Below are 140356 nucleotides of genomic sequence, written 5' to 3'. Positions count from 1 at the left end.
GTCTGGTACGTGCGAACAATTCATTATAGAGTGGATTATTGTACATTTCGCACCTTCTGTTAACTATTTTAAAAATCTCCCACCGGCCACCGCTCATCCGATTGTTTTTAATTATTTGGAACGTCAGTAGATCAGAGGCACAGATTGCACAGAGAAAAGCTCAAACTATGAAACCGTATTCTGACTGTAATTTTGTGAAGCAGTGTCTTATCGATGTCGCAGAAGAAATGTGCCCTAAAATAAAGAGTGAGTTCGAGAAAATAAGTCTGTCACGGTGGACGATAGCGAGGCGTAGGCTATAGATGATTTTGATTGTGATATTAGTGACACTCTCAGAGATAAGGTGAAGAACTTTGTTTCATGGAGTTTTGTGATAAGTCCAGCTTATGCGGAATCGCAACTGATGGTGCTTGATCCATGTCCGGAACTAGCATCGGATTCATAGGTCTCTTGAAGTCTGCCTTGAGGAAGAAAAAAATCAATGATGACATAGCAATTTTTTATTGTAAGTTATCATTCACTAGAAAAACTTGTGCGCAAAATCCTTGAAGTTCAAACACGTCTTGAGTCCGGTTATTACGGCAGTAATTTCATTCGAGCACGAGGGCTCAACCATCGTCAGTTTCAAAAGTATCTGGATGATCTCAACACGACACATAAAGATCTACTGTACTTTTCCGAGGTGCGTTGGTTAAGCAAAGGCTGCATGTTGCGACGATTTTACGAACTGCGGAAAGAAGTCATGAATTTTTTGATTTTTACCGCAAACATCTCAACCAAGATGACTTTCCACATTTGAAAAAATTCATGACTTCAAAAATGGCTCTTTTTGGCTCAACGTAGTCTATTTGTGCGAACAATTTTTTTCTAAAATGGACGTCATAAAATATCCCTATCGATCGGTTCTGACAGGCGAACACCTGGAAAATGGACTTCGAATTGCGAGCACTTCTATTAAAGTAAATCTGAAAAAAGTTAACCAGCTGCAAATTTCTCACTGAACTCAGTAGTAGGTGTGAGTGTGACAATAAATTTGAATAAGTTAGCAGTTTTCTTCAGAAATTTATGCGTCTTATCTTATTATTTCTGCAAGGAATAACCTCTAATAATGCCATAAGAATAACATAACAAACAAACTACTCTTTTGTGCCTGCAACTACTATAAAGCATAATATGTTAAAATGTTAAATAAATGTGCGGCCCGCGGTTTCACCCAGATATTTATATATGGCCCTCCTGTAATAAAGGTTGCACACCCCTGGGTTACATGATCAACCAGTCGATAGTCATTAAATGTCTCCTAAACAAGCACTCGTTTGTGGTATTAATCTCATTTATCGTATCACTTTGGCTTTAGCACTGCGCGAGTTCAGCACTTTGTAATAATGCTACAATTCCATCACTATTGATCTAGCACAGGGGTCACCAACCTTTTTTGCATGCGGGCCACTTTGGCACTAAGGAGAGCTGTGGCGGGCCGCACTAATAAAATGTTAGGTAGGTTGACTCTTATGCTAGAAAAGAACGCATTTCGTACCCAGTATCCAGCGTTACATGTTGTTCATATTTAGGTTAGAATGCCGTAGCAACAAAATTAATCGAACAACGCTAATACTGCCAGGCCAAGCTCCTTTTACAACACTTTTGACTTTTTTAACCATGCCTAATAAATAGAGGCCACTTGTTTTGTGCACTTATAGCGAGGCGAGCGGTTTCATCAGAATATTCATCGCAAAGCAAGAGTGGTGTTGTTACTTCGCTTCGCAAAAGATATCTTGCAATTAACAGTTTCAGTAAACAAGGAAATGTTTGACACATCGCAATACAGGCAACAATAGTGACCTGCAAACATATCAGCGAAAAATAGGCTCCAATAACGGGGAAAAAGAAACCAGGTACCATATTCTTTTGTGTTGTCGCTGTATGTCAGGGCATCCGTTGGTTAACCACTGCCTGGTGTCGTCATCGATGGAAACTAGGCCTTCCATACCATGAGGAGGTCTGTATAGCCGGCAATCCTTGATAATGTGTGCTGCCGTCTGCATTTCACCACACTCACAAGCAGCACTCTCTGCCGACGAAAGCAAGTACCTCCACGTGGCCGCCCTCGCAAGTACCGACTTTGGGAAACTAAACTTGCTACAACTGTCGCTGTAAAGTTATGCGGAAGAACAATCATCAGAATGGCACCCCCAGACCAAGCACAGCGCCCTTGTCAGGGCGAACAGCACCAGCTGTTGTAGGTCAAGGAGTGACCATTCTGCAACTAAATGTTGAAGGCACCACCAACGCTAAACTAGACATCATCACACCAGGTACCATGAAACAAACGCTTGTGGAAATCACCGAAAAATCGTAATTTATGAACAGTCTTCCCTCTAAAAAAGCAATGAGTTGGTTTTTCATCCTTTTTGTGAGAATCTATAAAACCGTCTTTCTTTTATTATAAACAACTGTCACTTGCGGTGCTCATCAGCGTGGCAAGAATTTGTTGATTAACAACATTTTTCAGTACTTGCTTCGGCAGTACATATACTATAATTGGAATGATACAGATTAGCATGGCTCCTGCGCAAGGATGACACGCAAAATCGTGAAGCTTTCCATATTTTTCATTAAAAAAAAACACGTTTTGCAGTAGGCCTACTAAGCTAAATATTTTCATAATACAATCAGAAAAACTCTCTAAATTTATATGTAATATATTGCCAATTTATTATAAATTGAGTTGGCACACCGACCTATTTTGCCAACAAAAACTTGCATAAAGAAAACACTGCTCGTGAAACACAATAACGGTGAAACTCGCACTAGTGTTTACATGACATTTGCAAACTTAAAATAAGCAACCCTATGCTCACAGACAATTTCAAAATTCGAAAACAGACGTTTTAATCAACCACTGGGACAGTGTGGCTGGACATCGCATTGGAATAACTTTAAGCAACCCCCACCTAGAGCTATTATCTGATTGGTCGGTCGGTGGAATCGTATACAATGCGAAAATATGCTTCCAGGAAAGTATTTTTTGCCTTCGTGCTCTTTAACTCCCTCAAGAAAAGTATTTTTGGTTATACTTTTGAGCTGATACCTTCCGCGGGCCGCAGCGATACAGCGTGGCGGGCCGCCATTTGGTGACCCCTGATCTAGCAGATTATTACTCTTTGAAGAACATCGCCATCCCTAGCAGAGATCGCTATTAAAGCTAATGTTATGTAAACTTGGACATTCTATTAATCGTTTACGTTGGAAGGCATTTTTCTTCGATCATAAGCTCGAAAATTCACAACTGATATACGACCAGCATTCCGGTTTTTTTACAATAAACTTTAAAAATTTTACATTATTTCTCTTTTTTTTTGTAAACTTAAAATTGTTCTAAAGGCGTTGCGTGTGGCGACCATACCAAAGCTTGAACGAATTATCCTATTTCGGTCTTAGACCGAGGCCGCTTAGACACTTTACAGCTTTCACGTTTTGTAGCTTCTACCCTTTTCTGTACTTCTGCCTTGTTGCTTATGTATTGTCTTTGCTGTGATGGTAAGAAATAAAAAGAAACTAAACTTTGCCACTGACTTCACATCATGAACAAGAAACATGGGTGCCCAAACAAATGAACTTGTTTTTACTTTGTAGGCTATCACATTTAAGGACAACCTTCTTTACGCCTCCATTTACGTTGAGTTACAGTGAACCAACATAAATGATTAGTATCTGACAAAAATTACTATGTAACCTAAAACTTGTCCACAACTGGTTTACTAGTCAGCGAAAAAAGAGAAGGCCTTGAACATGGCCACATGTTTATCATCAGTCATCAACGTCAGCACTAAGCGTGCTTCAGTGTACCGTTAATCAACAGTTCACCTAGTTTTAATACAAGAAATATAGCCAGATGGTATCTCTTCAAAGGTTTTGGTCTAAATTTTTGAAGTATCTAAATCCGGAAATGCACTCCTTGTAAAATGACTGTGAAGGTTATTAGTACAAGGAGCCAACAACAACAAAACTAGCCTTCCGCGGTATAAAACGTGGAGCGAACGGTTTACTAGTCAGCGAAAAAAGAGAAGGCCTTGAACAATGAACATGGCCACATGTTTATCATCAGTCATCAACGTCAGCACTAAGCGTGCTTCAGTGTACCGTTAATCAACAGTTCATCTAGTTTTAATACAAGAAATATAAATAATGGGATATCGTTTAAGGTGCATTTGTAAGATTCATAACTTTCCACGCAGTAAATCAGTCGACTTTCACATCGATTCAAGGTCTGTAGCAGTGCCGGTCTTTGGGATGTGCAAACCGTGTGATCGCACAGGGCCCACAATCTACTCAGAAAATGCAGTAATTTTTGTCATTTCCAATGGAAAAATTCAACAAAGCAATTAGCAACAAGAAAACATAGAGACTCAGCATCAAAATAGGTTGAAATTCGATTTTTTTTGACAGCGGACAGCACCATTTTACAGTAATATTCATACTCAAATTTTTGTTGAACATGCTCTCAGAATGCCCCAAATTCAAAGTAATTGTTCAAAAATTTCTGGGGCTGGTGCCCCAAGACCCCCTCCGCTGGGTGTCGCCTTCGGCGAACACGCCATCAGGCATAGCCCGCTGACCGTCAAACCACCCCCTCCCCTTTTAAAATACCAAGCTACGCTATTGAATTGGATCATTGTCATTGGGGCCCGCAAAGCATATTCCGCACAGGGCCCGAAATACCCTAAGACCGGCACTGTCTGTAGACGTTGTCGTCTAGAGATTTTTGCGGACCTGCATAGCAATGGTAGGCCTAAACATTATAAAAGAAATCTTAGATGCTAATTCTCTTTTTTGAACATAGGTTGATCTACCAACGCACTGACCAAATGTTTTGATGTGTTTCTCCGCAGTCGAGTGTAGCAAGAATTGACAGCGATAGACACGTGTTTTTCCTATGAACCTGGGCTCATGAGTATCGCACCACTAGTTCATGCCAGATGCCACATAGTTCTCAACCGTTGCTTTTGTCAGTCAATTGAATCGTTACTTTTGTGGACAAATGCTTTGATGTCAACATTTGCCAATTATATGTCGGCTAATGATTCAGTGATATGTTTCAAATCAATTTTGCTAACGTGAGCCACAAAACGGGACACGGCGAGAGAAGAATGCCAGTTCAACGTTTCTGTATTATATACATCTTGAAATAGTCTAATAAAGTCAAAGATAATCTTAAATGAAATCGTCTAATAATTTTGTTGATAACTTCTGACTGTTTTTACAAGCCTGGTTACTTCAAGCTTTATCAGCAAGCTCTTTAAATTGATCACTGATTGATTACCCTGTCTGGTTTGCTTGTTTTATCGTTTTTGTGTGTTTGGGCTACTATGGACAATTTTGTCTGCAATAAAATAGTTTGAAAGAGATCGAAACCGCTTCGCTTCTCGAGAACAACGCGCACGATTGCTAAGTGTTTCATACTGAAAAAAAAACATCAACAAAACTTGGATATAAAAAAGGCTATAATCCTACATCAAGGTAAATTGGCTTCAAAATTACCCGAGTAGCTAAGTAGCCTAAGTAGTTCAGACTAACTTTACTAAGACTAGCCTTGGCATTTGTATCGCAAGAAATATTATACGTCAAACGAGAAGATGACTTCAGTTTTTATCACACAGGTGAAAATATATCTGCCTGGCAAGCCAATTACATGTCGTTTTTAATTCAGTTAGTAACATTTAGTTCTATCTTGTTTTAACATCTGAAGACGTTGGGTCAATGTAAAAAAACGGCCTTGCTGACTGGGCATCATTCTAGCATGTAAGCGGCAGTGTAAACAACAGCACTAATGGAAAGTGGCAGAAACGTGGGAAATATATATTGAAGCATTTTATTACCATCTTTAAAAAGAAAGTAAACCTTGAAAACGAAACAAAATTTCGTCGTAAAAATGTTCAAAATATGTTCTTTCCTGCAGTCAGTTCTATATTCAGGCTTAGTTTCAAACCACCTTTCATTCAATTTGTATTTTCGAATAACACTTGTTTGGAATATCTTACAGAGAAAGTTTATAATAACTTATCAAAGTCAAGTTTTGCATTTGTACCAGTTGTGTAGATTCACGCAACATCAACAAACTTTCGAAAACAGATTAAATTTTACAAAGAAATATTGACCCAAGGTTGGCCTTAAATAGGCCTACTTTGACCTAACCTGTAGTACTACATCGCGTATACATTGAACTGCATAGCAACGAAACAATTACTCCACACTGCTGTGCAGTGCAAAAGTAAACAAGATTTCCAGCAGATTATATTTAGTAGCAGCAATTAATACGTATACTATGACGTCAAAGCCTCTCCTTCCACCACATATAAACTCCGTTTGACTCAAAGAAAATACAGAAGCAAGACTCAATTTGCATGTTCCTATCTCATCTAACAAAAGCGGTAGACGATGAAACGCGGCATAAATGGAAACAAACTTTGCGAGCTAAAGAAAACTAACCTAACATATGGCTGCATCAATGAAACTTTGTTCCGGTTCAGTGATTCCTGCTCTCTCGTTTACAGTTTTCCAGAATTTCTCGTCATTGTCGGTAATATGGCATGTTTTTAATGATTCAGTATGTTTATACAATCGTTATCTAATCTGTTTTAACAAACATATTTGCTTGTTTATCTTAGTCATTATAGCTCTCTAGCAACCTGCACGATTTTGCCAAATTCTTGCTATAAAAACGTTTCTGCCAGGTTTTTCCACTAAAAGCACTCTTGCACGTGCAAGTTCGTTAAGTGTCGGCATTTAATGACGATCAAATTCCATTGGCAGCAGTGATTTTACTAAATGTACGCAATATGCTCGTTCAAGCTACAGAACGATCAACGAAATTTGAGGGCCAGCAAAATCATGTTTTTCAACCGGCGGCAATATACGTGTTCCAACGCTGCAAAGAAATAGGATACCCAGTCAACAAATGAGTCCTTCTATTTGACATTGCAGACGTTGAATCAATGTAGAAAGGGAATTATTTGCCCACTGAGATTCATGCTAATTATAAAAAATATCCAATTAAATAAAGCGCTGTAATGCATAAGAGTAGCTTGCTGTGCTAAACAATGACTGCATGGCTGAGAACGTAGTTTATCTTAGCGGATGAAGCCTGTTGAATGATTAGATTTTGCGCTGAATTTAACTTAAGCTAACTGGCATTATGGTAGCAATCAATGTAGATACAATATGTAAACTATAATATATTATAATATCGTGTCCTTGCCTCACAGAGATAAGTCATGCATTTCATCAAATTCAAAGGTTTCGAAAACCGTATATGGCAAGTTGAATGGCACCTTTCGTGATTTTTCACTAAGATTCCAGTTGACTACAAGACCTGCCTCACAAAATTCTACTGCTGTTCAATAACAATTGAATAACTAGATACTCAGTCTGTTGATGCTCTATCACTGGTTGATCTACTCATTGTTGCAGAACCGTCTCCAAATGAGGTGACGTTGACGTGATCCATTCTCTCTTTTCTGAGCTTAATAGTGAAAAAACAGAGAAAGGGTAAGAAGAGAAAATCTGAACATGCGAGTGAGATGTTCGACGTAATTCTACTGTACAACGTTGAATTTACATGAGGATATGTAGATAATATAAATCGAGCTTTTGTAACCATTTAACATCGCTCCATCTCAGACAGCATAATCGACCATTTTTACATTTATTCAATATCTGAAAACGTTGAATCAATGTAAAAATGACGGATTATGTGGTCTGGGAACTGCCCTTTCTCAAACATTAAGGTTGCCAGATCGAAAAGTTTAATTTGGCCATAAAAATACGTGGCCATTGCTTTTAGTTGAGAGGTAAAGCTTATTTTATTATTTTACTTTCCATTATCTGATCGACGGGGATTTGGCTCTCCCATCGGCCTGAGAATGCTGCGCGGAGAAACAAACTGCTGACCATGTCGTTTTTGAATGTCCCATTTACAAGGCGACAAATGAAATACACGGCATAGCAGAACTACTGTATACGAAGCTACACTCACCTGGTTTTCCATCACCTGGTATCTGAGCAATCCTGTCTCACAAGAAAAAAGAAGCTTGGTCTTAACAACATTTAGGTTTAAACAAAAATTAAAAAAATGCAATTTGAGTGTCTTGTCACCACGACCACACTCAGATTCATACAAACGGAGGTGCAGTATCTCGCTGAGGCTGTCACGTTAAACTAATTTTTAGCTGCTAAAATCCGTATTCACTAAACTGTTACAATATACCAGCAACACCAGAAACATGCCAGCATATTAATTTAAGAAATTGATAGGCCTACGCTGGTTGAAGTCCAACTTTCTATGCACTCATCCGCAATACAAGCTGGATGATATGCAACAATATGCAAATCACAACAGTTGCACAAGACTGTGAATACATTATTTTTCTTCAGTGTAGTCAGTCCAACGGAAAAGCTCAGTCGTTTGATTCTCAAAGCAGCTACTGCACGATTAAAGCTTCTTAAAACTCAGCAGTAATAAAAACTGTAATTTGAACCTTGAGTAGATTAAAAGCTTGTGAACTGTAATCTAAACCACATTTGTGAGCTTTTCTGTCTGCGATTAAAGCTATCTACCTAACCTCGAGTGTGTTTACCGTCTTGCTACATTTAACTGATATCAAATTAACGTCGTTTAAGAGTCAAACAACTTATCGGTGGACATGTGAGCTGCCATTGGAAACGTAGCCAAGCCATGGCATATCATTCTTCTTACTCGGCTGTTAGAATTACTTTGTAGCTCAGAAGACAGATGAAAGAGGGAAGAGGGACAGTTTGACCCAACACATAGAATTTGAACGAACAAGCCAATGCAAAGCATGGGGGATCCAGCAAGTAGCCTTAGAGGGGAGATTTTAACAAACACAATAATGTATAGGTCTACATTGAACCGACATTGCAAATACACCGTGAATAAAGTTACTTTGCTTTGTTATAGAGGGAGCGATTGCCCCACTCGCCCCTGGATTAGCTATTAATGCAAAAGATATACCAGCACACAAGTCTTGCCCACGTGCATCCTGGAGGTTGATGTGGTTTCGATTTTGAAAGCTAAGCTAAATTTATTTTACATCTCTTTGAACTGATGGCTAAATAACCGCCACGGTAGCTCAGTTGGTTAGCGTGTGACTTCTGGAACGAAGAAGCTTCACGATCAAGCGGCGCTGGTTCGACTCTCGGGTTGTGCACTTGAGCAACACATTCTAAGAATGCGTAAAAAGCTTCTAGAAATATGCGAAACTACCAGGAATAACCTGTCAAAGCTTTGTCAGTTCGGGGATAGAGATTCAAAACCAACCAACCAACCAGCTGAGAGAATTTAAGTTGCCAAAGTGTGATCACTGAATCTCAAATCAGTGCAAAACTCCTAATATTTAGTTAAAAAAAGCAAATATTGCCCTATTACCAGTGTTGCCAGACGCTGTGCAAACTTCCAGCACAAGTACCAAAATCTAATCCATTATTTGTACGGTAACAATAGCACAAAAATAGCTCAAAATATACACAAAGACTACTGTACATTTTATTAGTACTGCTCAAACTATCAACTATACTCGCAATTTTGGCTACCAACAGATCGGCCTCCAGTCAAATTTGATAGTGCGCTTTGACATGGCCTGTGTATAAAGGCGTTGATAAAGGCTGCCATGAGATATACCTAGAACTTGAATGATGCAAGCAAAAAAGTTTTAAAACATCCAAAAAAACTTCGAACAACAATGAACGAATCAAAAGAATTCTTGGCTTGATCACAGAAAAAAAAAGAAAAAAAAAGCCAACAACTTCCAATATTTTAAATTAAATAAATAAATATTAAATATCAAACAGCAAAACAGAAGTGGTGGGAATGAACAATGTGAAACTATCGAACCATCAAAAGATACCCACAAGTCACGAAATATGCATCAAAAAGAGAAATTAGGCTTACTGGTAATAGAAAGTCAATAACAAAACAATCGTATCTTGGATAAAAATAGAAAAATGATTTTTGACAGAGATCTAGCGAAGCAAAGATGGGAAGAATATATTAGCGACTTGCATGGAGATGGGAGAGGAAATAGTCCTACTTTTGGCAATGAAGAAGGTGCACCACTATTGGAGTCTGCATTTGACGAAGCCGTAGATAAAATGAAAAACCATAAAGCTCTTGTTAAAGATGAATTAACAACGGAAATGATGAGAGCTCTGGACTGTAAAGGACTGAAACTTATTTATGACTTGTGTAAGAGCATTTATATGACTGGTCACATACCACTAGAAATGAATGAATCTACTCTTGTTAAACTGCCGACGAAGCCAAAAGCCACACAGTGTACAGAGGAAAAAAAGTGTTCTCAGGAAAGTTGTTCTCAGAAGAAATAGAAAAGTCATCGAAAGTGAAATTAATGAAACTCCAAGTGGTCTTATGCCTGGAAACTGGAAAGGGAACACTGGAAAGAATTTTTAATATGAGCACTGTATGTGAACGCTACAACCAAGTAAAGATGGATGTCTATAGATGTTTCATGGACTATGAAAAGGCCTTTTCAAGGCCAAATCATAAAATGCAGTGTTTGGCTGCTGATATACAGTAGGTCTAAATGGAAAAGATCTGCGACTTATTGCTAGGCCATATTGGATGTAACAAGCTTATATCTAGACTGAAGATGGCTTATCTGGTGCAGTTAGGTATAAAACGTAGAGTTCATCAGGGATGTATATCATTTCCATGTCTCTTCAAACTGTATACTAAAATGATATTTAGGCAGGTTGATGATATGGAAGGTATCAGCATCGGAAGTAAAAACGTATCCAAACTGCGGTATGAAGATAACACCGTCTTGTTTGTTGAATCAGCAGAAGCTCTCCAAAAAATTCTAGAAAAAGTAAACAATGTTGGAAAAGAATATAAAATGAAGATTAACGCAAAAAAGACGAAAATTATGATTATAACAATAAAAGAAAATGCATCAAGTTTAAATATTACTATTGACGGAATGCATGTCGAACGAGTCAAAACCTTTACCTACCTGGGACACACAATAATTGAAAAGGACAGCAGATGCGATACAGAAATATCGAGACGAATAGACATAGCAAGAAACAAGTTTGTCAAAATGAAAACACATTAACAACATGCAAAATTAACATCAACGAAATGCTATATCTGGACTACGTTACTGTACAATGCAGAAACATGGACATTGTCATCACAAATGATAGAACGACTAGAACCATTTGAAATGTGGGTTTATAGAAGGATAAATCACAAACAAAGATGTACTATTTCAAATGCAAACCAACATGAAAATTCTACAAACAATTAAAACAAGAAAATTAAAGTATTTTGGCCATATGATTTGCAATAATTCTATTCAAAGACAACTACTCGAAGGAAAAATGAATGGGAAACCAAATAGAGACAAACCACAAAGAATTTCTAATGACATTAAAGACTGGTCAGATCTTGATTACAAAACTGCAAAAGAAAAATTTCACGCCAGAGAAACTTGGCTCTTCATTGCTTCTAACCTTCCACGAGAGGAAGGAATGTAATGAATGATGATGAAACAAAAGAGGGTACCATCTTATTCAAGAGCCGCAACGCGCAAACCTTCTTACCCTTTCAGGTAAGATCGAGCTGATGACATAACACAAGCTGATGTCTCGCAACCTTTATTTCTGTTTCTTGGTGTTACTATCACTACGATGTATTAAAAAGATCAATACAATATTAATCCAAAATAAAAACTCTATAAAAGACTTCCTGGGCTGACTGGTTGAGATTCTATCGTAGGTTGTTGAATGTTCCTTGCTTTTGCTACGATGTATTTTCAGCAGTCTGAAGTCTTAGACGCTTAGAAACTTTACGATAATTGCCTCTACCCAGTGATCGATTTCGAGTAATGGGTAGTACCAAATTTAAGTCATAAGTAGAGTAGACAACCGGAAACAGACATTGCAGTCGGCTGCAGCGTGGGTCGGTGTACGTCTGAAGGCATACAGCCGTACACCGATGTAGGCTATAGCCCCAGGTCCGCTTTCCCGCAATGCAGGATAAAGATAATAAAACAAACAAAACAAAAATCTGTCAGTTTGCAAGGAAGCCAGATTTGACCTACCCTAATCTTTTTTGCATGTCATGTGCTTCGGCTTTCAAGAAAAGGTGTACGGAGTCAGGTTTTCTCGACTTCTGTTCCACTCTGACATCTGTGACTCCAAACTCCAATCCGACTCTAAACTCAAACCATTAATCACAATCCAGATTATTTACATCATAACGTAGCCTATAAGCTACTTTTCCTATCACCATCATGAAAACAAAAGCAGCTTTTTAAATTAAAAAATTACTGCTTGGAAAATAAAATCATAGAAATACACAAAAATTACAATTATAGCCCAGACTATTAACAAAAATAACAAGTAGGCCTACCAGTAGGCTACAGCTTATATGTTTACACGCTAAAAGTATTAACTGGCAAAAAAATCAGATTCCGACTGGTTGGTTGGTTTTGAATCTTCATCCTCGGACTGACGAAGCTTTGATAAAGTTATTCCTGGTAGTTTCGCATACATGTAGAGGCTTTTGATGCAGGGCGGTTACCGAGATTGGCAGAGGAAAGTTTCCCATTGTCGTTGAAGTGTTGTTGCTGGGAAATTATTCCACCTATGCCGCTGAATGGAGAGCAGTCGTGAAATGCGTTGCTCAAGCGCACACCCCAATAGCCAAACCAGCGCCACGTGATCTTGAGAAACCAGAGACTCTGGCTCCTAAATACTCCAAAACTCCGGCTCCTCTGCATTTCTGGTTTGAAGTGAGCTAATGTGTTGAGTGTTGACTCAGAGATGTCTTGACTGAACAAATTGTGTCACTCAGCTTGACACACGCTTACACGTTTAGAGACATTTGTCAAACAAATAAAGAAACAGTAACTACGGACTACTGTAGCATCACTTCAAATATATTGGTTGCCTTTCTCCTTTACAAAGCTTTTTTTGCGAAATACGGTCGATCTAAAGTGATCGATGAATTACAAAGGTCGAATAATGAAAATGCTGAACAGCTTTGGTCAGCGCATTTTGTTTTCTGTCTATGGTGGACAATGCTGTAAAGAAAAGAAGATGTTGTTACAGTAGACTCGTCGGAAGTAATCAACAATGTCAAAAACTTTCGCTTCTGGAAAAATAAATATCAACATAAGAAATTAACCAGATCTGTTGCCGAGTGTTTTTCGCTTTCGGCTGTGGTGCCGGTGCCGGTAGATCTTAGATCGATTCCAGGTCTGGTCATACTGAAGACTTTAAAAACGGTACCGATTGTGTTCTTTCATGCATAACGCAGTAAGAATATGCCGAGTAATGATGTGGTGATATCGTAAATGCGATTTAAAATTAAGCATGAGCCCCAGTAGCGTAGCCAGGAACTTTGAAAGGGGAGGAGGTTTGACGACCCAGCGGCGGGAGGTCTGGGGGGCCTCTCCCAGAAAATTTTGAAAAATTACTTTGAATTTGGTGCTTTCTGAGAGCATTTTCAACAAAAATGTGGGTATGAATATTCCTGTAAAATGGTGCTGTCCGGTGGCATGCATAGCAAAAGCATAAGATCATGTTTTCTTTGGCATTTTTTGGAAATAAAGCTAAGTCTCTATGTTTTCTTGTTGTTAATTCCTGGCTGAGATGTTTGAATTTTTGGTATTGGAAAAACTCGCTCTTTTAATGCAGTTTTGTTTAAAATTAGGCAATTTTTTTTAGACTGAAAGCATCATTCTCAAGCATAAAGAGACTGAAAGCATCATTCTCAATATCGTGACGTCACACGCGTGCCAAAGGGGGGGTTGTAACCCCCAACCCCCCCCTCTTGGCTACGCCACTGATGAGCCCTGTCGCTAAAAGAGCTTAACAGTTGTAGAGCGACAAAAATTAACCATAACATTATTATTACTATTAACATTAAATATTCAAAATCAGTTTATTAACCAGATGTTTGATGCAAATGTAGCCTAAGTAACTCCGCAAATCGTAACAAGCAACGCGTATGTTAATCAAATGGAATCTATCTCAAGCATAAAACTCCAAAACTTAAACGGGAGTTTGGTGACAACGTAGCCTTAGTTGATAAATTTAAAAATCCGTAGGACGTGGTTTGGCTTTGAATCTTTATACTCGGACTGATAGGTCATTCCTGGTAGTTTCGCATGCTTATAGAGGTTTTTGATGCAAGACCGGTTACCAAGTTTGGCAGAGAAAAGTTTTCCAATTGTTGAAGTGTCGCTATCGGAGAAATATTCCATTCACTAAGTGCCGCTGAATGGAGAGCAGTCCTTAACGTGCATTGCCCAAGCGCACACCCCGAGAGTCGAACTAGCGCCGCTTCATCTTGAGTCGGGCGCGTAACCAGTGATCTAACGGGTCTACTGTAACCTAGTGCACTGTACAATATAGCACAAGAGAATTATACCGTATACACTACAGAAACTCATATGTTGGTTGGGCAAAAAAAAATATATACCTACATATTTTGTAATTTTTCTAACGCTGTAGGCTAAAGCTGTTATTCTATTCTCAGTAAACCTGGTAGCCGACATACAGTAGTATAACTGGGAAATTTAACACTTTGTGTAAAATTGTCAGTGTTTTGGGCGACATAGCAAACAAATTTTATTATTTGTAAAATAATAGCCAAAAACGCATTGTCGAAAGTAACTTGCATAAAGTGGCGTAGAACAATACGATCATGAAGTGAACATACAGTATGTCCTTCATGAAGACTAACAGGTAGTTTATTATCATATATAGCCTACTAGCCTATCACTACTTGTCGTGCCTCTCAGATTTATCCTGAAGATAGGTCTTCAAATTTGATTAAAAACAGATGTAGGCTATGACCTCTTCAATGTCTACATTGCTTCTTATTCTTCTTCTGGCTTTCTTTCCACTTCAAGTGGGGTCGTCGGTGCAGATTGCAGTCCTCCACATCACTCTGTCAGCAACATCTTCCTCCTTCACTCTCACTACTTTTATATCTTTTGTCACACAATCTCCCCATCTTTTTTGGCCTTCTTTTGCCAACTTCCAATTAATTATCATATTCTTTTTCCGACATAATTGTCCTCTCTCCTTACAATGTGACCCAACCATTTAATCTGTAAACAACAATTTTGTTGCAACAGCCCATTACAAACACAAAGAAACTACATCGGCATTGAATTTTGCAGTAAAGTTTTAATATCGTCTCCTTTTCAAACTGGCCAGTGATACATCCAATCGTGGATGGTAAGGTGAGGCAGTGAATGAATTCGCCTTCACCTCGAAAGTGTCAAACAACTCAGAGGCATGTCTTTGTTCTATTACGTGATTAACTTGCGGCCACATTGTCACGTCGACCGAAATAGCGAGATTAACAAAAAATTCTACGATTGATATTGCAGGCCATAAGGCTACATGTGTACTTTACCAACGAGGGAAGTTTAGGTCTACAGTTGTGTCTAACTACAAACGTTAGAACAATGTAGGCTTGCCTGCAATGGACTTTGAGCGACTTCAGTCACTGTATTTGCAAAAGTTGGTGCATTTCCATTCTTGCAAAAGAAACAAAAGGTTGTTCAGTGTGTAACAATATTGAATCTAACGTTATGAATATATTTGAAAGTTTAACACGAATTCATGTTGTTGGAATACTAGAATTCGTTGTAAAATATTCAGTTTTTCACGTATTTTTCATTCAACTTCTCTTCGAAATAACCAACTTGGTTACAAAATACAGTAATAAAATTCGGTCTCTGTTCGCAGGTTCAATGTTGATGCAGCTTTGTTGAGAATAAACAAACATTGAGTTTCAGTTTATTTGCTGACTGTTCGATAGCTTAGTTAGTTGTTGCTGATTTCTGCAAAACAGATGATGCAAGGTGCAAAGTGCATGAAACGCGATACAGGGAAATACAATCTGCCCTTTGGAACGTGACGTCTAACAACTTATTCAGTAATTTCAGGGGAGTGTAGTGGAAACGAATGGAATAAGAATCGTATTGGCTATTTCCGCCTGAGTCATTTTGATAAAGTTTGACAACACTCCACTGACAATATCACGGTCAAGACAACTTAGAAACAGCAGCAGATTTACAAAATGATTGAGGATACCAAACTTTTGACAAAGAATAAATTTTAAGGAAAAATGGACAATGTAAAAGTTAGGGAAAAAAACGTATAAGGGATGTGAGAATTTCCTCCTGGAAAATTTTCCCTTGTATTGGTCGCGGGCTATCTAGTGGCCCAATCAGCCTACTGCACTTTGTTTAATATTCAGTATGTTTTTGACTACATACTCACGTTTATTATGCGTCGTTTTCATGTACAAGTGTGAATATACCAAAGTTGTACTTGTATGATACAATTCCATTAGGGTACAACTTTAATATTGTTCATTCTCCTTTTCTAAGCTACTGTTGTCAATACACATTTAACGACACAGGTTCAAACGATGTGTGTTTATGGAATAGGCTACTGGAAACAGATTCCATTTAAATAAAATTGACTACAAACCAAGCCTTAAAGCAGCCGGCGGCCATGGCCGCTAAGTAGTGCTTGAATGACCGCCGGTGCTGCCTCCTCAGTCGGCCAATTTGGCCGCCGGTTTCTTCAGCTAATTATTTAATTTTGCCATAGAAAGATCGTGGATTAACTGTCGAAAATATCTAGTTTCAAAAAGTGTTTGAAAACTAGGTCAGCACGTCATAATCACCACTGTTGTATTGTGCGGAAACATTTGCTATTGTATGGAAAATATCCAGGTGCGATCACCGGCTATAAGTCTTGTTTGTAATTCCCGACGTTTATTTTAACAAAGTGTTAATCCGAAGTGCTAATTTACATTGGCTGGCAACGTTGTCTTTTTATGTTGATTCAATGTTGTCGGACATTGAATCGTTGTTAAAAAGGAGAACTACCTAGACAACAAAATTCGTCATTTTTACCCTGATTTAACCACTGCAAACGTAGAATCAATGTAAAAATGACGGATTTTGTTGTCTGGGAAGGTTAGTTGACATCCGAAGGGAAAACAGGTGTCTTCAGAGTTGAGAAATGTTCCCGCTGTGGGTTAGTGACTTCACAGTTCACACCTTAAATCAGGGGTTCCCAACCTGTGGTACGCGTACCACTAGTGGTACGCGAAGTCATTTTAGGTGGTACGCGGGTAGCTTCTGTTTTTTCACAAAAACTTGGATTCGCAACTTCATATTTTGTTTATCTGGTTTTGTTTACAAAAAATAAATTCCCGAAGCCTATCAATAACAGTTACAAGGAATGTTAACCAATAAACTTCCGGCTCAGTGACAGTATGGCCTCTTCATATTCAACGCTAGCTTCCCATGCTGTTTCACAGCTACTGATTTTCCCTTCCACGCGGGAATGCGAGCTGGGATTTTCAGTCATGATGAACATCAAGTCAAAAAATCGAAACCGACTATAGGTGCGCCCGGCAATGACTTTCGATGCGCTGTTAGCAAATTTACACCGCGCATCGACCAATTGGTAGACAGTAAAAAAAAATGTCATTAAATTTAGTTGTAGTGCTTTTATAGTGTTATATTAGTACGCCAATATTCTTCTTCTGAATAAAATATGATTTGATCAAATTAGTTGTTATGCAAGAAGTGGTACGCTTGGCAGTAGGCCTACAGAGCGTCCAAGTGGTACGTGATCGTAAAAAGGTTGGGAACCCCTGCCTTAAATGGTGACATCATAACAGTATAAATGGTCAGGTTTTATGAAAGGAGGTATGCAGTTGAAACAATTTAGGGTCGTTAGATGGTCCCGCAATACCAGATTACAATCCCGATAAAGCAGTTATTGCGTGGTACAACGATTCTAAAGCAGGACGCCGAGACTTTAATAACACTAAGTGATCATTTTGGCATTGTTGCAATTTTAATGCTATTTACTTGTGCTATCGTTATTTTGTATTTTGGCCTCCAAGCACGCAGATTTGGCCGCCGAGAAGGAGCTCTCGGTAGGCCACGATGGCTGCCGGACAAAAACACGAGTTTTAAGGCCTGCAAACGATTGCGCAGCTAAAAATCGATACGATATATAGTAGCCTAGTCTAATATACTGTAGTTGAACTCTTTTTAAATATCCTATTTTGTAGCCTACTATAACGCATGGCGCCTGTTATGTGTTGTCTGGAAATGGAAAAGCATAATACGCCTGATATAATGTGACTTTAGCCAGGCCTACTTGCTAATCGTTTTGTGTTGTGCCTGGTACCAGTTTATGGAAGGCACGTCACTAGTCCAAGATTACTTAGCTCAGTTTAGTTATTGATCGCCGTAGCGAATACAACCTAGACAGCAAGATCTGAGTTTTACAATCATTCAATCCATTCAATGTAAAATTGACGGATTTTGTTCTGTGGGAATAGCCTACATGTCAACATGGAGAAGATCTAGAAAAGTGTCGAAGCGAGAACGGCTTAAAAACGAAATAGGGCAATAAGTAAAAAAATGGACATGTTAACCACAACTTTTCCTTAATTAAAAAAACTAGATCTTTTTCGTTGTCTTGATCACCTTTGAGGGGGCACGTGATCAAGTGCCTATCTCTCAAATCCATTACAAGGCAACAAAATATAGGTATATTTCGATAAGCATATCTTTTTTTTTTGTTTCACTGCTGGAGTTTTATTCACACATAGATTCAATCAGTCTTTGCAATCACAATCAACACATGTTGCAGTAAATAAAGATATATTTTCTGAAGCTATGCAATTGTGCGATAAATCGTAAAAAAAATACATCTTCAAATCATAGCGGTAGCGATGATGAACCTGGTCTAAACGCGAGCTGCTGTACGGTTTTCAGAATACTGATATTTTCAAGCAATTGGTTGCAACCTTACAGTTTCTATCTTTTTGACTGAATCAGTTTGCGAAAAGGTTTAAAAAATTTTAGTCAAAAAACAAGAAGGCTACGGAAACATAGTGCACTGTACGGTTGGAAAAATGATCAACGTTTCCAATAGAAGACTGCAACTTTTAAAGTTCTCAAAAACGGAGGCAAATTTCATGATGTTGATGCTACAGTTGTTCGTGACGCACAGTAGACGTGAAATCACAGTTCATGAAAAAAAGTTAACACTATTCTCTAATGGACGAATCATAATTACAAACCTACAATAAAATAGACGGAAAGAAAACTAAACACTTTTTTACATAAAAAGAACAAAAGTTTTCCGTAAAAATTAATTGATCTAAAAATAAAAACCGCAAGTTAGAATTGTATTCTACAAAACCAACAACATTGAGTGCATGATGAAACACAATTGCAATAAAAGATCTCTATAATATACGTAAAAAATATAAAAGTCATCGGAAGACTATTTTTTTGGTCGCTTTCAAAACTTCATTTGTATTTCAGGGTTGTTTGAAACAATTGTTGGCAAAAAAAAAGATAAAAGAAAACTTTGAAAAGAAAAAGAATAAAGATAAGTGTGTTCGTCTTAAAGCAAAATAAAATTCGGTTTCGTTTCGAAACCTTTGGTTTGGACACTCGTGAGCCTGAATATAATTGATTTATCCTTCCAGAATACCCAAGAGTCACCAGTGTTGGATTAAAATGTGTTTTCTGCGTTGAGAAATTTTCGTTCAAGTTGAGCACGAAACGTGGTTGCTTCAATTTTGAAAATAAACAAAAAAAAATTTTTCATAAAAAAAACTTAATTCAAAACAAAACGAAAACACAAAATTTTGCGCTGAAACGAATGTTTTTCGAAAGACAATGTTTTTGTTTCAAACAGCCCTAGTGCATATGTGGACCTAACCATAGTCTCTAGATATCTACCGCTGAAATCTTAACACAAGCAAACTGTTACCAAAGTCCATCGTGCTCATGCCGCCTAGTCCAAGATCAGACGCTGGACTGAAACCGAGCCTTCTTGGTATGAAAAAGAAACCAGGCAGCAAATCAACCGTTTTTTTACATTTATTTAACGTCTGCAGACGTTGAATCTATGTAAAAATGGTTGATTTGCAGGCTGGAAAACTACTGCTGGCTGGATTTGTGAGAAACACAAACTTCCCAGACAGCAAACCAATCGCCTTTTACATTGATTCAACGTCTGCAGACGTTAAATCAATGCAAAAAAAACAGTTGATTTGCGGTCAGGGTTACTGTGCTACAAGGCTCCGTAGAGCCAAATAATCCCAAAATTATTTCTTGAAAGCTTCGAGCGCAACACCACGGCTCGCTTAACTTCCACAAGGCAGGATAAACTTTTCCTAAGGGGCAGAGTCGAGTTTCAGTCGTCTTAAGTATCGGCGTATAATGTTAGTTCATGATTATACATAAAAAAAGGTTGAACAAACGTCTAAAAACGGTTGAATTTTTACATAACTTTGCAAAGTACACCAAGAAAAGCGGTCGTTTCTACTGGCAAAGCTACACCATAACGGCAGATGCAATAATGAAAACAAACAATCTTAATGGCTTCCGACTGCTTCGGCGCACCGAGCAGTCTGTTGTATTATTGTGCACAGCAAACATCGTCTCAAAGGCACGGCTACTTATCATGAATTGAATATGAAATTAGTTGACATATACGTTAAGAAATTAACGGCGCATCTTTGTATCACTGGAGCTTTCCTGCGCTGATCACAATTCGAGCTTAGATGTTGGGCTCTGGAACAAAAATGCAAAATAAAAACATACAAAGCTCCAACAGTAGCAGAAAAGAAATAAAAATGACAAAACGAATAGAAAATGATTCTATAGGCAAATCCCCTACCAGTGGAAAGTTGAATTAATTAAGGATAGCGGATGAATATTACGACTTTGAGCTGGAAGCAGAATATTTTCAACCTGTCAACATCGGTGACCGGATAAGTGCCATTCATTCAAAGCCTACAAGCATGCACATCTGCCAGCATTACATTTCAGAATAGAACAACCTTCTCTCTCACTCTATTTTGCTTCAAAGAATCAGTTGTCTACAGCGACTCCTCCATTTCATTATGTTGTTGGCGTTTTCTACCTTGAAGTTTGTTTTTTTTTTGTCAGATTTGTTCATGGTGTCTTTTCATATTTTCTTTGGGCTACAACATTCTAAAAATTTATTACAATAATTCAGGTTATACATAAAATAGTCATAAACTCTTACGTTCTGGGGCGACGTAATTGGGAGTTTGCACTGGAGGTCGAGGACGTTCTGCCCCAGAAGAACGGGGGCGCACACTGGCGGACGGATTGCGTGACAACCCACGAGCGGAACTGGGACGAGGGGAATTACCAGATTTGGGGGGACTGTAGGTTTGTTCGCCAGCAGAGAGCGGTTTCCTGGCCTGTTGAGAAAAGGAATGTGATTGTTTCTGTTCTATGCAAAGCTATGTGAAAACACACAAGTAAAAAGGTGGAAATCCGGCTTTTCCGCCTTACGGACTACGAGTACGTTTCGTGCGATCGGTATGGTGTGTCATTGCGCGGTGGTCTTCGTGCGGTGGCCTTCGTGCGGTGTGTCATTGCGCGGTGGCCTTCGTGCGGTGTGTCATTGCGGGAACCAAATTGTGTTATAGCAGTGCAGCAGATATCCTTTACCAGGCAGCAAGCCACTTTATAGATTCGTGATGAAAACATAAGTTTCAGCGATAGCTTATGCAAATGATCTATTTTCTTCTACAACCAGCTTAAAATAACCTGCAAGTGAAGGCCCACGGACAAATGACTGTCGTGTCATGACGGTGGAGAGCGAAACACTTTCATTAACAAATTAGAGCAAAGAAGTTATGCAGTTTCAAGATAATAAAATTATCGATTGAACGCTTTATGTAATTTACATTTGGCATCACCTTTTATTAAAAGAACACAGTATATTCGTTGTCTAAACAAATGCTTTTTCCTTCTATTATGCCTGCTCTTGTTACCACTGTACTTACGGGCAGGGCAGCTGCTATTGTGGGGAGTCTTCCTTTGTAGATGTGTCCATCGTGACCCTGAAGCTCCACTTCTTCTTTAGCAACCTCCAAGACCGCCTCTTCTTCTTGCCAAAGCTCACTGAAAGACAACAGCTTATTCAAAATAAATTAACCGTTCAAATAAACTCTCAGGCGTACTTTGTTGCTTGATGCACAAGAAATAAAAAACGGTTTGCTTTTTCTCACAAAACACTGCTGAAGAAAACATTCCGTTCAGATGGGATGTTGGTCATAATACATTTGATGACAAACGTTAAAAAAATAAAAACTTTTGCTGGCTGGGTACATTCTAGTCAAATGTGGCGCTGAGCGAAATTTATATTTCCAGTAGTCTCGTTGCCTTGACTGTCATTGCACTTCAAACATTAGATCTACTTCGTCGTACCTGAGATGGGTAAGTCTTGTGTAACGACGGTGGGGGTAGGTCAGAGTGTAATTGCCGCCGCAAGCCCGTCCCGACGGTATCATGGAGTCCACCAGGTCGCCTTCCTCTCTGCAATTGGTCAATTCAAGTCACGTGACATGGATTCGGAAGGTTAAAAAATTAAAAGCAGACAGCTGTTAGAAAAACGTAGACTACAAAGTGCAATTAATCTAGGGGAATAATTTCTAATTAAACACACAGCTGCGTTCGATAAGCCGCGGCAATGCACTGCAAAAACCGTCATTATTACACTGCAGACGTTTGTAGAAGTGAAATCAATGCAAAAGTGACAGATATTGCCGTCTGGTATGAATGCATTGATCAAAAGTTTTGAGAATTTTTTACTGTCAGATGAAAAAGTATCGGCTTTGCGATCAAGCGAACGATGACAAATCAGAAAGCTTTGGTGCAAACAAATCGATAGATTTCAATCAAACAATTAAGAAGTGCGTGATGTCAACGAAAGAACAAATTGAACTTTTAATTGCAAGCTTGGTTAATTGCATTTCAATTCCTTCAGGCACGTGTGAGAGTAAACAAACGTATGATATTGTCGAAATGATGCAAAAAACGTCGTTGCTTGGTCAAAAGTTTCAAGCTAGGTAAACCAGTCCTGCTTAGATTAATTCTACGTTTGAATCAATGCAAACAGGACAGATTTTGCCAGATCTGGGTTGCTGCTCCCCACCAGCAAAGCGGTGTCTTTTACATTGATTAGCATTTACAGACGTTGAATCAATGTAAAAAAACCTCTTTGTTAGCTGGGTTGTGCAAGAAATGAAAGCGACAAATGGAATAAATGTGATGCACAATGCCATAACCAATAAATAACGCATTTGGTACTGATTCCAATAATCCGTATCCGGTACAGAATCAGTGCAGAGTGACATCTTACTGCCCAGATGGCAAATCAATCGTTTTTTGCATTGATTCAACGTGTGCAGACGTTGAATTAATGTAAACGATGTAGACGTTGAATCAATGCAAAAACGGTTGATTTTCTGTATAAGACGATTCCAACCCTCTGGATGAACTTTTTAAACATTCTAAAGCAATTTTGGCAGACAGTCTCTCGGTCTTCATGTAGTTCAATTTCAAAGGATATTCTAGTCAAGTGTTCATAAACTGAAAGTGATTGGCTTGTGTCAACACAAGGGCAGTGAAGAAATTAATAACCTTTCCTGTTGGTGAAAATCTGCATATTGCATGCAAAAACAACTCATTGATTTGTGATAACACAGGATTCAACACAATATGGAAATAAAAAGCCATGCATGGTTGAGCGGTGCTGCTTCAAAATTTGTCTTCAAGCTGCGTGCAGTTTTTTCTTGGTGAGGTTTTACATTGATTTAACATCGTTAGATGCTTAATCAGTGAAAAACAACAATTTTTCCAGGCCTTGCATGAATATACCTCATCTCACGCAACAACTTTTCAAAGGGAATAGGCGGCAGCCTTTTACGGGATTCCGATCTATGACATCAAAAAAAATCAATTGCAAAAAAAAACATTACAGTATAAAGATGGTACTGCTCGTTTGCATTCATCAAATGCTGGCATTTGCACAACAATCTAACCTCTTAGTGTAATTTATTAAGTATATAAAGATGTGATCAAAATTGAAACGGCGACTTTCACAAAACTGATAAGAACAAACACAGTTAAGTAGAAGCGATCTTCCTGGCGTCAGCACTACCTGACTACTCATTATATAACAGCGAGCATTGTGTTTCGCTAGCCATGCCGGTGTAGCCTCCACACTTGCCATCAAGATTTTTCCCACAAACATGTGTTTCTCGGAAGTCGAGATGCAACTGTGTGTACTGCTCCTTCTCAACTGTGCATATCCTTAGTGACAGTTGGTTTAGTTGTTTTCTTTCCACAAAGGTAAGGATTCAACTGACTGACAAAAGCAGCGGTTGAGAACTATGTTGCATGAATTAGTGGTGCGATACTGATGAGCCCAGCCTCAAGCGATACTGATGAGCCCAGAAAAAAAAAAAAAGAGCCCAGCCTCAAGGGCGAAACACGTGTCTACCCCTGTCAATTCTTGCTACACTCGACTGCCGAAACACAGGAAGAACAAACACTTCAGAGTCAACTTTTACTTTAACGACTCCGACTACAGACACGCCAAACCCCCTGACCCCACAACCTTGCTTACTATTACTACTTCTTAAAACTCAGTCAAGTAGTTCCTTAATGAAATTGCATTAGTAACGAAAAAAGCTTTGCTTTTGATAGCTAAAAAATGCAAAACAAGCACAAATACTGTTTGCAACATGGAAACATTTGCGAGACAATAACTCTGATCCATTTTACTGTGAAAACTCGAGACCTTTCTGCAATACGAAAGCTAAGATTGCTACAAATCAAAATCTGAGTTACCAACAATATCGAAAAAGAAAGCAGTTTTTGCAGCTTCAACGCAAAAAAAAAAAGAAGCAAGAAAGATAAAATTTGCTGTTAAATTTGAAAACAATTGTAAAATCGCACTCCGAGCTGTCGTCAAATTCAACACAAATTACTGCAATTAAAAACCAGGCTTGATGCGTTGGACAGGGAAGTTTCGTTTACCAGATTATCCACAAGACTGCGGTGATGTCAGCGAGTTGATAGTGTTAACGGATCTTAGTTTGTCAGCGCGGTGTTTTGGAAAATTATTCGCCAATGGCCGTTCCATTGTGTGTGCTTGGTGTATTATTTTATACAACTTAAAACTACTTTCACCTACTTATACTGCCACCTAGCGGAAAAAAACTTTCAACAGCTTGATTGTTCAATCTTCTCGATAGGGTACAATCCAAAAGAGTGGTCCACCAAAAAACCAACCGAGTAAAACTTCTCAACAAAACTTTTTTATTGGTTGAAATCTCACATTCCGACGTTGTATAGTCAACCAATGGCAGTCTTGTTACTCAGATTATCATGACAACTGCTACGTCTGACGCGAGCACGCTTCTTTACATTTGACTTCGACACTAATAACTCATCCTCTCTGATGACGTCGTAAATAACTCTAGTCTTGTGAAGGAAGAAACGACAAAACCAAGCTACAATTAAGGCACACCAAGAACAGCGCTACCTTCAGTGGCAACTAAATGATATAATAATGCTAGCCACTGCAACAAAAAGCTGGAATTTCATAATCAAGATCTCATTGAGTTCTGAGTGCCCAAACAGGAAAATCCGTTATTTTTACATTAATTCAACGTCTGCAGACGTTGAATTTGTGTAAAGAAAACGAATCTTGCTGTTTGCGTCAGTTGTTCAAAGTTTTTGATGGAACTCTTTAGATTGAGCTTCCAAACAACCTTTCCCAGTCAGGGAAGAAGGATTCTTACATTCAATCAACTGATAACATGCTTTGATCAGGTATTTTGTTTTGAGGTAAATATGTTGTCTTCTTTTTACAGCTGCTGTAAAGTAATCACAAATGTTCCTTTTTTGGAAATCTTTAAAAGTAAAGTTTATATTAACGTAAGTGCAAAAAATTGACAACAATAAGTAAAAAACATAGTTTACAAATAAACCTGTTTTACGTTGATATATGTTTGATATACGTTGATATATGTTATATGTTTGGGGGAACAAGTTTTGTTTGTTAAGGCTGCAACTGACCAAAATCTGACGACAAGCTTCTAGACTTTACTACAACTAGATTCTTAAACCTGACCTACCCCGCTTTAGGCTGGGGATTCTCTTCTCTTACAGGAGGGTAAGTCCCCTGTGGGGGAAAGTGGGTTCTGAAGGCTAAGTCCTCCACCTTTCTAAGTCTGGCTACCTCTCGCTCTTCCAAAGCTTCCTTGAAATGTATCACGTTCTTTCCTGGCAACAGTCTAAAAATAATGAAAACGATAAATTAAAGTGTGATCAACGTGAAATCACAAACTTGTGAAACTGCAGTCGTCTGTCAACTTGCTAATGTAAGTAACTGTTCCATTTTCATGGTTTTCATTGCTTCTTAAAAAGTTGAATTTCCAAAACATCTGAGTGCTACTTACACAGAAGTCTATAACTTATGGACACTGAGGTCAACATACTAAGACCAAGATCTTGCTTACTGTATAACTTCTCGTGGTAAAATTCATCCTTTATCATGCCCCCCCTCTCCTCTCCTTTACACTAGTGATGAGACACACTGGAAGAGCTAGCTAGGGTGATAACCATTGATTATGTCGACGTGTTAGGTTCATTCGTTCAGTCCACCTCCGTTAGCTCAGTTGGTAAAGCACCGAGTTTATGCACAAAATAGACCTCAAGATCAAGTACCGCTGGTTCGGTTCTCAGAGTAGCGCGTTTTAAGAACTGCGCTCTATTCAGCGGCATGGAATAATTCACAGACATCAACACTTCAACAAGCAGAAATTACATTCTGTCAATCTTTGTGGCCGGACCTGGGTCAGTGCTTCAATTCCTCTATTACAAGTATGCGACACTTCCAGAGGTAAGCTCCCAATGAAGCTTTTTCAGACTAAGGATAAAGATTCCTCAGCCAGCCGATCAAAATTTATTGAGATTTGGGTCAGGAATCCAGATTAATGTGAAAGAGTATTGTTATCACTGGGCAGATCTTGAACGAAAGCACATCTTTTAAACAATAGGAAACTTAGATGTTTATGGAATTAACAATAATACAGTTAGCTGTTCAGTGTACAGTACACTGCATAGAATAATCAAAATTGAAAGGTTACTTTTCAGGAACATTTTGCAATAGATTAACTGGGCTGCAAAGAAAAAAATCCAACAACTGGCTATCAGCCAGAACCCTTGTTCCACCGGCACCAGTGCGCCTTTCAAATATCAAATATGTCTGTCTCACCCTTTTGCCTGTTGTCTTATCTGGTCCAATTCAAACGAGGTGTAAGGTCGAACGGACTTGCTGAAGGGAAGAGCTGCATTGGCAGGTATAGAGGCCACAGGTCTGAAAAGAATGTCGAATTTTATGCCTTTCTGAATGTCTGTTTTCATTTATTATTTTTTTTAGATGAACTATTATTGTTTATCATTATTATTTATATCAAGTTTTTCAGTTGCTTATTTCCATTCTTTCAACGCGATATGACATAAATAATTCGCCAACGTTGTGCAAAAGATGCTGTTTGTTTTTGAAACAACGAGCATTAACAGTGACGTGATCTGCTCTCTTATCATGCAGATACACGGAAAAGATACTTTGGAAGTTGACGAAACAGCAGGCAACAGCTGATATCTAGGTTGACGTTTTATGATCCAGACAACAAATCCGTCATTTTTACATTGATTCAACGTCTGCAGACGTTGAATCAATGTAAAAATGACGGATTTTGCTGTCTGGGGAGTAATACTAAGTCTCATGTTCAATGCGAATAAGCTACAACATGTTGAAAAAAATAAACACAGACTCTGCTTTACTGAGGTGTGAAAATACTGCTCTTTATGATACTTTTCAGAAGTAGATGATCATAATCACACTTTTCAAAGTGAAAAAACGAAATCAACACATCGATATAAAAATACAACTTTCTATCTTTTTTACAAAAATATGTGATAACCAAACTTCTTAAAGTGGAATGCAAAATCGCAGCCAGAATGAAGAAGAAGTTTCATTTAAACTTACCCTGTAGGTGCCATATCTACAGGCCTGTCGCAGGATATGCAGTGGTAGCTCTGGATCAACTGCTTGCGGAAGCCAGCCGCATCATCATCAGTGTAGTTGTCCTTGGGTTGGCGTTGCTCCAGTGCTTTCTTCATTGCTTTTAGTCTGCCGGGGAGAAGACGATATCAAGCGGTTTAAATTTAATTTCAAGGATGCGCGACGACGAACCTAGAGAGCAAATCAACCGTTTTTTACATTGATTCAACATCTACAGAATCACTGTAAAAAACGGTTGATTCAACATCTACAGAATCACTGTAATAAACGGTTGATTCAACATCTACAGAATCACTGTAAAAAACGGTTGATTCAACATCTACAGAATCACTGTAAAAAACGGCTTCAACGTGGTTTTACAAAGTCGATTCAACGACTCTATGAAGTCACAATTTACAGCAATAACAAGCGATATAGTCCAAGCTAAAAACAGACTTTTTTTCATTGATTCAACGTATGTAAACCAAAGACAGTCTCAACTTTGCAAAGTTGCACTTAAAGTTATGCATTGCAAGTTGCAACCCTATAAGTGTTGATGCAGCATAAAAAAGTATTGACATTGCATATTGACTGTACCGAGAGAAAACCATATAATGTGCATTATCCTGACTGACTATCTAGTCTTATTTGTTTTATGTTCTTTCTGTGAACACCGCTGTATCTGTCCGTGAGGTATAAAAAGTTCTTGAAAATTTGTAAAAGGTGTGACTGATAAAAAGGTCTAAGAGCACTGCTACATCGTGGCTCACCGATTTTCGAGGTGATTTTTCAGGGCTTCCAATTCCATTCTATCCAATTTTCCATCGACGTCAGCAGTCAGTTGTTGGTTCGCTTTCTGCCAGTCGCTTTCCTGAAATTACTAATATGATGGTCATAGTGATAATGATTAACAGCGGTATAGTTGTTTACTGACGATATTAACATAATAATCAATGTTTTATATAGCACTGTATCCATCGCAGATATGCATAGTTTTCAGTGCTTTGTTAAGACAGTTACGGGTGCAGCCACTTAGTGTAGCCACTTACGGGTGCAGCCGAGTAAATGATTTCCTCGAATAAACTTCTTTAGTATGTAGTGCCAAGTAGAAATGAGTTTCAGTGATATTTTCAAAAAATCTCTGATATGACGCGACAGGAAATCAAACTCACTTCTACCTACAGACCCGGATTGAGGGGGGGAAAGGGTGCAGTTGCCCAAGGGCCCCCCGACGTGGAAAAATGTGATTTTGTGTTATTTTTATTATTTTTTCTCAGCCTTTGAAGTTTCGGCAAAATGTCTCCTTTTTCTTTCAAGGTTCATTTTTAGTCACAAGCTTTCGACTGAGCTTGGTGTAGACTGTAGAGGCATCAGCAACGGTGTGGGTGACTTTCAAGTTACCGTACCTTGAAAAGTTTTTTCCGCCCTCGGCGCGAAAAACTTCTTACACGGGGCCCCCATCAGTTAAACTCGCCCCTGTCTACCTACCTACTCACGCGGGGCGAGCACTGCATTCATTAACGCAAACTAAATAGTCGAGGCTAATAACCCTCAAGTCTACAAACGTTGAATCAATGCAAAAATGACGGGTTTTGCTGTATAGGCACCTCTGAACTTGCTGCATCAATATTTTGGCCAAAACTATTCTAATAAATCAATTTGTTCTCTGCTGACAAGGAACTTGTCCCTGACAAAAAGTGACTTGCGTGACATGAAAAATCACGTGACTCGTATCAGCCATTTGCTAGGCAACGCGCGCCACAAGTTGGTCATAGAGTCACGTTCATGTACAAATCTGAAAGGAAACTCTAAAGGTGAGTCAATATTGTCTTTGCCAAAAAACCGCAAGCTGAAAAAACAAACATGACACGCATTTAAAAACCAAACAAGTTTTAATGTTGGTCCAACACCCGGTGACGAGGAGGCTCAGTCACCGTTGGGAAGCAGTCCGCAAATCCGACCTTTTTACATTGGTTCAACGTCTGCAGACGTTCAATCAATGCAAAAAAGGACGGATTGGCTTGCTTGATTTGGACTTGATCAACGATGTCGATAAAACTAAAAAAGTCAAATGAGGTTGAGCTGCTGTTCACAATAAGAAATTGTTAGCAATTCTTTGGCATTTTTCAAACCTGTTTTCCACTTTCAAACATTTTCCAAGCCGGTTGCTTTGATTTATTCAAGAACACTTCTTCGCAATTTCAGCGTCTTCGACAATCCTTAGCATCATTGCGACCTTTATACTTGATCCGCCAGTTGACAAATATATGCTTGAATTGAAAACGATTCGAAAAATGCAATTGTTGTCATGGAAACATTTTTGACAAATCTCTTCTCGGAAACCAAGGAGTAGAGATCCTAAGTAAGCCTGAGTTTCTTGTAATAGCTCGTGTAATTACATGGGTTTTATCGTTAACAGGCGGTCCTGTTGACGTGTTTATTGTTCGACTCAGTGTGACTGATCGAACTAATGACATTCCCAGACAGAAAATTAATTGTTTTTTACATTGATTCAACGTTCGCAGACGGTTGATTTTTGTTTGCAATCTTTTTTCAAAAGGTTTTTTCTTGTTTTTTGTATTGTGTTCTTAAAGTTTACCAGAAAATTGAAGTGTTTATAGCGGTGGGATGACACAGCGGATAAGGCGTTGGCTTTCCAAGTATGCAAACCTGGTTCGACTCCCGGCTTCAGCTGGTTGTTGAAAAACACCGCTCACCAATAAATTGGGTGGGCGTAGTTGCTGAAGTAAAGGCGGCCGAGAGAAAGGAACTGGCCACCCTACTCTCCTTAGTGCCGAAGGCTTAGTATAATGAGAACCTTATCTTCTCATTTCCCAAAGCTCAGTATCTGAGTATGGGACCTTTACCTTTAGAAGTGTTTGTTCTTGCCAGTTTTTGGTAAAGTCACCGTTTCAATTTCGATCGTAACTTACGTAAAATTAAATTTAAAAAAACAAAAAAACCTTAAAAAAATCTGGCAATACACAAAAATCTAGCAACAATAAAAATTTGGCAACACTGGAGCCGGAGTCAGCCAGTTATAAATCTAGGAGTTGGAGTTGTATAATTTTCGCTTAATTCCACAGCCCGGTGGAAAACATACAATGCAAAATTATGTTTCACACATTTACAAACATAAATCCAACGCTATAAACGTACTTCACTATAAGTAAAACAAATATTACCAAGCCCAAAAGTTTTCTCAAAAGATCGTCTAAGTTCTTTGTGATTTCATTCGTGGTCGAGTCGAAGTCTGACACGTTAACTTTGGTGGCTAGTTGTCGTGTGTCAGCTTTCTGGAAAGAAAATTAAAGTGATACCGCACTTTCCAAGCAAAAAAAATCAGTTCCTTTTATGTTGATTCATCGTCTGAAGACGCAACTAAATTCCCCCAACTTGTAAAACATGTAGTTCCACCACTAAAGTCGATAGCGTAAACCTGTGGACCGTGCTATGAAAACGAAGACCACTTTGTTGGTAAGATTTCAGCCAACTAATGCAGCCAAACGAATATCGAAGACTGATGACAAAGCAACACCCAGACAGCAAATGAGTCGTTTTCACATTGATTTAACGTCCACAAACGTTAATAAACGACTGATTTACTGTCTGGGTAACTGCTGGGGATGAGAGTACTGCCCATATTTGACACAATATTCATATTGACAGCCGTTGTGTTCACGCTTACGTCCGGTGGCTAAACATTTAAGGTCAGTGGACAAGAAGACAAGTAAGCCAATTTCCATGATGATACAACTTCAACTGCACGTTGTATAACGACCGATTCAAAAGAAACAAACATTAAAATCCCTTATTTATAGTGACAATAAAATAAACAACGTACAACATCGATTTCTTTCTTCACGTTTTCTTTGTCTGCTTTTCCATCATCCAACTTTTCCACAAGCGTATACAAGGCCTGGTGGTGGAAAAAAGTATATTGGGTGATATTTTTGAGCCACTTTCAAAAATTTAAATGGCGAGAATGCACTAAGCAGCCTACAGACGACCTTTGGCAAGAGAATATTTTGTCTTTAGTAACAATACTGTGCTATTAAAAAACTTAAGTCTTGAGTCTAAACACCTCATTGCATGTTAAGTAAATGTTCATTTTAATTTTTACTTTAATATAAAGTGACTTGTTTCGTTAAAGATAATGACTGTTTGGTGAAAATCATTAGTGGATTGCCACTGACAACATTGATCCTAACCAAAAAAATAAAGAGCCCACAATGAAGATACTAAACTCATGTTCAACAAATGTATCGAAAACTATACTGTCTTCATCTTCAGTGCTATGAAAGTAATATTGCTGAACATGAGTTTAGTTTCTACATTTTGGACTTTTTTTTTATTAGGTTAACCAAGTGCTCTAACCATTTTGTTCCTAAAAAATATTCCTGTTTACAAAAAATAGCGGATTTTCATTTAAGAAAACTTACGTCAATGTGTTTCTGTTTGGCGTCATGCTCTTCCATGGCGGAATCGATCATCCTGTGCAACTTCTCAAACTCCGCCTGGAGGTTAAGAAGAGCATTTTGGATGTTGGTGATCTGATCCGCATCCTTTAGATATAACAAGAAAGTTTGAAAAAATAACTTTTTAGCAAACCTGAATGGCTGAAGTAAACTTACCCACAATGCATCTACCTCACGGTGCCGCTAAAGTGAGGGAGCGTTTTCTCGTTTCCCGAATGGACATCGGTTCGACGCTGACCCAGAGAAAATAACTGTCTTTTAGCAATTAACAATATACATAAAGGTGAGCGCAAAAAATGAACAAACTTCCAACCCACTTATTCTACATCGCAATCCATAAGTCGAAAGCTTGGATTCGGCAAGCAAAACAATCCTTAGATGAGTTAATTTTCACTGAAGTAGAAATTAAAGCGAACACATTGCAAGCGAACAAAAGTTTCTTATTCGGACATCTGTAGTTTTCAGATACTAGATGTCGAAATGGCAAAAAGCAAAGCATGTTAGCCTGTAACTTGCTCCGTCATTCCACCAACCTGATAAGTTTTAAAATTTACAATGTTGTTCCCCTTAGCAAAGTTATTATTGTTTTGTTTTTACAAATCAAGACATCGAATAACAACAAGTCTATAGTTGCCCCAAACAGCAAACCAACCGTTTTTTTGCATTGGAATCAATGTAAAACACGGTTGGTTTGCTGTTTGGGAAAATGTTAAGTGTGAAACTATTTTGCTGGTTGCTGCAGCACGACACCTACAAAACTCCATTCACACCTATCAACGTACAAATCTAATGAAACCTGTACGGACCCGAGAACCTAACGCAGGCGAAGTGTCTGCAGTGGTTGCCTGACTGACATCAGTATTTAATCAAAACAACTTCCTAGCATGACTATTAATGAAAAAAGAAAATATTAGAAATGCACCTATCGACAAATAGTTAAGACTTTTGGACAAGAATAACAAAAGCTTGCAAAATTATGAGATAACACTATGTTTTAAAGTTCAAACAAAACTCATCCGAACCTTGATATGCCTCTTATAATGGAAGGAATGAACGAGAGATTCCCGCCCTCCTGGCATTACGGTCGTGGAGAATGTCAACTTCTCATCCTCGTGCTCTATCTGTTCACCTTTTGCTACTACATTGGTTTGAGAACCCTGTGAGATGATATCCTTTTCTTCTTCATCCTGTTCTTCTAATGCTTCTATTTTACCCATCATGTTTTTTTGGGTATCTGACAATAACTTCAAACGAGTCCTGACATCTCGCAACATCTTAAATGTCTCTTCAGCCGCTTTCTTAGAGACTCTAGTCTCTTTTAAAAGCTCACTATCAACATCTTGGAAATGTCTGAAAACCAAATGAAATCGTAAAACTTCTTAATGTGTATTGCGCCCTTGGGTTAATTTACAAGCGTTTATTTGGCCCTCAGAGCAATTTGAGTTTGAGGCCCTTGATTTAAATCTTTAACTACCGGGCATAAGCCAGGATACATACTTCCAGCAGTTAATTTCAGGGAATTGTGTTTAAATCCAATGCTTAATTTCTTGCATTGATGACTTCATGAATTTTTTTGTTTGTCGTACCCAGGCTTACACCCGGTGCTTGAAGATTTAGATTAAGTGGACAGGAAGGCAAGGAAGCCAATCTTCATGTCCACCTTCAGGCATGCCTTTAAATGTCCTACCAAAGACACAGCCGCATGCTCTTGAGCGGTGTCGAACTGGCGCCCCTTTGTTTGCCGTTCCAGGGCTTTTTTTTTGCCGTTCCAGGGCTCTCACCACTCGGCTATGCAGGCGAAAAAAATTCATTGAGCAAGATCTTATCTCGAAATCACAGACAACCCGAGTTGAAGATATCCAGATTGCATTTTACAGTAGGCTTATGCCCGCGTTTTGTGAACAAAAATCCGCCCCCCTCTTCAAAAATATTGAACAAAAGCTCTGTCACCTTTTCAAACAAAAAAGATTAAAAAACGCGGTTTAAAAAGACAAAAAAATAAAACAAGGAAAAAGATAAAGTTTTAAAATAGAAAACTGGTGAGATTGTGCACTATCGACAGCAAATTAGCGCTGGTTTTAGACACGAGCCCAAGTAGACGAATTTGTAAGAAAGCGAAATCTTAGTGTATAACTCAAAAAGAAAAGACGTCGTGATGTCTGATGTGAGCAACTGAAAAATCAGCTGAATATAGGCTACTTTTCTTTGCCCAGTGTGCACAAGCAATTATCTTGTGATGAAATAAAACATCAAAAATATATTTTATTAACATTTCGGCTTCACAGCTTTTTACAGTTAAATTCATGATTGTACAAAAGCACTAACTTTAATCGCTAGTAAAAAGGGCGTGTTGTGAAAGGAAAAAAATCTAGGAAAGCAACTAGCACGAAAGTATGAAAGAGGAATGGAAGACCCTTCAGCATATGAAACGAATAAAACTCCGGCTGCACCCCAAAGCATGACATACCAGTGCTGATTATTTTTCACCAGGGTTGTTCCAGTAAACGCAGGTCCTCAAAAGTAATTTGACATTATGTAGCCTAATTTCTCCAAATATTTACTGTACTTCATCTGAGGATCATACTTAACACTAACTCTATATGACTTCTATGCTCCTAACATTAAGCGATGAAAATATCTCTAAAACATTGAATGAGGCTGTTCACCAGGCATTTAGTTAAATAACATTAAAAAACAATGAAAACTATTAATACTACAAAAAGTGCTCAATGCTAAGCAAAAAGACAAAGCAGAGCGAATTAAATCAAATATAGTTATTACTATCTGAAGCCTTTACCAATTGTTTCACCTAACGGATCAACAGAAGGTCTTATTCAAATAGAAGTATTTTACTCTATTTTACTTTTTAAGTATTCTATTTGAATAAGACCTTCTGATGATCCGTTAGGTGAAACGATTTGTAAAGGCTTCAGATAGTAATAACTATATTTGATTTAGTTAAATAACGATGCATTCTACTGGTGCAAATTAGGCTAAACTATCAGAAGATGCAATTGATAGAGTTGCGCTTTTAGCAACATAAAACTAAACTATCAGAAGATGTATAAAGTGAATCAAAATCTCAGGTTTAGTGTGCCAAGTATGTGTGATGATTGCAATTTAATTTATGTTGGCCAAACAAAACGAGATCTTAAATCTCGCATTAATGAACACAAAAGAGCTTTCAAATATCAACGCCCGGAACAATCTGCTCCTTGCATGCATGCCATAACTTCAGATCATAAAATAACTTGGAGCAATTCTAAAATTTGAAAGTGATTATAAAAGGCGATTGTTTTTTGAAAGTTGGTTTATCAATCAAAAGCCTAATGTAATGAATCGCGATGATGGCACCTTTTTCCTGCTATCTGCCAAAAACTATTGCAAGTACTTGTTTGGCATTTTGGTTTCACGCTGATTGTAAACTGTGCAGTAGTGTGTAGACTATTCGATTCATCATTCCTCATTTCACTCTCTGCTGTTATTTCAGTTTCTTGTTGATTGTTAACATTCAAACCCCTTTTTCAAGTTTCAAAGTTTTGCATGCGATAGTTTTTTTGTCTAGATTCTAGAAAAAAATAAAAAATCTAGAAGTTGAATTTTTATTTCGTAGCCTACGGTTAGTTGATTTCAGCAACAAGGTCCTGTATTTTGCCAAGCTAGGTAGTCACTACCTGGTCTAGCCCCCTGTAGAGTCAGTAGTGTCTGATTGACGAAAAGTCGGAATAAAAGCAGATTGTCACTTTATATATCTTGTGATAGTTCAGCTTAATTTGCACCAGTAGAACGCATCATGTTATTTATCTCTAAAACAGTTAACTGTCTGGTATGTGTGTGATGATGAACTGAAGTGTGGTACAATCTCATCAACTATAGCACAACTATTGTACTGACGAATACAATAACCTGATAGATAAATCTTTCAAAAAGTATACTCAACATAGCAAACCAATCTTCTGTATCTTTGACTTACGCAACACTGTCAGCTAACTTCTGGCTCAATCTATTGATAACGATCGAAAGCCTTTTGACATCGGATGTGAGTGCATGGTTTCCAACATCAACACCATCAGTACCATCGGAACCATCAGCACCAACAATAGACCCATGTTCACGTCTGTCGTTATCTTGAGATTGGAATCCCAAGGAAAGCATTGAATCTATGGTACCCTGCTGCATCTCTGCTGACTTTTTAAGCTGAGAACAGACATAAGTAACAAGAGGAAGGAGTAGAGTAAAAATTAATATCATTTCAATATAAATATATAACATCGACAATGATATGCAGTTAGCAAGTTAGAAGTTTTTAGAAACCGTTTTTTTTTGCAGAAGGTCCATTTGTAAACCATTTGTGGAAAACTAACTTCATTCATAAAAATAAATGTCGAAAGTTGTAGGGCAACAATACCATCAAAATTAAGCCACAATTGATGATATTTAAAAATATTCCCTTCTGTCCTGATGTAAAATTCCAAATAATTGAAGTCAACTGAAACTTAAACTAACGTAGTTATGAATCACACTTTGCTCATTGCAACCTAAGCACGATGTCACCTCTGGGCGCTTCATTCAAACTTGAACTAATGTTTATATTATGAGAGGGTTAAATTTCTAATTGTTTTGTTGTTGCTACTTTGTTGATTGGACGAGAACAACCTGATATGCTGCAACAAATACCCCCAATAATGTGTCAAACCATTGCATTTCCATTTCTCAAACTTGACATTATCATGGTGGCCATAAACTATGTAGCAACTGCAATATTGAGCCTTCAATTACCCAGACAGCAAAATTCATTATTTTTAAAAACTGTAAAAATGATGGATTTTGCTGTTTGGGTAGTTGAATTCATTTCTATGACTTTCATCAGGAATATAAGCATATTTTCAGAATGATTTGTTGTTGATTATTCGTTTATTTTAGTTGTTCATCAGTTGAACGAAGTCACAGATACAGATGTTTACGTTTGTATTGCAAAAAAGATTCTGGACGTATGTGTTTGCCGCAGCTAGAAACATTGTTCTTATTTACATCAATGCAACGTCTACAGAAGTTGAATCCATCTATAAAGAAACAGTTTTGCTAGCTGGTGCCTCCTTTTTCGATCGGATAATTCAAAAACTATACCATGAGAAGCAACGTTAATACAACATCGACCGCCGTTAAAATAACTGACTCCGGTTCCACCACATATGCACATAACGAAGTCAGCATTACAGTGTTAGATCAAACGTTTTCAACTTTCTTGGAGCTTATACATACAAGTCGTCACCATTGTTGTAGTATATTGTGACGAATTATGTCTTCAGAGATCCGTGATCAGTGACTACACACAAGCCGAAGACGTTCTATTTATTTTAGCGCTATCGTGGTGTTTTCATAACGCTATGGACGAAAAGAAGTTCATTGACGTGGGGACTGCATTTGTTCAGCCACCAATTTTTCAACACAAGCATGTACTGTAGTCAGTAAGTGGTTGAACAAAGGCGTGAAAACGTGCCTGAACGTTGTACAAACATTAAGAAATATTAAGCCTTCTGCTGTCACTAAACGAAAGATTTTTGAAAACCATCTGAATAATTTCCACGATGGTTCAAAAACCAACTGCATCTACAACTATTTTGAGGAGTGGTTCAAACCCAAACATCGGATTGGTCGGTATGTATCAACGCAGCTGGTTTGCAAACCAAAGCTACTTGGCAAGCAAAGTTTTCTTTAAAATGGGCGGATGGTACCCACACGTAGGAACATGAGCAAACCTGGTAGCTAGAAAGTATCAAACTTCCAACCGAAATACCTCAAAGTAAAATAAAAAATGAAACACTGTGAATAGTTTGATCAGAAATGCATGGTCTATTGGTCTTACAGCTATTAGAAGTCTATCACCACAAATACTGTATAGTGGTAGCCTAACAGGAAGTAAGTTAGCAAATAAATGTTTGTTTTTGTTCAGCAAAGAACAATAAACTTTGTTAGTCAGATGTATCCACACTATTATACAATGGATACTCCTAATACTACAAAAAGTGCTCAATGCCAAGCAAAAAAGCCAAACAGAGCGTATTAAATCAATAGTTATTACTCTCTAAAATCTCTACACTAAAGCCTGTTTCACCTTAAAAGGAGGATCATCAGAAGGTCCTTGTTCAAATAAAATTTTATTATTCTATTTGAATAGGACCTTGTGATGATCTCTCTTTTAAGGTAAAACAGGCTGTAGATGTTTTAGAAAGTAATAACTATAATATATTCGATGTCCATACTATTATTATAGATGAAACAATTAACAGAATAAAAATATTTCCAAAACTGTGAACAAATCGAAGTATTTCAAACTGAGCCCAAGTTGATTGATTGATCGGTCCAATAAAGAAACAAAAAAGATAAAATTACCTTGTTTTTCTCCTTCTCCAATAGAGCAAGAGCTTCCTTGAGCGCGTTCAGTTGATCAAGCAGGTCATCAGGTACATTCGTTCTGTTCACTGCGTGTAACACATGTTTGTGTTATGTTGCTACAGGAGTCTTTATAGGTAGTTTTAAATATTTTTTTACATTAATCAGACGTTCGAGAACGTTAAAATTGCATAAAAACAAAAGCAAAACCAACCGTTTGAGTTCATATTTTTGAAAGGACAACTGAACACACCACAATTACAACGCGGTCTAATGTGTGGCGGGGTCAGTTGGTACTATGCAGGTGTGCAAAAGTGCCGTATACGTGTCTTTGGACCGGCCAGCCACGCCACAAATCAGTTCTCTTTTTTTTTACATTGATTCAAGGTCTTTAAACGTAGAATCATTGTAAAAAGCGACCGATTTGCTTGATGGGGATAGAAAGTGTTGATTTTTTAAAAGCGCAGATGTTTACTGGTGACGTGGATGCGACTCTTGCATTTCTTATGAATAACGTCTCTGGTGAAAAGCTAAATGACGGAGGCTCAATTAGGAATTAGTCATGCAAACGTTGTAAGCATTGACATCGTCTGGCGCATATCTAAGAAGTCAGTATTTGGACAATAAAGTTCAGATTTAACTTTTAAAAAAAACACACACCCAAGCCCAACCATTCAATCTTCCTCTATGAGAAATATTTAAATTGATGAATAAATGATTTAAGGTGTTTTGACGTTAAAATCAAAAGTATCAGCAACAAATACAATTCTAAGGTTGGAAACACTGCATAACACACTAACCTGCTTTCAGCAAGCTGTCCAAGTCAATTTCGTCTTGCTTTGTTGGCAGTATTTCCTAAAGTTGTAACATGATATACTTTAGTTGCGATCACTAAACCACAATAGAGTATAATCTTTATTTCTTATATAATCTTTATTTCTTATTTCTTTATTTCTTTTATTTGTAAAGGCTTCAGATAGTAATAACTATATTTGATTTAATCTTTATTTCCAATGAAACTTAACTTTAATGTAAATAATTTAATACAGATCTAACAAAACATCAAGTCAACAACTGATAATGTAAAACAAAAGCTAAAAAAAAATAAAAAATAAAATAAACAACTTAAAAGCAAAGATGTCAGATGCTTCGTTGCAATAAAAGCCCCGTTAGCTCAGTAGTTACGCGCCTGGCTCAAGATCACGCGGCGCTGGTTCGACTCTCGGGGTGTGCGTTTGAGCAATGCATTTTAGGACTGCTCTCCGTTCAGCGGCACTTAGTAGATGGAATAATTCCCAGGCAACAACATTTCAACAATCGGAAAACTTCACTCTGTCAATCTCGGTAACCGGCCCTGCGTCAAGAGCCTCTGCAAGTATGCGAAACTACCAGGAATAACCTATCAAGGCTTTGTCAGTCCGAGGATAAAGATTCAAAACCAAACCAATAAGCAACTGTAACAAAACAAGACGAGGATAGTCTACCAATAGGGTCATGGATTTAATTGACGCTTTTCCAATTCATGAAGTGATCGTGCAATTCTTTTGTCGCCACGTAGAATCAGTAAATCGCGAGTGATTGACAATGCTTCAAAGTTTTATTCGGGAGAAAATTTTTTAACTCCACATTCTTAGGAACAATTAAATCATAATGCCACAACAGTTCACAAAGGGTTACTTTGAAAAATTAAAAAGTTATATAAATGGTTTAATGAAGATTTTCAGCATAACCTGATCAAAAAATCCAAAACGCAGATATATACTAAATGTTCAGCAAATTTCGAAAACTACACTGTTTTACATCTTTAGTGGTATTGTATATTTACTTACCGTACTTACAGCATACCACGACAACAGTGAGATTGCATTGAAACATCCACCAAGCAACGCAATACAAATGTTGATGAACAATAAGATGACCTACCTCTATTTCAATCACTCGCTCGTCCAGTGCGTCGTGTTTTTGACTGAGAGCTCCAATCTTTTCCAGCATGTCCGTCGCCTTTGAGTAAAAGATTAAACCATGTTGAAGTAGGTCATCGGATCACTAGGCATGCGACAACTCAGCAAGTGCTTCAACTCAGCAAGTACATTTCATCTACTGCCAAGTCACAAAATAATATTTACGTTCAGCCACTCGTTCAAATGTCACTTGCTCAGTTGTCACTTGCTCAGTTGTCGCTTGCTCAGTTGTCGCTTGCTCAGTTGTCGCTTGCTCAGTTTACAACTGCTGGCTTGTAGGAGACTCGTTGAAACACCATTCGCTTATGTAATAAATCATGCAATTCACTATTTTATCCAAGCAGCAGTTATGCTGTTGTTTTATCTTGCAGAGCCACCAAACCAGATCAGAGCACTAGCTTCAACTGTAATACGTTAACTTGCTTATTGAACCACTGGGCATCTTAGAATTGGTTAATTTACTTAAGAAAAATAACGACTTTATTCACACACCTGTGGAAATCTGAGCTTGGCCGAACTAAGTTTAGAGCTAGGAGGTCGCGAAGACTTAGGAGTGGTATGAACAGAGCCGTTTGCTTCGTCAGGCTCCACGTTAACTTCTTGAGGTGGTAACCCAGGAGGAGACATCTGAGCATAGTGAGATCCAATCATGCTTTCTTAAGCAACAATTATGTTATTTGATGTAAAAAGCATAAATAACGAGATACATCAAATATAAGTATCACTTTCTGAAACCTCTATAGCCTGTTTCACCCTAAAAGAGGGAGCATCAGAAGGTTCTTAGATAAGTTTTGATGATGAAACTTATACGTCAAAGTACTAAAATGATAGGCATGCCTTTTAATGTAAACTAATTTCTCCTCACAAACATTGATATAATTCGGGGTGGAAATTTCTGTATTATATTATGATAGCCACTGTTTTAACCGACTGAAAAAAAAGTGGGGGGGGGGGGGGCAAGGCAAGCAGCACGATGACAACCATTGAAAGTATATGCAAAACTAAAGTAACACATTAATGTACCGAAGAGATCTGATTCTGCAACTCTTGCATTTTGTTCATATGCTGACTGAGAGCTTCCTCTAGCACCGGCCATGTTATGTAAGACTCGAACTCGCTGGGATCTGGATAATCGTGTAGTTTCGACGCCAGTTTGTCCTGGAAGACATAATAAGTGAGTATTCTAAACAAATGAAATCACGCATACCTATTTTTAATGGCTGTTACTGTTGGGACAGGATATATGAGCCATCCGCTCCAGTATTCAGCCTGGTTAACTTTGATGCATCAAAAAGGATGAATGATGTTAACGAGGCCAGTCACCGGTCAAAGTGTGCAGGTGTCGCGTCAGGTGACACAGGATCTTTACAAGTGCCACAAGCAGAGCACTGTTCCTTTCTCCGTCGCCTTTCCTTCAGCAATTACGCCCACCCAATTTATTACACCCTGGGAAGAAGTGAGCTGTGTTTAGCAACAACCAGCTTAAGCCGGGTGTCGAGCCAGGTTTGCATTATTAGAAAACCAACACTTTATCCGCTGCGCTATTCCAGCTAACCCTTATAAACTTAAAGCAAGGATGACATTGAATAATGACGTGCGTCGTGCATACTAAAAAAGAGGACAAGAATTTCGAGCACAACTTTAAATGAGGACAGAAATTCGTGTACGTGACAACGCGGTTTTGGCAATGCGCACCACATTAAAGCAAGCACACGGGCAGAAAATTATAAAATCATAGTTTTATAAAACCTACCAGCTCTTCTTTCATTTCATCAATTCGTCCTTCGAATGTCTCAACGTGCTGCAAACGCCGGTGTATGTCGCTTAAGTCGCCCGCCTGTAAAACGCATTTGCTACAAATCAAAACCGAACGTCTTTTCAGCGCTACAAAATCGTGAATCAACGGCATTTCTTGGACTTCTGAGAAACGATGCTTCGGTTCAAATTCCAAACACCATTGAATAAAACCGCCTGAAGATGTCATACAATACGGCAGTTGTCACATGAATATTGAAAGAGCATTGTTTAAACTGACACTTGCCATACAGCTACATATTTACAAAACTTTTATCGACATAAAACTTAATGTTTTTCTTAAATAGATTACAACACATGTGCTGGCAGCTTAAATCAGATATTCACTTGGTCAATATGTTTCCTTATATAATAATACATGTCTTAATATACATATAATAATACAATACAAACACATATTGTCGTATCCAGGCTTACGCCTGGCGATTGAAGATTTAGATTAAGTGGACGGGAAAATCAAGGAAGCCCATCTTCCCATCCACCGTCAGCATTTAAGTCTCCTGGCAAAGACACAGTCACATGCTTTTGAGCGGTGTCGAACCGGCACCCTTTCAAGTGCCGTAGCAGGGTTCTCACCACTCGGCTATGCAGCCGACACAAAAACGTACAAAAAGTATGACGTACATCGAAAAATGATGTTTCAGTTGCCCAAGTCACAAAAAAAAATTGTAAAATTTTGTCAATGGTGACTCCACTAACACGACCCTGAAGTTAGGGTGATGAAAAAGAAACGCTTTTTTATGAAGTGTGCAATGAATCTAACCTAATGCAATGAATCTAACCCTAACCCTGTTTTCTATTAGATCGGGAAATTATTGCATTATCATTACGTAAAAGTTATGCAACAATGTAACAAATATGTAACAATTAGATGTGTGTATTAACTATTTCAGTACGTACGTCGTACGCCAGTAGTAAGGATGCCATAATAAAGATGTCATATCTCATTGTTGATCACACAATAAAACTTGCAGTAAAAGTGGGTCGCGGGCTGAAAAAGGTTGGGAAGCACTGTACTAAACTATATTGTAACATCAAACACGCAACTGTGACGCGGTAAAACGCAGTTAACGATGGTATTTAGTTGGCCAATGATACGTAGACAAAACCCGTCTTGTAGGCTATTTCATTTCGTTCCAACAAAGCCTGTTCATTGGAAGCGAATAAAAGAATAAATGGCGAACGACGCTATGATGGCGAAGAGATTTATAGAGTTAAACAACGATGCAGGAAAAGAAACCAACATACTCACTCCTCAATCATGACAAAGTGGTAACTCGTCAAACAACGCTCATAGAAAAATCCCAAGGTTATTAATAACCGAGTAGTGAGGGCGCGTGGTACGGCACTCAAAGGGGCGCAAATTCGACACCGCTCAAGAGCATACGGTTATGTCTTTGGTAGGACACATAATAACATGTCTGAAGACCAGGGATTCATAGATTCATATACTATGAATCCCTGCTGAAGACAAACACGAAGACGGCTCCCTTCCTGTCCACTAAGTCTGTTATTCAACCACCGGACGTAAGTCTGGTTACGACCAAAAAGCAGCTATTGACTTCCTTCAGGCAGAAGTCTACGACTTCTAGCTACGAGATTAAATGTATTCGCTTTCAAAGATGAGATTAAATATTGAAATCAAACACAAATTCAAGACTGTTTCAATCTAATATCCACCCAGACAGCGAATTCTATCATTTTTACATTGATTCCACGTCTGCAGACGTGGAATCAATGTAAAATGACGGATTTTGCTGTCTGGGCAGGAGGAGCTTTGAAAGGGACAAATATTCGATTATTTTTTGGAAACTGTGGACGTTTTTGTATAGCGTAAATTATTCATACGTGAGCACACACGATATAGACACATGCCAATAGTAGCTACACGCAAAGCTTTCAATGGCGTTAAATCTCACAAACATTTCTCAACATGAAAAACCAACTGTCTTTACAATCATTCAACATATAGCGACGTTGTACCAACGTGAATTCAGTTAATTTTAATCTACAACATAAACGACAATACAAAGAATCCAGCCGAACAAAAGCAAATCAAAGAAAGCTTTTTCTACCGTCAACAATGGAACGAATGAGTGCCCAGACAGCAAATCCGTCATTTTTACATTGATTCAACGTCTGCAGACGTAGAATCAATGCAAAACTGATGGATTTCGCTGTCTGGGTGTAGGGCTGTGAAAATCCGCACACAGTGCTTCAAACTAAACCTCTCTCCCGGATAAAGCCTTCCCAAGACACAATTGAAAGAAGAAAAAAGCTTCAAAATTAAACAGGCTTTTTCCAGTAAGAACACTTTAATCCCAGTTCAACAGAAGACTTAAAAGTAAAGACACTACGTTAAAATACTTAAGTAGGACAACATTCATCGCATTTTACAACGCTGTTTTTTGATAACTACATATCTTGATGTTTTTTCAGACAAAGCCAAATAAAGAGGCAATCAAAAAATGTTTTTTCATAATGTTTACATTGAAGTACATATTTTTATACTGAGTACTGAACCACAGTATTTTCTCTATCATTATTAAGAAGAGAACAGTACATTGTGGAACATATTGTATATCGCCATTAGTGTCACTGTTAAAGTGTTTTCGTTTCTAGGGAAATTTAAAGAATTTTAACTTAAGAACGTTCACGGTTATGTCTGTTCATGGCTACTTGGATAATGGATATGCAGTTTGATTGGCCAAAGTTTGCAAAACTGTACGACTGTTGCTGTCAGTGTAACCGAAATTGTTTTAAGAAGCAAATTTTCACTGACTGCTAATGATATGACAGCTTAAAATGATATCAATGATAAGATATGGGAAACTAAACTTGCCACAATTATCGGTATAAAATCACCATCACCGTACTAGTGTTTGATAACCTCAAAAAAACAAAATAAGAAAGGGTCACTTACCAGCCAACAACACCACCTAAGAACTTAATTTGCTGGTATTAGTGCAAAGCGAAACGAAAATCAGTGCGGTTTTCACAAAACCGTGGTTCGACCTAAACGTTATTAATAATTGACAACATGCACAATCTACCACTTGTTACTGACTTGTTGTACTTTCTCGTTCAGTTTAATTATCTCCGATTTCATCAAGTCGTTGTCGCCTTGCATATCATGCATCGCTCGCATTAGTTCATCTATCAATGAAAGGGCCTGAAGAAAAAGAAAACGGTGTAGAAATGGGACTGAGAGGACGTGGAAACTATTTTCAGATAATCAGTAGCTTTTGCTCAGATAAATAATAATTCACGGCCATCGCAATGCTATAACATATGTACTACAAAAGCAATGACTAAAATTGCTGAATGCTGATTCTTAAAAATTAGTTTTTGTTTTGTTGTTGTAAAAAAAAAACGTTTCTTATTTAGAGTATATACGTGCAGACAATATACGAACTAACTACCTTGGAAAAGCGCAACATAGAACATACGTTCTGAAAGTTGGTCCTTGTGATTACTTTTTGCAGTTTTTTACCACATTAATGATGACAGCTGTTGAATTACTGAAATGCTCTGTATTCAATTTTTCTCACAGAATACCACTTAAAGTTTTAAGAGTTTAAACAAAAAGAATCTGAACAAGGGTTTAAATAAAAACAACATTTAGTTTAACCAACTAAACTTTCTTTCTCACATCAGTTAAGTAAATCCATTAAAAGTTATAACAAGAATTTTTAATGAAATCTTAATGAAATAAAAAACACATTGTGTATTAAAACGGAATCTGGTAAACTGATGCTATCAGAAATCCACCACTCTAAAACAAATCAGACGGCCCTTATAAGCAAAATCTATCCTGGATTGGATTATCGTGACGAGGAAAATAACCAAAAAGAAACCTCAAGATCAAAAGATCAAGTAACGCTGGTTCGGCTCTCGGGGTGTGCGCTTGAGCAACGCATTTCAGGACTGCTTTCCATTCAGCGGCACTTAGTGCATACAATAATTCACATACGTCATACAACAACAATCGGAAAATTCACTTGGACAACCTCAGTAACCGGCCCTGCGTCAGTGGTTCAAAGCCTCTACAAGTATGCGAAACTACCAGGAATAACTTATCTGAAGCTTTGTCAGTCCGAGAATAAAGATTCAAACCATCGGCTGCCGAGAAACATAATAATTGAATGAATGGTCTAATGGCTATCGTAGAAGCTACACCGTTATGGTTAGCGAATCGCAATTGTTCGTTGTTTTAGTGAGTGATCAGCTTCGTGCTGATAGCCAGGAAGAACGCCCAGTTTTTTACAACCAAAGTATTGTTAGAAGTACTGAAATCAGGATTGAAATATGTTTCACGAGATATGTGAATGTATCTTACTCTTGTAATTCCGCTTTCATTGGTTTCCACTTTCTTTTGTGTTTGTAACTGCTGCCACACATCAGTGGCTGGATTTAGTGACGTGCCAGATCTGCAAAAACGACAATTCTAGTAAATTATATCAGCTTGCATAACTCAAGGGGAAATAAAATCAAAAATAGTTCCAACCAACATCGTTCAACCGAATATTTCGTTAAACTTGAAACTGCAATCGTCTTATAAAGTCAAGGACCCTGTGTTCTCACTTTACCTTTTGCTAGTGTCCGTTGTAAGGTTTGGAACAGCTGAGAGAGAGTGAAGTAGATTAATTGGAGAGTTTATCATAAACCATCATGCGTAAATTGTGCACCTGGCAACTCTACTTCAAGCTCAAACATCACTCTTTCTCCCACTGGGAGAAGTGTGAATCGCTTGCTGCTTTCTGATTGGTCAATTTTGCTTATGGTGCCGTCCAACAGTAGGTTTTGCAAATACGCGTACGGTACTACTGTAGTATAGCTACAATGCACCCATGCTTACCTTGACAACGACAAAATATCTTGGTCGGAGGGCATGGAATTAAGTATTTCCAATTTGTTTTCCATGTTTGAGATTTTTCTTTTCAAGTCTTCGACATGGCTCGCGTCCGACTGTTTCCTAATGTCTGATAGCTTCTCTTCCATTTCTCTAACTTTTCTACCTATATTGTTCATGGATTGGTCGTTGGGTGAGATACCAGAAACGATGTCTCTTGATCGGCCTGAATCTTCACCTGTGACACCGAAACGTTCATCAAAACCTGCTCGAACTCCACCTGGGGGAGCATGCAGTCGGTTTGCGGGATCAGCAGGCTCAATAATGGGCCTTGCTGGCCCAGTCACAGCAAAACTTAAGCCTTGACTGAGTGGGCCAGCGCCAGGTAAACTATATCGCGATCCTGTGGGAAAGGTACCAACCGGGCTACTGTCTTGCTCAATATATGAAGGACGACGTTGCCTAGAAGCTGCAACAATCTGGTTTGAACGAGCTGAGTCATGATTTTGTCTTGAAAATTCGACGTTCGCTGAATTTCTGCTCTCACCGCCTGAGTTTGGAGCTAGCCCTTGAGCTGTCAGTTGTGTTAGACCTGTGTAAGCAGGAGTTTGTCCTTGAGCAGTCACTAACTCAGGGGCGGTTCCCTGACGCACTAAGGTTGGATCTTGCCTTTGCAACCCTGTCAAGGCATGGGTTTGCAGACCTGCCAACCCAACAGCTTGTCCTTGATCTGCTAACTCAGGAGCCCGTTGCTGACCAACAAACCCAGGGGCTTGATCCTGTCGTACAACGTCTTGAGTTTGTCCTAGACCTGTTAACCTAGGTACTTGTCCTTCACCAGCTAACCCAAGTGCTTGTCCTTGACCTGCTAAACCAGGTGCTTGTCCTTGACCAATAAACTCAGGCCCTTGTCTCTGACCTGCTAATCCAGGTGCTTGTCCTTGACCAGCCAACCCAGGTCCTTGTCCTTGACCTGCTAACCTAGGTGATCGTCCCTGATCGTCTAACCCAGATACTTGTCTATGACCAATCAACCCCTGTCCTTGACTTGCAAACCCAGGTGCTTGTCCTTGACTAACGAATTCAGGTGCTTGTCCTTGACTGACAAACCCAGGCGCTTGTCCCTGACTGGCTAACCCAGGTACTTGTCCTTGACCTGCTAACCCAGGTCCTTGACTAACTAATTCAGGCGCTTGTTCTTGACCAACAAACCCAGGCGCTTGTACTTGACTAACTAATTCGGATGCTTGTCCTTGACCAACAAACCCAGGCGCTTGTCCTTGACTAACCAACCCAGGTACTTGTCTCTGACTTGCTAACCCAGGTGCTTGTCCCTGACCTGCTAACCCAGGTGCTTGTCCTTGACTAACTAACCGAGATGCTTGTCCTTGATCGTCTAACCCAGGTACTTGTCCTTGACCAATCAACCCTTGTCCTTGACTTGCAAACACGGGTGCTTGTCCTTGACTTGCAAATACGGGTGCTTGTCCCTGACCTGCTAAACCAGGTGCTTGTCCTTGACCAACAAACTCAGGTGCTTGTACCTGACCTGCTAGCTCAGGTGCTTGTCCCTGACCTGCTAACCCAGGTGTATGTCCTTCACTCGCAAATACGGGTGCTTGTCCTTGACCAACAAACTCAGGTGCTTGTCCCTGACCTGCTAAACCAGGTGCTTGTCCTTGACCAAAAAACTCAGGTGCTTGTCCCTGACCTTCTAACTCAGGTGCTTGTCCTTGACCAGCTAACTCAGGTGCTTGTTCCAGACCAACAAACCCAGGTGCTTGTCTTTGACTTGCAAACACGGGTACTTGTCCCTGACCGCCAAACCCAAGTGCTTGTCCCTGACCTGTTAGGCCAGGTGCTTGTCCCTGACCTGCTAAACTAGGTGCTTGTCCTTGACCAACAAACTCAGGTGCTTGTCCCTGACCTGCTAACTCAGGTGCTTGTCCTTGACCAGCTAACTCAGGTGCTTGTTCCAGACCAACAAACCCAGGTGCTTGTCTTTGACTTGCAAACACGGGCGCTTGTCCCTGACCTGTTAAGCTAGGTGCTTGTCCTTGACCAACAAACCCAGGCACTTGTACCTGATCGACTAACCCAGGTGCTTGTCCTTGACCAGCATACCCAGGTGCTTGTACCTGATCGGCTAACCCAAGTGCTTGTCCTTGACCTGCAAACCCAGGTGCTTGTATCTGTCCTGCTAACCCAGATGCTTGTCCTTGACCGGCTAACCCAGGTGCTTGTCCTTGGCCAGCTAACCCAGGTACTTGTACCTGATATGTAATGTCAAGAGGTTGTCCTTGAGTACCATCACTGAAAGGCTCGTGACTATTTCTCACAAATGTATTAGTTTGGTTATCTCGCCTAGCACGGGGAGAACTGGAGCCTTGCTCCATTGGACCACTACCTGCGGGATCGTTTTGTGTCGCTGGACCAGTACCTACCAGGCCATAGCTTTGCTCTGCTGGACCAAGGTTCTGGTTATTTTGTGAAACACTAGAAGGACCATAGCCTTGTGTGGCCATTATTGAGCCTGAAGATCCGTGGTTTTGTTCGTTTCGTTCTTCTGTCCGTTCTCCTGGCCAAGTCCCTGCTGGGCTAAACAATTGTTCTGATTGAGGAACATTAGGACCAGGGTCTCGGTAGCCGGGACTTGAGCCTGGAGGAGAACTATTGGGGTCGACTGGGTAAGATCTTGGATAATCAACTGGTCTTAGTACTTGACTGAAAGTTGAAAGCACATCAGGCTGATTTGATGAATATTGGCTTGGGACAGAGAATCGCTTATCGCCTTGAGGGTTAGAACGATCTTGGAGATCAGATCTTCCACCACCGGTGTCAGAGCGAGGAAAGGATGACCTACCGCTTTGAAAACCAGTTTTACTAGTTTGATTGTTCTTGTCCACAAACTCCTGCGACCGCGCATCTGATGGAAGTTGATCTAATGTGAATCAAAAATAAAACATGTCAGTCAAACACTTCAAAAACTGTCTATCTTTTTTAAATGGAAAATATCCAGCACAACTGAAATGCCGCCTTCTGCTTTACCGTACGTTTGTTGTGGTTTCAGTATTTCGTTTCTGCACTTATCAACTGAACATATGACGATCCGACTAAAATACTTTAGTTAAAATTTAAAGATTTATTGCTGACTTATATGATTATTATGAATGAATACAAAGATGAATATAATGTTTCAGTTTTAACAACGCCAAACGTTTAAAATGTGTTACATATCAAAAGTGCTTATAAAATATGACAACTTTATGACACGGCAATGATTGTAAAAAGATGTGTCATACATATAGAGAAAATTTTATCAAAATAAATCAAATTTAGTAAGCATACATTGCTGATTTCCTTAGTTTCAATTGTGAAGTTGGTATCAATGAACAATTTTAATTATTGAAAAGCTTTCTGGCAGTACCTTATCTACTAATATAATTATGTGAAAATTAAAAAAATAGCTGAGCCTACAAGTATGATAGGCTACTCGACAAGTGACAATGCTATATAACAACAAACCTGTTGGAATTCCAATTGCGATATTATTCAAGTTAAGCTGGTCGAGCACAGCATTGAGCAAGGTATACAAAATGTTAAAATTTACAGCTCCTACCTGAAAGTGTAAATACAAACAAAAGATAACAAAATCCCTTGATAAGTATTTTGATAATTTGAGCTGGTGATTAATTAGTTGATTGTGGTAATATATTCTTGAACTTAAAAAACCTCTTTGAAAGTTTAATTTTGGCAGCTTCGCATACTTGTAGAGGCTTTGTACCTCTGATGCAGGCCCAGTCATCGTATTGACAGAATTTGTGCTACTTTTTGAAGTACTGTTGCCTGTTAGTGTTAATATTTTATCCACAAGACGCCACTAAATAAAAATCTACTCTTGAAGTGCATTGCTCAATCACACAACCCGAAAGCTGAACCATCATCATTTGACCTTGCCATTTCTTTGTTTAAAAAGTCAACACTGAAAGTTAACCAACTGCACTATCCGGGTGGATTTGGAGAATAAAATGTACGAGCATAAAATCAATGATAAACATTTGAACACTTGAAACTTTCCAACAAACTAACAAATATTAGTTATGATATTTTACAAAATAACAATGCTTGACATAAAATAAAGAAACGGTGGTTAGACGCAAGACACAATGTATTTAATTGCAATATTTTTTGCACATTTTTTAGGCAAACTGAACTGAAGCATGCAATAAAAACAATAAATTATTTTGAAATTTGCTGTCAAAAAGATCGGTGGGGTTACTTTCATGAAAAACAAAAATTTCAATCCATTTAAGAAAAACCAACTATATAAACGTCATATCTATAGAATACTTAACGCACTTCTGGAGTCCCCAAAGCTAAGTTCAACAATTCTTTTAACGTTATTTCCGTATGAAAATGGTTCGCTGCAGGATTGGAGACTTCCACTGACATCTAAAACCAAAGAATATCCAGTTAATGCCATGATTAGCAAACAAAACAGCAATAAATCTTCAAATCTTTTTGCTGTTATATTCCAATTGTGAAATATTGAAAATTAAAAGTGCCAGAATATACATTTGAAACAAGCTAACCCACAAAACTATTGACAAATGGATAAGATATCATCAACTCATTATTGGCCAGTCATGGTTTATACATATAGTAAAACATTCACCACATTAGTTCAGTGGTTAAGTGCCCTGCTCTAGATCAAGCTGAGTTGGTTCGGCTCTCGGGGTGTGCACTTGAACAACACATTTTAGGACTGCTCTCCATTCAGTGGCACCAAAAGGATGGAATAATTCCCGGCAACAACATTTCAATAATCGGAACTTTACTCTATCAATCTTGGTAACCAGGCCGGTTCAAAACCAACCATCATTCTGATATAATATGATACAGTTTATCATGACAATAATCACTGATTCATCACAAAACTGCAATAGAAAGTACAATTCAAGTTTGTAGTCACACAAAATGATAAAATGAACAATATGCTGAACGATACATTAATACGAAACAATACATACAGACAGATAAATAGTAAATTTGCAATCATTTTATTCAAGGACCTCTGAAAATCGTATTTGTTAACTTAAACAGTTTATATATTCTTTTTTTATTAGAAAGATATTTTCATACTCTTAAGCATGCAATAATTTGGTGGTATTGTTGTGTGTGTTAAAACTACCATAGTGTATTTTGTGATTGCTAAATCCAAAATGTGTCCAAACACCACTGTCATTCTGGCAGAATAATTCTGTGTGATCTGCCTAATGAAACAATCCGTAAAAATACACAGTAAATAATGCAATAGCAACAGCACGCGACCCCTGATAAAAGCATTTCTTGTTGACATATTTATTTTTATGCCACTTGAAAGTTTAAGTGGTGATAACATTATTGATGAAAAAAATGCTAAATTTTTTTCTGTCAAATTATTTTCAATTGCAAAATATTTACAAATTTGTGGAGTGGATGCAATTATGTCAATGGTTGCATATACAGTACACACATGGATTCTAATTAGTAGAACAATGTACTTAAATCCCTCTTGATTTACGTAATACATATATCCTAATAACTAATAAGTCAAATTCAACTACAGTAGGTACGATACCTCTTCTGTTCTACTAATCTAGACAAACAATCAAATCATGCTTTTATTTGAGCCCATTGCGATAATGTACAGTAGGCTACACTGCGATCACAGATGCAACACAACAGATGACAGGAAGCAGCGAGGTGAGAGATAGTCTTCGAGTCAGCTGCTCCCCTTAGTTTGTCTTGCCATTAAGTGTCTTTGCCGAGACATAGCCGCGTGTTCTGGAGTAGAGTGGTGTCGAACCCACGTCCTTTCGATTGTCGTGCAGACATTCTCACCACTTGGCTATGCAGCCGATTAGGATCTATTTTAAGTTTTTGATGTGACCCTAAGCTCTCGAACACAATACTGCAGTAGGTCTACACATAACATAATGCCAACACAGCATATGCACAATTAGTTTGCACATGCATTACAGTAGTTTGTTTGTTTTATCTTTATCCTGCATTGCGGGAAAGCGAACTTGAGCGCTATGCATCGGTGTATGCCTTCCGACGCACACCTGACCCATGCTGCAGCCGACGGCAATGTCTGTTTCCGGTTGCCTACTCAACTTATGACTTAAATTTGGTACTACCCATTACTCGAAATCGATCACTGGGTAGAGGCAATTATCGTAAAGTTTCTTGCCTAGAGAAACAAAGCAAGTGCGGGTGGCTGGAGTCGAACATGCAGGCTCTCGACTGCAAGTCCAACGCGCTAACCACTCGGCCACTGCTGACGACTAGTTAAATATTGATAAGTTTACAACACTTGTACAAGTGACGGAATACAGTCTCTATAAAATGAACAACTTCATAATATGCAAAACAATACTTATGTCACTCACCTTAACTTTGTAAAGTATCTTCACTCAAAGAAAATTAGTTCAATAGGCCTATTTGCTTGAAAATCTTCTTTTTTTGCTACCCTAGATGATAAAATTAGCCTAATATTTACCTAACTTAAAAATAAATCGATTACACGTTTAACAGCAAAACAACACAGTGAAACAAATAAACCAGTGACCAAACCTTCCTAAAATCTCTTCCTCACAGGCGTTGCAAAATTTCGGATTTAGTTGTAACTTAGCAACAAGAAGAGGTTCATTTATTTTGACGTCATAATTTATTTCTGCTCGCATTACGGGATTCCCCAGGTACATTATCAGTAGCCAAAAGTTGGAAAGCAGTGAGGATCGCAGTAGGTTGTAGACCTCTGCAAAAATCACTCATATCAGTTTATTTGTTTTTACAGCACTACATAACAAACATAGTTGACAAAATTATCAAAGCGATGCAACGTAGAACAAGATATTAGATTGCGGTGCATTCAAGATGGCAGTGCATTTGTAGAGACCTCTGATGATTTATTATTGTTCACAACTTTTCATAAGATATTTTCCCCATAATATTTGCTTTCTGAAGTTTACCTGTTTGTGAACGAATTCGTCCATTTGTTGATAAACCGTTTTCTTTAGAGTAGGCTAGTTCAAAGTACGGCAGCAATGGCCGAGTGGTTAGCGCGTTGGGCTCGCAGTCGAGAGCCTGTATGTTCGACTCCAGCCACCCGCACTTGCTGTTGTTTCTCTGGGCAAGAAACTTTACGATAATTGCCTCTACCCAGTGATCGATTTCGAGTAATGGGTAGTACCAAATTTAAGTCATAAATAGAGTAGACAACCGGAAACAGACATTGCCGTCGGCTGCAGCATGGGTCAGGTGCATGTCGGAAGGCGTACACCGATGCATAGCGCTCAAGTCCGCTTTCCCGCAATGCAGGATAAAGATAAACAAACAAACAAACACAAACAAACGGTAGCTTTCTCCGATTTTAATAGTGATTGTGCCATATCTTGAATTCACTGACTACTACTTGCACAATTGCGTCAATTTCAAGTTGCTGTAAAGTAAAGTAACAATTATTCAATAAGTATCTCTGCATTTCACCTTTTGACGAAATCTTTTAATGAGTTTACACTTGTTGTTCTAGAATCATAAATACATTGTTGAAATTCGAAAATTTTTACATGACGCAATAATTTATCTTTTATTGTAATCTGGAAGGCCTTTAAATGTTTCCACACAAGCAAGTTTTACGCATTATTTTGTATATTTTTGATTTTTAAAAACTGTTATTGCTAAATTTACAATTCTTAAAACTTTAATATTTGTATTTCAAAATCTGTAATTCTAAATTCTGTGTATATTTGAACTCACATTCAGTGGCGGCTTGTGCCATAAAAACTAGTGCCATATTTTCCTTCTTCTCTCACCTAAAAGGAGAAGAAGAAAAATATGTTTTCCGCTGTGTTTGTCCCACACGGTTACATTTTTCACTTAAAGATTGCAGATCTAAAATTAAAATATTGAAAGTTTCGTTTGGCAACACAGATGGCGCATTGTATCCAACCCTCCAGACGAGGAAGGAACAAAATGATGAAATGATGATGATTTCTGCAATCTGGATTTCAAGCGTTCTGCAGGAAATAGGAATAATGGGATGGAAGACGTTTTTTCCATCTTCCATCCTGAGATTTTTCTTCCAATCCATCTCAGAAATCTCTTCCATCTTCACAGTTTGTGATCTCCGCTTTGAATATGCCACAAATAAACCTAAAAACCATAGCTTTCTGATTGGTCAATTAGGCTACTCAATTCTGCCTAACGACAGTAGGTTTGACAAATAGCCTACGCGTCAGGCAACAGTCTCGTTGGTTTAATACGAACCGAAAATCAAATTATTTTAGCAAGCAACGTGATATTTTGCATGTTTAATAAAGCGTTAGAAATAAAATTAATTTGCGTTCTTCTGGTGACTATTTACTAGGTTACCTCGTGATGTTAAAGATGATAACTAGCTTTTTTTTTCCGACGTTTCGTCAGTCAGCACGACTGACTTTATCAAGGTTTTATCACACCTTGATAAAGTCAGTCGTGCTGACTGACGAAACGTCGGAAAAAAAAAAAAGCTAGTTATCATCTTTAACATCACGAGGTAACCTAGTAAATAGTCACCAGAAGAACGCAAATTAATTTTATTACCAAATGCCTGGTGAACAGTCTCTCTCTGTTTTTACTATAAAGCGTTAGAAAGTTAATGATAGAAATGGGATGGAAGACTGTCTTCCATCATCAAGATATTCCTTTCCATCCTTGACATTGTCCATCTTCCATCCCAAAATCTGTCTTCCATTCCAACTTCCATCCCATTCCCTGGCGCTCTGATTGGCTAAAAATTATCTTTAAAGCTCCATCTCTTTTGGTATTTTACAGCACACACAATGTCAGCAAGTTTTGAATCTGTTGGGGCTGTATGGAAAACAGCTCCCCATAACAGAATAACTTTACAGACTTTTTAAAGTTAGTTTTTATTTCGCAGAGTAGCGATGAGCCATGAATATAGAAGTGTTAGCTGTAGGGTTAGGGTATTTAACAGGTTTTAAGAAGTGCTAGTCGAGCCTAGGGCATCTCAAAATCACTTGAGCCTTGTACGTATGCATTATGCAATGCAACGGCTAGGCAAGTCAAGACTAAGCTCAATACTAGTAAAGTTTGTCCCGGAGCTGGTATACAAGTCCCCCCCCCCCCCCCTTTGCAACTCATGACAAAGAGGAATTGACCAAAACATGTGGATTGAAGTGTGTGAACAGTAAAGCAAAGGTAAAGTAGTTTCACTCTATATATACATAATATGTTTGGTTGCGTCCTGTCTTTGTCATGAATTACCAAGGGGGGACTTGTATACCAGCTCCTTTGTCCCCTAACAAATACTGTTAGTTTTTTTAAATATAGCTTAGGCTAATGACGTTAGGGAGTGGCAAAAAGATTTTGAGTACCTAAGATAGTAACTAAAATAAAAGTTAACTAAACCTTGCATCAACTGCAGGTCCTGTTTTTTCATCATATTTTTAATTCCATACCTACAGTACTCTGGCTTTAAAAATGAGCAGACTACTGCCAGAGTTGACTGCAGATTTGTCATAGATCTATGCAATATGCATCTCTGATGATATACTGTTAGTTTGAGGTAATTGTTACTAGAAGTACTGGAGTAACGTTGTGATGCACTCAGCGTTTGTAAGTTAGTGCCCTTTTTAGGGCTATAAAAAAGCCTTGTATACTTTTTTAGTCTTAAGAATTCTAGAATCTGTATATACAATAGCAAATTTGTGTTGGAAAACAGTTGAAAACATTTTTTGCAGCTTACTATCTCTAAATGTTGCTTTTCAAGTTTCAACATTGTATTGGTACCTTGCAATATTAGCCTACACAGACAGAATTTTGATAAAAATGTTTACAAACTTGGAAGCTCTCTCTTCCTAAACAATGCAGTAAATGCTTGCTGCCTAAACTTCATATAAATAGGTAACTTGTAATGTTCACTGTGTATAAGTAATGTCTGAATTAGTATTTTTTTTTCAGCAACTTTATCGTCTTAACAACATCAAATATTTATTATTATTATTAACAAGTTTATGCTGTAATAATACAACAGCCTGGTGCTGGCAGGCTTTGAACTCAGCACATCTTGGTCACAAATCCAATGCACTGATGTTACACCATGCTGCTAGCAATGTACCATTGCATAAATGCATAGGCTAACAATAATTGTAATTTTAAATTTACCATAGCCTATTCAATATTCATGACTGCACAAGCAGTTTTTCTTGTAGATATACTTAAGGTTTTAATGCAGTATATATTTAATTTTGCAGTGCAACACCGAATTGGCTTAGGCTGGGCAGCATTTGAAAAGAACAAAAAGATTCTAACATCCAATAGACTCCCAATCAAACTGAAAGCAAAAATTTTCAACACCTACGTTTTACCAGTCGTGCTGTACGGTCTAGAATGCGTAAATTGGACATCATCAACAATGAAAAAACTCACTACCTTCCAAAATCACATCATGAGAAGCATGACCAACAAAAGGTTACTTGATCACACAAAAATAGAAGATCTTCTAACTATGACAAAACTACATCCAATTGCAGCAATAATAAAATCAAAAGTTTTAAAACTGTTCGGCCACACTAAAAGATTACAATTCGGAATCAGCAAAGTTTGCACAGAAGGCAAAGTAGAAGGAAAAAGAAAACGTGGCAGACAACCAAAACGATGGCAAGACAACATTCAATCATGGACCGGACTCCACTTGACGACACAGGGCGAGTTGGCTCAAAATCGCCACTCTTGGAAACAAATAAGCCATGTTGATGCGCAATCTGCCGCAGGCGGAGATAACGACTGATGATGATATTTAAATATGGATAATTCAATCACAACACTGAAACGAATTAGATTCCAATTTCTTCCATTGCAAGAAAAAATTGTCATCAAGTTGAAAGGATGACCCACTCCAAACCTGCACATTGCTCAAAAATGTGTCAGTTGACACAACCCATACACGAGGCGATTCGATAGAGAAGTTTATGTTAAGTGTGGTTGGCTTTGTGGATGCAGAATGCATTGTTTTGTTTCCCATGTTTGCTCTTTGGAAAAAAGGATGATGAGTCGTGGACAAAAATTTGTATTACAGATTTGAAACATTTGCATGAGAAGGCTGTAAAACATGAAAAATCAGGCTCACATATGAGTAATGCCCTCGGCTTATCACTCCTAGGGGGAATAAACATTGCAGCTCAAATTGATAGTGGTTACCAGTTTACCATAGCAAAGCACAATGCAGAGGTATCAAGGAACTGTGCAGCAATGACAAAAATCATAAACAGTGTGAAATTTTGTGGGAAACATGAGTTGCCCTTAAGAGGTCATGATGAATCTTCAGATTCCAAAAATCCAGGTGTATTCCTTGGATTAATTGAGTTTGCATGCAACCTTGACTCAAGTTTTAACGCCCACTTCAATTCAAGTAAGGTGTTCAAAGCCCAAAGGCATTTCAAAAACCATTCAAAATGATGTCTTAGAGTGTATTTTAGAAATCTGCAGAAACAGAATTAAGGAAGAAATTTGAAAATCTGATTTTCTTGCAATTATGTGTGACAAAACAACTGATGTGTGTGACGAAACAACTGATGTGTCTGGTAAGATCCAAATGCTAATTGTGTTACGCTATGGAGTAAAAGTAACCCAGTTGAAAGGTTCTGGGGATTTTATAATCCTGTAAATCAAACTGCAAGTGCTTTGTCACTTATTTTGTTGCAAGAAGTAGGCATCTTACTTGGTAATAATGTTGATAAAACTGGTGGCACAAACTTATGATGGTGCTGCAGCTCTATGTGGTTCGGTTCCAGAAATGGTGTTCAGGCATTAATAAAGCAAGATTTCCCAAGCGCTCATTTCATAAACTGTTATGCGCATCAATTAAATTTGATATTACAGCATGTTACCTCACAAAACTCAAATGTTAGAATATTTTTTAACAGTCTCTGTGGAATTCCAGCCTTCTTTTCAAATTCTCCCCAAAGTTTTGCTGCATTAGAGCAGACCACCAAAAAAGCTCATTCTTCGACCATCCACATTCCACAACTCATTGGAACTTCAAAAGCCGCACAGTAAATGCTGTTGTTGACATGAAGGATGTTCTTTTGGAATGTTGTTCTAATTTAGACTCTTAGAGCAAAGTCATTCATCAACCACTGGCAATGCAGCAGCTGGTGTAAAATAAATTGTTGAATAATCCAGACTTCTCATTTTGGCTGAAATTTTTTTCAAAAGTAATGCCTCATGTTGACATTTTGTTTGCACAACTGCAATCTCAAACTGGAGGCAATGACATCAAAAAATTCACTGAGTAAGTTTGTTTAAGCAATATTATTTTATATTATATATATACAAAAAACTAGATCAGATATCAATCAAGATTTTACCCTGCCAGCTGCAAGCAGGGGTAGACTTCAGGACGACAGGTTATCAGAAGATAAAGAAGTCTGTGATGTTATTTTATTTCAATGCCAGGAAAGATTGAAACGTACAAACCACTTGGAAGCTAGTAAGTTACTTTGCTTAAACAATGCTTTAGAATATATGTTAGCAATTTTCCAACTTCTGCATTAGACAATTGTGTTGCTGCATACCCAATGTTAGAGAAAGAAAAGCTTAAAAGTTAAAACTGAACTTACTATGCTGTATTTCAGAGAGGACATGCATGTCGTGACAGGTTTGGTGCAGCTGTTGTCATTAGTAAATCTTGAAGGTTTGCAATCAACGTTTTCTGAATTTTGAGGTTATTAAGCTTCTTAAAATACTAATTCATACCCCAATGACAACTGCAGAACCAGAGCGATGCTTTTCTACGCTGAAGAGAATCAAAACTTTTCTCCATAATACCATGGCAACAGAAAGGCTTTCTGCTCTAGCCATTTAATCAATCAAAAACAACATGATTTGTGGAGATAGAGATTTCACCGAAAAGGTAATTGAGCGCTTTGCTAGAGGAAAGGAGAGAAGGATGGAATTTTTATTCAAATGAGAGCAATTTAGCGTTACATTTTTAGGAAGGGAGGATGCAAAAGTTCGTATGGTGATTTTATTGTTCAACCAATTGAAGGTATTTACTTTTTTACAAAAGGTAGTCAGAAGAATTGACTGCAGAATCTGAATTGTTTAAATCAATGTTTCTGAGTGCGTATACTTTCTGTATTGTTTCATTAAGTTGCCAAAGGAAAATTAACCTATGCTCAATTAGTATGTACCAGCTGTGCAGTAGTTTTCTTCTCGATAATTAATGTTTGTCTTGATTGTTGGTGCAAAGTTAAACTTACTAACGCTGAGACGCAAAACTTCGAAGTTCTTCAAACACATTTATCTTTACTAAACATCTTTAGGTTAAACGTATTTTGCCAATGTTTGACATCTGTCACATTCAGTACACGGGGAGCAACTAACTCGATAACATACAATTAAAAATGTTTATTTGGAAATTTGAGCAATTTCTGCTTGATTCATGTAATTTTGTGTCAACATTTTTGTAAATTTTTTTTTTTTTGGGTGTGTAGTTTGAAGTGTGTAAACATTGTATATTTCTGTTACTTTTAATGTTTTATATGACAAAGTTATCATGTCTGGAGGGTGGCAATTGACTAGTAGATCGTATGGTCATTTCGTTTGAACCTGTACGGTACTGTTCCTGTTTCTAACAAATAAACTAATGATTGATTGAGCTCGCAAAAACGACAGAACTAACAAGCTTGTAGTGTAAAGAATTAGTGATTAAAGATAAAGAACTTGCTGATAGTTGAGCAGGTGACTGGATGACCAAATGGTCTTTCCTGGATAACCAGATTATTTAAGCATTTCTGAGCATACTTAAGCATTTCTCTACATTTGGATTTAAATTTTATTGGGATGTAAGCTAATTATGTAATATTATAGAATCTTATAAGGTTGCTGAAGTAAGTTGAGTGGTTAAAGTTACAAACAAAGTTATTTTTCTCTCTGATAGTGTATGAAGCGGTAAGACCGGTTAAAACAGTCAGATGTCATCAAGGACATTATTAGACAATTGCCGAAATTAACACAACATTGTATAAAGGAAAACATGTTCGCTCTCAGGCATGTATAGAAATTCTCTTCGGTGTCACTTTCTTTCTAGTCTCAACTTCCCTCACAGTGGAAATGTGGTCGAGAATTCGATGTTTTGCTTGTGCAAATAAACTAGAAGCCTAGTTTTGTCTAACGTTGTTCGTAGAAAATGATAGCACCCACTGTGTTATATATACTTTGTTGAAACCTGTTCTTGGTACATGTGCAAATTGTGCATGTGTCTAATGTCTATCAAGCTATTATTGAATATTCTGTTATTATCATGCTATTGCTTTACTCACAGTGTTAATTATTTGCTGATACAGCTAATCATTTCATATTTGGTGGAAATGAATAGAAAGTTTCGTTTAACACTTGTTCGTCATGGAGAGACAGAAATGAATAAGCTCCGAATTTTGCAAGGACAATTTGACGAGCCTTTGAATGAAACTGGAAAGCTTCAATCGATTCGTCTTGGAAAGTGAGTAAATTATACTCGTCTAAAATTCTGAGAAATTTTCTTAATTCAAGCTTGAGGTTTTTACTTATTTATTACTCAGCACATACCAGTCCAAATGCTAGTCATCTGGGTACTCAATACTCATTTTTAGCCTACTCAAGCTATGATGATTCTATCACTTGATATCCTTATGTTGTAATTTGATGAATTTCTGCCGTCCCATATATATAATATTCTTACGAATGTTCTGTATATATATATGTGTACAATTACATACGCGCCGACTTCTGGAGGGCGGCGCCCCCCGTAAATTTATGGTTGAGGGGCAACAAAAACAGTCATTACAAGTGGTGTTTCTAAGATAAAACACTTCGCGAAAGAGATTTAGATCATTTAAAAGGAATTAAAGAATGCCGAAAGCGAAAAATAGCCTACGTTGCTCTTGCCCGCAAAACAGCAACTGGTCGCATGGCTTTCTCATACGGTAATAATGTGGAAATTGCAAAGTAGATCGTTGAGTAACTTACTCTGCTGGAATAGTCACGTAATAACTATTCACGCAATATTAAGTAAACCAGCTAAATTAGACGCGCTATTTTCAACGAGGTTTTTCCGTTGTGTGATCAACACAAGGGAACACAATTTTTGTTGACTTCGATCTAACAATTGTTTTTGACTAACTTTTGGGCGCTGAATCCAAAAATGACATCAGTTTTTTTCTATCACGTCACGTTTTTGAGCTAGGCACCCACCACTTTGTCTCATAACCCACAAAAAGTACAACATTTAAGACATCTGCGTTTATTGTATAAAACGTTTTAAGAACTACAAGCAACCGAAAGTAACTCCATGGTTTTCAAATAAACATTTGTACAGCTATATTCTATTTTTTAAAACGGATATTGCTTCTGCAGGACAAATAAAGAGCGACTTTTAGGGCAAAATTTACGCTTGTAGCTTTTCCTGGCATGTTCAAGCTATGGGCAGTCTCGCTTAATACTCCAGCAATAGTCAGCCAGCATATGCAAGTTTCATCTTCCCTGATATCTTTCCTCCATCACCTTCAGATCTTGGTGGAATCTTTCTCCTTGCCCATCGCTGATCGCACCAAGGTTTTCCGGGAAATTAGCAAGATGGCTATGCAAAAAATGCATCTTGATGCTCATGTTGTAGCCGAGTTCTTTGTAGCTTTCCAATAGCTTCTGAATAATTTCGATATAATTCTCTGCCCGTGTATTCCCAAGAAACCCCTTGGCAAAGTTTTTAAACGATAACCACGCATTTTCTTCCAATTCTGACATTGAACCACTGAAACGTTCATCTTTGATCAGTTGCCGAATTTGTGGACCATCAAATACACCAGTCTTAATTTTTTGTGTTGACCGGCCAGGAAAAGCCAAAACGAAGTAATTGAAACAGTTGCTTTCACTTTCAGTTGGCAATGCTTTAACGAATCGCTTCATTAGGCCGAGCTTTACATGGAGAGGTGGGAAAATAATTTTCTCTCTGTCAACAAGTGGCTCATGTAGAATATTGAGATCACCAGGTTTAAGGTCAGATCTCGGTAACAAAGCTACTGTCACTTCGAAAGTACGGTAAAAACGCACTTTCTTTCGATCGAAAGTATGATACCTTCGCTCTTTTTCAAAGTAAATTTTTCTCATTTAACTTAATCTGGATGCTAAGAGTTCCAAAGCTTTTTTTCCTAGTTCTAAATCTCGTGCCAAATCATTCAACTCATGTTGATGTAATACACCACGTTCTGAATCGTCTTCAATTTCAAAATCTTCATCATTAGGCCTGCCATCACTAAAACAATACATATATTGATTTCCATTTAGGATAGGCTAGGGGATCTCCAGACTAAGAAGCAGCAGGCCAGCTATTCTCCATCAAGTATCAATTAATCATTCTTTATTACAAAATACATGGAAAATCAGCAGAGCCCTATTGGCATATGCATTTCGCTCTAACTGTAGAGCATCATTAGTGCCTTATTCAAATAGATTTTATTTGAATAAAGCACTAATGATGCTCTACAGTTAGAGTTTAGTTTCTATTACATATTATTATTATTATATTATTTATTGTTGTTATTGTATTAGTTACAGTTACAGTTTAGTTTCTATTTGAATAAGGCACTAATGAGTAATGATGCTCTACAGTTAGAGCGAAATGCATATGCCCATTGGGCTTTGCTGACTTTCCATATATTTTTGTAATAAAGAATGATTGATTCATCAGTAAAACATTCATCATGATCCAAATCTTCGAGCGTAGGTGTTTGAACGAAAACTGGAACTAGGATTTCAACTGAATGAGGCACTGGACATATAGCTGATGGAAGACTTGAATACTCAATTTTACGTTTGTTTTTCTTTTTATACCCTGAAGTTTGCACCAAGCAAAAGTAATTGTGTAGACTAATGATCTTTGGGCTCTCGCCACAAACCATGGGTCTACCGAATGCCAATTTGTCACGTGTTCCCTTGGTCTACATCCGTAAACTCTCGATACACTGCTTGCATACCTTGTGGGGTGCCCAAGACTTATTTTAATCACCAAGTTTTATTTTTAAAATATGTGAAGTAGGCTTGTTTAACAAATGACGTCTTTTCTTTGGCTAAAAATAGTAAAACTGCTGCAAATATAGCAAAAGGAATCCGGATTATTTAGACACTGACGACGAGAAACAGCAGACGCAGACAAGATAGTATTCTAACAAACAAACATGTAGATTGTAGTACATACATGGTTGAAAGTGGAAAGCAACTAACTTCAATTTCATCACGGTAATCTAGTTTCGTTGGATGATTGCATCCTCCTACCAAAAATGGGGAAATAGCCTAGCATCCACCTAAATCGATGCATGTGCCTTTTTTACTTAATAATTCAGTTGAACCTCCTTGTATATAACTTACTGTATGATTAGCTTGTGCATTCCTTTTACGTATGGAAAAGCAACACGGCTAAACTCGTGAAAAGTTGCATATTTTGGATGTATGCTGTAGAGCAAAAACTTGACGTGATAGAAGAAAACTGGTGGCATTTTTGAAATCAGCACGCCGGAATTAGCCTAAATCAAGTGCAAAATCAAAGTCAACAAAAAAAAATTTCAAAATTGTTCCCCAGTGTTATGATTCAACAGAACGCATTGTATTGTTGCAATGTGTGAAAATTAAATCGAAAACCAATAAAAGAAAAGGTGTTTAATGGTCTTGGTCACAGACATTGCCTGCATTAACGACGTCTCTTACCGCTATTATCACCTAGCCAACCTGACATCATTGTTTTTGCGGCCGCTAGGGTTTGACATCGACTTCAACGATCATCACATGTTACGTAATTAGAACGATTATATCCTATGCGTAGAAAAAAAAAATGATCTCTTAAAACAGCTCTTTCTGCTGTTTTGTCTGGTGAGCTTTGCATATTGCTCAACAAGAGCATAAAGTTTAGAATTGACAAGATATCATTAAATTTGTAAATTATGTTTGAATCACTGCAAATAAACGTATTCAAAACTTTTGCTTCGGTCGACGTAATGTCACACTCCGTAATCTACGTCGGCAATGATTTTGTCGCAGCAAAAGTGCGTTCATTTTGAAAACTGCCGAGCTTGTCCCGTGTATGAGTTGAACCTGTGTTTTTGAGGTGAAAATCGCTTGCGAACATCTCGAATATATACGGTATTCGATAAAAGACTTTCTATAAAAAAACAGAAGAGAAAACACTTTGCCGTTGTTAACGCTTTGAAGGTAAGTAATTACCAAAACGAGCGAAACGAAGCTAATAAAACTGATAGCGGGTTTCCACTCTGCTTGAGATCATGATTTTTTGCGTTTTATTTCGATAATTTCACTGTCTTGATCGTTGTTATTCAGTCTCACGAATAGAAAATGAATCGGCTTGTTTTCCAACTTCCAATTATGAGCTAACAATATCAAAATTTTTACGACTAGGCTTACTGCATGCGTAAAACTTATCCTTTCAAGCAGCGGTTCTAATAAATTCGGTTTGCGACCTAGGTGTCAATATAAACAAGACATTAAGCTTAATCAAAGACTATTTTAATTGAGTAAAATAAGATTATGGTTATGACGTCATCACGTTTCTCGCCCCCCAAGGTTTTTTGAAAATTCGACGCCTATATATATGTGTATATAACACTTAGACTAAAAAATTTGAGTCAATGAGATTGACAGTTGAAACTTCATTTTCTGGATTTATGTGTTGCTTCCTGTACTGTAGGTTAGTAGTTCATAAGTTTTATTTGAGCTAGTTACTGGCTGGCTTCAACATGTGTTACCAATTACCGTACCCACAGTTATTCAATATACAGGGCAACAGTTAAGAAATGGTGTATGTGGATTTTGTTTTTCATGCTTACTCATACAATCAAAGCTCACTGCTGGTTGCAGGAGAATTTCAGATCAAAGATATTCACACATTTTCTCCAGCGACCTCAAACGTGCCCAAAAGACTTGTGAGCTGGCCATGGCACAGAATGATGAATATTTAAGTATGGAAAACGATGTGTGCATTGCTGTGTTGACTTTAAGTGTTTGTTGATGTACCGTAGTCTATCTCTTGTAATTTTCACCAGAAAAAATGTGATGTTTACTATTATCAAGTAAATGAATGTGATTTTTTCATATGACACTCACAAACATGAGAGTTGAATTTTAATACTCGTGAATACATTGTAAAATTCTAGGTAAGCAAATATTCATAGTATATACATTCATAGGCGTCGAAATAGGGTGGGCAGGGTGGGCGACGCCCACCCTGCCGTGAAACGAGGGTGGGCAAAATATGTTTCGCCCACCCTGTTTTCATGCCACCTATGAAGTGTTCGTTACAATTATTTCCGTTTTTCTTAAACGCTGGACTATCCAACCAACTGCAGCGCAACTTCTTGTTTTACGCTATGTCTCTCGCTAGGTGTCCGACAGAACAAAGCAATTCCATAACAACGCTGCGTGGAAAAACGGCGGTACGCACTGCATTGTTGTTGCTACGGCAACTGCCACAGCTGGCAATTCCTGGTGAGAGAAAGCCACGTTTGATCTTTTCTCCGAATGGTTTCACTTTCGTTACGTCACAATCAAACTACAGTTCCCGGTCAGCGTAAGGGAATGTGAATATGACATAATAATGAACATGACAATTAAATAACCGATACAAACTAAAGACGTACTAAAAACAATCGCTTTTACAAATGCGGCAAATCCGAAGGCGCCCCTTTAAAGATAACAGGTCAAGAGTCACGCGCTTTTTAGGTCGCAAAGGAAAACATAAAAGAAGTTTGTTTAGTTTAGCAGCGCTCATAAGATCGCAAGATGCAAGAAAGAAAACATCCAACCTATTAAAGCTTAATTGCTGCAGCGACGCTAAACACAGTCTTTGTGAGAAAGACTAACCACACTTTTCGAAATTAGCGTCGGCAATTGCCGAGGTGATTGTAAGGACAACAAGATTACAAGAAAAAACTAATTTTCTTAGACTACACCAGACTAGAATGTTGATTCAATCTTACTATTGCTGGATGTTTTATTTGGGTTACTTCCTACTTCGCCGGCGCTTAGACACGTGCCCAGCTGGGAGAATCTTTTATAAAAATATCACCCTATAATTCAGGCCTCGAAACTGAAGGCGGCCATCGCCGCGATTAACCTACAAAAACCGACATTTTGTCCGCCGGGTCTCGCCCTTCCGTCGGCCGCATTTGTCCGCCATGAAGTTCCGAGAAAATTTTACACAAGCGGCCTTGTAAATAAAGTAGTAGTACTTTGCCACTTATAATCACAAAGGACTAGAAAAGAGTTAAAGCACTCGATAAATCACAATACACCCTGTATAATGCTTGAATTGTTAACATTATTGAGTGATCAAGCAGCTGATGTCTGACGATAAGCTGGATGCAAGTGACCCCACAATACACTTTATTAATGCGATAAATTCAGTCCTCAAAGTTATCGTCGGCAATGAAAATGCCGAGGCCACACGAGCGCTTGTAATGTTAGGGTTAAACATTCCTCCCAGTCGTTATGGCACAGCATAGATTTATTCCCTAGTCAACACCCTGATGGATCTTTATGAAAAAAAAGAGGCCTGTGGAGTGGTATCAAAGCCCGAAAGCCGCAAAACGTGGACGCTTCATTGCAAACGGCAAAGACGGTATAGATTTACAGCCAAGCTATGAGCCTCTTGATGTGTCTGATTCCAGTGATGACGCGACAACCTCGTGCTCCGATACAGCATCTGATGATTCCGATTCTGACTGCTAGTTCTTTATCAAACAGACTTTGTGTTGTTCGCAGTATCCCAATTGTGCCGAAATTATGTTAGTGTATACGTAAATCGAGGCAATCTTCTCGCAGGGAGCTATTAATTTGTTACCTGCATCTGGTTGAGCAATTGACGTTATTTTATGATAATTCAACGTTGCTAGATGTCGAATTAATGTAAAACAAACGTAACTTTCTTATTGGGCATTGTTGTTACGCAATATAACCGAGCGGAAAAATTAAATCGATTTGTGCTGACTCGAACGTTGAATCAACCCAAAATTAACTTACTTTTCCCCGTGAGTTATTTAACGTGAATTCCTGCAACAGCGTGCCACGTGCGTATCTTGTAGCTCGCTTTATCGCTACTTTTGGCATTATTACATCACAACAAATCAAACAGTGCGGTCGTGATAGACTACTCTAGTATATTTTTCGCTTCTGCCGAAGTAAAAATGTGTGTCGAAGTTCCGATGGCCGCCATGTGCTTGTGATTGGCCGCCGAACAGGGTAAGCACTTTAACATCACCCACTGGTCGAAGAGGTACGCAATCATGCGTGACATGTTCATTCGCGATTCAGCTGATTTCAGTCATGTGACTCGTGACGTGATATTCTGATCAAAAATTTTGATACAAAGAAATTTAACTGAATGCTTTACCACAACCACCGTTGCCTAATGGTTAGGGCAGAGGAGTATAGTAATTTCGATTTCGTGGGTTCGATTCCCACCCTCTGCTAATACTATTTTTTCTTCTGCAACTGAACTGAGTGCAAGAAGGATCTTAATGGTAGCCACTTTAACAAGTCGAAATTGTGACTAAAACACAAATATTGATTGAACATGTCACGCATGATTGCGTACCTCTTCGACCAGTGGGTAATGTTAAAGTGCCTACCGCCGAACAGCTTGCTTCAGTCGGACACGTTTGGCCGCCGGAAAAAAAAAGTTGTTTCAAGGCCTGCTATTTGCATTGATTTAACTCCAGTAGACGTCAAATTATTGTAAGCATCTACTCCTTGTTGCGCCTCGCTTTCCGTTATCTCGTCCAGCTGATACAGCATCTGATGATACCGATTCTGGCTAGTTCATCAAACAGACTTTGTGTTGCTCGCAGTGTCCCAATTGTGCCGAAATTATGTTGGCTTATAAGCTTACGTAAATCGAGGCGATCTTCTCGCAGGGAGCTATTAATATGTTACCTGTACCTGGTTGAGTAATTCACGTTATTTTATGATAATTCAACATCGCTAGATGTCGAATTAATGTAAAACAAACGTAACTTTCTTATTGGGCATTGTTGTTACGCAATATAACCCGCCGGAAAAATTAAATCGATTTGTGCTGACTCGAACGTTGAATCAACCCAAAATTAACTTACTTTCCCCTCCCGGTGAGTTTTTTAACGTGAATTACCGTAACAGCGTGCGTATCGCGTTGCTCGCTTTATCACTAATTTTGGTATTATTACACCACAATAAATCAAAAATGCGTTCGTAATAGACTACTCTAGTATATTTTTCGCTTCTCGTTTTACATGTTTTAGTACAATATCTTTTCCTAATAAATATTCACAGTAATTGCCGCGGCAATTTCAAATTTTGCCGTTTGGCCTCGGCAACGTTTTTGCCAAAGTAAAAATATGCTCATTTCGAAAACTGAACCATTGCGAATTTGCAAACACACATTCAATGAAATCTGTTTGAAAACTCTTGCCCACCCAGAATTCCTCTCTTCTAAGAAAAAATCGACGCCTATGTATACATTATACATAACTTAGCATGTGATGTAACACTTAGGGCAACAGTGGAATACTGTACTGGTACATCAAAATTAATATGAATTGTAACATTGTTGGTAATATACCATTACCGGCTTAACAGTTTTATTGAAAAAGAACCGAAGTTCAATGTATGGAAGCACAGTAAATACATTCTTTGAATCAATTCTTAAAAATTGTGTTAAGAGATTATAGTGTTGTGCAAATCGGAATGGCCCGTTTCGGTGAGTCCGACCCCTTAACGGGGGATTTTTTCAATTTTTTTTTTTAATTATTGGGTACCGTAGCCTAATTATCATTGCCGTTTTAGGGTTAGGGGTTAGGAGTTAGGGTTAGAGGTTAGGAACTCACTGAATCGGACTCACCGAATAGTAGCACACCCGTGCAAATACCAGCATTTGATGGTCGCAAATTGGTAGTACTACATTCGGCTAAAATTTGCATCTTATGAAATGCTGTTCAAACGCATCGGTATATTGAACTTGTTTTCACAAGTAGTGCACGTAGTGTCTTTTTTTTTAGAAAATCATAAAGATTTGACTAAAATGAAACTGGATGCACGATTGAGAGAGAGGAGATTTGGCTGCCTTGAAGGTGTGTCCTATTTATGCAACTCAACGAATGCAATATGCACTTTCGTTTTCATTCCAATAGTTTTATTAAAATTGAATACACTTACAGCCCTGACATATTTCAGTGGAAAGTGAAGTCAATAGTTAAGCAGTGATTGTTGAATGCTAAATTTTTTGCTTTATTTCATCAAAGGGGTCTTCTTTTTTAGCCAATCTCCGAAATGTAACCCAATAATGGTGATTAAACGTTTATCCTAACAGTGTTATATGTCTGTGGTTTTGATTGCTTGAAAAAAATTTGACTATATTTTGCTTTGATATTCTTTCAGGCAAACCTTCTAGTGAGATGTCAAAGCTTGCTCACCACCATCGGCAAGCGATAACCTCTTTCACACCTGAAGGAGGGGAGACGCCTGTTGCTTTTCGAGAAAGAGCGAGTGGTTTCTTCAGGTTTCACGGCTTTTTTGTATAATTCTTGTTCAAAATAGGCATAATAATTCAAAAATTGTAAGGTTTTCACATTTTTGACTTTTTGTAAGTCAAGTTAGATGTGCAAGACGGCCATCGACTACTTCCGACAAACATAAAGATAAATAAAAATATGAACTGCCTGGTGAACTATTTTAGTAGTTCTACTAAGTTAAGTTAGCTTAAGTTGAGTTAACTTAGTACACTAGTTCTACTAAGTTTAAAAGTTAATCTTGACTTTCATTCCTAGGTTTCATTTCAAAATAAGTCTCTTTATAAACAAATACTTTTTGAATCCATGCAGTTGTGTTCTGTTATGGTTTTGAAGTTACGCGCTTGAGAATGTCGGAATGAAAAAAGTGCGTGAAATTACAAAGTAAAATTTTTCAAAACGGCATTTATTATTACGTTAATTTCATTTTTATTGATAATTTTCGCTTAGTTTGTCTAAAAACTCGTTTTAAACAACCCAAGTTTCCACTACTGATCTGTTGTGCTTGTATGCAGGAGTCTTTGTAAACTCGTCAAAGACCACATGGATGCAGGAATAGAAGCAAGTGATGATTTTGACTTCAACGTCTTAATAGTTTCCCATGGTGGATTAATAAGAATGCTATTTGCCTCGTAAGTCGTTGGTTTTTTTGTTTGTTGATTTACCACTTATGGTTTTTATTACAAGGTGGAAGGTTGAAAGAATACGTAGTACAGCATCGACGAAACTGACTGATACAAGGATCTCTGACATAGAAATAAAATGTATCGACATCACAAAAAGTTACATCACCAATTGCCTGCCTGACAACAACAGACTGTGACTATTCGTTTTCTTAACCATCCACCAGATATATCACTCTCCCCAACCCTAGACAACAAAACTTGTCATTTTAACATTGATTCAACGTCTGCAGACGTTGAATCAAGGTAAAAATGACAGATTTTGCTGTCTGAGCATTTATCAGGCAATAGTGATGTTACAAAAATATAGAGATTAAGAATAAGTGACAGCTCTTCTGCCAAATATTTCCTAGATACTTATTTGCTGATTGGTTGTGACTTTTTATTTGTTTTCACGGCAATCCATTGCGCGTGATGGTCAACTTGTCTTGCTTTTCCAGGTTTGTAGAAGACTTTGGTTGTGTTTTTAACGGAAATCATTGGACAACGTGTGTTTCGAATGCATCGTTGTCTAATTTCATGGTTAGTCTACCCTTGCCTGATGAAGGGTGCGGAGAATTCGCCCATGCACAGAACGGTGATGATTGGATCAATGGAGTCACAGTAAAATGTATTCGCTTCAACGATACATCTTGATTCGTGGAGAGTTGGATCTGCAAACCGATGGGTGTTGTTTGTCGCTTGACAACATTCAATCGTTGCACTGGCAGAAGAGTGTCAATTTTATTCTTTGAACCAAATGTTTTATTTGAATCCCTTCCCAAGGCGTCTAAATCTTATCAATGCATGACCCACTATTTATTTCATAAGAACAGCGGTTTATGTCCCCGACCGAAGAGATATGGTTTATGTAGATGTCGTTTTTAAACTTTCCTGTTTTTTTCCTGTCTTTAAAAACATTATAAAAATTACTTTTAAAATAGAAAATTGCTGCAAAGTTTTATCAGGGAGCAAAGCTCTCCCTAGACACAGCCAATAATGATTTCTTCCGATCTCGTATGGAAGTTGGAATGGTAGAACGAATACACTCCTAGAGAGCATTACCACGATCGTTTGCATTATCTTGTTTTCTTTTCATTTGTTTTGTTTGTTATAGTTTATTTCTGTTCCTATGTGCGACGCTCTCGAATCCGGTTAATCGCATTTATAATCAACTCTTCAAGCATTTCAATTTTCAAACCTCTACCTGGATTTTATTGTTAACCAGATCTGATTGTGCTTATGACAAAGCAGAGGTGTGACGTGAAACTATATGTGACATCATAGTGTTTTCCGGTCCCGCCGCGGAGACACTCCATTTTTTTAACAGTGAATCAATATAAAAAGGAAGATTTTTGTAGCTAGAGAACGACTTCCAACAACTTCCAGCTGGTAAATTTAGTGGTTTCTGCGTGACAACTGTTGCAATGTCACAGCGCTCTCCCCGTGTAAAGGGATGGCTGCTGGGATATTTCTCATAGATAAATTATGTAATGTATGCAACCAACTCAAAAATCTCCTAACGATGGCACTTTTGAAGTTGCGTTCAATTAGTTTCGTTATAGATTAAATATTATAATTAGACCCATTAGTTTTGTTATTTTTTATGTTATGTCAAAATAACTTTTCTCCCGAACTTACACTTGTAGTTTTGCTGTGTTGTTTTTATTTTCATTGCTCGTTAGGTTTATTACAAAATGCATTATAGAACCATGATCTCTCGGTTTGCACTATATCCTCCCAGACAGCAAAATTCGCCATTTTTACAAAAATGACTGATTTTGCTGTTTGAGCTGTTTTTTTTGTTTGTTTTTTAATTTCAAAATGCATGTTGCAATAGAGTGGTTGTAAAGTTTCTAAACATTGCTACTTTTTAGTCTGTTGTTGATACTTATTTTGACGTTATTGTCACAAGAATCGTATATTGCTATCATCAGCGTCCTACAAGCCGAAACATTATTGCAACGTAAATACGACGTTAAACTCGTAAACTTCAACAATTGTTTTCTTGTTTTCTTCACGTTAATTGTTTGTTTGTGTTTGTTTGTTTGTTTTTCATATCTTTACCCTGCATTGCGGGAAAGCGGACTTGAGCGCTATGCATCGGTGTACGCCTTCCGACGTACACCTGACCCACGTTGCAGCCGACTGCAATGTCTGTTTCCGGTTGTTTTACTCTACTTATTACTGAAATTTGGTACTACCCATTACTCGAAGTCGATCACTGGGTAGAGGCAATTATCGTAAAGTTTCTTGCCCAGAGAAACAACAGCAAGTGCGGGTGGCTGGAGTCGAACTTGCAGGCTCTCGACTGCGAGCCCAACGCGCTAACCACTCGGCCACTGCTGCCGAATTGTTGTGCAAGTGAATACTTAAGTAATTTTAACTGCTTGTTTTAAATTTTTCTTTCGTATAAAATATGTCACATATTTGGATGACGTAACAACAGTGACGTCAGAGTTATTTTTATTCCACTGAGCTAGCAAAAGTTGCCGTTTTTACGTCTCTTCAACGTCTCGTAACAATGTAAAAATAGCTATTTTTCCAGCTGAATTGTGTCTCAGCTTTTTATTAATAACAGGATTTTTACCTTTCATGTTGTGAAATCTACCAGCCTGGAATTCAGTCGTTTTTTAGATTGATCCAACGTTTGCAAACGTTCATTTTATGACTGTCTGGCTGGGTTTCACTTTTTCTTATCACGCTTTTAATAAATTGAAGCATTGGCACTCCGTCAATGAGTGTTTTTCCAGGAGCATAATTTTGTGCTCGAGATAAGCACAAGTTCAGATTAAAGACCCAGAGTAATTTGCACGCTTTGTTGGATCACACAGCAGGTAATGGCCATCTTGACTATCCAGTCTAGCATAATAATTTCCGGAGCCAAGTTTGCATACTCGCCTGAATTTCCAAGAAAGTTTAAGTCGACCCACATTGATCTCCAAAATACTTTTTAAGCCTAGTTTACACACCATGCGCTCTGACCAATCGTATTAGTTATTTCTTCATTGTGGTCGACGCCCAGTCGCAGTGGTGCAAAGTGAACAATTAGTTGCACTCGAAATCGGTCATTTTGCGGTTCTAACATCCCTAGTATATTGCAGTATTATATAGCTGCAGTTTATCGCGTTCCCTCAATCTTGAGCCTTCACGAAGCTTTAGCTTAAATTGTGCTAGAAAACAAAGCTCGGCGACTGCAAATCCCTTTAGTCTCGTTTTTGGTTCCATCCTTGGCGTTGACTGCGCTGATGTCATTCTCACTGCCACCACTCATCCTGCTTTGTCAAGCCAGAGTTTCTGAGCGGTACTTTATCGGCTGATACGCAGACATGCCATTGGTCAAACATAGTTTGAATGCGGGAGCAGTAGGCTATGCAAATTGTTCAGATATCCAATTGAGAAAAAGCGTTTACTGAGATAGATTGTTTGTCTTTTACCAGGGTCGAAGGGATGGATTTGGCATGTCCGAAGTAAGATGAACAATAAAAATTTTAGACTAATTTATTTGTTTCTTAGCAACCAAAAAAACACTATTGTTGGTTTCTTTTTAAACTTAACTGCTGCATCCTTGAACTGATCTGAAGATTTTACTATGTTTGTTATAAAGTTGTGCTGAAGAAAATTTAATATTCGAAGTCGCGATACACAAAAAGACATCTTGATTTAATTTGGATTGTCGTACATTTTTCTTAGACAAAAAAAAAAAAAATTGCAATAGCCTAAGACCAAGAACTACGTATTTCATCATCATCATTTTCAGCCTGTGAGAGCCCACTGCAAAGCGTAAGCCTTCCCCTTTTCATGCCAATTTACATGATTATGTGCTAGTTGGTACCAATTGGTTGTATTGCATTGTTTGTCAATGTCGTCCCTCCATCTTATTTATACTTTAGTCAAAACTCTATTGCTTACAACACCACGACTGTAATGCACTACGTTTCATAAACCACTGATTACTTTTTTAGAATAATTTAAAAATTAAAAAGAATAGCCTAACTGGCAACTCAAAATTCTGCCAACACTGAAGTAGCCTACCAAACAGTAACTTTCTTCGTCGTCGGAAGAATCAGTTAGCGCGACTCGCTTTTTCTTGGGGTGTTTAAATTTGTTTTCTTTTTGTCGACTTTTTGGGCAGCATTATTTTTCTTTTAGCTTTAGCAGGCTTCTGTCTTTCCACTTCTTCCGTTGCTTTCTTGACTGGCGTATCCGTTAAAAACATTTCAACAATCGGAAAACTTCACTCTGTCAATCTTGGTAACCGGCCCTGCGTCAAGAGCCTCTACAAGTATGCGACACTACTAGGAATAACCTATCAATGCTTTATCAGTCCGAGGGTAAAGATTCAAAAACAAACCAAGATTCTCTTGCTCCAAATACAGACACTTCTTAGAAAAATGCATCATATCCGAAGGATACACAGTGATTCGTTCAAACTACCCTGACCCTAAAGTCATGCCAGGTTCAAAAGTAACCCCTGGACTTCTGTCAACGCAACTGCTCAGCCTTGCAGCCTACTGACGACCAATAAACCTACACAAATTTTTCTTCAGTAGTTGAAGAAGATAATTTTCCGCTAGATGGTGCACTGACCTTTGTATCACAGTTTTTGCTATCGAATTTGCGACTGGAACAAACGTGCGAAGGTACATGGTCTCCCGTTTAAAGAAGACTAGAAAGGCTCGAGACCATGTAAGCCATGGTCATGGACGTGTAGGAAAACACAAAAAGCATCCTGGTGGTCGTGGTAACGCTGGTGGACAACATCACCATCGCATTAACTTTGATAAATACCATCCTGGTTACTTTGGAAAAGTTGGCATGAGGCATTTTCACTTGAAGCGAAATCAGTATGCTTGCCCTATCATCAACCTTGACGTGTTGTGGACTCTTCTCCCTGAATCAACCAGGAAAGAATACGAGAACAGAAAAGATGCCGCTCCAGACATTGATGTTGTAAAAGCTGGGTACTACAAAGTGCTGGGAAAAGGTGTCCTTCCAAAGCAGCCAGTAATAGTGAAGGCAAGATTCTTCAGTCGTCGTGCCGAGGAAAAAATCAAAGCGGCTGGTGGCACTTGCATTTTGGTTGCGTAGATTTTTGCAATAAATTACTTTAACTTGAAAAAAAAAAAAAAAAGAATTGCGACTTAGGCCTATTGTTAAAATAAAATAATGGTTTAAGTTTACCGTTTAATTTGACTTATTGTAAATGAAGAAGCATAGATTATTGTTCAAAATATATCCCATGAATACAACTGAGCACATTTTCAACTACACTTCAAATATTTCTTGTTTTTCTTTACTGCCACATAGCAACAGTTAGCCCCATTAAGCTATGAAGTTTGTCACCAAACTGGACTGGAGCTTGGTTGTCTCTGGTTTCTCTACTCGTTTGAGTTAATGTTGGGATCCAACGTTCACATTTACTTTGTGTAGCCTAGTGGAGCAAAAACTACAAAGGGAACCAGAAATGTAGGAACGCGTTTGTTTGTGCGGCGGCAGGTCCATCCAACGCTCTATTGGATCGGCCACTGCTGAATGCTAATTATCATTGCTACCAATATATTTACGATCCAACGCAAACTAGCAGCACCACTTTTACGAAAAGCTTATGGAACCCATCGCCGGTCACAATGAACCCTCAAAGGTTCATGGGACACTGCCAGAAACGTTGAAACGATATCTCAGGCCTCGTACCAATGAGATCCTTGTGCCTCAAATCAAGACATTTTGTATGAAAACCACTGTTTCCAAAGAGTACTCTATAGTTTCCTCATGTTCCAGAGCCCCTGAAAAGATTACGGGCCCCTAAAATTATCCCGGGCCCGGGTCCAAAAGTACTACTTGGACACCCCTGTCAACGCTACTAGACACTGCTATAAGGTATGACGTAAAACGACAGTTAACTGGCGACGTTTAACAACGCTAAAATGACGACCAACCATTCCCACAAGGACTCAATTTGCACTAAAACAGTTCTGCAGACAGTTTTAAACATTACTTCGCAAAAAAGCTAAGCCATTCTCAAACTATTCCAGTGGCAGTTGTGCCGCCAAGCCGAAAACCCATGGAACCTAGCAAACATGAGCTGCACGAAGTTGCTGGCAGGTCCAACATTAACCTCACCGATTCCTCTGTCAACTTGAAGTTGTTTTAAAAAAGCAACATGTCCGTGTGCTTGTGTCTCATATGTATTTAATTATTTGTAAACTGTACTTAGTTTAATAGGCTTATTATGGAATAACATATCCAACCACAGCGCTCTTGATAACCAGCATAGTACTTTAGTAGGCTACAATTCTTGTTTATGCATGTAACTCGCCTTGTCTCAGACAGCAAATCAATCGTCTTTTACATTGATTCAACGTCTGCAGACTTTGAATCAATGTAAAAAACGGTTGACTTGCTATCTGGATGTAGAAAGCTTGGCATGCTTTTGTTCAGCATGAGGCCTATCACGCTTCAAGGTTACTCTAATCACGATGCTACTTCTATGTGATTTGACCTATGCCGTATTTTTGTATCGAGAGGTTGAGCTAGGTTAAAAACGAAACTGAGTCTAAAAATCGCACGTTGAATCAGTGTAAAAGTGACTCGTTTGAGACAAAGCATGGCAATATGAGGTGTTGCGACCGTGCCATGTTTTAAACTGATTGTCCTGCTTTGGTATCATGCACGTTATGACGTCATCGTTTTGTCGCTTCTACCTTTCTCTAGACCTCTGCTATGTTTGTCATACATTGTTTTTTTTCGTTGTGATGGTCTGAAATAAAAACAAACTTAACTGAACTGAACTGATTCAGTGCGGAGGCTAAAGATCACTTCTTGCAAGCTACAGATTTTCTGATGTCTCCAACCAGCAAAACTTTCTTAAAAATTTGTTTGTTTATTCTCAGCAGCAATACAACAACTAATAGCGAATCACCAAAGTAGATTTCTTGTCTGCAAAGCAATTTTGCCGATTTGATACAAAAAATCTACAGAACAAGAAACAAACAACAGCAATGGAGTCTCCTTTAAAGTTAACCCAGTTTAAAAGTTACCATTTTTACATAGTTTCAACGTTCAAGGATGCTAATACGATGTAAAAATGGCAACCTTTGCGAGCATCAAAAATCGTTTACAACGCATGCAAAGGATTCAAGTCTGCACGGTATGACTTCATGTACGTTGACTCAATGGAACAGCGACATCATATGACACTGTTGCAACGTCAATAACATGATGTGTTTCATAAAGAAACAGAAAATCCCAGATGATAATTTGGTATTTCACCAAACAAAAGTTGTGAAAGTGCTTTGGGTTTGATCGACATAATATTCAATTAATTTTTAATCACTGAAGTGAAACGTCACAATCATTAATAGCAGCAGATGCACGAATTTTAGTCAATACCACAAACAGCAAAATCGGTCATTTTTACATTTGCAGACATTGAATCAATGTAAAATCGACCGGTTTTGCTGTTTAGGTCTACATTTCACCACAACATGTCAATAATAATAATAATAATCAAACGCGTCATTAGATCGATGCATACCATAAAATGGCTCGCAAAAACTACCGTTCTTTCACGTTTATTAAATATCATGTATTCTTAAAACGGATAAACAATATTCAACCAGTGAACTCTATCAAAATCATATAGGACCAGCCTATGTAACATTCTTAAAAATTTATCTTGTTGAAACATACCTTAGTTTTTGTTGAACCGTTTTAAAGAAAGAATGAAAAGGACCAGGTACCTAGTCGGTTACTGTATTACCTTAATGTTTTATTTATCAAACGTATTAACACATTTATTCAACGCATAAACAACTTTTATAATTTTATAAGCAAAGATTCGACAATTTAAATACAGTAATTTTGATTCATCTAGCAACCTCAAAATGGATCTAGCTTTCAAAATCAACAATTTTTACATCAATTTAACATAAATCAAAGTAAAATTTATGATATTTGTCGGCTGGAGAGTTTGTGTGCAAAATACGAACACTTTTACCGCGCCCGCAGTCTTGGTAGCAAGCACCTGGTCATACATCGTCGCCACAATGTTATCAAAGCATGAAAACAACGTAGTTGCCCATCAATTCCATGCTTGTCTAAGCTCCACGCTCTGGAACGGCGACCTCTCAAAGCTTCGTCTTTTGAAGAATAATTTGTCTACTTTTCAGTAGCAATTATCGAGTGGTTCCCCCGACTGTGATGGCTGTGCTGACATGCTGGGTAACCATTTTGTTTTGATGATGATAGGCCGGCGCTGAAGTGGTGTTTCTACGGGGACTGTAAGCCTTCAAGTCCCGGAAAACTGTCGTAAAAAACTGGGCGTCATTGTTGATGCGAAGCATTTTTCCAGATAACTTGTGAATAATTTTACAGCATCGGCTCCAAAAACCATAGCGTTCTGGCTCAATAAGAAAAGGTCGAAGTGGGTAGGATATTTCGTTTCCCATGTAAGAGTAGCTCATGTACAAACAAGTAAGTACAATGCATTGAACTTCAAAAACGCTTGTTACGCTCTCGGGCACCATCTCTCGACAGAGCATATACACAAAACAAACGCTAGACGGCATAATAAAAGTGATATCCTGCCACCCTTGCATTAACAATGCTCTATCGACGCCCCTGATCCAAGTGATCACATCAATTGGTTCCAAATCCTGGACTCTACGACATCTTCTGCAAATAAACTCGCCCAAGCATTCCAGTAACTCGGCAGTTGAAGCCTGAATGACGACTTTTCGCGGGGGCGCCACATTTTGAGTAGGTTTAGGAGCTGTTTGCGTTGCTGGCTTTGAATTATCATTTGCTATGGCACGAGCTGTGTGCATTGCTTGCGCAGACTTCTGTGGAGGGTCGACACGTGATAGATTCCTACTATTTACATTTGTAGCTGCCAGTCTGACCTGTTGCTGACTTGGCAAAGATTTGTAAGTATTTTCATGCTTAGATGGTGACTGATTTTCATTTTGGTGACTAATTCTGGTAACTGCCAGTCTAGGTTGTTGAGAAACAGGTTTTGTGTCAATTGATCCATTTTTAAGTCCAGTTTGTGACCTGCTCTTGATGGCATATTGAGGTGGTGTATTTTTAGTGCCTTCTTTACCCACGGATACTCCCCGGCGAATATCGGGAGGGTTGGTTTTTTGTGTTTGATAGCCTCCCTCCGGATAAGAAGACGGGTTGATCTGAAATTGAGACCGATTATTAAAAACATAAACTAAACTGCATAAAATAGTTCTCATTATATCCGTTTGCAAAGTAATAATAAACGTAAATAATATATAAAAGTGATGATATCAGATGTTTATTCGAATTGTAATACCACTCGGTTTCACCACAAACTTTCATTACCCTGAGTTGGTGGTCTAAAATAAACCTTTAATACAATTTCAACCTTATAATTGAACCCGTTTTCAATCCACTTTACTTAGTTTAGCTTGCTCATCCAGTTTGCTCATCCAGTTTGCTACTGAGTCATCATTGTAGATCTATTCATGTTATGTAACACTGACACAATGAATACATTTTGAGAGCACAAGAAATTCATTTGACGTACCTTAGAAGCTTTGGACCCTTTCTTTTTGGTAGATTCTACAAATCTTTTCCATGTCGCAGTCGGAAAGAAAAAAGAGCGCTTCTTCCTTGAGTGCTGAGTGTCGTAAGGAAGCTAGATAAAGAAAGAGAGACCTTTGTTAAACTTTGCAATTCGGCTTGCAAAATCTTCGAACTTTAATTGGTTTCAAAAACATCTTAGGTTTAGGCGATTTACATCATAATACTGCAAAAATATTTACTTTATAATCTTCTTTTTAAAGGCACGAATACAAACAGACTCATTAAAACCTTGATCCTATGTATTTCACTTATAGGCTCACTATGTTGTTTTAGTATAATTACAAAAACTGCATCCACAGCTGCATCGTTATATTATTTTGACAAATCTTGTCAACATGAATCAAAGAATATCTGGTCATCCTGCGGTATGCCATTTCAGTAGTTTCCACACATTTGATGTGCAGGTATTTTTAGATATTCATTTGAAACCAGTGCAATAAATTCAGGACATATTTCTTGTGAATGAAAATTGCTGCTTATAATTAGAAGGCGTTCTTCTGGATCTCACGTTTATGAAGGCTTGGATGCCAACAAGCCCAAATTAGACTACTAAAGTTAGCCAAAGCTATTAGCAGCGACTAGTCATTAAATATATTGGCAATTCCAAAGTAAAAAAACGCTTTGCACATTTTCTACGACCAACCCAAAGGCAAATTTCAGTTACAAATGTAAGGGTTTTGCTTTTGTCAAGGATTTTAATGACATGTCACAAAGTGTTTAACTTTTCTGTTACTAGTGTTGTTGTTTCCAGGCTTTATAAACGGGGTGCACTTTGCAGAAATATAGCACGTACTGTACATTAATGTTATATCTTTGAGTTTGGAAAACTTGCTATTTCATTTCGATAAATTGTTGTTAGAGGTTGAATCACTATGAACATCACAGGCCACAGTTTGGTATGGGACATCCGTTTCAGTAAAATATGAAATAATCATCAATTCACATTGGTTGGCACAGGATATTACGCTATGTGGTGTGTTTCCTGCTTTATAAGTTCCAGGTAGGCTTTATGATTACATCAGAGGGCACAGCAACATCACTTGTTGGTCATGTCACTACCCAAACGGCACACCAACTCTTGTTACATTGAATAAACGTTAGCAGGCGTTGGAGCCATTGTTGAAAGCAAGCTACTTTGATATTATGTGGTAAAACTTTTACGTGGCACACTTTACTTCTCGTTTTTTTAACCACCTATAACGTTGTATTTTTGTAAAATGCAAAGTGTTTGTTTGTGATGCACATTTGCAATTTCTACTGAAGCTGCCTGAACAACAAAATGTCACACTGTTGTCGTCTTTAGTGAATTAACTATCGCGTGAATTATGTTATAAGAAGACGCACAACTGCTTGCTCTTCCACTGAATAAGAAAATCAATCACTACGTCAGTTGTTTACGGAAACGGAACCAGGTGTGAAACGTCAGTTTAACGTACCGATGATAGATGCATTATTTTCTGATGAAACATCGGTTTGGAAATTTCTTTGTTTTATTGTGACAACAACAAGACGCAGTATCGTGTATCCGCTAGCCTCTCATGACTGATGCTAGCCTAGAAGATGCTTGACAAAATCTCTGTGAAACGTATCAAGCTTATAGCCCGACTTGACATCGAGTGTGATCTCTTGCACGTTTACTGAGTGCGGTGGGCAAAAAGTGAATGCAGCACAACACGACTTGTAAAGCGTATCCAAGACAATCGGCCAAGTCGCACGTTTTAGGGAATCTGTTTCGGGTCTTACAGTATACAACCTTTGTCAACATTTGGTAGGTTTACCTATAAAATGACGTGAAGATTATCTTTTATATAGAGAATTTTTAGTTTAACTGTTTCAACTAAGCTTACTTTTGCGAGTCTAAATTTCCATGCACAAAACCATCAAGCCTGCAAATCTTTGTTTTATAAGTCACTGCAAGTAGACTTTCAAAGTCACTTGCAACCGCGTTTTACTTTTATTTTCCGACTGTTTTACTCATGAAAAACTGTTTAAAAAGATCTTGAAATTGGACATTTGGAAAACCTTCCACAAAATTTATCAGATTCCTAGATATTTTCTCCAAAGTGATTTTTGTAAAATTTACGGGATTAGTCTACTCGGCTCATAAGTCATACTTCATACTCGGCGCATGAAACTAAATAGAATTTACAAATGTTATTGCTGCATGTTCCGACCCTACTGAAATATTCATGAAAAGTTGCTGGGTGTGACGTCATTGACAAACAAATGTGCAAGGTTGTTCGCCTGCACAAGCGTTAGCAAAATTGCAGCCATTTTCAAATGGAAAAGAATCCCAGTTCCTTTTTTGTTGAAACGAATAAAAGCGTCACTATGTTAGCTGCTCACAAAGAGCTTCTTTATTGCAAAAATATCATTCTACCGTTGCAATAAATCTTAACATCTCCTTGATTAGAACGTGTGCTCTGTTACAATGTTAAAACGGGTCATATGATGCTCCACTGAAAGTTGGCTAAAAAAAATAAAAATAATATCTGAAAACATCAAACAGCATCTCTCATTTTTTTGTAAATGTTCACTGACTTTGAGGCGAGGCATTCAAAAACATATACACGGAGTAGATAAATAAATTGATTTTTCTGATTTTAGTGTGACACTGCCTACTTTGTTGCAGTAGGCTACATAAATCTTGTAAATATTTGCTAATCAAAAATTTTTTTTTCATTATCATAGAAAAGAAAGAGACATTATAGTCGAAAAGGAGAAAGTGTAGCATTGCTGAAAAAGTGCCTAATTGCATGTATTTCGCAAAGGTTTCATTCAAGAGACGTTAAGGTAGGTATGCTTTGAAGAATGTAACAAGAATATTTTACTTGACAGATCAATAGAAAGAGCCACACGCTGGTGACGCCTCCACTGCCGTTTGTTTATCTGTTTCAAATTTATCTGAATAATTCATGAATAGAAGGAACTAAGGCTTGTTGAAATGGCGCAAGGGTTTTAAATTGAATAAGCCTCCAGCCTTAATGCGCACTTACAGTTACACAACCCATTCAATACATGACTTTGTAACGTCAGGTCAACGAATAAAACATACTTTGTGAAACATAATAAAAGTTAAAATTAGAAATTTCCGGCGACCCATTCAAGACCGTGTTTCTAGAGAGGTTACCAGACTACCCGTGTTCAAAAAGTTGTTCATGTCCTTCAGAGCTTATTTAAAAAAATTCTAACTTTCGTTATGCTCTTGGAACATTGAACAATTTTTTATGCTTGTAAACCTTTCCGTTTTACAGGCTTTATTCTTAGTTATCGCATTATTCAGCAATCAGAATTGAAAACTCTGCTGACATCAACAAAAAAGCTTTGCCAGTAGCAATAGGTTGTGATAGATTGAGCAAATTCTACCTATTAGATTTTTAATGTTTCCAAATTTCAAAAAAAAATTAAAATGCATTGCAGCGTTTTGCAACATCGGACAATGACAAACGCAGAGAAAAAAAATCGATTTCAAAAGTCATTGTTCCCAGAAAGCTTTGCTGAGCTTTTTTGTGAATATATTGCAAGTCAGAAAATAATTGTCTTTGAAATGTAAATTTTATGCATCTTTTTATAGCATTGTTTTGAAAACTCAAAAACAAAAATCAATGAAATGCTGCCTTGTTGGTTGTGTTAACGGTGTTTCAACGTAAAAAGCAAGCTAGTTTGTAAAAATATAATGATATTTACCTGCTTCAAATTTTCGATGCTTGATATTCTATGCTCTCGGCGAAGTTCCGTTGTGTTTACATTCCCCATTGCGACTATTTCTTTGCAAAGTTATTCCCAATCAACACCAACCAGAGGCTAATGTTTAAGTTTATCAAAAATGAGTGATCTATAAATAATGCAAAAATAAAATAAATGTAAGATTTTTTTCCAGAGATTAAATCAATCGATTGAATATATACTGAAAAGTTTGGGTGTTCATCAGGACAATTATCGTTTCTAGCACTAGTTGCAACGTTCATGTGGTAAAAGTGAAAGTAAAAGCGTATTGTAAAAGTGTGATCAATTGTACTTCAGAATATTCCAAAATATTTAAAAAATATATTTTTTTTTTAAATGACATTCTTAAAACATGAATTTAATGCAGTAAGGTTGGATTTTAATAGCTCTCACTAAAAAAGTGAAATCAATACTTTCATCAAAATAGATTTCTGCAAGCTTGTCAATAGAACATGTCTTCGGAATAGCATGCTGCAATGTTATATGCAGCCTTGATTGATTGCGCAATTCCGACATGAATCAACAGCAACATGCTTTTAACCTTAGGTAGGAGGACAGCAGCTTTTTTAATTATAGAAAATAACATTGTTTTAGCTAGATAGATGCACTCTAGCTGCGTGGCTGCGTGATGAAGGGCTGACCTGTAGGGAATCGTCTTTCAATCAATAAAAATCGATATAAAAGACAAAGCATCTGTTTCTCTACGAAACAACCTAGGTTAGAAGAAAAATGTTGATTTTTTTCTAACAAATCAATCAAGTTTTGCTCAACTTAAACCGACGCCGGGTCCCTTTATGGATCATTATTCTTCTCATGTGTCCTCTATTGCTCTCTGGCTATCTTCAAAGTGCAAAGCTTCATAATATCAATCGATCTGATGCACTGTATTGTCTAGAACTGTATGAGGCGTTTGATATCAGAATTTCTATGCATGTCTATCACTTCAGCTTTGGGACACTGAAAAAGCTGATTGTTTTTGTTCAATTTACATCTCTGGACGTTGAATCGAAAAAAACAAAGCAAAATTTACTAAAAAGCTTCGATTCGAACTTTAAACTATGACGGCAATGCTTTCCATATGTTTTAGCATGGTCGACATACTTCCTCAATTCAGCAATTCGACACGCAGTGATAAGATCGAATCATTAGTTCTGGTTTGCTTTAAAGACATTCTATCAACGTAGAAAAGTTCAGTTTAAACATTGCGAAATCACAATTTATTGCTTAATTTCACGTAGAAAGGTCAAATGCTTCGAGGGTTTCCAAATTTTTTAATATTTAAAATTTTTGCTTCCAATTTAGACAACTTCAAGTTCTTTGGTGAAATAACCGTTTGACTCTCGATAAAACTAAACCACTGGGTGGAGCATTCCGAAATAGTTGTAACCTATACCAATAACTTTTGTTAAATTTTTTTGAAAAAATAAACAACGTGATCATATCTGAAGACAGACACTTCAATTAAAACAGATCCGTGTCGACAGACGCTGGATCGAGCGTACTTTCTTGGACTGCCATTTAGCCCAGACATTTAACAAGTCATCTGCGTCAGAACACTCGACCGTTCTGTTACCTTTTACTGCAATTAGTTTTTTTCTCGTTTTCCGGGTAACAGACTTCATTAACCTAATGTGCTGATGGTTAAAAATTTATACATTGGGTGGCGTCATGTTTATGTTGTTCAGTTAAACACAAGAAGTTCTTATTTTTTTGTAAAAAAATGATCACAATATATTTTCTCTGACTGAATTTGTAATTTTGACTCTTTTGCTTTGACTTTGGTCTTACCTGATGCTCCAGCAATGAGAAGCGGGTGCTGTCCGAAGCCGCCGATGATTTTCTAACCTTGTTCTAGGCATGTAACTCTTTACTGGGCTGAGTAAATGTTTTATTTTAATTTTTGTTCGTTGTACTACAAACTACGAAACTTGGTTGCAATACTACAAGCTCATTGATGTTAGTCTTCTTTTAAAACTTCAGCTGTTACCTCTCAAACTGATCTCTGACAAATCTCACTGATTTGACCATTGCAAGTGCAGAGATTTCATTTGGTCTTTGAATAAGTATCTCGGAACACCGACTGTCTTCATAAAAACTATTTTCTTGATCATAACGACAAAGTCAACTTGAAAGCGTTTGAAGTTACTTCACTATTCTAATTTGATGCAGCTGCTGACACGGTTGTGGAGGAACTGGCTAGAGCGATGCAAAACCGAGCAAGGACAAAACGAGCTCTGTTTAGAAGAGAAAAAAGGCAGGCGCAATACTTCCGCTACGAGCCAGCTTCGTGCATCTGCTATTCAGCTCAATGTGGTCAGTGCACGCTTTTTTGCATCATTCATTAGCGATGACATGAAATATACAAGCAGGCTACCATTCATAGGCTTATCACATCAATAAGCACAAGGCACTATTAATTATATTGCACACATTCTTCTGTTGTGTTACACTGATTTAAACCCTCAACCATTTGGCGTTGTACCAACTGGAAGGACAGCAACGGACATGCGATTGGTCATATAACTTTCTGAAATAACATTTCTATCAGCCGGTGTCGTTAAAATCAATTTTATCGTCAGCTACTTTACCTCACAATGCATAAAAGCTTGTTTGTTTCAATAAAAAAAAAATTGCAATCACGCAATATACAGTATTGGGAGTTCTTTTATAACCAATTGCCATGCACAGATGTTAACTTACCTAGTTTCATAAAAGTGAACTAAATATTCAAATCACTTAATGACGCTTACATTACAGCGGATTCAGGGCCCACTTGGTCATATGTCCTCCCAAATTTAAAATAAATTGAAACTTTTTGCAATACGACAAGAAAAAATGATCGAATATACAGAACTTGCGTCTCAAGACCCCAGAAGCTATAGCTTTGTTCATTTTATCCTAGGCCTTTCTCTCCTTCAATCTTTCTTGTGGTGCTTGAGCGAGTATCAGGCTATAGCGCTCATCAAATTCATTACAGCTTACACATAAAGTACACCAATCTCATAACTAAATAGCTAAATATCATACAGAACTCTTGTAACAACTTGCGATTCTTGTTTGATAAAACATTTCGCCGTCTACAAAAGCTTACTAACTGCGATGGTAAAAATTTCTGATTCACCATCAGCGTTAGAAACTTCGGCTTTCGTCATGATTTACGCCACTGAGTTAAGTCATTCCATCGCAAGTGGTCATGACGGTACAAATTCCATGTACTAGCTCTTGTAACAATAACACGTTTCCCCATAAAAAAAATCCTGGATTACCCCAAAGTTTGAAGTTTTGAAATATCAAAGATTTCTTCCAATGTGCCCCAAAACTGTAGAGAGCTAGGCCTGCTAGCTTAATAATGCTTCTGGCTCATGAAACAACAATACGCGAAACCTAACTCTTACAATTAGCTGGACAGTAAGGAATCCACTAAATGCTAAAAATGACAACTATAATACAGTGTCTTGAGTAGGTTGTAGATTCAACTTTGAAGCAACGCCGTATGAAAAGTAAAGTTACAACTGAATTTCGTAATGCAAAAATCTGAGCGCTACTTTCTTTGCACAATCGTGTTCACCCTTGAGCAAAATGTCACGAATTTTAATATTATGAGTTTTGCGATAATTAATTGATTTTTGTGGCAATTAATAACATCATAAAGCAAACTTTTCGCCCGATGATGACAAAAAATGAAGTTTGTTTTCCTTTATCAAACATCTTTCAATATCAAATCTACGCACAAAACGATTTCAGAGCCGAGGTTTATGACATAATCCAATACCCCAGCCAATGCTTCACCCGTAGCACTGCCCATATTTGGTCACGTTTAAACCTCTAAGAAGAAAACAACCTGGCTTTTCTTGAATATAAACTCATGAGATATTACATCATGAAAAGATTTATAGGTTGATTGGACGGTTAGGACAATTTTGCCGTGAAATGATTGATACAGCAGTTACGATCTCGTTAATCTTCACCACCAAAGGTTATAGAGGACAATTTCTTATAATTTCAGTTGCAGTTTTGCAAAACACAAATTTGCGATGACATAATGCAGGTAAGCGTTGTTCAGATCAACAATAAGTAATTACAGAATTGCTTGAAATCTGCTGAAACCTCGTAATGGCACTTTTGGGCCATGAAGATGCCTTTTAGCGAGTTCAGTCAAGGTTGATGCTGTAGTGCTTCGTGGTTTGTTTTCGAAAGTGTTGCCTTGCGCCAAACCAAAAAAGAAGTGATGCAATTTTCGTGTCCTGATATAAACTGTAGGTTTAGAGATGGCGCACATTGAACAGCCCATTGTTCAGTTTTTGTTTACTCTTGATACTGTCGTAACAATGAGTTTGCCACACAGTTATACAAATCAGTAGCAAAAAACGTAGGTCATGTAAGCCAACTTTTTCAATAAAAGCACGGGTGCCACCTCGTGAAAATACTCATAAATGAGACTACCGGCAAAAACGTCAACTTCAAGCAATACTGCTGCAATTTTCCAGTTATTATGGAAAATGCTATTTTTTGATTAGTGATAGCTTTTATGTCATGCTTTTCAAATCATGGTAACCCTCATAAACAGTTAGTGAGCAGGCCAAACTGACTACCTTCCTTTCTTTATCAATCTGCCATTTTCTCACACCATTTAACTTACAGTTCTTCATTTGGTAAAGCTGCAAGATGCCCACAGTCTTTTCAAATTGGTGTTGTGTTGTTGGTAAAGTTTATTTTCAGGTCTTCTATTTTCAGTCGATTTATTCTTGTATGGCAGCTGCTGTGCTTAGTTGGCCAGACAAACAAAAAGCGTGAAATCCAGAATTGATTAAAAAGATTTATTTTCGTAACAGGTTTATTTTATTGCATTTGAAATCATGCATAGATTCCAACAAAGGCAGAAGAAGGCTAATTTCAATGTCACAAGACATGACATTGCCCAGATTTTGTGCAACGTCTGAAAACGTTTTACTCGTTTAGTCACGTGCCGAAACGTTGTGCAACTTCGCTGTAAAATGTTACTTCACTTTTTTGTAGACAGCTCTTCTCGTTTCAGTCGCAATCTTCTTTCACTTGAAGGCGATGGAATGAGTTATGAGCAGATTTTGTGATTGTGCTACAAAAACTCCGAAGGTGTCCACAAAAGTAAAGAACTTGTTGCAATAGTTGCAACAATTTGCAATAATTGCGACAGCAACGCCAATCAAGCAAACGATTTCCTAAAGCAACGTCTCGTGACATTCAAAATCAGGAACTGCCAAGTTTTCCTTGCGTAGAACATATGCAAACACCGCGGTTCGATTGATTTCAACATGATGAGAGTCAGACTGACCTAAAATGAAACCCCAGTGACACCTATGCGACTAGACCTAGCAGACTGAACAACAAACTTCCTTCAAAACACCAAGTTAATATTTATCCTTTGACATCAATTCAACGTTACTTGTTGTTGCAACGACTGATATAGGTCAGATTACAATCTCACGCTTGCAGCCTAAGGAGGCTACAGACTCAACTGCCCTGGAAGACAACCTGGGCCAAACAAAATTTGTTAATAACTCAAAAGTTTATTTAAATATTGTCAATCGAAGGCACCGACATCTTTCCAGCCTGCAAGTTGCTCTTTTTTATATTGATTCAACGTTTATAGACGTTGAGTCAATGCAAAAATGAACTAATTTATTGGCTGAGTTTTGACCAAGCCATCACTTCATGACGTCAGGTTATTGCGTCAAGACATTCTCCAAATGTCTAAATTTGCACAAAACGTGCACGAAATGCGTAACGGCCTGCTAGTGGGCCACAGTGCGTGCTCAGACTACGTTGTTCTGAGATCACAACTTTTTTATGAAAGGGATTTACTTCTCTTGCAGGTTTAATCAAAAAGAAATGGAACTAAATTTATCATCTGACATTTATCCATCATTTGCAAACCAATTTCTAGTTGACTTTATATATCTTTCAGCATGGATATAGAAAGTTATGATCTTATTGTCCATATTAAGAAAACTTCTGGCTTACACTTTGACAAAAAAATTCATATTTTTTCACATTTTACTGTCTTTCCAGACAATACAAAGGACCATAACGTTGTCAGGCAGTGCAAAATCTTTATTAACAATGTTGTTTTTAATAAATTTCAGTCAGATTGTCAGCAACAGTCTACAATATCTGCAAAAGTCCAAAAAAATCTAATAAATAGACCACATCTGCAGGAATACCCATCGCTTTAATTATTACCAACTCAGTAGTTATCAGTCATAAATCTTGTTCCTGAAGTTTTTGGGGCGTTTTCTGTGAATGCAAATCTTCCGTATCCCTTATGGATGCCAAGCAAGATGATAACATAAATCAAAAATAGCTTGTTTACAAACCAAGTTCATTTTTATTATTGGTAGGTCGTAAGTAGCATATTTCCTCCTAAGTTTCGGACTCAATGTCTTGTGTCTAAATGGTTCCTTCTACGTTCATATCCTTCCTACTTTAACCTTCACAAAAACTGTTTAAATCGGTGAATTGCATTGCATGCACGACAGTACTGTTTGTCACAAACTCCCTGAAACTATTTTTTTGATTCATTATAAAATATAAGGTATTCGTATCTGGGGAGTCTGGTGGTACAGCCAACTTTCTTAGTTTCTTGTGAGAAAAAGCAAAATTCCATGGCATGTGTAGGCTACAAGATTTAAAACCTTGTAGACTTTGCATCTGTTATTTTTTATACGATTGAAAATGTTACCTCTAGCTATATCCGCTCTATTCTTGAGAGACTAGACAACATTTTACCTTCTATTTGGTGAGGAAATCATTCGACCCGTGTGAATAGCTTCAGGAATGCAACAGGGTGATTGAAAGGCAAGGAACAAGACCGAATAGGGTTATAGTGCAGCACTATTGGAAACCGAATTCGTTATTTCGATTTTCTGGCTACCCAGTTGAATCATAAAGACCTCAATTGCTTCCTATGATTTTGGCGAATGTTTGTTCTCACCAAAAATAAATTCAAGTCAGCCTTCTTTAAATTTCTATTTTCATCTCAATATTTCTAAAAATGTTGATGTCAAGGAGACACTGTGCCTTGTCTTTGTTGACAAAGTTCAAACGTGGTTGCTTATTAGTTCAAAAATCAACGTATTTTAATGTCCAACAAATGAAGCTACAACACATTTTTCTTTATCAAATCAAGTAAGAAATGCTTGCAGAAAGTTGACGCCAATCCGTGTTTTAAACTTGGTGGAAACTCAAACTTGTATGTAAAATGTAAAAGAAATGAAAATTCAAACAAGTCACTTTATATTTCTATTTTTTGTAAGTGTAAAGCAGACGTCATGGCCACAGAGCACATAACTTCTTTTGAAGTGTTGTGTGCGTTAATTCATACAACGTCTTAAAATGTGATTTTAAAAGTATTATGCCATACGAAGGTGGTTTTACTTTATAGCTTCGTATAAATTGTTGTTTCACATCCAAAGAAAAAATCATTCGTAGCCATACGAAGTCATTCATTTAACAAAAGCTTTTATTGCGGTACAAACATATTTGAAAAGAATCATTGAAAAAGTCTTCACTTCAGAGTACCTTGTGCTAAAGAATTTCGATGTCAAATTTGGCAAGCTGTTGAGAGGGGTTAATTTGACTACCTCCAGGTGGATTGCGTTTAATGCGGATTGGATCTATGCGGTAATATTGACGAAAGGTCCAAGAGGTGCTTTTAGACCCGGGTCCTGGATGGTATTATGAGACAGGATCTTTCAAGTATGGGAGCTGAAAGAAAGCACTAACTAATCACTTTTAGTTTTTGTTGGAAAATAATTTCTTTTTCTGAAAATTCACGTTTTGATAAAAAATTATTAGTAATTTTCCGTTTCTTAAAGTAATTTTGTAAGGTGTCTTGTCTATCCTGCTGACCCGGCTGTTTTATTAGTAGGCTACCGAGCACAAACTATTCTTTCAATGGTCTTGAATCTGTGCTTTTGTTTTCAATTTTCAGTCTTCCTGTTTGTACGCAGAGGCGATGCCTAACCTTCATGGTTTGTAAGAAAAATTATCCTGCTAATCATTGTTCTAAGATGGACACCTTAAAAAGCATTTTATTTGACATTACTTTTACAAAAATCGAAAGGTTTTTAAATTGAGGTAATGCCATGACAGAATGTTATTTTCCCGCTTTTAAATTTCTAGGAAAAGATGGCCTAATTAATTATTTATTGAAACGATGAAATTAAGTTTACATTAACATTTCAATTTTGGCACTAAACTGCGCAAAGAAGCAACGGAGAATACGTCACAAAAAGGCGAAGTTGGTTGCGATGCAATCACGTGATTGATTACGTAACCAAAACGCTGAAAACAGTTATTCCATTTATTCAAAACCAAAACTTAGGCGTTCATGTTTCGCACTTGAAAACGAGTGAGGGACATTCTTAGTACTCGTGTCGCTGAAAAATAATTCAATCTTGTGAGGTTAATGTAATTTCATCCATGCTAGGCCCGATTTAACTCAAATCAATTGCCAAAAATTCACAAAATCTTTTAAAAAAATGCAAAATCTTGCTGTTTTCAATGCAGAATAAAACAACTTTTAAACACAACGGCAGACGAGAATTTTGCATCACCAGGTTTGTTTCATCACCGAAAGGTACTTCTGAGGGTTTTACATCGTAATATTAACAGCTTTTCCCATTTTTGAGGCTTTGTAGGGTTTATAAAATTATTACAGAATTATGAAGAATAATTCATTTTGGTACAAATTAGTGTGTGGAACATATGAGCGGACACATGGAATTAAAAGGTACCTTTAATATTTGCCATGTGGAAAACATCCTTAGAGATTAAACAATAATGACAGACATCACGGAGTTATATTTTTGAAACAAACCCTTGTGAATGATTTTGATGCAATCACAAAACCCTTTCGTGATAATCAACCTCCACATCTCAGCTTGGCCAGATGTCTACCTTTTTGTTAATTTTTGTTATTAGTTGCATTCAACTGCCAATGAGCTCATTCAATTTCGCAATTTCATCTGATGTAAAATCACATATCTTTGAAGAACTGATGAAACATTGTGCCACCCATAAAACAGAGGAAACAACCGAGGATTTGTTTGATTATATTTTTTGCTAAAAACATAAAAATTTCATAAAAAGCGGATAGCATATCAAAAGTAAAGCCAGTTGTTCCAGTAGCCATCTGTAACAAATCTATAGTCATTCCGCTGGTAATAGACTGAAAACATTAACAGCATTATAAAAATTTAAAAACAGGACAATAAAATCGCTTCAACGTCAGATGACGTCAAACTTATTTGACGTTTATTCAAGTTATAGATTCTATTTGAATAAGAACCTTGTGTTGATCCGTATAGGTGAAATAGGCTGTTAAGGATTCAGATAGTAATAACTATATTTGAAGTTTATTCAAGTTATAGTTTATATGTTTTGCTAGCCTGATTTTTATAATTTTTATTTTTTAAATCAATCTGCAACACCACAACTGGCAGCACTGTAATGCTGCCGCAGCAGATCCGTAATTTTTTATTCTTTTTCAACTGTTATGAACAATTGAACATATCGATTAAGCTCAAACTTGATCGATTTTTGTATGTAAGTCAGATTTCAGAGTTTTTGTTTCGTGAATTCAAGCTCAAGACCGTAATTGCAGCATAAACGCAATTTTGACAGCCAATTTAGAAAACAGTTTTAATTAAATGTTATATTGGAGGCGAATGCACCGAACGTGTGTAGACAGCCATTTAAAGACTTGAAATTTAGCGGAAAACTACAGAGATATCTCATTCTATTAAGTAGGGTACGGGAACTATTCTCTAATTTACTTTAAATTTGCAACTATTTATTTTTCCCTTGTGTCGGCTTCACAGAAGTATTAGCCCATCTTCTTCTTTTTCTTCGTTTGAACCTTCTTCGCCACTCCAGGGGCCGAGGGGCTCTGCCTTTTATCACCCTTGGGCAGTGGCGGCGACGAGTATTGGCCCTCAAAAGTGATTTCAGATCAGAATCTGTACAGCTGTCATGCAGACTACCATTCGCGGTATGGTAGATTACAGTATCTTGATGTAATTAGTCCATTTACGTTATATGTAATCTGAGTTGAAATGTTTTTTCTTACTGAGCATGGAAGGATGCAGAAGTCTAAAACTGGACAAAAACTGCAAAATAGGCAAAACTATTGCAATGAACATCTCGTCGCTGTGACAGATCGTGTTATCGCGCATAAGTGCGTCTTCATTTTTATCCTGCTAGCAAAATCCGTACTTTTTACATTGATTCAATGTCTGCAGGCGTTGAATCAATTTAAAAAAGACGGATTTTGCTCGCTTTGTAAGCTACTTATCATGTCTACTGCGGTGTATAAGTTGTATAACACATTGTCTTATAGACTACCGCTATTCGGAAGGGAAAAAGCAGAAAGTGGTGAAATGGAGTCACATCACATTTTCTTTGTTTAACTTTAACAACTGTTGTCCGGGATTGAGTCAACAATCCCATCTAAGCGATTGTCAATAGGTTTATGGTCACAATGGACAAAGACGTGGTCTGAGTGAAGGATATGACGTAGGGAGTGATAAGATGACATGTGTTCCAAGCTGTGATGATGCGTTGCTAATAAAATAATACGACAATTACAATTAGTGAGCTTAAGATAACAACCACGATTTTCTTACATAAACTCAATGTTTTACAACATCGAAACTATGTGATATCCCTTGTTGTTCTTATCATTCCAGTAATGATATCACGCAAATCAATTGCGCACATAAAAATATTGTGTTAATTTTTTTCCGATTGAGCAGTGAAGTCAGCTTAAAAGAAATTACCAGATGTTACTGTATATCCATCAGACTATCATTAAATAACATTTCATTCCAAATATGGTATCCGCAATACAATTGGATTTCACTCAAATCTTGTCATGATAAAATCGCATTTGCTTTAATCAAAAAAAGCCTTAAACCTTTAAACCAGTGGTTTGTGGTAGGGACAGGTGTAGATAAAAAGTCATATCGGTCATGCATTGGTGTAAAAATTACGGTGTTACACCACGTCATCCATGATGCAGACATTTTGCTTTTAAAATACTGTAATATATAAGCAAGGCATCACAGAGGTCATAATCGATGAGTCCGCAACATGTTGACCTGTGGAATAATGGAGTGGTGAGAGCAACTGCACCACACTTGAAAGGACATCAGTTTGACACCATCAAGAGTGCACGAGGCTTTATCTCTGCAAAACACTATGACATGCTACGAAGGGAGCGGTTGATTTTGTAATTAGATTTCACTACTTCCAGTTGTTGCGTCTGTAAGTATGTTGTATTTCATCCAATTGCAACGTATGCCGATGAGTGATTGTAAAAATTGCTTGATTGATCACAAAGTCTTCTTTCTTTTCAAAAAAAAACATTATATTTTGTTTCTGAGATTAGGAATTTAAACGATCTTAGTATCTTTATCATACAACAAAGCTTACATCTCTACACAATTTGATACCATTCGAATCAAGCTTGCTTACTAAGCCATTGGATTACACTGCCAACTAAAAAATGATTGCCTCGTTAGCTCAGTGGACACGCGCCTGGCTCAAGATCACGCGGAGCAAGTTCGACTCTCGAGGTGTGCGCTTGAGCAACGCATTTCAGCGGCACCAACTGCTCTCCATTCAGTGGCACCTAATGAATAGATTAATTTCCAGGCAAAAAAAAAACTTCAACAATAGGAAAACTTCACTCTGTCAATCTCGATAACCGGCCCTGCGTCAAAAGCCTCTACAAGTATGCGAAACTACCAGGAATAACCTATCCAGGCTTTGTTAATCCGAGGATAAAGATTCCAAACCAACTGGAATTTTTAAACATATCAAGACAAAAGAGGATCTAAGCTGTATTTTCCAATATTCCCTAAAAATCCTAATATGTGCATTTCAAAACAAAGAGGTGTTAGAACAATGTTCACGCGACTTGAAAAGTACCGATAGCTTGGAAAGAGGTTCAGATCTGACAAACGGAAATTTAAAAATTACTGGAAATGTTCATGAACCAATCAAAACGCCCACAACATATACGTTGATGTAAACGTCACAAATGTGTTTATGACTTGTGTAGGTATACGTTTAAATGGAATGATCTCCATGTCTCACGAATTGACTTTGTGATTTCAGTAACACTGGAATTCCAACTGCGCAGTTTCAAAAATTTGCATGCGTAGCTTCAGTGACGTCAGCTATGACCAATCTTGAGCATTGCGCACTGTATCGAGGATATGAAAGGCTAACGGAAAAGGCTTTAAAAACCATTGATCTAGAACTAGATACTTGAAAGTTTACAAAAATCTAAAAAAATTTACCAAGGCACTTTGACAATGTGGAAACTTCAAAATGGTGTTAAAATTTCTGTGTGAGTTTCATAAGTCGGTTACTTACTCCGACTAACTTTATTTTGAAACTTTGCATGCACATAGGCTACTGCTCTCATTTATATTTTTTTATCGTTCCTAGCACTTAAATTTGTACTCTTACTCCGGCCAGCTATGTTTTGATTAGCTTTCGTAGCCGACAATAACCACACTGCCGACACATTTCCTGGTTCAGTAAATATTCCTCAACGTGGGCTTAGTTTATCTACAGAAGGCAGATTTACTCTTAAGTGATTTCCTTGCTTTTTGGAACCAATGCGTTTCAATTTTTTGAAGATATAAATTTTACCATTTAAAGCTACGGAACGCCAACAAAGATATTGCTTCCCAAAAGAAAAGTTTTTGCTGTTTTGGACAGTGGCAAATAATTGATTTGATTGTGACAATCTTCATCCTCGGACCGAGAAAGCTTCTTTTAAAGTTTAACCCTAGTAGTTTAGCATACATATAGAGGTTTTGAACCACTGACGCAGGCCCGGTCACCGAGAGTGACATGACAAGGTTTCCAATTGTTGAAGTGTTGTCTGCGAATTAATCCACCCACCAGGTTCCACTGAATAAAGACCAGTCCGTGAAATGCGTTGATCAAGCGTACATCCCGAGTCGATCCAACGCTGCTTGATCTTGAAGGTTTTTCGTCCACAAAACTAGACGCTTAACCAACTAAACTATTGGGGCGGACATATGGGCTAATAGAACAAATGAACTCTTAAAGCAACGAAGACTTTGTTTTTGGTCATTGTTCTTATATTTACTTTATCGTATTATTCAGTTTAATACAACAACAAGGATGAAACACAATGGTGACCAGATGATTACGTATCTGGTGGATGTCAAGTATTCCCCTACAAGCAAGAAAGGAAATGCCAAAAAGGAAACTTAAGGCTGAGCTTTTAGCTTTAACTTAATTCTCACTTGAGCGCTTTTGCAAACCACTGCAGAGGGCAACACTGCACATGATACAGAAGTTCACAAAACACCGTTTGAAATGTCATGCCCTCGACCTCAATTTCACTTCTTGTTTCGAACTAAATTTGGCCAAAGAGGTGCAACCACCATTGAGTGAAAAGGATAATTGTTTATCTCAAAATGTTAACGATTGATGTGTCAATGAGACGCGCTACTTATTGTAATTAGTGCATCAAAAGTTTGTGAATATTCATCATTTTGCATGAATATTACTTTTTGGGAAAAATAAATGATCTTCTGAGGCTCTTTACGTAACATTAGCAAAAGGCAACAGTTTTCTCTGCTACCTATTCACCACAAAACGTTCACATGGTAAAAAAATTTATTCTTAGGTAAGGAAATAATTATTGAGCTTCTTTTTGATTATGGAAGTCGAAAAAAGTTACGCTCAGATACTGAATGCGAACAAAAGATTAAGAACTGGCTCACAGCTTCTGTAATAAAATGAGGATTGTTAAGAACTTTAAACAGAATCTTCGCACTCAAACAATGCGATGTTTTTAATGAATTCCCTATTCTCATTTTCTGCTTCCTTGAATTCCCAAGCATTTCTTTATTAATAAAATATTGCGTTCAAGTTATGTGACTCACATCAACTAAAAATTTTGCTCAAATATCACGTAGGCAATGGACAGACATAACAGACCTATCAATAGATTGTCTATTGGTTTGGACAACACTTACCAATAAAGTCTTAAAAAACTATTAAAATTTTCATATTGTGAGACGTAAAACTTGTTTTCTCTTAATTATTTTTAATTGTTGATGTCATAGCTTTTTTTGACAATCTATGGCTTGTGGCAGCATTGCGAAATAATTTTTGTCGGTCGTTTAAGATATTGCAAACAATGTAAATAACCTAAGATAAAATTAAAACAAAATTTTTCTGCTCTATTTTGCTTTTGTGTGTGTATTTTATGGTCACAAATTTTAATATCTGATAGAAATTCCTTATTTTTAACCTACTGATATTTGACTTCTTGAAGTCTTACAAATGTGACAAAGAACACTTTTAGTTGTTAATTGTTACACAATTTTCAAGCAAACTATAAGATGTCGTTATGATGTCATCATATAATCCAAAGTGAATAAAGTTGTATGAGATAACGGTTAAATTTATACTGTAAAATTTAAAGCTTTTCACAAAACTATTTTGTCAAAGCGATGTGAAATGACATTGTTGTAGTGTAACACATTTTATCAATTCGTCAAGTTGCAACAACGATAACTGACAAGAATTTACACAAAAGTTTCCTTCGTTCAGCTTTTTCATATTTTTGCAGAAAATCTTTAAAAAAATAAAAAATTACTTCATATTGTAACAAATTTATATTTTCTTTTTGTCTAACTAAACATAAACGCAAGTTAACACTGATCTGACACTGATGAACAAAGAAACCCTGTCATTTGGAAAGATGTAGACTGGCTTTTATTGATAACAGCTTAGGTGGAAATTGAGATCAATGGGATGCTTCTTTGTTGCCTTATCTGCCAACAGTGACATAAATGAGGTCTGAAAAAAAAAATACAACAAACAACACGTTTTTGTTTAACAGTGCTCTTTATCAGGGGTATATTGTTTACGTATAAATGAATATTTCATGTCGATAAAAGACACTTGATCATCCAGAAGGTATCGATTACGCAACGTTGTAACAGATGCTAAAATGCAGCCTACGCACAAAGGTGTTCGCAATCATTGCAGGCTAGTCGCCGTCGTTCGTATAAAACAGAAAATTTGTGATCAGCAGAATGGAAGCTCTCGAAGACATTTCCTTGTGAAAGTATCAAGTGTGTGGAGATCGGTTATTTCGTTGAGAGGGAGTATCCGTGAGACAGTCAAAAAAGATGATGTTGGTAGGCTATTTCATCGCAACAAAATTACATACAGCAGAGGCCCTTATGCATTAACGTGTCAAACAAGAATTTAGGAAGCCGATTTCACTTTTTAGGCGGGTTAGTGTCATTATTTCTCTCTCTGAACTTAAAATATTAAGCTAATATTTGATTTTTGTTGTGGATTTTATGTTTTTTTTTTGTGTAACGCAAATAGCTTACGACAAATAACAAGTGTAATAGGTTTTGCAAAAGAAAATTTTCTACTTCCCATTGTGGGTCAAGTATTGTTACATCGTTTGAATTTTTCTAATATGCAAATAGCTCACTTGTTCATGCAAAAATACAACATTTGAATCTAGCAAGAATTTTAAAATTTCTTTGCAACACTTAGGCCTACGTATCGATTTGACATTTCATTATGTAACTGGCAAGCTACCATCCTATGATATTGCAGCCTACCAATGGCACTTTGAAGACATGTTCTTCATTAGCATGTCGACTAAGAATATCAAGAGAGAAATACATTAGGTTGAAATCTTCTTTCATTTCATTCAATTGTGAAGAAAACGTTTATGTAGATTATTCAGAAATTGTTTCAAATGTTTTTTTCTAATCTATAAAACGCTTAATTATTTTGAAAGCATACAGGCTCGGTGGCTTAGAGTATGCGCTTCTGAGTAGATAGTTGTGGGCTTAATATCGAGTCAAATCAAAGGTCTTTTGAAATTGCACTGAATCTCATTCCTGCCAGGCACTCAGCATTGAAAGGACGGATTTAGAGTAATAACGTAGGCTACTCGGCTGCATATCTATACGTTTGCACAGAAACTGTCTGCCTTATAAGATACTGAAAACAACCTGCTGCGACAGAAACAGCACTCAGTACAACCATACATCTACAGGTTTGGATTTGCCATTAATGATTCGAAACAATTACGCAAATATAAATCATCCATTAGTATGTTATTATGTTATTCGTGAATACCTATGTTTTAGATTTCAAACAATGAATATTATTAATAGCCTACTACAAAAACTGCTTAATGCCAAACAAAAAGCCAAGCAGAGCGATTTACATCAAATATAGTTATTAATCTCTAATTAGATTTAGGTTTCAGTTTCACATGTAATGACCTAAGCTGTTATCAACATATAGAAATACTGTTGATTTGAAAAGGTTTATGGGAAGATGACAACTTTAAGTGTGAATTTAACCAATATTAGGTTACATTCACTTAATTAACCTTAGTGTCAGTATTGTCAGTTTTTTTCAACTTAAGTTGCGCTAATATGGTGACAAACACGTTAGTTGTATTCAGGGGCTCCGAGAGAAATCAGGACTGGTCGGGAAACGATACGAAAAAAGGGCTAAAAAAAATAGTTTTCACCAAAAATAAAAGCAACGAATTTTTATCATGCGTTGCATCATGTGTCTTAAGCTGAACTTGGCCTACTTTTCTCAGCGTGAAATTGAATTCCTTTATAGATTAGATTTTAATCAACGTTTCGATATGAAAAAACATGAAATCAACACAGATCACTCGAGTACACTTGCGACAAAATTGCCATTGTTGCTCACTATTTTAACTAGAAAAACTTGTGGCCTAGAGTCGTATGGTGTGCAGTGTGCAGTGTGCTCATCTCATATGCAGTGACGTTGGCGCTTCAACCAGTGTTTAAAAATGTTGCCACATGCATACGCGCCGACTTCCAGGGGGGCCGGGAGGCGGCGCCCCCCGTGAATTTATGATTGAGGGGCAACAAAAATCGCTATTACAAGTGGTGTTTCAAAGATAAAATACTATACGAAAGAGATTTTGATCATTTAATCGGACTCAAAGAATGCCGAAAGCGAAAAACAGCCTACGTTGCTCTCGCCCGCAAAACAGCAGCTGATCGCATGGCTTTCTCTGGAACGTGAATTACTACTGAGATGCGCACAGCACGTACGATCACAGTCACACACTGCTTATCTTCCCGCGCGTGAGGAGCAACTTCAAAGTCAAAACGCGTGGTAGCGAAAAAGCAAATGCGAGGTTGCATGTTTATTCTTATTTCACGAGTTATCCAAACGTCCGTTGGATTTTTGGTGACTTCAAATATGAAATCGATTTTAGTAAACTTTATCGAGTTGAAACATCGACGCAACGAACAATTACGTGAATACAGCTTAAAGAAAAAATGCATTTTTCAAAACTGTCATCCGTGTTTTAAACACTGTATTGATGTAAATATTGTGAAAATATATACATCTCATTCATTGCCATACACTCATCAATATACACTCCTGCGCTACCGTGTAGTAGCCTATAGTACTCGAGTATAGGTCGAACCCCTACTTTTGAGCTGAAAATCGGTGATATTTCCTTCTCCAGTGTATAAGTCGAATAGCTTCCGACACTACCATTCGATGGTTCATCTAAGTATTGGCATTAACATACTTGGAGGACATTTCAAAGTAAATCTTAGAGTAACTTATGCTGCTGGAATAATCACGTAACTATTCAGGGCAATATCAAGTAAACCAGCTAAATTAGACACGCTATTTTCAACGAGGTCTTCCCGCCGTGAGATCAATTATGATTTAACAGAACGCATTTTTTTGTTCACAATGTGTGAGAATTAAATCGAAAACCGACAAAAGAAAAGGTGTTTTATGGTTTTGGTCGCAGATATTGCCTGCATTAACGTCGTCTCTTACCGCTATTATCACCTAGCCAACCTGACATCATTGTTTTATGCGGTCGCTAAGGTTAGACATCGACTTCAACGATCATGGAATGTTACGTAATAAGAACAATTACTGTATATCCTACACGCAATAATAAAAAAATTGATCTTTTCAAACAGCTCTTTCTCCTGTTTTGTCTCGTGAGCTTTGCATATATTGCTCAATGCTCAACAAATGCATAAAGTTTAGAATTGACAAGAAATCATTGAATATGAAAATTAAGTTTGAACCACTGCCAATACAGGTATTCAAAACTTTTACTTCGGCCTTTTACTCCGTAATCTACGTCCGCAATGATTTTTCTGCAGCAAAAATGAGTACATTTTGTGAACTGCAGAGCTGGAGACAACAGCTTGTCCCGTGTATAAGTTGAACCAACCTGTCTTTGAGGTAAAAATCACTTGCTAACATCTCGAGTATATGCGGTCATTCGATAAAAGACTAACTTATTAAGACTTTAGATAAAAAACAAAAGAGAAAACACTTCGCCGTTGTTAACGCTTTGAAGGTAAGTAATTAGCAAAACGAGCGAAACGAGGTAATAAAACTGATAGCGGGTTTTCACTCTGCTTGAGATTATGATTTTTTTGCGTTTTATTTCGATAGCTTCACTGTCTTGATCGTTATTCACTCGCAAGAAAAGGAAATGAATCGGCTTGTTTTCCAACTGTTCCAATTATGAGCTAACAATATCAAAATTTTTGCGACTAGGCATACTGCACTAGGGATTGTAGATCATAGGGATGCGAAACTTCATCCGCTTTTGGCTTATCCGCAACACTAGAAGGGTTACGTTTTTTGTAATTTACAAAATATTTTACTTTTTATAGGTTATATAAGAAGAGTAAAGTTGGTTTTAAAGTAATTTAAGGTTTTTAGTTGAAAGCAAGCCAGCAGCAAAACGTAAAAAAAATGTCAAATTGGCAATTGACCCTTCTAATGTTGAAGGAACAACGGAGTTGCGCGTCCCGTAATGTACCGTCCCTAATACTGCACGCGTAAAAGTAAAACTAATCGTTTCAAGCAGCGATTCTAATAAATTCGGTTTGCGATCTAGGTGTCAATATAAACAAGACAGTAAGCTTAATCAAAGGCTATTTTAATTGAGTAAAATAGCGTTCTCGTTATGACGTCATCACCTTTCTCGCCCCCCCAAGGTTTTTTGAAAAGTCGGCGCCTATGGCCACATACATATAGCCTACTGCTCCATATCCGCCACTGGTTTTGGTGGCTGGGCGATCCTTGATCAGGTGATCGACGTCCTAAATGTTTGATTCGCAGTGTTGGCATCCAGAGCTACTGAGAGTACCCCACCTATGTAGGCTAGTGTTTGGGAAATGCGAGCGTGATTGCTGATGATCCTGTTAGCTGCTACCTATTGTTGTATGGAATGCTGGAAGAGCCATTGTTGGGTCGATGATAATGGTCTCCATCCCATGACAAACCTGCGTGCCAGTAGGCTATTGGTTCCATTCAGATGCGAATCAAAATTGTTGTAGCTGGTAACTTTAACATGGATGGAGAAAAAATTGTAAGCACACAATAGACCTACAGGCAATGAAAATAGCTCAACAAAGCATTTAATCCATTCCGGACCTTTTGCAATGCAAAGTTACGGATCAAAGCATCAAATAATAAAGGTTTTGCATAGTTTGATTTGATGCACAATAGGTTATGCATAGGCTGTTCGATAGGTTTTGAGTCATGGTGGAGCGTAAACAATTCTTTACAAATTTCTATGTGCTAAAACCACGTTTTCAACTCGCAGCCGTTCGAGATAGGCCTACCGGTTTACGTAAACAATTCTCAAAGCAACGATAATATTTTAGAAAATTATTCCGAAAGTTGCAATCAATAATTTTTTTGAGTAGAGATCATGAGGTGGTGCGTTCCGGTTTGCTGCTCAAATTTGCTGTCTAGTTTTCTTTTAAAAGTACCAACTCATCTTAAATGTCATTATTGTGGGCTAGGCTACAACTTGATTGATTGATTAAATCTTTATCCTCGGACTGGGAAAGCTTCTTGCAGAGCTTAATCCTGGCAGTTTCGCATACTTGTAGAGGCTTTGAATCACTGACGCAGGCCGGTCACCGAGATTGACAGAGTGAAGTTTCCGATTGTTAAAGTCTTGTTGCCTGGAAACTATTCCATCCATTAGATGCCGCTGAATGGAGATCAGTCCTTAACGTGCGTTTCTCAAGCGCACACCCCGAGAATCGAACCAGCGCCGTCTAAATTTGTTCCACAAGTCCCAACTGCACACCATGAACTCCAACTAGATTTTCGCAGTGACATCCATAAGCAGAAAATGGCAGGAAGGTTTTACTTCCTTTAATCTTGCATGAACATTTTTCCCCTTCCAGACATGTTGGATCCATTCACATAGGCAACCTGGCCAAGGCAGGTTTTGAAGTCAAGGTTAAGTTGGTCCAGCAAAAATAGCAGGCTACACGCTTAGCCAAAGCAGCACCAGTTTTCAAGTTGGAACAACAGAAACGGTTCAGTGATACAGAAGTCAGTAGCCTAAGCTTAATCAGATCTTATGTCTTGAAGCAGTTTAACACAGTGGCGTAGCTAGGGGGGGGGGGGGCGGCACGTCTGGGGGCGGCACTTTCAGACTACGATTTTTGATTGTAATCTGATAAAAAAAACGCATTTCATTTTTACATGCTTTTTCTTGAAGGGGCGGCAAAATCTGAATCCGCCCCGGGCGGCACATTCCGTCACATTCCCTAGCTACACCACTGGTTTAACATAACCTCACTTAATACGAGAATGATTTGTCCTTGATTTGAAGTAGCACCTACATTAATCGACGAAAAATACTTGAAACTACGCATTTCATTCAAAATTTTGTTTATTTTTAAGTTGGTATATTTTTATTGTAGGCCTAATAGTAAAAATGGGCCCCCTCAATAGTGACAAAACAAAAACTACTCGTTTTTCCTTTACAGTGTTATGCTAGGGGTTAAAAGTTGCCCGACTTCCCCCCCCCCTCTCTCGGAGTCCTTGGTTGTACTTGTTGATGATGCTCCTGAAAGTGTTTGTTTTTCGTAACCGTGTTGGTGCGGAAGTAAGAACTAATCAAAAATTAAACCTTTTAACCTCAAGAATCGGAAGCTAAAACTTCACTTCAAGCAAAATCTTTATTCAAAAACATCTTGAAGCATGAGTAATGTCAGTCCCAGTTTAATTTCGGTTAATAAGATTAGTGACAGTTTAGAAGCTGCTTAATTAACCTAACTGCTCAAAATACAAAAGGAAAGCAAAGCAAAGCAGAAATTTCAACCGTTGTTTTGCATTCACGGCATGTCTTTAAACATTGAATCACGTACACCACAGAACCACCACTCTGTTCAATAATAATTGCATCCGTCGGGACTTACAAAACCTTCATTGTTTGTTAAGTTTACAGCCTAAAAATTTTCGTGTTTTACTAGTGTGGTCGTTGTTTTGCATCCGCTGCCTGGATTGTCAGGCTATATTTTGCTTACATAGCATTGGTACTGGAAACTTCGTGTGATTCAAAGCTTTGTTTCTTCATTTTAGTTTGTCATTTCCAAGCTACCGGTAGGAAAACTACCGTTGATCAAATCAACAATGGGCTGCAGAAGCGGCTACATCAATGAGTCACAGTGGCCGACCACTTTGTCACACAATACAAAACATTTTGCTAAAGTGGCAACAGAATTAGATTATTCAGAGACTGCGAAAACAAGTAACTTTGACTCTATAGAAACAATGATGTTTTATGAGACAAAAATTTAAATTCTAAATTTTACAGAAATCTAAGCTTTTATGCGATAAATATAGTCAAATAGTCAACAAATTGTTGTCCCAATAAAACAACGTAATTGGATCACAAACACTCAAAAGGCAACTAAAACAAGATAAAGTTCGCCAAACGTTTCTAAATGCAACCCCTTTCGACTTCGAGACATCATACCAAGATCGTGTTTTTTTTGGACTTCAATTCTTACACTTCACTTTCTTTAAGAGTTTGCTTGATCGGAATTATGGGAATCCTAAGGGTTGTAGATCATGGGAATGTGAAACTACATCCGCTTTTGGCTTATCCGTCACAACAAAAAGGTTATGTTTTTTATCTGATTTACAAAATAATGCACTTTCTATTGCTTATACAGTATAAGAAGAGTGAAAGCAATTTTAATGTTTTTAATTGAAAGCAAGCCAATAGCAAAGCGTACAAAATGTCAAATTGGCAATTGACCCTTTTAATGTTGCCGGAACAACGGAGTTGCGCGTCTCGTAACGTAATATCCCTAGGTAATCCCCAAAAGCTTTTTTCCAAATTCACTATTGATGAACCGTGACTGGCAGAAAGTTTTAAAATCTTGTAGGGTAGTCTGTATTGAGGCGGTTAGGCGATAAAGAATAATTCGTGCTCATTTGCAAATGTTAATTGACAGTTTTGCAAAGACATCTGATTGATTTGTAATGCATAGCCAGTACGCTACCGACAACTTTTTCTGACAATCGGTATTTGAGACTATTTGCATAAAAGTGAAACTTTGGTTGAATTGTTTGCACAGTTTTCATATAATTACATTTCTTGAAATTAATACTGCGTCAAAAAATCAAACGTTGTCCAAAACGTCTTTCTAGCTAGAGACTGTAGGCAAATGATCGATGGCTACTGCATTGTCAGTATGGCTTCTGCTTATTTAGTCACCACGTCAATTGAAAATGCAGTATTTGTGCTGATCGGTGATTATTGCGTCTAGTCAGCGCGCACAGAATTTGTCTCAACCAGTCGTCTTCTATGAAAAGGTCAGCCATTGTGGGGTATAAACATAATAGTAAACAGCCAACAGAACCCAGACGTCCACTACGGAAAAACGTCAATGCGGTGAAATGACCTCACAATCGTAGACGACGCAGACTGGGCTACAACAATACCATATCAACAAAACAATTCAAACTGAGCTACTGACCAGAGTGACACATAGTACATTGAACGAACGTACAAACAAAATTCATGATGCTTTTAAAAACCATTATGAAAACTAACGTCACAAAAAGCACATTGGATGGAATGGGCTTCCACAAAATGTAGCTCTCTTTGAGAGAAAGCCAATAGCAAAAGATTGTATAACATGTCACAGGAATAGAACGGATCACTAACCAGGATCCGAATACTGAAAGAAGCTCTATTTAAAACACTTTTTTTATAAATACAAACATGAAATTGAAACTAAGATTTAGGTCAAACCTGATTAGAGATAATAAAGTGTTTTGACTAGAGATCTCAAACAATCAAGGTGCATCTACACGAGAAAGTGTTCTTGCTTAGAAATTCTTGCTTAAGCTAGTGATTAAGCTCGTTTCGTCTACACTGGCAACCTCGACGAAGATTTTGCTCGCTTGAATCGCGGTCACGTGAGTATCTAATCCCTAATGACGTCACGTTTTAAAAAGTTCGCGCCAAAGCATAGCAGTTCGCGCTAAACTACAGCAGAGTAGACCAAGCAACTGACTGTTCTTTAACCATTTAAAGTTGTTGCAGTCTTTCAGTCATGGCTTCCCAGAAGTTGTGTAAAAAATGCTGCAAAAAGCGAAGGATGCAAACCCGCAATTTACTGCTTATTGAAGCATTCAGACACCTCAGTGAGGTTGAAATGTTGGAAACAGAATTTCGTGTCAGCGTGGGTGACTGGTAACAACCAGCAAGATCATTCCTCCCTATTTTTATTACCCAGTGTACACTGTACAATGGCAATGGTTTTCTGCTGAGATCCTGTTTTGGATTTGAAATTGGAAAATATTATGCTTTCTATGGGCTATTTCGAGTACGGTCACCGCCAGTTCAGCCCGCAACATTAATAAGAACGGGTTGGGATCAAAACTTAACGAAATCCTTTAACGATACCGCCCTGCCCTGTCTGGATACTGAGCTGAGAGGAGACCTGAGATTTTGGCGGGAAAAACATTTCTAAGCAAGAGAACTCACTTAAGCGCCCAGTTTTTCGCTCTGGAGCGTATTTTTTCTCGACGGCTCGCTTACTCGCCCATTTTCTTAAAAGTAAGCGGCACAAACTGCGATTAACTTAAAGAAACAAGAAGTTTGGCTAGCTTAAGCAAGAAAACAGTCGTCGTGTAGACGCACCTTTAGGTTACGAACGGTTACGTAGTCAGCGGTTTCTTCCTATCCAGCAGACAGTAGCCTAGCTACAAATTCAGTTTGCTCTCATCATCTGCATCAAGCGAATACGTATGCTCGAGAGCCCCGTCTACAAAGCAAAAGGCTGTAATACTAAGCTGGATAAATCTTCCATGATCTGGCTTGCCACCACGTGCATTTGATAACACTCAAACAAGTTCTGATTTATACGAAGAAAAGGAGGGTCTTGACAAGGAGGGACAAGATTAAATATTACACAACGACTTTGGGTAAACCATATATAAAGCCTGTATTACTCTATGAAACGTGTTTGTGTTTTTATTTGTGGACCTCACACGGTATTAAGATATGCATTGCAAGCTGGTCGCTTGATAGGCCAGTCAATTAATTACTATACTTGATTACGTGTTGATGAGCTAATCAAGTTTGAGACGATTTAGGTTTGAAAATATGAAAGTGTGCAAAAGTACGTGTGCAATAAAGAACTTTTTGTACCGATACTTTGGGAGCTATTCAAGTCTTCAGCATCTATTGAACAAAAATGTGCTATAAAAAAATCAAAATTACCAAGCCATTGCAAGGTAGATTACAAAGTAGAAAAGAGTTTAGTTTTTGTTTGTTTCTGCAGTTATGGGCGTATTGCTGCAATTCTCATTAGTTGAGAAGTTATCCACTCTACAAACATTTAAATTTATATAATAACAAGGTTTGACATATACACTGTACTGTACCTTCCAGGTGATAATGAATGGTGATATTATCCAGGTGATAATAGGTGATATTATCCAGGTGATAATACCTTCCAGGTGAATAATGATCTCCTTGCAAACAAAGTTTGACTAGATGAAAAAAAACTTTCACAAATTCCATTAAAAACTTTTCCCAAACTTGAATAATGGGCTTAGGTTGAGCAAATATTCAATCAGAAATCAGAATTTAATTATCCGGAAACGCAATCTTTTGCCAAAAAATATGGGGCAAAAGTATTCAAATATGAGTGCTAAAAATAGCGTGAATTAACGGTCAGTGCTCGTGGTTGTTTGAAAATGACACATGGTTGTCCGGTGGTTTTAATGCAGTTGGACATTTGCTGCCGGCTATTAGCCTACTAGGCCATCGTACAGTATATTTTGTTTTCGTGTAGTAATGTAGGCTACAGTTGACTTGTTTCGTGCACTACACTGCTCTTGCGCAATCCATATATAATGCAACGCGTTTTTATTTTATTGTTAAAATACGAAGGCTCATAAGATAATCGCAAATCGTGACAGAACTTGTTGGCATTCAACGCCTTCTATTTGGCATGGACAGTAATTAGCTTTGCTCGTGCAATCTTCAGCAGCCTGTCTGATAAAGGAACAATAGGGTTAGTAACCGTCTTACTGGCGAGAAAGTTGTAAAAACTAAATCCACCTTTTCCTGTAGTTTACGTGTCTCCGATTTCAAGTCATAACATGGTATTTACATGTAAAAATGTGACGACTTCTCTGCAAGCACGCTTCAAGTTGCGCTACAGAACTATTTAGCAGTGTTCTCAACTACACAGATCGCCACTTTTGCACTCACAAGAAAAAGTAATTATGACTTTAGGTTTCATGTAGTTAGTGGTACGTAGGCTACTACTGTTGGTATTCCCATCATGAATATTAATAATTATTGTTTCAAAATTAATTGTTAATGTCTGGTTAACAAATTTCAAGTCCTATAAGTTAACCTATCACTCTGAAACAACAACGTCATTACACAAAGGATTATGATAGATTTTTTTTCATAAAGGTAATTGACGTGGGTTGGCCAATGTTAACAAGGTGGTTTAAATTCGTGTTTACCTCAATCTGGTTAGCCTACTGTTCACATTATAACAAAATCTACAATTAATCTTAGTTACAACAAATATATCTTAAAAGATTTATAAACCGTACATTGGCCATGAAATAACTATTAGCGTTGACGGAAAGGCTTAGGGGGCACTTTTAGACCGGGATCGGAATGATATCAGGGGAACGATTTTGAAATGATTTTAAACCATCATAAACTCTTTTAATATCATGAATTTGCATTCGAATTATATTTTTATAGAAACATATTCTCTTCTTTTTACGAAAACTACCTCTTTTATTTCAAATTTTACTAGTGTTGCCTGTAAAGCAGCGTATTTGTTTTAGAGGTGTCTTGTTTTGGAAGCCATGGAATATTATTAGTTCCGGGACTGATTTATCCTCTTAACGGCATCGGAAATAATTCCCGGTACTAGAACACTACCAGTATTTATTAGTTAAATTACAAATGCTTACAACTAAACAGCAGTTGATCTTATAAGAGTAAGGTTGTCATTTTTAATGAGAAGACTAACTATTAAGTTACTAGGTTGGCTTATTTTAATAAAAGGAAAACAATTAACATAAATAATTCGACCAACGCTTGACTTAGGCCTATTTGGAAAAATGATATTCAAAACGTTTCAGCAAGCATCAGATGTAAAATCAATCCTTGTGGTTCAAGTGTCAAAGGTTGGGATAAAGTGACAAGACTAAAGGAAAATTGATTTTTATGTTCATCTGAAAAATCAGTGAACTAATGATCATGCGAAAACATAAGTACAATAATCAAATGTTAATTTATTTTGATTTAAATCGTTGAATCGATTTTTATATTGATATAATCAGTTTACTTGTCTTTTCAAATCCCATCAAAGATTTCCTAGCTTTGTTCAAAATCATGGTTATCGCAATTTTAAAAGCTGGGTTTGTTGAAAAGCAATTGAAATAAAGTATTTTACAGACTGTAATAGCAATAGAACTTTGGATATGTTTTCGACTAACAAAGAAAAGCATGACTTGCTCATAATTGATGAGATATTTCGAGGCAAAACACGGAGGTATGCGAGACGCTGTTTCTTGCGAATGTGGATCAGAAGAACAAATACGCCACCGACTGTCACATCTCACAACCAGTGGCTTCCAGAAACAAGTTTTTTGGGGGTTTACTTTTTTCAGCAGGCTTCACACATATACTTGGTTCAAGCAAAATAAACTGATGTGACATGATATAAAGAGACACTGCGCAAATCAAGCATGTGATTGAAGCTTGTAAAAAAGGTAAATACCCAAAAAATGGTCACCATACGTAACATCTCGTAACGTGGAGAATCAGAGGATTCCTACTAGGAGCTACTGAAGAAGTTGATTGGACAATCATGGAGTGACATAGGCTACAGTAGTGTAAAAGTTTGCTGCTCAAACTAGAAATAGCCTATGCTTCAATCGAGACTACTGCGTGTCCTTTCACTTTGTCTAACTGGAAAAGCTCACGCCACAAATTGGATTAATCAATCATTTCGTCTTCATGCCAGACAGTGATGCAAAATTTCCACTAATCGATCACGTGATTCAACTACATTATTTGATTGGTCAACATAGGCTCGAGAGATTGAGTAGTTGCCAAAGTCCCCTTTGAGTTCAGTGGAATTTCACGACAATGCTAAAAATAACAAACCAGGCAGAATTTTTTTAGATATACGTTAAACGGACGTAAAGTAGACAAAATTAAACATTTCGTGGACTGTTATAGCTGATACAACTTTTAAAAGTTAAATATAAAGTAACTAGAACACAAATAGGCTAGGTCTAGCCTCTTCCTCAACTCTTTTGGAATTTACTCGATAGGATAGTAGTGGATTATAAACTAACCAACAAGTCATCCGAAAGCTCATATAGTCTACGGTAGCATCATAGCCTGAATAGTGAATATGGTAATAGGCGTCGTCGCCGTCGTCGTGTGAGCCTCTGTGGCCGGGGGTCTATACTTTTACCACCCCAGATTCACGATGTTCCCGGACTACATTGGAAGGCTACTAGAGAGCTGGTAATAGGCTATACCATAAGATAGCATGCCACCAGGAGCTCATTGCATCATTCACAAATCACAACTTCAATTTTAAACTTTCAATTAAGTTATTAAAATCATAAAAATCAAAATAGTTCAACAATTTCTTTTGTAACCTTCTAATTGTCTGTGTTATAGGCTATAACAACAAAACTACAAAGAGACACGCTGTTAGTTTATAGAAAACGTTTAACATGTTTTTAAGTATTTTCCTTGTTTGATTCTGCATCATAGGTAGCCTACATTAACATATTGATACCTAAGAGATCAACTGATTTAAGGGTGCAGGCTGAGTTACTGGAGTTACCCACCTCATAGCCTAGTCCCATATACTGGAAATGTAAACAATTCAACAATTTATTTTTCTTTGTCTGAGGGCAACATTAATGGTGGTGTTTAAAATATATACGAGAACAAGACAAACAAAAGAAAAAGGTGACAAAACCACAAAAGCTTAAGACTTAGGCTACATGCGATGCAGATTAGATAAAAGTGAATTAAGCACGGCCACCAAACTAAGCCGTTTTAATATCAGTTAACTGAGTTAGTGTCATTGGCAAATTTTTATTGAGATCATTATAATTTTCAGAGACTTTTTGTTGACAGAATAAATGTGTTGAAAATATGGTCTGATGCATGTTGCAGCCTGCTACTGAGTGTGGGGAATTCCACGCTTTTGACAGCTAGTTTGAAAGGCTATAACTTTTCTTATGGTAACGATCTACAGGTCTCTTTAACTTGGCATCAGAAAACATAAAAACGAGTTGCCAAAAATTGAAGTTTGAAGCTGTTGCCAATCCATGGAATCATTCATCTCCGGTTGTTACTGTGCGTAACAAGAACGTCAAATGAGTGGGATCGTGTCGCACCTCATAGACAAGTGACGCACTCAAATGACGCATTGTGCTTGAACCTCCAAAAAAAATCGATTAATTACTTCTTGAGATCAAGTAAGTTGAGTTTGCAAATGCAATAGGCCTACAGGGGAAGATTACTCGCAAGAGATTTACAGTATCAACTTAAACTTATGTTCTTGTCAAATATTACGTAAAAGACATAGCTTAGAACTGTTGTGAACAATGTAACTGGTCTATCAAAAACCTGGAAGAAAATAATCGTGACGTAACCTATGATACATTAGGGTTGCCACTTACAAAATTTCCTTTAAGAGCTAAGCCTACCTGAGTATAATTTGGCTAGTCGTATAAGTTTGATTTAGATTTTTTAGAATAGGCTATAAAATCCAGCAAACATCAGGCGGCTAAATGCATCCGACCTACTGTTTTATCTTGTTTGAAGTTTCGGAATTGAAACAAAGCAACTCCCTGCAACGCCTCACAAAAGTCTCTGGATGATATCATGATGAGAGTGTCTGCCTCGAGCGAACGCCACCAACCGAAATCATCAGGCTGTGGTAGATCAAGACACTAAGAAGATGCTTGCAATAACGGATGGGTTCCATGCATTGCTGTTCGTTAGGCCTAAATTGAATGCGTTAATCATCAAACATAGGCTAAGACTAAAAACGACAAAAAAAAATGCTTCGTAAAATCATCAAAAATCGTAACTATATGGATGAAATGTACACAATTGAATTTCCTTTCTATAACGTTTCTTCAGCTACACCACTTGGCTGTTTTGTTTTCATATTGGAAAGCAAACATTTTGCTACCCTGGCTGGTGATCGCCACCATGTGGTCAGTTTAATCGCGGCTCTGAGATCACAAACCAAACTTTCACTCATTTGTTAGTTTGGCTGTTCCAACCGATCTTTCGGCCTAAATTTTAAGAAGCTATGCTCTAACCGCAACGGAATAAGATTATAAATTTGTACTTCTAAAGAGTTGGAAATGCTTTTTTGTAAACCGAGCTTGAAAAATTAGCTTCTTGGGCAAAATTTTAGGAAGTCGCTTCCCAGTAATAGTGCAGTCGTGGGAGCTTAAAAAGTGGTGTTTGTGGGAAAATTTTTTTATCAAGCTGATACTTTTCTCAGACCTTCCCCATACTATGCAGATGGCTCAGAAAAAATTCCCCATCAATCGGATGATGGGAACTCCCCTTTTGGACCCATTTTCCAAATGACGTCACAATCCCTTTATGAAAATTTTAAGTTTTTCAAAATAGGACATATCATACATCATTTTTTAGCTTTTTTCAAGGGGAACAACTTTTTCTATTAACAAGAACCCTAAAAATGTACAGAAAAAGAGTTATTACCGATTTAGCAAAAGGATAAATCTGTCAATTTCAGGCAAATTTGAAATTATTCGTCACTGTTGGACTTATTCTTTTATATTCTATAACAAAAATTAAACAAAGTAAGCCAAATGTAAATTGAAGCTATCATCAAAAACGACAAAGATGTTGCTTTCCTCCTCGTCTTGTCCCGTTTCATATCTTCATTGTACGAGAATTCTTTTTCTTCGGTACCAACATCGACGTTACGCAGAAGTGAAAAAAAGTCTTCATTCTTAAGTTTTTCGTCTAGTCTCTGGAATATGTCGTTCATACAAATTATTACTTAGATACGAAAAAGATGTGAAACTATCTTTGTATTTCAAGCATGCTTAGGCTACTATACTATTACATTCCACACCATGACATTCACCACACGAAGAAACACATGCCATTCCATAATTGCGACAGGTGCAAGTTTTCGTTCCACATGGATTTTTTGTTGATTTCTTACATCTGCATCTAATTACTTTGGTCAATGCTTCTGGTGCTATAGGCATATCTGTCATTATTGGGACAAGTTCGTTGTTGCTATTGTTTCTCCATCCCCATTCACAAACATTGAATTTAAATTCTAAAGACGTAACCCATGGAAGCAGGCTGCTCTTTGGCTCGGTGGTAGCTTTTCAGTGCAATTATCCCTTTGCATGCCATATACATATAGGCTAATCGTCATGTCTAAAAGTAAACAAAGATAAATATTACATACAGGGTATCTAGAATTGGACAATATCTTGAAAGTGTAAACATTATTATATAATCCCTATGTAAAAATACATACCTGAGTTTAGTAAGCGTTGAATCTTCATTGCCACAATACCAGATCTTGAATGTTTCTGATTTTCGCAAACTTTTTTCCCTTTTTCAAATATCGATGACGTTGTGTCGCATCCTGACCATGCATGGAGGAAAAGAAGATCTTCTTTAATATCTTTAATACTTGGGTTGGCTTCTTTGATTCTCCAGGCTTTGTTGAAGCGCTCCTTGGTCGAAGTAAATATCATCATGAGTGTCAGTCTTCCAATGATGCAGTAACATAGTAACTACATCAGTATCATCAGCAATGACATTTAAGCTACTGGACCTTTTCGAACAAGAGCATAATCAAGGGATTTCGCTACAATGGAACCGTCAGCATCATCAGAGCATTTTGCCTCGCGTAATTAACCGCCATGCGATGTGCCTTTCTCCTCTGCTTTGCAGTTTTATTCTTGTGCATTTCGTTTTTCAATATTCATTGTGTAGAGCAGTTATTTTCAATGTAGATGTTAGCCTATTGTAAAATCATCGCAGCAGTTGTGAACTTCAACTTCGGATTGTCTCAGAAGGGTAGAAACAAACTTGATGAATTCAGCCTTGGTTTCGATGCAGCTGAGGTAGCGATCTTGAGTAAAAGGAAGTGAATTGCTCGGATCAATTTTCACAAACGTGCTCTGTGGAATGGAATTTCGGCGCAAGTGCTCGTGACTTTTAGTACTTTCGTCATGATAGACATCAAATACAACTACAGCATGGGTATAATGGTTTTGGATATATTTCACATACGAATTTCAAACTTCCGAAAACTTCATTCCTTTTTTCCAGCGAACTTTATGTAGTAGGCCTAATGCACCACCGTCGATATAATAGAAGTTACTTGTAGATTTCCTCTAAGGCATGCGACGAAGAACCAGGCAAAAGAATTTTTCGAAGAGAGGGTTTGTCAGGCTTTCTCATCATGCCTTCCTTGAACATAGACATTGGCTCTGAAGTCAACTCGAATTCGAAAAATTGCTCAAGGCTTTCCTCGCTTTCAGCAACAGCAAACATCCTATTGAACATGACTTTTGAACCAATACCACTTGCACTACTTTTTGTTTTGTTTACTTCCATTAAGGATTCTAATGGTTTGAACAATTGATTGATGCGATAGTAATTACTACCCCATCTAAACCTTTTTGGATATTTTGAGCAATTTGCTCCGCTTGTTCACAATTGACGTCATCTTTTCCGGCGATGAACACTAGACCGTTTGAAGGAGAAGATAGGTTTACATCTGGTACTAAGAATGGGTTTTTCGTTGTTAACCAGGCCAGAAACTTTTACAATCTTCGTAATCCCTCTTTTTTCTTGAAGCACCCAACTCTTCATGCTGGTTAGCTTACTTCATAGAAACTGAGCTTTGTTTAGTTGCGTCATTGCTTCATGAATACTTGCCGAGTGACTCACACCAAAAACCCAAAGATGTCGAACACTTTCTGCATACTTTTCCTTCCGTCAATCCTCCACGCGACTTAATTGAGCGCATAAGAGCTTACTCGATCGCAAGATCTTTCCAAATTCCGGTGAAGCTTTTTGCTGTCCTCTTTACTGTGTGCTGCTCGGTTAGAAGTTGATCGTAGGCTTACAACCATAGATGAAAAGAGAATTCTGCAAATATCAGCAATATCTGGAGTCATGGTGTCGAATGTAATAGTATAGTAGCCTAAGTATGCTTCAAATACAAAGATAGTTTCACATCTTTTTCGTATCTAAGTATGAACGAGTGAACGACATACTCCAGAGGCTAGACGAAAAACTTAAGAATAAAGTTTTTTTTTTCACTTTTGCATAACGTCGATGTTGGTACCGAAGAGGAGTGCTCTTACAATGAAGATGAAACGGGACAAGACGAGGAGGAAAGCAACATCTTTGACGTTTTTGATGATGATGATAGCTTCAATTTTTGTTTCGCTTACTTTGTTTAATTCTTGTTAACGAATGTAGAAGAATAAGTCCAACAGTGACGAATAATTTCAAATTTGCCTGAAATTGACAGATTTATCCTTTTGCTTAATCGGTAATAACTCTTTTTCTGTACATTTTCAGGGTTCTCGTTAATAGAAAAAGTTGTTCCCCTTGAAAAAAGCTAAAAAATGATGTATAATATGTCCTATTTTGAAAAACTTAAAATTTTCATAAAGGGATTGTGACGTCATTTGGAAAATGGGCCCAAAAGGGGGTTTCCCATCATCCGATTGATGGGGAATTTTTTCTGAGCTATTTGCATAGTATGGGGAAGGTCTGAGAAAAGTATCAACTTGATAAAAAAATTTTCCCACAAAAAACCTTCCACGACTGCACTATAAGATCCCAATGACACCCCCAAGCAATCAGAACAGGCTTAAGTGGCTACCGTGATTGTGACCATTCTCGCTCTCCCAGTTGATCTTTACTTTGAACTTTGGTAATTACAGGAAAAAAGTTGTGGGAATCGAACAACGTCATGGAAACGACTTCCCGCAGAAGGCGAAAAGTTCATCTTTCTAACATAAATGTTTGCGTTTATTGTCTGTTCTATCTGTGACTTCTGATTGGATGAAACGCTGTTCCGGTAATTTCTCATTGGTTCGATGTTTCATTGTTCTTACAGAACTTTCACATTCATGTTCATGTGCCAACCAAAACTTATGTCTCTGGCAGGGTCACCTAAACATTCTTCAACTTTAAAATAAATCTGTTTCTGGAGATAAAAATTTCTGTAAAAACACAACGAACACCATGTGAACGTTAAGACTTTTTTGTACCACACTACACACACCACGTATTGTACACGGACTACAGTATTAATAAATAGTCTAAAGCAAGCAAAAGAGTAAAGCGAAATTTAACAAGACACAAAAGCTGGAAGCTGATCCTTAGTGCAATTTGTATCAATTCAATTTCATCAGACGATGGCTGAATGTAAAAATTCTTTAGAAAGTATGGCCACAAGTACCACCACTACCGGTGAACTTCTAGGTAGCCACTTTAACAAGTCGAAATTCTGCCACTGAAAATGACTAGAATGAAACCGCCACCCAATCATAAGCTACGGTTTAAGTGACGTAAAAAATGGCGAAAAGAAGATGATAGAAAGCAAATTAAGTGATTGATTTTTTGTCAGCTGGTTGGCTTAGGGGTTAGGGTTAGGGCTAGAAAGTAGTCATTTCATTGACGCTGGTTCGATTCCCACCACTGCTATTGCTCTTTTTCTTCTGTGATTACCAAATAAAGTTCAAAACAAGCATTAACTCTCTTGCTGAGTGCTAGAAGGGTCACAATTGGACGGTAGCCTCTTATAACATGTTCTGATTGGTTGGCGGTTGCATTGTAGTCATTCGCAGTGGCAGAATTTCGACTTGTTAAAGTGGCTACCGAACTTCTATGGCACAATAGGCAGTGTTGCCAGATTCATAGATGAAGTTTATGACAATGATAGATTTAACAAGATTTCGTATATTTTGGTCTAGCCTTTTACTAAAGTACGATGGTGGTGCACAATGTGCTGGTGTAATATGGGCATTGGGCAAGCCATGAATGATATCCAGCCGCGGATGATAGGCTGCAGTGCATATAGCACCATAATCGCAGTCTTGAATCTACACAATACTCTTTAACTCTAACCACAAAGCAACTACACAAGACGTTAAACATACATTGTGGCATCACTGGCATCCGTGACACCCTTGGACGTGTGACTACTAAAACTAAGTTTCACGAAAATTATAAACATCAGTTAGATTTTAGACTTTGATGAAAAGGACCTAGTGCTTACAAAGAACTCTATTGCCCGCATGCACCCGTGATGGAATTGTATGTTACAAAAATGCTCAAACTTCCGGGCTTCCTTGGCGAAAAACACGAAGATTGTGTGCAAATTATTTCTCGTTACATCTTGTATGACTACAATAGTGGTATAAAAGTGTTAACTTATTTTTGAATTGCTTCAGCGATCAACGGAAATTCAAATTCTATAGAGCATGGTTCTTTCGATTTTGAAAGTGGTTGCTGCAGCGGCGTTCCACCATCGTTAAGATTGCTTAGCAAACTGAAAGATGGTCCACTGCGATAAAAGTATTATGCCTTATGCCCAGACAGTTCTGATGGGTCGTAGATATCACTGAAATGTACGAGATCAGTTTTGATGAGGCGGTGCTTTGAAATGCCGTTAGAAAATAGTAATACGCAGATATCCATATAGAACATGGTACCCGGACAGCAAGTCAGTCGTTTGTTACATTGATTGAACGTCTGCAGACGTTGACAGCTTCATTGTTGCAAGTGGAAAAGCAGCGTTCTGAAGTTGAAATGACGGACAAAAACATAATTACAATGAGAACACATAATTCTTCTGAGAATGTTGTCGTTTCAAAGGTAGCTTCACTGTCACACACGATTCACTAAACGGTGGCGAGCTTCAAACTGCGAAATCCACGATGTTACAATATAAAAATGTTTAAACAATGCAAAAAAATGCAAGATTTCATAAGAAATGGTATATAAGTGATCTTGAGAGTGGCTTTCTTATGTGTCTGTCCTCCGCATTTGACGATGCTTGTTGGCGAAGAAACTTCGCAACACATATACTTGGCTGGTCATCACCACAATCATGATGATTAATTGGGCAATGGACCAGAGCTGCAAAGAAATTGTTTCGTTCACAAATATTCTGATGCTGAAGACGTTAACAGTTTCTTGCTGTAAGCGTAGGTTTAATTTAACTTTTCATGACTTTTCTGTGCTAGTGTTACACTATGATTTCGAAATAGTCTAGCACTCTAGCCCCTATAAGATTAGTGATAATAACAGCGTGTCAAAATATTATAGTTTAACAAAAAAGACCAAGAAAGATCTCCATCGAAAAGATTGAAAAACACGACTACATTTATAATTTTCGTATTACACCGTGTACTTTACACACTAAAGAATTCAGTTAAACCTCGCTAAAGGCATCTGTTTAACATGGTGTCTTCTTTCAGCAACTTTACTAGATTTATTCAGCTTCAATTAAAGCATTTGATTGCATTTTTGTTGCAATTGGTGATTTGTTAAACTTTAAAAAGCATATGCTGCATTCAAACAACAGAAAACCAACCTGGACACGTGCGCTGAGCCCAATAGCAAATGTCCTTCCCTGACCTTCACGTAACTTAAAGTGTGTCTGAAGGTCTATGACTTCTTTTAAGCGATCGTGAATAGAAACACACGAAGTCTCCATCTAAAGGCAAATGAAAAGTTTACAACTGAGCGATGTAATAACAGCAGTAATAATAGCACATACAGTATATAGCGCAACATCCGTAGTGCAAACTATGCTCCTAGGAGCTGAACATGACGATGGTGACAAAATAGTAAGATACTTTCAGTCATAATGTTCAGTAAAATAGAATGTTATCAAGCGAGTTTTGAAGTCATTCAAAATTTTAGCTTAGAAGACACCATACTCGAGTTTCACCCTAGTTTGGGATCATCAGCGTGCATCGTCATCATCAATAGTGCACCACTGATGATCCAAAACAAGGGTGAAACTCGAGTATGGCGTCTTATATTTGCGTTCAATTGGGCACCTAATGACTTTGCAAATTCTCACAACTCCATAGCTCTGAGAAGCTTGTCTTCTCATCCCGGAGGCTCAGAAACTGAATGTGGAGCCACCCTACTTTTTAACAAAAACGAACCCGGTCCATCACATAATAAATTTACACTTTTGCTTTTTTAACTGGATTGTTGATAAATGCTTGGCCATGTTTGGGATTGACAATCGTTACGTGTTGAAACAGATTAAAACTGTTTTATGGCATTGTATTGACAACTGAACTAAATACTTTTCGCAATAAAATTATACGTTTTAAGTTATTTTTGCGGGATGTTTGCTTTGTAAAATCATGCGGTCAACAGGCTACGAAGTATAAAGTCATCCTACTACTATCACAGTTAAAAGCATTTTAAGATTCACATTTCACAAGCGTGCCAACATGGCAGCTGCTATTTGTCCTAAAAGTGCAATGGCATGAATTGAACAGGGCAAAAGTTCCTTCAAAACTATCGTGCAGGAACAAATGAACAGGATATGACTAGAAATGATCCTTGGTTTAATAGCACAAAGTGATGCCAATGGCCAAAGCCTACAAACTATTTATAAATTAGCTAGATTACATTGTCGGGGAGTCACATACAGGGGGACAGCAGTCACACCAAGATTTAAACAATACTTTTTTAATTTAAAAATGAAACCAATCACCTGTGAGAGAGCAGTAGCACGGTCCATTGTATCCAACAACGGAGCTTCATTGCCGACACTGAGATCAAAGTACACAGTCTTATGAGTAATTGTGGAAAACTCGTTGCTGAAACAAATCTGAAAACACAAACACTTTTTCGTTAGGACTAACTGAGATACAATCAAGCAACGACACGGCATCTAACATAATATAAAGAAACAAACTAGACATTGCAAACGTTTTCAGCAATACAGCATGTTAGACCTTGCCAAAAATCTGAACAACTAATTTACACATACCGTACATGAAATGAAATAGGAAGTGCAAAAAATGAACTACTGTAATATGGCAAAGCAGTTAAGGCCCATAGCATTACGGTTTAATCAAAGACGTTGAGCTGATACGATGCACCTGTGGCATACAACTGTATGTTAAATCGAAGATTGCAGGATGTGATGAGCAAACCTTGTGGCTTTTAGTCTTAAAGTCCATATATATAATATTTATGTATAATTTTAAACGATTCTAAGGATGATATTATTCGACTATAGGGTCTTTAATGGCACTCTTTATTTACTGTAAATGAGCTAAATCTAAGTGCTTTCTCACTCTCATGTTTAATTTCTTACTTACTCTCTGTCATTGCTTGCTTTTATTTGTTTATCATTTAACCTACAAAGCATGTGTAAGAAGCACAATGTGTTATGGAGGTGACCACTGGACGTTGAAGATTGACATCAAGCGAATGCAAACGACAAAAATAAGAATAATGTGTGGCAAGATACTTCTTGATAGAAGTAGAAATAATGCCTAAGCAAGTGGATGGATGTTTCCTTTAGCTCAGGGAGGGGAAACATACTGCCTGCGGGCTGGACCTGACCCGCGATGGAATTTTGAGCGGCTCGCAGACAGTTTCTGGTCTTTACATGATAATTTGGCCTGTGGCCACACTCTGCCGCAATCCCCCACTACTTGCTTACTGGGTCGTTTCATTATAATACAGACAAAATTTCAAAATTTGGGCACCACCTAACTTTTTTATTGGCTTAAAAGATGCTTCTCACTTTTCTGAGAAGAATGGTGCAAGAGAGAGAGAAGTTCTTTTATTTGCATCAACAGCACATGTGGAAAAAACAATACAAGATTACAATGTGAACTAGGTTGTTTTAATGTTTGCTGACGATGATGGGAGTGGCAGAAGGACCGAACTGGTCATCAAGTCTGCCACACCCGTGTGGTGTCATAGCTTATTTGACATGGAACGGTGTCGGAGTTGAACACAAATATATATTGTATACATTACAAAATAAAAAACAATACACACACGAAATTTAACAGTACAATATAAAACAGGAATACAAGAAGCGATGCAGAAATACAAAATGGCATAGGCTATACATACAACACAGCATAGGATACTGGTAAGGAAAAAGCGAATATACAGTAATTAGCGAGATACGGTGAGAATAAGTAAAAACAGTTTGATGGCACTATATCAGTTACTTAATTTATACCCAGACATTAAGTGCAGTTTTAATTTTTTAGAAAACATACTAATTGTTTGAATTTTTCTTAGCTGTTCCGGTAATTTGTTCCAAGTGTTTGTTCCAAGAAATTTCATTGAGCGTTGACCAAGCTTTGTATGCATTCTTGGTTTAAAAAGTATATCTTTCTTAGCACCTCTGGTATTATAGTTATGAGTTTCATTACAAGGACGAAAGTACTCAGAAAAAATTGCTGGTAGATGTCCTTTATTGCTTTTATAAACAAACTTACATACTTCTATTAAAAACATGTCTTCGACTTGTAGCAAGTTGCTTTTATTGAACAGAGATTTGGTGGGAATTCTGTCCTTAATCTTGGTGAAGTTTAAACAGCGAATTATGCGATTGTGTACCAGATTTAAGGGATACAGTTCCGTTTTAGAAGCACGACCCCAACAGATGATACCATACATTAGGTGGGAGTGAACTAGAGCATAGTAAACTGCTTTTAATGTCTGGGAATTTACGCACTTTCTTAATCGATATAGAGCACCACAGCTTTGAGAAAGTTTTGTTGAGATTATATTGATGTGCTGTTTCCATGATAACGACTCATCAAATGTTATTCCTAAGTATTTGTAGGTGTTTGTGCGTTGCAAACTGGTATTTTGAAAATTTATTTCTAGATTTAAATTTTCTCGAACAAACTTTGACCCAAACAACATGTATTTGGTTTTGCTTACATTAATTGATGAAAATCACATAAGCGGTTTTCGAGTTATAAGTGAAATAACCCTTGGCCACTAGGTGGCTTCATAGATAAGGAGCAATAAAAAAACGGCAATATCTCAAGAACCGCTCAACAAATTTGGATAATTTTTAGCTCTACCCCCCATGTTTTCTGGGGTGGGCTATATGTTTATGAACATTAAAACAAGTTTTGGCTACTACTTTTTGAGATAAAAAGAAATTGACCTCTTGTCGTTACGCACCAATAAAACCATGATGTGTAACTTTAAAAAAAAATTTTTTTTTTAATTAGGTAGAGAAAAGATTGATGAAAAGTTTGGCAAAAACAGTGTAGTGCTAGAGTCTCAACTTTCTGCACAAATCACATTTAAAAGTAGTAAATGATGGTTCCCTGAAGAGGTTCAATACTCCTTTGTGATGTCATAGTCATGTTTGTTTTCCCTTAATCACACCATTGTGCTGTCATAGACATGTTTAAAAGAAATATGGTTGCACTTAATCTATCCAATTTGAACTAGTTTGCAGGACTTTGAGACTTTAGCAGTTTTCTGTTTTTGCCAAACTTTTTATCAATCTTTCCTCTACCCAATTAAAAAAATACGCATTATAGTTTTATTGGTGATTAACGACAAGAGGTCAATTTCTTTGTATCTCAAAAAGTAGTAGCCAAAACTTGTTTTAATGGTCATAAACATATAGCCCACCCCAGAAAACATGGGGGTAGAGCAAAAAATTATCCAAATATGTTGAGCGGTGCTTGAGATATTGCCGTTTTTTTATTGCTCCTTATCTATGAAGCCACCTAGTGGCCAATGATTATTTTACTTATAACTCGAGAACCGCTTATGTGATTTTCATCAAATTTGCACCATTCTTCAACATTTTCAAATTTGCACCAAATTTGATTTTCAACAAATTTGCACCACCATTCTAAAACCATACACTTGAGTGCGCATTGAAAGTAAACTTTATGTTTGAGTGCAAACATAACCTCAGAGACTATAGATATATACTGTTTGTGTAAAACTATAACAATTTAATAACAAAACTTTAAGGTTTTCTAACCCTGCAGATAGAGCTGGGCGATATTTTGATACGATATTTTTTCGGCAGCGATATTTATTCACAAAGCTCCGATTTTATCGTTTATAAATGTACTGAAACTATAGCAACATTTTCGCATGCGCAGTGACACAGACATCACATGCGTAGACAACCCACAAGCGTGTGTGCATTGTTTACGCATTGCGAGCAGTCTAAAACCCTGCAATGTCAACATGCTGACATTTTTGTCCAAAAATCTTTAGTTTGCGACAGTTAAATCGCAGCATTGTTTGCAATAAATGTTGTTCATTTCAGTACCAGTGCTCAGTATGTTTTTCATGCAGTTATAGAAAGCCGTGCTTTGCAATTCGCCGTAAAATATCGAAACTTAGATAATATCGTTTTATTTTTGGTATTATCGTATCGAAATTATTTTTCCAATATTGCCCAGCTCTACCTGCACTCCTGCAGATATACCTTATATGTCCCAGTTTTTTGAGCATCCCACTCATAAGAATCATATGATTTTCTTTTTTCAGTATACAACTGCAAGCCATCGGCATCTTCAACTGTGCAATCAACATCTAACTTTCCACCAGATATAACCTGAAAAGTGTATTCCCATTTTCAAATAAACAAGCACTCTTGTGTATGATAGACTTTTAAAGTTCAGGGAAAGTGGTAAAAAGCCAAGTTAAGCTAGCTTTCCAGTGCTGCTACAAGGTAATAGTGCACGCTTTGTGAAAATAGCCTGATAAAATAAGAAACCACAAAGATGTTAATATTCTGTATAGGCTATGCAGAGTTTTAATATGGCAGAGTTTCTATATGGCAGAGTTTTAATTTTCAAAATACTATGAATGTCTATATAAGCCTAGACCACATGAAGCTTAACAGTATAGAGTAAATATCTTGACAAATCGTTTATGACAATTGGAAAATCTAAATCAGCTTAAAAATATGTGTTAGTTAAGTCCATAGTTTACCAAAGCATAGGCTATATAAATAATGTACGGTACTGTATTAAACAACAAATTGTATATAAGTTACCTATACAAGCAGTCCAAACCTGATATTCCAATGTTGATTTTACATCTTTATCAATATCTTGAAAAAAGCACTGTTTTGTGTTGTCTTCGAGTTCAAATGTCAATTCAACTCCCAAAGCATCATGGACAAAAAACATAAAAAAAAATAACAAAACCGATGATTCTTTTAAATTGTTCATTTTAGTTGATAAGTAAATTATTGCAGTACTTGGCGCAGTAAACACTTTGAAAGACAAATTGCTTCTAGACATTCAAAACAGCTTCATAATGTCGTACATCTGTTGAAATAGATACAACCTTGTAGGCTATGGAAATAATTACCAAACATGAATGCAACATTACACCAGTTCTAACAGCAAATTTTTTCACCAAAAACACATTCTGACTTGTTTGCAATATGCCTAGCATGGTATGCAAACGTATTTCTGAAATACAATTGTATATACAGTAACCTATACCGGTAGTATATTTCTGAGAAAAGCTACCGGTAGCATAGCTATAAAAGGGTAAAACTTTTAAAAAATGTGGTATCTAAAAAGCACTAACAAACGTTATTAACCAACCTATAACTAATAAATAATTTCGTGTGGGCCTATATGTTAAATATGAAGGTATTAAAAAGTGGTACGGTATCTTCTACGTGTTATTATGTTAAGTTGAACTTCTTCAATCTATCTTGTTCTTGACGTGTAACAATTTTACTCCTACCAAGCATCTGCTGAAGCGTGACGAAAAAAACTCACTTTCACAATAAAATAAAAAGGAATGCAATTCGATTTATTCTCTTGCCGAAATACAGAGGCGATGTTGTGGAAATTAAATACAGTAACCGACATAAAGGTTATATAGAAGAGTGTTTTTAATATCACCAATAAAAGGTGAAACATCTTTGGTAGCGTCCGTGACCGATGGAATTTTTTTGCTGGCATCGCTAATGCAAGTGGTGTGTTTTTGGTACGGTAGTGCGGTTTTATTTTATTTTGTAGGACCTATTAAACAATAACGTCCATCAAGACCTATTATACAATGAGTTAAGGCACTTGAAGAATTAACTTTTGTACGTATTAAGAATAAAGTTTAGGCTACTTTTCTAGCAACATTATATTACATGTAGGCTACGCTCTAAAAGTCATTTCATCAAAAATAATGAATTTTGTCCGTGACGGAAAAGAGTTTAACATCCCCCTTATGAAGACGCCTCTTACCCAGTTAAGAGCTATTGATGTAACGCTAATTAATCTTACATTGGAAATTAAAATGTTTATAGACACTAAGTATCAAGAAAATGAAATATCTTCTGACAGGTGTCAAACCTATCTCGTTGGTCAAACCCACAACAATGCTTGATATGAACGTAAACTGGGGATACTTTGAACACTTTTCGTCTTTTTTATATCGTGAAATTTACACTCTGAACCAACCGTCCTGATGTTGCAATATATTAGGGGCTACATATACCCCTATTGACACGTGCAAGGAATGTTAAAAAATTTTTGCACAAGATACCTTTTTTTGAAATTATGTGGTGTTCAAAGTTTCACGAGATTTTGGGGTTACTTTGAACGAGCACTAAATTCCTTTCTGTGTTCAATATTGTTTTGCGTATCACACTGCTTTGAACAAAAAATTGTATTTTGAACACACAAGTCAACGAATATGTACACATAACAGTCAGTTTATGACATTTAACCCTGTCTGGGGGTTATTTGAGACAAGGGGGAGGATTATTGTCCCCATTCTTTTTCAAGGTCAGGGAATCGGAACAGGCCACGATTGTTAACAGGAATAGCCTCAAAGTTACCGATTAGTTTGGATGGTTGGTTTGGTTGGTTTTTGAAGCTTTATCCTCTGACAAAGCCTTGAAGGTTATTCCTGGCAGTTTTGCATACTTGTGGATGCTCTTGACGCAGGGCCGGTTACAGAGATTGACAGATTGAAGTTTTCTGATTGCTGAAGTCTTGTTGCCGGGGAGTTATTTGTCATTTTGTTCACCAAAAATGCTAGAGTTGGAGCTTGCTGGTAACTTGGAGCTTGCTCCAACTTCTAGGTCATTTTCATCGCAGTTGGATAGACTTGCATTCCTTATCATCTCTTCATCATCTTCGTTTCTTTCCTCACTTGTCATAAAAGCCTCATCTCTTGGCACACATTTTTTCTTGCTGCTTGGAACATTTACTTCTGGATTACGTACATCTTCATTGCGAATGCTTTTACCCGGTTCCACAGCCATTTTTCTTGTTCAAAAACACCGTTCAAAGTAACCCCATCAGTAAAATAAAAGCTTAGCTAGCCAGAAAACCCTGATTTTTGGAAAAACTGAGAATAATACAACAAAAATCCTTTTAGATTTTAGATCTTGATGATATTTCCAACATCTGGTTAAAAACGTGAGCTGAAATACCATCAAACGGCTGAGAACCAGAAAGAAGTTGGAACACAACACTTCACCATGCTGTTTTGCTAGAATCACTCATTTATGAAATTGTGCACTGGAGCGTGAAATAAATTAAGTCTCGAACAAAATTTCCAGACTTAATCAAAAGTAATGTTACCATGGATTACGAAAAAGTGACTTTTAACCCGAAATTCCGCTTTAGTAGGGAACTATTAACAAAACTATTACCCTGTCAACTAATTTTGGGGAACTGTTCAAAGTTTACCCCGGTTTCAAAGTATCCCCGTTTTACGGGTAGGCCTATATGTCTTGTAATGCAACGAAATTTATTCTCACACCGTCACACGAGTCAGTTCAATCATAAATAGCTAAAAATCGATTTCGATCAGCTAGTAGCTAGATCATCTTCAGTTAAGACTGAAGATGATCTAGCTACTAGCTGATCGAAATTGATTTTTAGCTATTTATGATTGAACTGACTGGTGTGAGAATAAATTCCTTTGCATTAGACACTAAGCATTATTATTTCACATTTTTATGTGCTTGTTTTTGCAATGAAACTAAAAAAACATGTTTTGTTTTTCAATGTTTGCTTGTGTAGGCTATAGCCTACTAGGTCCTTCAGGGGCAGGACCGGATCATACACTCTTCAAAAAAGTTTGTAGCTTATATAAGCTTTACCCTCACAAAAATGAATTCGATTGTCAAGATATTTACACAGTCAATAAACACTGACCTTGGCCGTATTCTCTAAAACTTTTGTCTTATTTTGATATGAGCTGAAGAAATGAGAGCAAAAAAGAAAAGAATCTCTGAAAGGTCCTGCATCTCCCCTACCAGTAGCCTAGGGGAAATGTTGGACCTATGAGCTACTTTTTGATTTTTTTTGCCATATTTTTTTTTATCTTTGAAGCGTCAACGCTCTAAATTTGCAGGAATATTCCTTGATCACTGAGGTCTATAATGATTAAGTTTGAAGTGTAGCTTAATTCTGACTTGAAAACTGTTGCGTCGTAAATGAACCTTTCCGAAGTGGTTCATTGGTCAAACAGTGTGTGGTCCTATGAACCATCATGACAAGACCTGCGAGCCACCCTGCTGACCTATGAACCACTATACCAGAAACAAGAAGAAACCACATATAAGAAAACATTTAACCACAGCACGAAATGAAGGTGTTTGAAAAAAGAAAAAATACGGAACACAGGAAAACGTTTTACCGTAAAACCAGATGAATAAGTTCATTAATCTTGTTTTTTTTGTTCGATTTAAAATGTCACTCAAATTTGTAACTGCTCAAATCAGCAGCAAATTGTTTAATTCCTTGTGTTCTCTTAGTGGAACCACAAGCGTTAGGAGGAGGAAGCACAATCACAATCGTAGATGCTGGCACAGAATGAATGTCCTCGACGATGGGTTGCACAAATTTATTTCCCTTATGGTGCTTTTTAAGAAAGGAAATTTCCACATCACCTCCTTCATCTTTTTCCTTTGTAATCTCTCCTACAAAATGCACATGTTTTTTTTTCTTGAAATTTCACAACAACAAAGTCTCCAACTGTTAGGCGGGTCAATATAAGGTTTGACCCCCAAAAAATTTATACAAAAGGTTTTATTGTTCTAAGTGTATGATTAGGTTGTACTATACCCCAGAAAAAAGTCTATAAAAATCTGACTCCGGGAAAGTGGTCAATTTACATAATTTGAAAATGGTGACCCCCAAATTTTTCAATGTACACAAAATTTTTTTTTAGTTCAATTAACACACTATAAATGTATTAAACACATATAAACATGATATCTATGCACCAAATGAACATATCATAAACCGTCTGTGATGTCATTATGATGTCATGGAAGACATAGGCGTCAATTTTTTAACATTTAAGGAAAAACCTGAGGGGCAACACGATAAAAAGGTGTGAAATACAGTAGCGTAGCCAGGAATTTTGAAAGGGGGGGGGTTTTCGCCTAAGACGACACCTAGCGGCGGGGGGTCTGGGGGGCCTCCCCCAGAAAATTTTGAAAAATTACTTTGAATTTGGTGCATTCTGAGAGCATTTTCAACAAAAATGTGGGTATGAATATTCCTGTAAAATGGTGCCGTCCGGTGGCATAGCAAAAGGATAAGATCATGTTTTCTTCGGCATTTTTCGGAAATAAAGCTAAGTCTCTATGTTTTCTTGTTGCTAATTCCTGGCTGAGATGTTTGAATGTTTGGTAATGGAAAAACTCGCTCTTTTAATCCAGTTTTGTATAAAATTAGGCATTTTTTTTAGACTGAAAGCATCATTTGCAATATCGTGACGTCACACGCGTGCCAAAGGGGGGGTTGTAACCCCCAAAACCCCTCCCCCCCTTGGCTACGCCACTGGTGAAATATGTACCCAAATTTGAACAGTTCCATAAAATTATACTGTCAAAGCTACAAAAAAGAACAGAAAAGCAGGGTGGCTGCCCCCAAAACAGTTTCTACTGGGGGGCGCGCCCCCCTGCCTCCCGGGAATCGACGCCTATGATGGAAGAATATATGCACTAAACGTCAGAGAATGTCAGAGATGAAGTACCGTTTTTCAAGTTATGATTGTTACATACTAGTAGTCGTCACAATTATCATCGGTACTGTCTGTGTCGTCTTGATCCAATGGAAGGACATTGTTTGGGTTTTCACAGGACACAAGTTGGCATTGTTCACAAGCAGAGGTACACGGATATCCGTACCTCCTACATGTACATCGCCGTGTTGTGCAAGCGATCGTGCAATTACAATGCATAATCTTTAACAGATTGTCCGGTGCAGGGTTTTTTAGAGTCATTACTGGTGCGAATTGTTTGACCTCAATCTTTCAACCCCAGCCAGTAGGGTCAGTATTAACCATATCATTATTTGATAGTAAGCACGCAGGGAATGGAATATTGTAGAAGATGCAGTTGGTGGGAGTCCGGCTGGCGCAACGAAGGATGACACTGAAACTACTTTCTTTTTCAACACAAAATGTCACAAAGATGCCAGCGAATCGCTTTGCTTTCCAGCATAGAGTAGAACCATTGACTGTTTGCCATACTCTTCAATTGCATCCACCCTCTGGCCAGGTTTTGTAAATGCAAGTGCCAAGGATTCTAGCTCTTTATCGCCTTTGGCGGCTTTCTGAAAGAGTGTTCTCTTTCCTATTCCGAAGATTCGTGAGGTGGTATCGCATCCTGTAAACGCATGGATGAAGAGTAACTGAGAACATAGCTGTTGTCCGAGACATTCCTTTAGGGTATTAACATTTGTTACAGACAATTTTCACCAATCAAACGTTATATAAAAACCGTTATGGTCTACTTAACCTAGCTGGCATCTTACGTCATGGAAATTGCTAGAAAATGTCAAAATATTGCACCATCGTTCGTAAGACCTGATGAAACATTGCATCACCACCTTTGAACACCTGTTTGAATTGCGTGACAATGTCTTTCATTATTGCGTCACAGTTACTGTTTACGTGAGTTTGAGATATCGCAAATTATTCTAGTCATTCGTAAAATGGTTGCTTGAAAGTTGGAGGCATATTCAACTGTTTGCTTAGTGCTTGCCAGCTGGATAAAATTTCCGTCTTTTATCTAAGTAGTTTGTTGTAGTGACAAGTTTTAGTGGTGTACGGTGTTGCATCCCAATTTCGACAGCCAGGTGGCTAATTTTACAGAAATACAATTTTGAATAGACGGTTTCAAAGGAGTGTTTCTTTCGGTCATTACATACAGACGAACGGATCCGGGAATCTTATGTTACAATTTTCCCACGAAGAGATTATGGTTTACCGCTGTGACCAATATTGTACACCCTCTGATCTTTAGACCTCTTGTCCGAACGAAAATACATTGTCTTCTTCCGACTGTCCATATGATAGAGGAGAAGGATCAAGAGATCTGTGTCTTCTCCAACCACGGTTGTAGTGTGGTATTCAGGGGTCTGCTACTATTCGGTGAGTCCGATTCGGTGAGTCCGATTTGGTGAGTTCCTAACCTCTAACCCCTAACCCTAACCCTAAAACGGCAATGATAATTAGGCCACGGTACCCGATATGGTAAAAAAAAAATTGAAAAAATCCCCCGTTAAGAGATCAGACTCACCGAATCGGACTCACCGAATTGGACTCACCGAATCAGACTCACCGAAACGGGCCATTCCGGGTATTCAGAAGCTACAATAGCTGCCTGAACAATATCATAGTCGGCATCTCCTTCAGCGTTTATAACTGTGGGGCCTTTCTCTCGCAGTTTGTTGCTTATCATATTGATCAGCCCTTGCTTATTGCAGCCCTGTGACAGGAATTCCTCCTATTCATATTCGAGTTGCAGATGAGAATAAAAGAGAATGCATTCTTGAGACAATCTGCATGTTCCACAGACATAAGTACATTGATGCTTACTCATCAAAGCAGAAGACTTGCTGTAACGTTTTCAAAGTTCATAGAAAACCTGTGCGAAATTTAAGTTTGCGCATTATCAGTCTGGAATGGCATGAAAAAGTTAAATCTTGTCAGCCTTCATTAAAACTCATACCTGGAAAAAAACTTTGTTCCAATTGCAGAATGAAAATTCAACAATTTATAGATACTTTTGGAAGAGCTTCTTAAGTGTAAGTGTGTGAATTTTTATTAAAGTCTGAGAGGGTGGGTTACAAATCCCATTTTTCTGGATCACTTGACATGGAATGACCCAATAGTTATGTTAATTAACTACTTTCCCGGGGTCGGATTTTTGTAGACTTTTTTTCTGGGGTATAGTACAACCTAATCATACATTTAGAACAAAGAAACCTTTTGTGTAAATTTTTTTGGGGTTGCCCCCATATTTTTCATATATTGACCCGCCTATGTGTAGTCATTTTGCTCTGCAATTTGCATTTCAACATCAGTGAAAGACCCTCTTGTCTAAACAACTTTATTTGACATATTTTTCGATTCGAGTATAGTGTACAGCGTAAATTCTACAAACGAATAGATTATGTTATGCCTTAATTTGACAGCCCAGCATGTTGTTTTTACTATAATTCATCACCTTTTATTCATTGTAATCACCTACACTAATCATATTGCCAAAATGGATGTAGCATATAAACCAAATATATGCTGCACCTATCTGTTCTGAACCATGGCTCACAGGTCATTGTTCAGAGTGGCTCATAGGTCAGTTACCCTAATGCAAGCACATTTTTGGATCTGAACAAAAAAGTTGAGACAGTGACCTGCTCTATGCTAGCTAAAATATAGCACGAATCTAACTTGCTTTAAATGGTACCTCCTGCAAATTTCATTGAATTATACTTAATCCATCAAAATAAAACATTCACCTGCCACAAAATTCACTTATAGTAGTATAAAATACTATGTGATGCCTAAAACTGACTGGTCTTTCATCACGTTTATGAAACTTTTTGAGAAACGTTCTTTGTCTCGAAGTCACGTGACAGTGAGGAATGTGGGCGCTAAAGACTTCTAGAAAAAAAAATAGCGGGGGTGGCTCATAGGATAACTATGGTCATAGGTCCAACATTTCCCCTACTACAAAAAAGCAGGAAAATTTAGTTTTTTGCTTATAAACATTTTTCAAGTAGTCCTAGAATAAAAAGTGTTCTTAGAGCAGATATAAACATGCCACTTCTGCAGCTTTTGATGTAGTGTTCATCTTTTTATCTCCAGTGGTTTTCGAAATATGACAATTTTTAAGAAAATGGGTATTGGTAATTATAGAAACGCCCAGCGCGCCGTGTGACGTCATTATTTTCAATTTTTTTTTTACGTTTGTGTTTGTAAAATTCCACCACAAATTTTCAGAAAGTTGAGGAAAAATCCATGAACCTCACCATTTTTTGGCACAGCCTAATTAAGAACCAGTTCTTCGTTTGAACGTTTTCCTTTGCCAGCCCAAGGATGAAGGGGCTCTGCCTTTCACAACTCTTGAGCAGTGGCGGTGACTTTGGCCAGATGTTTGGAAAGGTGTCGACCAGCCATTGAATTAATTGATCATCCAGCTCACGCAGAACACGTACACAATTTGGAGCATGATAGATAACACAGTTGCAGATGGTCTGGTCATAGGTATCTTCCTCCTTGCCGCACTCACAGATGGTAGATGGTGATACCCTTCATTTATGCATAGCTTATTGAAGCGTAACAACTTGACGTCAGTGTGCAGGCGATTGAGCGCACTCAGGCCGTTTTGGCAAAAGCATTTTGGTTAGGTTGGGAGCCCAAAATAAAGCTTTAACTGTTATCCAATTTTAATTATCTGCACTAGGTTAAGTATTCTGTGTGCGAAAAGTTACAAACTGAGGCAAATAGATTGTCAGGAGATATCAGTTGATTAGGCTACGAAGAAGGCTAGAAAACTTTTTTAGTCAATCTAAGAATTTTTGATGTGCTATTTTTTTCATAATATGCAAACCCGGTTACCGAAATTGATAGAGTGAAATTTTTCATTGTCAAGTGTTGTTGCCTAGCCTATGAAATTATTTTTTCCATTAGTTGCCGCTGAATGGAGAGCAATTCTTTAAAATGCGTTGCTCAAGCGCAGGGCAGTTGAGAGGATAACTTGAGCCCGAAACCAATGAGATTTTTTTGCCCCATATCAAAGACACTTCTAAGAAAACGCACTATATCCAAAGATTACACGGTGGCTTCTCCAAGTTCCTGGGCTCCTTGGAAACGTTGTGGGATTTTAAAATTAGCCTGGGACCGGGTCCAAAAGCACCCACTAGGCCCCACTGTCAACGCTGCTGCTCAAGCGCACACCACGAGAGTCGAAACAGCGTTGCTGGATCTTGCGGTTTGTATTGTACCGGAATCGGTCTGTAAAATACAGTAGGCTGCAATGTTGAAATCGTGCATTTTTGAACCGACTTATACGTAGCGTAGTCCATTATAGTTTTTTTTATTCTTTATCAAGCTTTCTGGACTGTAGAACAGACAAAATTCTTCTGTGCTTTTCCTGATCTCTAAAGTCAACATACTCTGCACTGACGGATGTGGTTTGAGACATGCAGCATTATCGTTTGCAATAGTTTAAAGGCGAGTAACCTTATTAGCTGATTCGATTTGTGTTTCAATTTACGGTCGTTTGAATTTGATAAAGTTAAAGTGACACCACTCGATCAGTTTCAGTTATATTTTATTCATACTATTTGCGTGTTTATCCATAGAAGAGCACACAATATTGCATAAGCCATTAGCCTATATGAAATCCTTGTTGTGGTAGCAGCACTACACAGGTTATCTTGACACTGATAGTTTTTTGGGCAGACGGAGCAAGATGTACCTATCCTGTATGGGCGTCGACCGTTCATATTGCCGATCGGCCCGTAGTGACATACCACCAGTTGACCGATTGGCCATAGGTCGTTTCCCATTCTTACATGTCTGCATGTGGAAACGCCGCATCCGACAGCATATGTGTCGTCCCAAACCACTTGAGTATAGTGACCGCAAATATCTAAGCAATTGTTTTCTGTGAAGTTATAATCATACTTTTCATCTTCCCACTGTTTTATTGCATTCTTCAAAGCAAGTTCTGGAGTTTCTTCGGGATGTTTGATATATAAATTCTCACCTATTCGTTCAAAATCTGACGTCGATATCCCAGTGCTGTGTTCGTATATACATTTTCTAGAATATTCCTGAGCAGTTTGAGCAAGATTTCGGTCCCAGATCATCTTCAGCATATTGTTTGAAGTTGGATTTACTCTGGATCGAGCGTCATTGTGTTCTGACAATGCTGCTTCTATGTCTGACTCTTCCAGTATTGAAGCAGTTTCTACTTCTGAAACTGGATCAGGCACGTTGCCAGTTTTACCACAAGTCAGAAACAGGCCACAAGTAAACAACAGAATAAACAGATGCTTTTCCATCAGCACCAACTAAAAATCTAGTCAATTATTCAAAGCTGTAGCCTACAGCAAAGATATAAAAACAATTTCAAGAAGTTATAAACTAGTCACAATTTTACTTCACTTAGTTCCTTTTACATGTTATGAAATTGACATGATAAACATCTCAGCTGCCTATTTATTATTTCAACTCTGGCTAATTTAATTTTGTATTAGTATTATTTATTTGCATCGGAAAAGAATGTTTTAAAAACGTTTTATTTGTTAGTAATACTTTCATTTTTAGTAATACAACAAGTCTTTCCTTCTGTGTGTCTTCTAGATGTTGTCACATGCGTGTATTTTACACTTCATGTGATCTGTTTCTCGCGATGTGATTTATTCTTAATCATTCTTGAATCACTTATTGAGTTTGTGCTTTTCAGTCCGAAGTGTTGTTTCAGTTATAGTGTAAAGTCAGATTTATCTTTTAATTTTCGTTTTATGTACCGGTATATTGCAGATTTGTAATTCTTGATAAGGACAAAAGTAGGCTACATGTCAAAAACGTTAGAGTTTATTTTATTTTAATTAAGCTTATGTTACTTTTTTTTGTGTGATACATTCTGTTAAACCCATTAAAGTTACTTTGTGTTGTCTGCCTATAGTTCAACAAAGCAAACTCTCTACCAAAGCTTTATCCTGTATTACTATGTGACTAAATGTCATTATATTCTTAGCTATATTATGTCACCTAAGAAAAAATGTCAACTGCTAAATCATAGATGACAAATCTTTTTGGACAATCAACAGAGCCTAAGTATCTAGCAAACCCAGTTACAAACCGTATTTTCGTATACGATTTTTCATTTTTTGCCTTGCATAAGTAATATTTTAAAAAGTAGCTTTTTAACATACCGGTATTTTGAAAAGTTTAGCCTACTCTAGGCCTATGTGTGTATGGCCTACTAAAAATGCTAAAAAAAGGTAAATAAGTCGAACGTGTAACCAAAAATCTAACAAGTTTTATAAGTCGTCTGATTCTGAAATCATTGTTCATAGAACGATACATACGTAGCCCATGTACACATCAGTGAAAAAATTCTTACTTTACAATACATTTTGATTTTGATGCTTAAAATGCCGGACAATTTCAGTATTTCAACGTCGAGTTTAGTGTATATAACAAAATTAACTGTACTGGAGTTTAATTGCAAACTGCCTGCTCCGGTTTGTTCTTTGTTGTAACAAAAAAGACTAATTCACGACGTAACAGTATAACTTAGATGGGACTTCCAAGCCCTTATCCCCAAACAGAAGGGTCATTGACCTTGCTGTAACAATGCTTTGTCGTTCTTTTAATTAGTATCGATTTTTAATGAGATCGATCCATAGCTCCAATTGAATTATAAAGCGATAAAGAATGATACATTTATTTGCACTGAATTTGCGATGAGCTGCGATGTTGCTTGCAATTGCAGCTTATACCTTGCTAATTTTTTTTAAACCTATTACCCTGGGAGTTATTACCTCAAAAAAATTTAAAAGAATGCACAGATAGTATTTTATTTGTTAATTGATTGATTAATTGACGGCTAAATGGTGTATTTCCTTTTTATTAATTATATTTACATCTTTTTCTTCAATTAAACGAGTCAAAATTAAACTAAACTAAACGAATGGTGCGATAAAAACCTCAACGCATAATACAAAAGGCATACAATTTTTCTTTAGCAAATTTTTGGAAAATGCTAAGCTTGGAAATATTGTCCATATTCAATTGAAACAAAATTCTTTTACAGTAAACAGACATAAATAAGCAACAACACTACATTTAACATTATAAAAACAAAAAACAATAAGCGAACGTTTTCGGCTAGTCATATAGCCCTTTTCAAGCCTATAAGAAAAATACATTATTGAAAGAAATGCTAAAGAATCATATAGTATCACAGCAAAAATATGGTCAAATCTAAACATTTGAGAAACTGCCTCGCTCACACAAAATGATAACTGAAAATTACACAGCGCAACGGGTCAAGTATTTCAGAGGTAAAATTAATTGATTGTTCAGACAAGGACTCAGGCAGATTACGCAAGAAAGACAGAAGCACAAGAGATAGTGGCACAAAACAAAGTAATGCGAAAAGCACAAGACGTGATAATTTAATCAAAAAACTGTTAAAAGATAAGAAGCTCCGCAAGCAAATAATTGCCTGTTGAGCCCTGGGTTTAAAGATTTGATGATCAATGCCTCATGAATTTTGGTTTCGAATTCGGACAAACACTTACGTACAATTTTGAAAGACTGCAATGACGGTTTATTATTTGAACACGATTGGCAGTTTCTAATATGGTCTTTAATTGCACTGTGTCTGTCTGTTGGTTTATGTCTGTTTATGGTTTAAAAGAGTTACCTCTCTACCCAAATCTTTTACAGTAGGCTACAAATAGCCAAAAGAAGAAAGTTGAAATATTTCAAACAAACAGCGCGGCAAAACTGCTTAGGCCTATATAAAGATCATTAATAGAAGGAACGAAAATGATAGGTGAAAGAAACAAAGGCAAACCAAGAATGATTTGGACAACTTTTTTTTCTTCAACATATTGATCATGTTTGATCAGCTGTGATCTCCCATACGAACTCCCTCGTTCATTCTGTTGTTTTTTTTTTGTATTTACTGGTGCTTACAGCATGCGTTTCATTTCCGTAATTTCCTTAATATTTTCAAAATATTTCATTTTTGGTCGTCCTTTTGTTTGTTTGCCTTGCTTGGAAAACAAATATCTCTACATGGACGAGATTTTAAATTATGAAAGTGCGTTACGACAAGCTCAAAATCGTGAACAATGACGCACTGCCTCCAATCCTTGATACGAGGAAGAAACAAGATGTTGATGACGGTGATAAAAACCTCGACGCATATTGCAAACTCTACTCAATTCTTTCCATACTTATGCTGAACTACATTTTGTGGGTTGATTGCAAACTCAATAAAATCAGATATTTGTCAAATCACCAATAACAGCAGGCCAATGCTATTAAATACCAAAAAAAACAAAACAGAATTACGTTTTTCAATAAATCAATGATATTTATCTGTGCAAAAATCCTTTTTCAAAAATACATTCTTAAATTTTACATTGATTGATCCGGATACTGACGGTTGTGGCTGTAACAGTTTAATGTTTATTGGGCGATCGGTTCACAAAAGCCTTTAAGTTGTTAAAGTGATGATAAATAAGGACAAACATTTAATACAATATTCTCAACTAAGCTACTGTAGGCTATGTTTTGTTTTGAGTGGTAATTGAATAAAATATATATATGAAATTCCAGAATGGTTGAGAGCTAGTGATTTGCTGTTCTGGCATGATGAGACGATCACACAAAAAACCTTTCTGTCTGTCACCTTGC

At 37.5% G+C, this 140356-nt stretch overlaps 5 protein-coding genes, 1 non-coding gene and 1 pseudogene across 9 annotated transcripts; 3 read left to right on the top strand and 4 right to left on the bottom strand.

Annotated features, from left to right (window-relative positions):
* Window positions 1-2511: 2511 nt before the first annotated feature.
* Window positions 2512-2613, top strand: LOC145781476 (U6 spliceosomal RNA). Its single transcript, XR_014290766.1, has one exon. It is a non-coding gene; the product is annotated as a U6 spliceosomal RNA (small nuclear RNA).
* Window positions 2614-18684: 16071 nt separating this feature from the next.
* On the bottom strand, window positions 18685-54152 carry LOC145780482 (uncharacterized). 4 transcript variants are annotated; one of them, XM_082592093.1, is made up of 25 exons: window positions 53951-54152; window positions 51876-51968; window positions 51042-51135; window positions 47523-50457; window positions 47004-47094; window positions 45732-45836; window positions 42603-42686; window positions 41873-42007; window positions 41342-41476; window positions 40812-40889; window positions 39689-39743; window positions 38889-38977; window positions 36469-36692; window positions 33518-33845; window positions 32460-32582; window positions 31862-31936; window positions 31203-31313; window positions 28788-28888; window positions 28003-28146; window positions 27226-27327; window positions 26084-26242; window positions 22365-22472; window positions 21941-22058; window positions 21169-21349; window positions 18685-20690 (listed from the first exon to the last, which is right to left on the bottom strand). In XM_082592093.1, exons 2-25 carry the CDS (start codon window positions 51966-51968, stop codon window positions 20677-20679), a joined length of 5682 nt encoding a protein of 1893 aa, XP_082448219.1. In that variant the 5' UTR covers window positions 53951-54152; the 3' UTR covers window positions 18685-20676. The 4 variants fall into 4 exon arrangements, with proteins under 4 accessions (XP_082448219.1, XP_082448220.1, XP_082448221.1 ...); XM_082592094.1 differs by lacking the exon at window positions 26084-26242 and adding an exon at window positions 23817-23876; XM_082592095.1 differs by lacking the exon at window positions 26084-26242.
* A 6842-nt stretch (window positions 54153-60994) lies between these two features.
* LOC145780963 (fructose-2,6-bisphosphatase TIGAR B-like) lies at window positions 60995-74543 on the top strand. The gene is made up of 6 exons (XM_082592647.1): window positions 60995-62067; window positions 66468-66568; window positions 70640-70711; window positions 71019-71139; window positions 71665-71781; window positions 72273-74543. Exons 1-6 carry the CDS (start codon window positions 61808-61810, stop codon window positions 72466-72468), a joined length of 867 nt encoding a protein of 288 aa, XP_082448773.1. The 5' UTR covers window positions 60995-61807; the 3' UTR covers window positions 72469-74543.
* A 1901-nt stretch (window positions 74544-76444) lies between these two features.
* On the top strand, window positions 76445-76923 carry LOC145781033 (large ribosomal subunit protein uL15 pseudogene; annotated as a pseudogene).
* A 1761-nt stretch (window positions 76924-78684) lies between these two features.
* LOC145780831 (uncharacterized) lies at window positions 78685-87055 on the bottom strand. Its single transcript, XM_082592474.1, has 4 exons — window positions 86941-87055; window positions 85114-85261; window positions 81368-81478; window positions 78685-80996 (listed from the first exon to the last, which is right to left on the bottom strand). The coding sequence occupies exons 2-4, from the start codon at window positions 85180-85182 to the stop codon at window positions 79989-79991; spliced, it is 1188 nt and encodes a 395-aa protein (XP_082448600.1). The 5' UTR covers window positions 85183-85261; window positions 86941-87055; the 3' UTR covers window positions 78685-79988.
* A 31833-nt stretch (window positions 87056-118888) lies between these two features.
* On the bottom strand, window positions 118889-126961 carry LOC145780749 (transmembrane emp24 domain-containing protein 7-like). The gene is made up of 5 exons (XM_082592376.1): window positions 126715-126961; window positions 126123-126251; window positions 122388-122504; window positions 121242-121364; window positions 118889-120784 (listed from the first exon to the last, which is right to left on the bottom strand). The coding sequence occupies exons 1-5, from the start codon at window positions 126943-126945 to the stop codon at window positions 120671-120673; spliced, it is 714 nt and encodes a 237-aa protein (XP_082448502.1). The 5' UTR covers window positions 126946-126961; the 3' UTR covers window positions 118889-120670.
* A 9281-nt stretch (window positions 126962-136242) lies between these two features.
* LOC145781210 (glioma pathogenesis-related protein 1-like) lies at window positions 136243-137017 on the bottom strand. Its single transcript, XM_082592990.1, has one exon. It carries the CDS (start codon window positions 136978-136980, stop codon window positions 136249-136251), a length of 732 nt encoding a protein of 243 aa, XP_082449116.1. The 5' UTR covers window positions 136981-137017; the 3' UTR covers window positions 136243-136248.
* Between the last annotated feature and the right edge of the window lie 3339 nt (window positions 137018-140356).

This window comes from Aplidium turbinatum, chromosome 12 (assembly GCF_918807975.1).
Source record: "Aplidium turbinatum chromosome 12, kaAplTurb1.1, whole genome shotgun sequence".
In the NCBI taxonomy this organism is placed as follows: Eukaryota; Metazoa; Chordata; class Ascidiacea; order Aplousobranchia; family Polyclinidae; genus Aplidium; species Aplidium turbinatum.
This window is presented reverse-complemented; position numbering and strand designations above follow the sequence as displayed.

Bases quoted from the DNA above. Each gene is read 5' to 3' on its own strand.
- LOC145780482 (XM_082592093.1), bottom strand. From the start codon at position 51,968: ATGTCAGTGGAAGTCTCCAATCCTGCAGCGAACCATTTTCATACGGAA. The intron at 38,978-39,688 runs GTTAGTGTGTTA...TGTTACACGCAG, and splicing joins GGACAGCTTGCTGAAAGCAG to TGAACAGAACGAATGTACCT. The intron at 32,583-33,517 runs GTTCGGATGAGT...TTATATCTAAAG, and splicing joins ATTATAAGAGGCATATCAAG to GATGCGGATCAGATCACCAA.
- LOC145780963 (XM_082592647.1), top strand. From the start codon at position 61,808: ATGTGCAAATTGTGCATGTGTCTAATGTCTATCAAGCTATTATTGAAT. The intron at 66,569-70,639 runs GTATGGAAAACG...CTTTTTTTTTAG, and splicing joins ACAGAATGATGAATATTTAA to AAAATCATAAAGATTTGACT. The intron at 71,140-71,664 runs GTTTCACGGCTT...GCTTGTATGCAG, and splicing joins AGAGCGAGTGGTTTCTTCAG to GAGTCTTTGTAAACTCGTCA.
- LOC145780831 (XM_082592474.1), bottom strand. From the start codon at position 85,182: ATGGGGAATGTAAACACAACGGAACTTCGCCGAGAGCATAGAATATCA. The intron at 81,479-85,113 runs GTAAATATCATT...TTCTTTATCTAG, and splicing joins GCATCGAAAATTTGAAGCAG to CTTCCTTACGACACTCAGCA. The intron at 80,997-81,367 runs GTACGTCAAATG...TCTCAATTTCAG, and splicing joins AAGGGTCCAAAGCTTCTAAG to ATCAACCCGTCTTCTTATCC.
- LOC145780749 (XM_082592376.1), bottom strand. From the start codon at position 126,945: ATGTCTAGAAGCAATTTGTCTTTCAAAGTGTTTACTGCGCCAAGTACT. The intron at 122,505-126,122 runs GTATATCTGCAG...TTGTGTTTTCAG, and splicing joins AAAAAACTGGGACATATAAG to ATTTGTTTCAGCAACGAGTT. The intron at 120,785-121,241 runs GTTGGTTTTCTG...ATTTCTTTGCAG, and splicing joins GGCTCAGCGCACGTGTCCAG to CTCTGGTCCATTGCCCAATT.
- LOC145781210 (XM_082592990.1), bottom strand. From the start codon at position 136,980: ATGGAAAAGCATCTGTTTATTCTGTTGTTTACTTGTGGCCTGTTTCTG.